General features: G+C 38.4%; 4 protein-coding genes and 1 long non-coding RNA gene across 8 annotated transcripts; 3 read left to right on the forward strand and 2 right to left on the reverse strand.

Moving 5' to 3' along the window:
* The first annotated feature begins 7,697 nt into the window (after window positions 1–7,697).
* SLC7A6 (solute carrier family 7 member 6) lies at window positions 7,698–37,764 on the forward strand. Of its 3 annotated transcripts, none has more exons than XM_084294593.1 (10): window positions 7,698–7,887; window positions 13,487–14,059; window positions 17,681–17,806; window positions 19,587–19,731; window positions 22,049–22,172; window positions 32,849–32,952; window positions 33,983–34,079; window positions 34,814–34,963; window positions 35,692–35,875; window positions 36,906–37,764. In XM_084294593.1, exons 2-10 carry the CDS (start codon window positions 13,528–13,530, stop codon window positions 36,998–37,000), a joined length of 1,557 nt encoding a protein of 518 aa, XP_084150719.1. In that variant the 5' UTR covers window positions 7,698–7,887; window positions 13,487–13,527; the 3' UTR covers window positions 37,001–37,764. The 3 variants fall into 3 exon arrangements, with proteins under 3 accessions (XP_084150719.1, XP_084150720.1, XP_084150721.1); XM_084294594.1 differs by having other exon boundaries at window positions 7,724–7,819; XM_084294595.1 differs by lacking the exon at window positions 7,698–7,887 and adding an exon at window positions 8,807–8,858.
* Window positions 37,765–37,992: 228 nt separating this feature from the next.
* On the reverse strand, window positions 37,993–45,373 carry SLC7A6OS (solute carrier family 7 member 6 opposite strand). The gene is made up of 5 exons (XM_084294516.1): window positions 45,175–45,373; window positions 44,233–44,595; window positions 42,131–42,334; window positions 41,164–41,296; window positions 37,993–40,646 (listed from the first exon to the last, which is right to left on the reverse strand). The coding sequence occupies exons 1-5, from the start codon at window positions 45,331–45,333 to the stop codon at window positions 40,525–40,527; spliced, it is 981 nt and encodes a 326-aa protein (XP_084150642.1). The 5' UTR covers window positions 45,334–45,373; the 3' UTR covers window positions 37,993–40,524.
* A 10-nt stretch (window positions 45,374–45,383) lies between these two features.
* Window positions 45,384–61,618, forward strand: PRMT7 (protein arginine methyltransferase 7). Of its 2 annotated transcripts, none has more exons than XM_084294514.1 (18): window positions 45,384–45,540; window positions 45,842–46,004; window positions 46,754–46,790; window positions 47,570–47,719; window positions 48,977–49,085; window positions 49,422–49,534; window positions 50,712–50,953; window positions 51,095–51,272; window positions 52,327–52,454; window positions 53,256–53,391; window positions 53,948–54,031; window positions 55,424–55,471; window positions 56,561–56,650; window positions 57,311–57,472; window positions 58,579–58,653; window positions 59,401–59,561; window positions 60,709–60,805; window positions 61,407–61,618. In XM_084294514.1, the coding sequence occupies exons 2-18, from the start codon at window positions 45,910–45,912 to the stop codon at window positions 61,563–61,565; spliced, it is 2,064 nt and encodes a 687-aa protein (XP_084150640.1). In that variant the 5' UTR covers window positions 45,384–45,540; window positions 45,842–45,909; the 3' UTR covers window positions 61,566–61,618. The 2 variants fall into 2 exon arrangements, with proteins under 2 accessions (XP_084150640.1, XP_084150641.1); XM_084294515.1 differs by having other exon boundaries at window positions 45,400–45,536.
* A 5,389-nt stretch (window positions 61,619–67,007) lies between these two features.
* Window positions 67,008–87,893, forward strand: LOC311214262. The gene is made up of 3 exons (XR_014618829.1): window positions 67,008–67,094; window positions 86,011–86,106; window positions 87,772–87,893. It is a non-coding gene; the product is annotated as an uncharacterized lncRNA (long non-coding RNA).
* Window positions 80,482–113,072, reverse strand: SMPD3 (sphingomyelin phosphodiesterase 3; the record flags this gene model as incomplete). The annotated part of the gene is made up of 7 exons (XM_084294763.1): window positions 80,482–80,583; window positions 81,751–81,913; window positions 86,370–86,433; window positions 87,745–87,834; window positions 92,368–92,523; window positions 99,136–99,211; window positions 111,735–113,072. 7 exons carry the CDS (start codon window positions 113,070–113,072, stop codon window positions 80,482–80,484), a joined length of 1,989 nt encoding a protein of 662 aa, XP_084150889.1.
* Window positions 113,073–144,179: the final 31,107 nt, after the last annotated feature.

Genomic DNA, 144,179 nt, shown 5'->3' on the forward strand with positions numbered 1-144,179 from the left:
AGCTGTACCAGTCACTGTGCACACTGATATCTGCAGAGGTCACTGGGGATTTGTTGCTTTAAGGTATACTTGGCTTTGGTTTTCACAGGCTTGCTATTTAATAGACAGGCATTTTCTGTTGAACAAATGAAGTCTGTTTAAAGAACAAAATAAAATATAACTATCAGGATTTCACAGCTGTAATCTTACTGTGCAGTATATCCTGGATTCGACTGCAAGAGCATACGATACAGCTGTCTTCTGCTTGTTTCAGTACACCCACCAAATGCAAAACTTTTTTTTTTTTTTTTTTTCTAATGACAAAACTTTAGGGGCATTCATGCTGTGCATTGTTCCAGTATAGGATAACCCAGAAGAACAATTTCTCCAGTGCTACAACATGTCAGCAACAAACTGCAATAAGGACAAACAGAGAGCTGTTGATGTAGTGTGACACTGAGCAACCTACATGATCAATCTAAGTGTGAAGTGAGGACGCTTACAGGACTCTAACCATAAAGTTTGTTGCATGAGACGACCCATCCTAACAATTAACCTGGCCACCTCTTGTACTTTCAACACAAGCAGAGGTCTTCCAAGTTTTCCCACACCAGTGACACTGAGGTAAAAATATCTGCCTGACGCCACAAGCAGTAACGTGACACCCAGGACCAGGAGGTTCAGTCTCTGTTATCATCCAGCCTGAGCTCTGACATATACGACCAAGTACTTGCTCTCATTTCACTTTTTACAGATTCACGTCAAAGTAAAGAGCACATCACCAATGCTGCATTATCAGTGATCATGTCTCATTAAATCAAGGTTACTGGTATTCAACGTGCTCTTAGCTTGTGGGATTTACGCTAAGAAAAAACATACTGAAAAATGCTGGAGAAAAAAAAAAAAAAAAAACAGCAGTAAAGTTTAACAGAATGCAGTAGGTGATCAGGGGGGCTGAAAAGGCTTTTCGTAGCTGTGGGGATCTTGCATAACTTGGGAAAGTCTTGGTAGTTCTTAATTAGTCCACTACAATTTGCTCAGTGGGACACTATGCATCAAGTAGTCAAGAGCCAAGCATGGAACAAAGGAGCAAAGTGCAGAACACACACAAATAGACTGCTGAGAAATCATTTCTGAGAAGTTAGCAAAGCCAACCATAATTTTAACTTTAGGGCTGAATACCTTCTAATATTATCAAAGAACAAATTAGAAATTGGAACTGTGCTGGCAGACAAAAGACTAAACCCATTAATAGGACTATCCTACTTATTGCAAAGGCAAATGGACTGGCAATAAATCCTCCCGTGTTTCAATAAAATGCAATTTCCTTAATCTTCAAGACTCTCTTAATGTTTAAATGGTTTGCATTCAATTTTTAAGGCTTACTTTTTAATATTGAGGCATATTCTGAAAATCTCATGGAGCATGCAGTCTTGGACAAGTACTCAATAAAACTTCAAAGGGGCTCTGATCTCATATTTGTGAAACAACAGGGTTTTGTTTATTTTACAAGGAAAGCCTATACTATGTAAACTTATGAATTAGAACTTGCATAGTTGTCACTGTTTCCAGATATTTAAAAGAGCACGCTTTAGTCTGTTCACTTGTGTTTACATATAAAATGTACTTAATCCAGGTCCGTATGCATAGGCATAATAGTTAATTTGCACAAATTGCATGGAAATTTATACAGATAAGTCTTTGGATTTACTTTTTAGGAAACTTTACTTTTAAATACAGACCAAATTTGGAGCAAATCTAACTACACGATCCTTCTGAAAAGTCTTGGGAATAAGTGCCTTCCTTACAATCAGTTCACTCAAGAATTTTTCCCAGTGCTGAAAAGTATGCTGGGTGTGTGCTACTTTAACTTCTCTAAATAAAACGAGAGGGAACATTTTATAAAGCATACAAAATTATTTTTATTATACAAACATTTCAAGATAATTCAGTAATAAGAAGAAGAGTAAAACTGAAAGCAAAGATGCGCCAGTAGGCTCAGAACTGATGGAGTTGTAATGTAGAATACTGAATTCAGAGTAGCTCTGCTAAGGAACATCTGGTTGAATTTAAATTGCAAAGTTTGTACTCAGCATGTTAAGACAAACAAAATGATGACTTTGGCTTCAGACACTAGTAACAAGCTGCCTGCAAACAGGCTATCAATTTAACTACTACTATTAGACTCTTCCAAGCCTCCATAGTGTCCTCCTTTTTATCAGAGAGATAGGCAGGTACCACAAGGGAAGAAAGTACGTTAGAAAAGGATTGGCAATAACACAAGGGAGGTTGTAACACTGAGAAATTTTGCTGTTTGAAGAAAGACTGAGCGCACATATTAGAAGGGTAAAAGTTGCATTTGATATAAACCACAGATTTCTTCCAACTCACATCCAAAAAAAAAAATTTATCTAAACACTGTGCAACTGGGTTATAAATGCTACCACTTAGGGCTTCATAAACCAAGCATAAACACACAGCAATTTGGGTCCTAAAACAAGAAATAAGTATTTATTTTTAAGAAACTTCGCAAGGCTACAAATCCCCTGTAGCTTGTTTTTATACATAATTATTTTTACTAGCCTTTAAAACAGACAAGGACAAAGAGCATTACCTTTAAAAATCCTTACGGCTTTTTAAATCCTAGTGAAACTGTGATTCTAACACCGATGTTATTTTCTAAGAAAATGAAGCCAGTGATTCACCCGCTTACACCAGTAAATAGCCAGATCTTTAAAAAGGCATTTTAGCATAGATGAGACAATCTGGCTAGGGTCTCAGATTTGAATGCTTTAGTTGTCTAACAGATAAAGTCAATCTCCTTCTTCAAAAATATATATAAATATGAAGGATCACTTTTTCCAAATAAATCCCCCAAATTAACTGGGGAAAACAGGAAATACTGAACATTCCATTTATTATAGAAAAGATTGCAGTAGCAAGGAAAAAAAAATAGACAGCTTGGGGCATTGATCTAAAGAATGTTCAGTAAATAATGGAATCCTTCTTTTTCTGATGATTCGGATTTTTTTGTTTGTTTCTTTTTTCTCCTTGTAAGGTTTTATCGATAACATTTGAAAAAATGTCCATACTTTAGAAGATATCCATCTCTACTTCTGCCTCACAGCATGGAAAGCACTAAAGAAAAAGAGCTTGCAATTATGTGCAACAATGACGTGTATGACCAAATAATAAAATAAAAATGTAACGTAAGAACTTAAGTAAGCACTAAAATTTTGATGAGAGCAGATGAGGCAGTCAAAAAGACAAGGTACCTGTAAGGCAATGGAAGCAGACAGAAATTATTAAAAATAATAAAAAAAAAAAGATGAGATGTTGACCCTTATGTTAAAATCTGTTTATAGAAATTGCAGTATTGAGAAAACAAGATTTCTGTAAAAGAAGGCCTAATGTAAATCTTTAAAGTATTTAAATCAGAGTACAGTTGGTTAAGACAAAGCCATCTGAGCCATCTCTCTGCTTCTGTTGCTAGAAGGGACATTTTCCATTATCTGTGTCACTTCCTTTTCTCTCTGCTCCTCTACTCCACATTTGTACTCTTGTGATTATGCCAGCAAAAAACTAACCCAAAAAAGTATTGGATTTTACCAGTTTAGTGAGCAGAAGAGCCTCACCAAAGGGGCCAGACAAGTGCTAAAAGACAGTGAAATGAGTAGGAGGAGCTATGCTGTTGGGAGCATGGAAAGATAAATTTAGAAGCCTAAATTCAGACTTTTTTTTTTTTTAATTGCCAAGCGTTTTGGTACTTCTGATTTGGTCCCTCTGATTTGTAAACAATAGTCACTTTGCTTAAAACACCTATAGAAAAAGTTTGTGTGATGGAAGAAGAAAGTGGCAAAGGATCAGCTAATTTGATTTTGCGAACAAAGTCATTCAACTTTAACCAAAGAAAAGAAACAGAGGCAATTAAATTCATTTTTGGAACTGTTTCTGTTGCTCTCCGGAAAGAATACAGAGTATATGGCTGACTCTGTGCTGATGGAGATTAAAAAGAATACCTACTTTTAGCACTTACAAACATTGCCATTTCTTAGGCTCTGGCTGAAGCCACAGATTTACTGTCACAAATCATTTTATGATCCCTACAGATAACTCAGATATCCACAGAATGTACATTTCAAAGGAAGCACAGATGTGGTCTCAAGTCTCATTTGGTATGGCAAAAGTTAAAAGGAACCATCATAAGCCTTCAAATGTGTGGCTAGATACAATATATTCATGAAAGTTAACAGCATAAATTCCATGTAAGTACTACTTACTTAGACAACAGTTTCAACACTGACCTTAAAGCTCAGTACATGCTTGTTCACGCTTGTCCTTCCATGAATGAAGTGCACAAGGAAAACATTTTTGGGGGACTTATACAGTATGGATGTGCTTAAACTCACCCTGTACTCCAGGATTAATTTAATAATAAGCAGAAAGCCGACGATCAGACTTCAGATCAATTAGATTTAACAGCAGTTTTTAACTTGTCTCTGTCATGTTCTAAAACCATTTAATGATTATCCTGTAGATTGGGTTTTCTTTAGTCTGATGCAAATTCAATTTTGGTTTGTTTAGGGATATTTAATCTGTTCATTCTTCAAGTTTTTCGGGGGAGTTGAATTACATTTCCTACATCACATTTAATGGCAATATTAGTTAGACAAAAAAAGCAGACACGGCAAAACTCACAGACATAAAAAAAAAAAAACTTTGATTTAATCCTCACTATCTAAGAGATGTGATCTTTAGTAAATTGATATCAGATAAAAATCACAGTGAAAACAAAGTAGGTTTGGTTGTGTTTGTTTTTTTTGTTTGTTTGTTTTAGGTTTTCTCTGCTAGCACTTAAAGAATGTGCAGATCCATACAGATATAACTTACCAAAGGCTGTTTATGGAGGATCAAGAATCAGGCACACTATAGATGTAATCTGTAGCAAGAAGAGAAGAACGTATAAAGTAAAGAGTCCAGATTTACATTTGGCTTATACAGTAACATTGAAGGACTAATTTATAAAATTATGAACCTACTTTGCCATAATGGAAAATCAAATATTTGATTATACTTATTTGATTATAGCAGATTTCAGTACAGGAGGGCCTAAAAGGAAGTTGGAGAGGGACTCTTTATCAGGGAGTTTAGTGGTAATACAAGGAGTAATGCCTTTAAACTAAAAGAAGGTAGATTTAGATTACATATGAAGAAGAAATTATTTAATGCCAGGGTGGTGAGGCATTGGAACAGGTTGTCCGGAGAAGCTGTGGATGCTCCATCCCCGGAAGTGTTTACAGCCAGGTTTGATGGGGCTTTGAGCAACCTGGTCTGGTGGAAGGTGTCTCTGCCCATGGCAGGGGGGTTGGAATTCAATGATCTTTAAGGTCCCTTCCAACCCAAGCCATTCTATGATTATTGTGAAGTTTGCTTCTGGTCACTTGCAAACACTTCAGGAGTACTTGCAATGGTCTTTACTTACAATAATGTCCTTAGGTCTCTGATACCAACCTCTACAGTTATTACAAGTTTTCACAATTCAAAGGGTGTAGTTCTAATTTGAAATCCTTAAATGGGCATGTTTTCCTTTTTTTTTTTTTTTTCACGATTATAGAATAAAATGTCATCCTCTGTATTGCCAGCAGATGTCTAATAATTTGTTTTCTATGTCTTTTCAGCTCCTTTCTATTTCTTGTTCCTAAAGGCAAAGGCAACATTCTAATTAGCCGACACTTTGAGTCCATTTTCTGAAGGAATGAATGTTGTCTCCAGCAGATTCAATTTACAAGAGAGCTTTAAAATGTAGTCTAGCATCAATTGAAATCAGCTGCATCTTTTACATTCTCACAGTTCATTTTTGATTAATGTGCAAGACTGACGTCAAGTATGTCTACCTGAAAGATATTGTTAGTACTACAAACAGAGCACTATCAATATTTGTAATTAATGACTAAACACTATTTAAAGCTAAGAATTGCTTTCAGGGTCATATTATCTTTCTAACTGTAATTATTAAGTTTCATATTGTACAAATTTCAGTTATATTCCAGGGATGGCTTCTAGGACTTCTTGTTTTATATCAGTTCTGTATAAAAGGATTGAAAACAAAGAAGTCATTTATCAGGGCTGTTAAACTTCAGAAGAAGGCAGACTGGTTTTGTTTGCTGCTTTACAACATTGTCAGTAGTTTAGGAGGTAATCCATTTAGTGTAGCTATCTCTACATGTACTTGCACAAGACCAAAAACCAACAAAAGCCAAACAAAGAGTTGAAGCAAAGGTAATGAAAGAGTTGAGATTATCAAACTTCTTCAGATTACAACCTGCAAATGAGAGTTTGCTTTGCCATAGTGCTGTATAGTTTGGAAATCAAGTCTACTGTAGCAACCAGGAAGCTTTTTGCCAATATGCACACATAAAAAGCCAACTAGGAAGAGATTTTCTTTGTTCATTGCAGTTGAAACACAATGTAATGAATATCTGGAGATATAAGAGGGCAGCAGTGCCTTTGTATGCTAATTATCTATGTGACAAAAAAGAGAAAAAAAAAAACGCCTCTGTCAAACAAGGGAGCCTTGGGAGGAAGTAGCATGGAAATTAGAAATGTAAGCCTCATGGCAACCAAACTGGACTCCACCATTGCATTTACTGCTTATGGGTATTGCAGTACATAGTTTGCTTTTCCCAGTCCTTCTACAGCCTTGTAATTTTTATTTGGCTGAACAGTTTTTATCCTGGTATGTTCGACTGAAAAAAATCTACCTCTGACTCATCTGTTTGAGACTGCAGATAATAATCATTGGCTGGGGGAGGGATAATGAGATTGTTGGGATAGAGACAAAGACCATCACATCTCCAGAGCCCTGTTGTCTTTTCAGGCACTGACCTTCTCCTTGCCTGGCAAGGAACAGCTGAAGGGGCAGCGAGGAACATCAGGAGGGGGCAGTAGCCTGGAGTTCATTGACTCAGACATGCTAAAACTATTAACCTGATAGAGGAAGGCAAAGATTTCATTACACGAACCTAGATAAGTCTGCTAAATGGCAAATCGCTTACTTACTGTCATTTTCAGAAGCTGCAGGGCATTATTTAATGACAATTTTGCGAGATCCACCTAGATGCACTTCACTGGAGACAAATTTTAGGTGCGGCTGTGCTCCACTTGAGGACACCAACACGTAAATGGCAGCATTTTAAGGTTTTCCTTCTTATACCCAGATCCACTATGGCTTGTAGCAGCTGTAACCCCAAACTAATGCCAGGTTTAAAACCTTCGGCTGCCTCAGGCGCCTCATTTTGGGTCAATCTCCCGAGACTGAGCCCCGGTGCTGTGTCACCTCAGGGGCTGCGGGGCGGGCCCGGGCCCACCTCCACCTGCCCGGGGGGAGAGGCGGCAGCCGCACGGCTCCTCCAGCGAGCCCCGGGGTTTGCAAAAAGCACCGCTTTCACACCGTCAGCCCTAAACCTCTTCTCCATCTTGCGCCTGAGGGGAAGGAAGGATGGCTTCCAGCCCCGAGGCAAGGAGAAGCCGTCGCCCATTTCGCGCGGGGGCGAGGAGGGCTCGCCACGCTCCTCAGCCGCAGGGCGCGGCGCTGCAGAAGCAACCCCGGAGGGGTCGGAGGGGGAGGCCGGGCCCTCCGGCGGCTCCCCCAGGCGAGGCGAGGAGAGGGGAGGCGAGGCGAGGAGGGAGGGAAGCAGCCGCGGTTTCCTGCCGGGGAGGGGAGGAAGGCGGCGGCGGCGGAGGGCGCGGGGCCGCGGGGCGGAGCGGCCGCCATCAAGCGGAGTGTGGCAAGGAGCGAGCATCCCCGGGGCACGCCGCAGCGGGGCCATCAGGAGAGGAGGTAACGGGGGCAGCAGCACCGCTACAGCCGCCCGGAGCCGGCGGGGGACGAGCCGGGAGACCCCCGGGGTAGGCACGGTGGGGAGGCGCCGGCTCCCTCCCGCCTTGGGAGGCAGCGCGGTGAGGGTGGGGGCCTCGCCGGCAGCACCCGCGGTCGGCTGCAGGTGTGCGGTGGTGGGAAGCTGCCCCGTGTTTCTTGTTATTATTTATTATTTTTAACGGCAGCACCTGAGGGGTGTGCGTGTGTGTGAGGGGCGCCCTCAGCTCCGCCTGGCCTCCGGTTCCGGAGCCGGCCGGCGCCTCTGCCCTGAGGCGCCTCTGCCCTGAGACGCGTGGCCGCGGGAAGAAGGAAAAAAAAAAAAAAAAAAAAAAAAAGAATTTGTCTTATTTTATCAAAAAAACAACTGCTGGGGGAGGAAGGAGCGACCGGGACGAAGCGGCCCCGAGCCGGGCTCGTCACGCCAGCCGTGGGCAGCCCCCGGGGTGGCTTTGCCGAGCCCTGAGTTGGTTTTATTTGTTTTATTTCTATATTTCGTCTCGCTGCAGGCGAACACCGGGCTCGGAGCTCAGGTTGGGTCAGAATAGGGTGTTTTTGGGACAGGCACATGTGATAATGGCTGCTCTGCAGCCAGCCGCCACAGGAACTTAGGTGTCATAGTGTAATGCCTCCGGGCAAGCATGTGTAAGGTACTGGGTTTGATTGTTTGTGTGATTATTGTTATTATTTTTGAAACTATTATTTTTGAAGAAAAGTGCTTTAAGGCGTGCATTAAGAAATGCCTTAGGTGACTAAGTTACAGCTAAAGAGTATGTATGTGTAGATGCGTAGTTGTGTGCCATCTGACTTTACTCTCCCTGTTTTGAGAGGTTTCCACTTTTGTGCACCACCATAAAAATCAGATAAATGATTCAAACAGACTCAGTCATGGCCTGGCTTTACCTGAGGCTGATTCTGTGTGTTTCTCTAGATCTTTCTCCAGTTGTAGCTGCCTTGAGTGCTCGCTTCTATCTGAAGACAGTTTACCAGAAAGTCCCTACTTGTAAGCTTAATTCTAATTTTTCCCTTGGAAATATAAACTAGAAGTGTGTGAGGGACATAGTAGCATGTTATTTTCCACTTGTAGCTAGTACAGTTCCCTACCTTCAAAGTAACTTGGCTTAAAGTCTATTACTGAGGTGGATTTGACGAGGATTAGTAGTACTTCAGTAAATTTTGAAAAGTTGCTAAGATGTACATAGGATATGTACAAGTTGCTAAGATGTACAAGGATACCTGCCTGTGAGCAGGTTGTGAGTTTTCACTCATATAATGTTTGAAGCCTTTTTCAGGATTTGTCAGAACATGTGTGCAGTGTTGCTGAATTTCTCCTGTGCAGGTGTGTCCCACGTGCGTACAGTCAGGATTTACTGCCATCACTGTTAGAAGGTGAAGTGGATAATTGACCTAGAAACTTCTCTTTCATATCTGTTCATATGATAAACACACCTCAACCTTTCTTACAAATGGATGTTACAGGCAGTTTTATTTGATCACAGGTTTATGCTGTTTTTTACAGTGATAAAGATGATTTGCATAGGGGAGCATGCAAGACTTGGCTGAACAGGTTAAATCTTTGCATTGGGAACTGCTTTTGGTGCAAGGACTTCCTGTCTGCTAACCATGTGTGACAGGGAAGTGATTTTTCTCTCACCAGAAACAAGAGCCATACTAGACAGACTAAACCTTTCCCATCTAAATTGTTAGACTATGAGGTGCCTAAATACATACACTGCAAGGAATAGGCATTTCTGGGACTTCCAACCTTTGCTCTGTTGGTGCTTAACTCCCTGAAGACATTTATGCTGTTTGCCTGTGTAGGGCAGTCTTGACTCTTACTCAAAGGACCAATCGTTAAGAAAAAGGAGTTTTACAGCTGGGATAAGTGAATAGTCAAAGTATTTATGTAAGGTTGTGTTATAACAAGGGTTGCTGCATGCAGACAAGACTACTGCAGAAGACAGAGGCAGGAATACTGGAAATTTCTGCTAATGAGCAGGTATTGTATGTGAGTATTTGGTATTTGACATCTGCTCACAGGTTCAGTCCCTGCTGAACAAATGCCAGACCAGCTGCTGTCCTTGCTGAGGAAGGGAGAGGGAATCTTCCTCTTTCCCTCTTCTAAAGGAAGGCCACCTTGTAATGCAGTGTTAGTATTTCATTATAAGCGCATATTAACTTTCATTAGTTCCTTTGCTATGTGGGCAATGCGTTGTAGACCTTATCAGTATTTTTGGTGAGACAATGAAGTGATCTTAGCTTCAGGTCACTCTGTCCTGGTCTTATACTGAAGCTGTCTATATCAACAGCAGTGTCATTTCAGTAGAAATCCTATGCATATCAGCAAAAAGATTCCTCACAGCTGCAACCATCAGCAAAAACAAGAGGTTAAGACTTTGTATTGCACAAGGGTGAGTGATGAGGAAACACACGTGTTAGCTTGTGTGAAGTCATAAGCTCGCATTAGCCTTAGCAGTCCTATGGCAGGGCTTTGGCAGCATTAGAGTTCTAACTGTTTCGAGCTGGAATATTTCAGAATTGTTGCATGTTAAAAGATATTATGCTATTCCTCCCTGGTTCTTCACTTCCAAAACTATCTTCTGTTTGCACAAAACCATCAGCCTTTTGCCAGAATCATGGATTCAATTTTTCTGTAGTTGTTTTTAAAGTTTCAAATCTTGATGTAACTTCAGTTTTCTCCAGTTTCTTCTGCCCTCTCTCTTCCTTTTAGGTGGTTTTAGTTCCAGTTAAGTGAAGTATTTGTAGAAGAAAACAAAACAAACAAACAAAAACCCTGCCAGTAGTTCTGTTTCTGTCATAGAGGTAGTGCAGTGAGACATGTGACTCAGGCAAATAAGCAATTCCTGCCCTGAAGGCTTTAAGGCTAAAACAAGCAAGGTTAGAGAAGAGAATGAAATGCCAAATCCTGAGTGAGCTGTTGTGCACACCTTCATGAAAACCTGAGTTTTTGTTGGCAGAGACCCAAAGCTGGGAATAACAAAAGCAGATTCAGAGAGGGAAAGGGAGTACTGGGGGGAAAAGTATGTAAAACTGGGAGGATATTGTGGTTGCTCCTTCATGGGTAGGGTAAAATAGGACAAACAACTGTCAAGGTCATCAGTAACAAAACTGTATAGAACTGCAGTCGTGCTGCTAATTGAGATGGACGCATTTGAATCAAATCCTCAGAATGTCTGAGAATTCAGAGTAGTGTCTGTGCTCCTGAACAAGTTGTACTGTGAAAGGTATTCCGGGAAGATATGAGAGTGATGATTAGGGTATGTGGTGTAAGAAACCATAAAGCTGTGCACTTATCACCAAAATGAGATCTTATATCAGTGAGTCAATTCTTAACATAATACTTGATTTTATTCTCCAGCTGGATAGCTTGGTGATGACTGGAATATTTTCAAAATAGCAGTCAGATACCGTAACAATAGCTATAGTACTTTTATTTTTCCCACCAGGATTTCTTCAGTGATTTGCCTTCGGGAATACATTCGCAGCTAGTGTCCTGTGTGAGTCAAAGCAGAAATGAAAAGCCTCAAGTGAAATGCTATTTTTGCTGGTGACAAGTGCTTGTTAAATCTGCTTCTGGTCAAGTTAGTCATCAAGACACCTGCTTTGATTACTCGCCTTGCTGTTTTATACATTTATACTTTCTGATGATTGAGTCAGATTTGTATTTGGTTATGATACTAATAATTTGCGTTACACAGTTATAACTGAACCTTCTCTTTTAAAGCAAACCAAATAATCTCACCGGTTTACAGGCCACATGGCTTTTTGAAGGCTTGACTGTTACACCAGTAACAGAAAAACAATCAGCCTGTGGTTGTGAATGCATTTGGCGGAAGCGGTGGAAGGTAGGTGGGTAGGTACGGAGAGTAACCAAGTAGAAGAGTAAATAACAAGGAGGACCGGCAACAACTGGGGAGCTGAACTTGCTTTCATTTTTCCTTGCAGTTTGGGGCACGCTCATCTGTGAAAACTGTGTGGATCCCTCTCTGCTAATTACTTTAATTCAGGTGGAGATGCCTCATTATAGCACTCCAGTTAAGCTCAGAAATAGCAGTTTCTAGAAAGTTGGGAAGTTTTAGTCCGACTAGAAGTGTGAAATTTGAGGGCACGTGATATGACACGAGATAAGATGTTGGCTCATGTATAAACTTGATAAAATACATACTTGCTAAACGTCTTTAGAGTGTGTTTTTTCTGAAATACTGAGGGGAAAATAAATCAGAAGGCATTCAGCTAAATGGATTGAGGATCTCATATTATTTAAAAGAACACAGTCTCTATTTCAGTATGAAAAAAGCTAAAACATTCATAGGAGTTGGAGGTAAATGATGTAATATGGTTTGGTAAATGATTTGTGTGCCATTTCTGTAGAAGATACTTTTCTATTGGTTGAAAATAACCTTTATCCTTTTAAGATATTAAAAACTATTGAAGTTAGGCAATGTCAAGCCAGGTTTCCTATACTGCAGTATACGGATGTCAGCTAATTAATAAAGGAGGAGTATGATTATTAAGTTTTCCATCCAGGAGAGTGTTCTTCTAACTGCATGAACAAAACTTTGTGTGTTTGTATGTTACTAGATGCAGAGATACATTAATTGCATACTGTTCTATCATAAATGGCTGAAGCATACGCTGGAGGTTTAATGAGTTTGCAGTGTAGGTTGGTTTCCATATAAGACCACTCTGTGAATAGATTTCTTATAATATACACTATATAATGTGCCTCATCCAGAATTACTGCTAATTATCGGTTTATTCTTGTACTAGTAAATGTTATTAGCAGTAACTTTTTGAGAGGCATGGGAGAACTTCCTGAACCCTTGAGAAGCAGGTGGTTGTTTTCCAAAAAGTCAATTCTGAAGCAAAGGAGAACGTTTGCTTTGCTTCTGTTCTCTTAGGTACTCCTAAATACAGTCACTAGTGGAGAAATTTGGACTGGAACTACTGTGTTTTTTCATGGACAGCTTGCACTCTTAGATAATGCCAAGAAATGAGGCAGTGGGAAATGGGAACAGAGTTTCTTGGAGGAGATGGGTGGGAAGTCAAACTGTGTTATGAAATATAAACCAGCAGTTAGATGAAGGGGATTTTAGAGTAAGTACGTCTTCGTATTGCCCTTGGTTAAGAGTCCACAGTGTGTTAATAGAACATGCAGTCATGTTACCAGGTCACTCATAACTTACCTGTGGAGGAATAATGATTTGATTAGTTTGTTAGTACTGCAGTAAACCTATGTTCATGCTTCAAACTTCCAGCTTGGTCTTAAAATGCTTTTTCTTTTTTGTTACCTCATTTTGGTTCTGTCTGTTCTTTTTGTCCTTTTCAACCTTACAGTTCCCAAATTCTGTTCTTCTACCTTTTTTCCCCCCTCTGTTTTTCTGAAAGGCAGAAATTCCTTTCTTTAAGTTATACTAGAATTTGTGTAATACTGTCTGTATATAGGTTTTTTGTTTGTTTGTTTAACTATGCATGGATTTCCCTTTGTGGAAAAACATATGAAATAACAAAAGAGGGTTTCACATAGGGTAAAAGGTGAAAAGAAGCCTTGATGATAAAGTTATAGGATAAAAAAATTTATAATGATTTCATCTGTCTGTTTTGCTTTAGATTGTGATTTGGAGTCGTGGAGAATTCATAGCCTTTCCACAATGGGAGAAAGGACAGATTGTGCTAAGTCTCATAGCTCACTGGCTGAATACAGCCCCATCAATAAATCAGACAAGACCGATCCCAATGACAACTCTGAAATGCAGGATGGAAACCAAAATACTATGCAACTGAAGAAAGAAATATCTCTGATAAATGGGATAAGCCTTATAGTAGGCAACATGATTGGTTCAGGTATCTTTGTCTCTCCCAAAGGAGTTCTCATCTACAGCAAATCTTATGGATTGTCTCTAGTAATTTGGGCAATTGGAGGGATCTTTTCAGTCTTTGGAGCTCTCTGCTATGCTGAACTTGGAACCACTATTACAAAGTCAGGAGCCAGCTATGCATACATCTTGGAGTCTTTTGGGAGCTTCATTGCTTTTATTCGTTTGTGGACCTCACTCCTAATTGTTGAGCCAACGAGCCAGGCGGTTATTGCAATCACCTTTGCTAACTACATAGTTCAACCTTTCTTCCCATCTTGTGATCCTCCGTACATTGCTTGTCGGCTCATAGCAGCTGCTTGTGAATGTAAGTATTTCTTGAAACTTACTATGCTATTTTTTTATTTTTTTTTTTTACAGTTGAGCTTTATTTTGTTACATACTGAAACAATTTGAGTTACAGTAAGGAAAACAACAACTTCCAGTTGATGAATAATTTAAAAGTATTAGTCTGTGAACTGATATTTTCTCATTCAGAAGCAAAACAGTGTTTAACTCTTCCAAGTTGACTTAACATGGGAAAAACAAAGAAAAAAGTTGGTTTTCCTTCAGAGAGGTAGATTAAATCAAACCCCAAGGTACTCTTGGTGTAGTCTAAGAGTTGTTGCAGAACGGCTCTTATGCTATGAATTCTGCTGTAACTTATTTTTCAGTAACTCCTCAATGTAGACACGAAGTAATTACTCTCGTAGCGTTTCAGGAGATCATTAGGTCAAGATTATTCTTCATGCTTATGATTAACAATACCACCATGAAGCTGTACCTGTTGTGAAGAGTTTTGAGGAGGAAATGTTTGTGATCAGATACCTCCTTGGGCTGTCAACAAAGAGGAACAACATCAAACTGTCCGTGTCCTTCAAATCAGGACTGTTCTGCATTGAAAGAATGAAAATCTATGATTGTGCTGTGTGTGTCTTGATTTTAGGTATTTCTATCGAGAGTATTTCTATACGTATTTTTATTTCCCAGTACACAGTCAAAAATATCTTTCAGCAAGTCTACAAGGTAGTCCTTTGTCAGGTACTGTGCAGTCTCACCATGTGCTGTGGAGCCTGCCCACGCTGTCAACTTGAGGAGTTCTTATTATAAAGCTAATAGGGCACTTGAGTTTTCTTACTTCCATCAACATGCTACAGAAGGGTGATGTGCTGCTCCTACTTGCCTCCTTTCTGAGGCAACAGGGAGCCTGTAAAGTAGTTGTAATGTTCCTTGTGCAGTTGTCTGTGTGTGCTTCAAATATTTGACCTCTATAATTAGTTGTAAACACTATAGCTCCCCTTTCAATTTTGTGGATTAATTTGTTATTGTTGGGAAAGCACTAATGTGGGCAAAAGGGTCCAAGTAGTGGGGAGAACAATCACAGACTTCTTCCAAAAATATGTGTGAGCTTACTCAGCTCTACTCCTTTCCTCTCCTCCCCCCGTCCCAAATGTGGATCACATTTTGTTGTGACAGCTTCAGGGCAGAAATGAGGGACCTGTAACATCATGTTCACATTCCTTAACCAGATACTGTCCCAAGGTGTCCTGGTTTGTTGCTAATAGAGGAAATTTAGCACTTTTTTTTTTTTTTTTCCTAAGTGGAGGCAAGGTCACCACCATGGGGATGAAAGACTGACTGCAACAGTTTGTTTTGTGGTTTAAATGCCTGTTCTGCCCTCTTTAGGCTTCAGTGCTGAGAATCACCCCTGCTCTTCAACTTCATGTAGCTGTTGCTGATAAAACATACACTTCTCCCTGGCAGGGCTGTGTCAGTCCTCACCCATGGATAAGGTTAAAACTTTATTAATGAAGCTGCTGGGAGTGGAAACCTGAACACTGGTTAGATATAGCTTATATACCAAACCCGGGATTGTTGTGGTGTTCTATTTTTTTGTTTGTTTTTAACTGTAGTGATAATACTAGATCTTACGTGAGATCCATCTTGGTGTTACACAGCACGGCTTTGTCATTCATTTTGGAAACAGGGGTAGCACCTGGCACTGCAGACCTAAACTTGGGAGTTCTCAGCAACTTCAAGAAGCTAAATTATGTAATTTTTGAGGATTAATATTAAATTTATATTTTAATTTGATATTCTAAAAAATTGAGGGAAACATGAAAGTATAATTTCAGTAAGAGAGAGGACATTGCTTGTTCAGATTCTTGTTTGTCTTCTTTTGTTGATATCATTTTTAAAGATACCAGAGACAGCATAGCATTTCACCTGGAGACCAAACACTAACTCAGTGAAGTAAGAGTTAATAACAGTTGCTCCCAATTGAAAGTTGCTTAAAATTATTTTAATGTTCAGATACACCCTGTGAGCAACTACTCCATGGATAATACCAGTCATTACCACTGAACAGCAGAGACCATGCAGAGTTGTTTTTTTCCCGAGGGTTCTTTGGGAGCTGGCAGTCCTGACTTTTGAAATTTGATACAACTGTTTTTGTTCCCCTCATCTTGCCAAGGTCTGTGGAATCTTGTTCAGCCGTTCGACTTGGCCAGATTTTCTAGTATACTAGTAGCAGTAACGAGATCATTACCTTCCTTTTGTTATGGTTTAAATGATTACTCTTTTTTTTTGGTAACTGTGTTAAGTGCATTTATATCTTAATAGTATCACATTTTTCTTGGATTATGGGAGAGGAAATAATTTATCACATCTCTTCATTTAATTTTGATTTGCTAATGTCTTCTTACTCAAGTTGAATTTTTATGTGTATGCATTTTAATAATACATAGTACAAGAAACTTGTACAGAAATGAAAACTACAGTGCAAGATAACCACACTTTTACTAGCTAGTGGAAGCATTGAGAATTGGAGAAAATAGTTAAGCTTTGGGGTTGAAATCAATACTGTAATGATAATCTGGATAAGAGAAATATTCCTTCACTAAGTGTTTTATAGAATAAATGACGCTGAAGGTACTGAATCCTGGTGAATATTCAGTATTTGAGTACAGGCAAAGATTGTCTGGCTGCCTCTCCACTTGATAATGCAAAGTGTTGAGAGTCACAGGAACACTGTATTTGAACAGCAGCTTGAAAAGTCTTTCTAGGGGAAGTTGATCATATGAGTAAGTTTAGTCAGCCCGTTAGGCAAATGCTTGTGAAATCTGGTAGTCTCCCTTCAGTTCCCATTTCAGTCTTGTGAAATAGGTCTGACACTGATCTATTTGGGGCTAGAGGGAGGAATGTACTTTAAATACACGTTACTTACCACCAATTTTTAAAAATCATAGAATCCTAGCATGGTTTGGGTTGAAATTAAAGGAACATCTAGTTCCAAACCCCTGCCATAATGTTGTGTTAGATTTAGGCCATGTTGTCTGGTCAGATCCGTTCTAGCCTCGTGTTAATACAGTATAATCGAACTGGACAAGAATAATGAGTTGTTTGGGACCCTGTGCAGTATTTTAAATCATCTGTGGATGTTGAACTGATCCCCAGACTAACAAGGAAGAGGAAAAAACCTTTTAAAGCACTATTTAAAATGTTTACCTAAAGGGATTTCTAGGTAATCTTTCATTTAGCAGAACAGTATTGGTAAATTGAACCTAATAGTTTCATTATAATAGTTTCTTTAGCTTTGGTATAGCTGCAGAATGCATCTGTTGAGGAGTAACATGAGAAAATGTTCTTGTAATCAGAGGACCACTGATGTGGGGGAGGTCTTTCCTTCCCTCTTTTGAAACGGTATGTATTATGAGCCTTTAGCGTATCAATTTCCTGCTGTTCTGTTTGAACCAGTTTTCACTACCAGCGTACCGTGACACCGCTTAGGTTAACCAAACTATTAGTGTAACAGGTAAGTGCGCATTAGGATTATCGTAGAAAATCTCTGAAAAATGAATTAAATTGAATATTGTTCCAATTGTCTTCTCATTTTTCTCTTTTTTTTTTCTTTTCCACCCACCCCCCCCCCCACACACTTTCCCTCTAGGTCTTCTAACATTTATAAACTGTGCCTACGTTAAGTGGGGAACACGAGTGCAGGATATATTTACTTACGCTAAAGTTGCTGCTCTTATTGCCATCATCGTAACTGGACTTGTTAAAATATGCCAGGGTAAGCATCTAAACTTAAAGCAAAGGTTTGTACTTATCAGTTAAACTGAAACAGTGGTCTAGAGACTGTAAAACACCTCTTTATATGTGTTATCAGATGTCTCAGTACAAGCATAATACAGCCACCATGAAATCATTAATGTTAAGTATTATCCTGATTTTATATCACAGGTAGCAATCCTATCTCAGTTGACTTTGAGCTAAGTAAAAGAAAAGTGATTGCTCAGCCATGTTGTGCAATTTATTGCCCAGAGTATGGAATAATAAGGGAAATGAAAGCAGCAAAACACAGTGCTAGCAAAATAAGACATGTGAGGAGAAAGCTGTAAATTCCTATGAAAGAAATCTCTAAGGTCAACTGAGCGTTGTTTTTGCAAAATGAATTTTGTGCAGGTCTGAAAGTGATTGAACCTAAAGTAAAAATAGATTTTTAAGAAGGTGTAAGCAGATTTGTGTAACAGGAGCTGCCCCCCCCTCCCTTTTTTTTCTTCCCCCTCAAATCCTGAGCTCTGTTACAGCTTTTGAAAATTAGGAAGTTGCTGTCATTGAGGATTTTGTGTGTTAGGCATTGTGCCTTCACGTTCAAGGAGAAGAGTTCAGAATTCTAAGTTTTATTCTTACCCTTTCCTATGGGGAGGATTTATTGGTGTGCTAGTTTAAAAATAAAAATTATCCTGCTTTCAAAGCTGCCACGCTTTTTTTTTTTTTTCCTGTCTATCTGGCAATTTGTGTCCTTTGCTCTAAGCAGTTATTGTTGAAAGTCCACGAACAAAGTAATTACTGTGAATGGAACAAGAACATGCATACGTGAGCACCTTGCCAGCGTTCATCCCTCAGCATGTCTGCCCCATCTCTTGTTTTCTAGATACTGAGCTTGTTTCCCTGCCTACTTCCTTGACAGTGTCACCCTTCTCTGTTCCTGAGTCAGCAGTTACTCTGCCTACATCTGTGCCAAGGGAATAGCAATGTCCAGTTAGGATAGAAAGCAGGGAAGAGAAAGATGAAAAGATAGGCTAGAGGCCTCAAATACTTGCCTGTTCAGCTTTGATGAAGTCTAAACATTTCAGGATGCATAGTGCAGGGCACGTTTTCGAATTGCTTAATAAGTCACCTTATTATGTAAAATAAACTGAATGTATAAAACTGCCACGATGAGTATGTTTTGACCTGCTGGAAGTCAACAGGTTGACTTGCTGGTAGTCAAAAGATAACATACATTCTCACAAATACCAGTGTAAAAAATACTTTCCCTCCTAGCTTGTCAAAATTTAATCTCAACAATACTTTATGTTCTGTTTATTATCTATTTTTGGTAGCTAAAACTTAGATACCTGCTTTTATATGTATTTAGTCGTAGTTATCTAAAATCCTCTGTAATCTTTTTTCTATGCATAAGCTAAATGATTGAAAATTTAGAAGGATATATAGCAGGAATGAAAGGATTATTTCATGAATGTTACTCAAAACCATCCTTAGCATGAGTATAGTCGCTGCCAGCTGTTTGTAGCTCAGTCTGAACTTAATGTTCCTAAATTTTTGTGCCATTATTGGCGCAAAGGTGTTTAGGTAGATCAGTATCATCCAGAGAGCGTAACTTTTAGTAGTTTAAGTACTATGCTTATTGTCATGGCTGAAGCACAGAGCAGAAACAGAAAAAGGGATTAATAAGCAGCTTTGTAGGATTTAAGGCTTCTGGGTTCTTGTGTTTGTGTGTCACACTGGAAAGAATTACTTGCTCTGTTTTATCTTCCTGTATTTCATTGTGTCTCCTCCACATACAGGATATTCATCGCACTTCGAGAACTCTTTTGAAGGATCCTCTTTTGATATTGGGGACATTTCCCTCGCGCTCTATTCTGCATTGTTCTCTTACTCTGGTTGGGATACGCTCAATTTTGTAACTGAAGAGATCAAAAACCCAGAAAGGTAAAAGATGTGAGCTTTCTGAACCTGGATAGTTCCCAGTTGCTCATTTTGTCTTTGTCTTTTGCTAATGAGTTCTGAACCTACACAGAAATAATTAAAAGTACTCCATACTCAGATGGCAAGGCCATGAACAATCACCAGTCAAGAATTAATAGCTTTAAACTTCATTAAGAGATTCAAAAAAGTTGTAAGAATAGACGAGTCTAGCTGATTGCAGGATGCCATGTTCAGTGCTTGATAAGCTTTCAGTTCAAGTTATTGCGTACTACCCATTGCAAAAGGTGTTAATATTGCAGTGTAGCATTTCCATAAGTGTCCGTGAAGTGCTTATCGGTGGAATAACTCTGATGTCTCATATTTAAGAAGGTTATCTTTTCCATGAATTTATGCTGTAAAAGTGTGACTGACTACACTTATCTTCTTCAGTAGTGAGCCTGTAAGCAGACACCTTTATGTTAAAAATAGAATCCCATTTGATTATTTTTGCTCCCTATTATAAGCAACAGCTCAGATTGCTACAAGAGAAAGATAAAGGATGGAAGAGAGTGTTTTTTTAATTCTCCCCTATGATTTGGCTTTTGCATTTTCTTCTGTGCTATACATTTATTTAACCAGTACGATTGTCTATTAAAAAGATAAAATTCAAGTATTTTTCACTTCAAAAATAGCAATTTTTAGTCAGACTGAATTTCAGGTTGATGGTGTTCCCTCTGATTGCCGTGTAAAGGTTTATTGTACTTGTAATCAGAAGATACACATACATGTTGTTTGCATCAGTCATTTAGTCCTTAAAATGTTTGCTTGTTTGTTTTCTCTGCAGAAAGGGCTTCCCGTTCCCATTTGCTATTTATAAGCATTAGTTCCTTACACAACCTTCATTCTTCGTAACAGTGAAGTTCAAATTCCAGCTTTCTACGTTACTCTTGTATTTTTGGGAATAATGAGATATTCCAGACTTCGATGGAAATATTTTCAAAAACACCGCTTTCTCCCATTGATCCATAGTCTCCTCATGCTTGTCCTGTCAAAGCTGTAATCCACAAGTTAAATTTGAAATTGTCCAGAACTCCCTATTACAAATTTACAGGTTTATTTGTTGGGGGTGATGGTGGTGGTGATAGGGGGAGGAGGACTTTACTGTTTCCACAGAAAAAATTGATGGCTTTTCTATGAGGAAAAACTGAACAGGCAGTGATCTTCAGCCTGGGAAAGAGATTAATTGGGGGAAGAGGGGCATGATAGAGGTATTTAGAACAAACAAAAACAAGCAAAACAAGAGAGGCACAGAGAAAGTATGAAAAAATCACCCCAACCCATCCCACACAAACTGAAGCTGTCGCGTGAAGCTAGCAAGAGCCAGGTTCAAAAGAAAGGGAAGTGGTTTTTCATACAAGGGAGGAGTGAGCATGCAGGAAGAGACCAGATGGCTTTTTGGAAGAGAAATTCAAACAAATTTAAGCAAAAGTTTAAAGTGTGTTCTTTCAAGAACTCTCATTTCTCAGGAAATATCTGGGTGTTCTCAGAGATTTGCCTGCGATTTATAAACTCCCAGTTCTGGATTAAATCTTACCTATTTACAGCTAAGGTTTGGTTTTCACATCACTCTAGATTTTTGTATTACTAGCAAACATAGAAGAATATGCCACATGTAGAGATTGACAACACTGAGGCAATTTCGGATCTCAGCCTTCTGCAGATAATTATAGAATAATTTAGGTCGGAGAAGACCTTCAAGATCATTAACTCTATCCATTCACTGAACACTACAAGTCCACTGCTAAACCATGTACCTGTGCACCAATAATAAGCATCCCAATTCATTTATTTTCTGCTGTGATGAGTGCAGATGAGATGATCATGGTTATGCTCTGATTTTAGGTCTCCCTGGTAGAACAACAGCAGCATTCTCCAGGGTGAATAAAGGCAGAAGCTTGAAGCTCTGAGCCTTCGGGTTCTGTGGTGCTATGGTGATTAACAGTATAGGAAATAATGTAAGGCATGTGAATCTGAAGGCAGTAGTCACTGATCTGGAAACTCTGAAGACAGGGCCTTGAAGAGCATTTATTTAGAATCCCCTTTTACAGATAACTTAGGTTTAGAGTTATTGCAATAGATTTCTATTTTGTTCTGGTATTCTGTATTAGAATTTCCAGTTTTGAAAGAAACCCAAGCCTTCCAGAGATACCTATTTTGAAATCTTTATTCTGTCTTCATACATTTCATCTCTAAGATAAAGAAAGCAAGTAAATAAGGCAGTTCTATTATTAATGGACTTTTTTCCTGGGTTGTGGGTTTTCTTTTCTTACTTGTTTTACAGGAACTTGCCACTGGCCATTGCAGTGTCTATGCCAATTGTGACTGTTATCTACATCATGACCAATGTTGCTTACTATACAGTGCTGGATGTTCGAGCTGTTCTTTCTAGTGATGCTGTGGCAGTGGTAAGTTGAGCATGTAGCATTTTGCTGTGTAACTCACTTTTCCCATTTTAGAGATGTATTCCTCAAAGAGGAACAAATTAGGGAAAAAATCCTTAATTTCTTACAGTACTTCACCAAATACGGAAGAACAGAAAGACTCACCATGAATAATTAAATCTTAAATAGAAAAGTAGCTAATGAAATTATATATAATAATTGTGTATTATCAGATTTATTAAAATAGCACAGATATGACTTGTTAGATTGTTTGCATGATACATTAACTAGACTTTTGTGCTTAGAGCTAATTATAAATTAGACTTACTAGTGCGTAATAGTTGGCTCTGTTCCTTCATGCTACAGTATTTGATAAGTTCAGTGTTCTGTTGAGGTAGTCATTGGTGTGATGTATATCTATAGAGAGATGTGTTTCATCTTAGCTATGACAAAATTTAGCTTTCTGTCCCCTATTCAGCAACTTATATCAGTCTTCCTAACAATATATTAACTCCAACAACTTGAAGTATTTTTAAATGCATTATTTTTTATATGCACTGAAAGTTCAAATCCAGTTAAAATACATAAGCTTTTTAAAACAAAAGCTGGTCAAAATATGCTTTATACTTAAAGTTAGTCAGTAAACAAAAGTGAAGTTTTTTGTTGTTGGTTTTTGTGCCTTTTTTTCCCTGTAGCTTAATTGGATGGTTCTGATTACTGTATCCTTTAGATTTGAGACACAAAATCTCTTCCTCTCTTTGGTTATTTAAATTGGAGGAGAAGAAGTATCTTTCTTCTCATTTAGATTTCCAATTGGCTTCTAAAATTTAAGAAACTAAGCAATGAACAGAGAGAGTTAAATACATCAAAATGAAGGAAATCTGCATTCTGTTCCAGGAAAGGTTTGCTATGATAAAAACTGGCTTAGCCAATCAATGAAGTCTTTTTTCAAGTATTTAGGCAGATGAATCAGCAAGAACACTTATTTGACTTTCTTTCAAACTAGATAAATATTTGTATTTAACGTAAGCTTTCAAAATAGTGTATGGTAAATGTGAGCTGTAACTTGTTATTTGAAAAGTAATTATGCAGAGGTTTATTTCAAAGTGTATTGAACGTAAATACATTTTAATTCTTGGCCTCTTTTTAGCTGGAACATGGAAATGCAAAGTTGTCATTGTGTTGTTGAAAGCTTGATAAAACACTTCAGAATGAAACACAAGAAGACAAGGATGGAAAATATTTTAATTTTGAATCAGCATATGCAGTGGGGTCTGCAGGAATATGTATTTCTCTTGTAGGCTATGGTATCCCATGTGTATTACCTTCAAATGACTCACAATGGTATTTTTAATTCTTGTCCAGACAAAACTAAAAGACAGTACAAAGTCTATTGTCCATCTTGACTTCTGGAAAGCAATACACTATTGTTTTTTCTAGCAGGCTTGGAAAATACTTTCCCTTGACAGCAGTGAAATTCTCCAGTCCAGCCCATCCCCCAGGAGTACACTGTGCCTACTCCACAGCTCCTGGCTGTTCTCATCACAGGTGTACATGGCCATTTAGTGAAGGGGATCAGGCAGACTGGTCCACCTTGGGATTTGGGGGAAATAATTCACTCAGGGTTCTGTCTAGTCTTTGTGGTGGTACTGCAGCATGTGTTGCACTGCAGCAGGCATGGGTATCTGGATAAAGAAGGGATCAGGGATGCCTGAACCTTACTATACAGGTGAAACCCAAGCCAAATCTTGTATGATTTTATCTATACTTCACTTAGTTATTTGACATGGTTCTGGATTGAAAGTATGTATTTATTTGTGTGTGTATACATTTCTTTGTAATTCTACGTGAAACTGCAACACCCAGAACTGGACAGATCAGCTCTTTCTCTCTCACGGGATGTAAAGGAAGGCCTAACTGCAACATAAATCCTCAGCCAATCTAACTGCTTGCAGTAATATTGGCTAAACAGGATGTGAATGAGAAAATGCTTGAGATTCCCAGAGTTTTTAGGGGATTTATGTCTTGTTTTAATTTTAATGGAACTTAATAATCAACTTTAGAAGTCTAACATTATGCTTTTTCACTAGATTTCAGGACTGTCAAAAACTTGTACTTAAAAGTTTAACTAACATTCTCTGTAAGGGTGTTCTTGCCAAGCCATATCAGCTGTCAGACGTTTTGCTGAGTGCTACTGCTTATAACCATTTTAGGATGAAAAGGTGGAAGTTCAGCTGAAGATTATTACTTGACACATGACTCATTAAAAAAATCCTTCTTGTTGCTGATAAGAATTTAATTGTCCAGTTTTATGAAACCAGCTTTAAGCTTGATCTACTAATATGTTAGCAATTAATGTGGATCTCTGGAAGGACTGTAGTAGAGTACAGCAGTTGATGCTGATGATCTGACATGCACATTACATATAATACACGCATGGTAGACAAATACAGTAGGTATGCTCTTAGAGTGTACCGTCCAATTTAGCCTGTTCTAACAGGGAACTTCCCCTTAGCTCTGAGATTGCTGAACAGCATGAACCATAAAGTGTAAGTGGCAGTAACTAGGAGAATTGCTGCACAAGTGCACTTGTGGTCCGATTGAAAACACTCATGTAATGCATCTATAGTTTTCTAGTAAATAGAGAAGGAAAAAAAAAAAAAAAGGTAATAGTCTGAATGTGAAAACCCTCCTATAATGCAGAAATTGAAAAATCTTCATGGTAAAGAAATTCCTCTGAGGGGTGGAAGAGAATTGTATCCTCAGTGGAATCCTTTGTAAGACTTCAACCACAAGACTGTGGTCAGCATCTGAATGAAGAAGAGACAAGAATTATGCCAGCCCAAAAAGTAACCTGGTGAAAATGAGCTGCTTTGGTCTGCTCACATATTCTACATGCAATTTGTGATAGGGACTTCTGAAGTTTCCTTATTGATTTCTTAGAAGATGAAAATTACAATAATGAATTTTTAAAGAAACAAAGCAGTAGTGTTGCTGCATCTCAGAGCCCTTTGTGTACTAAAGCAGCAGCTATATTTAATCTCTGCCGGTGTCTATTTTGGGAAGGAGTGGCTTTCTCCTGTTCATTTCAGGCAAGTAGCTTTGAGCTGGAAAGAGGGCCTGGGGGGGAGCAGCATGCCATTTCCAAGTGAGGAGAGGAAAAGTTGTAAGTAAAAGAAATATTAGCAGTACTGTATCTTTGCACATCACCATGCATACTGTTTTTCTTAGTGGCTGAAAGGTGAAAGCCCTCAACAAGGGCTTATATGAAACTTAAGTGCTGATGTCCTTCCTTCAGTTCAGTATTAGCTTCACTTCTCGTATAACCCCACTGTCAGGACTACGAAACTCCGTTTCTTAAGTGTTTTTTTTTTGTTGTTGTTGTTGTTGAACTAATTGAAGTAATGCAGCAACAGCTAGCTTAGAAATTCTGCAAATGCTCTTCAGTCATTCACTGATCATGTAAAACTCACTTCCTTTCCCATAGATTCCTTCAGTGTTTTACAGTTCTCACTGCTGTTTTTCTTCTGCGTGCAAACCATCGCAACCCTTGCTGTTAAGTTTTATGGGTGTGAAGCAGTTACTTTGTAGCACCAACACTTTACAAAAAAAAAAAAGAAAAAGCACAACTTTTTTTTCAGCTTCCGCTGTCCCTGAACAACTATTTTTTGCATCTGAGAGTGCCCTCCTGTTTGTGAAGTCGGCATCTGGCTTCAGGAGCACTTGATCTTTCTTGGTTACTTTGTCTTCCAGCAGGAAAGAGCATACTAGCTGTTAGTGCATAGCCTGTTACCTGCTTCCTGTGTGTGGTCACGTCTTTCTTTTCTTTTTTTTTTTGGCTAGTTGGTTGAAGTCATTCAATGGTTAATACTTGGCAGCTTGCTTTTGCTCAGAAGAGCTAAAAATGCTTTCTGATGGAAGCAAGCAGTTGGTTGCTCTCCATAGCTGGCTGTCATCTTTCTTGTTGCTGTACAATTTTGTCTGTAGATTTGGGATAAAGATGACCACTTCAGCAGCTTTGAATCTCACCTTACAAGTCCAGCATTGATGAATCCAATTTACCCTGGTGTGCTCATATTCTAGAAGAGCCTAGCTCTGGTTAGGCATGCTCTCCCCTCCAGTGATACAAGAATGTGGGAGTCCGTGTGTCTTAGCTGTTTTATGCTTCTTTGGTGTATAGTTGAACAAATTATGAAACACTTCTAACTGAATTCAGCCAAAAATTCTTAAGTTACTCTTAGACCTTTGGATATTGCTTGTCATTCTTCATCTGCCAGTCACTGGCTTCTTTCCTGAACAGGGAAATCCGCTTGTCTTTGCCTGCCGGTATCACGTCTACCTTCTCTTGCTGTACTGACACCTCCTCGTAGAGTTTCTTTGGATGAAATATAAGTTCTGTACCTTAAAATGGCCAAACTCTTCATTAGAGACAGGCAGGTACTTTTGGACAAGGGCTGTTTAGTACAATTCATTTGCCTTCTTTTCTTGTAGCTAGCCGTAATTCATTACCAATGCAGCACTTTTGCTGCCAAGTGTGGTACGAGTTCTCTGGCTTTGGAGGTCAAGCTGGAAAGTTGAGCCAGAACTTGGAAGAGTGCTGCATAATATTTTCAATACGAGAAAAGCAAGGGACTTTTTTGGAAAGTGTTGAAACCTTATTCTACAGCTAGCTAGTAAACAAACACACAAACAAAAAGGGTGCAGAACAGGATAAACACCAGGGTAGGTTTAGGTCAAGTATCTTCAGCACCACCATGAAGACACAAACTAAATTTCTACTGTTGGAGCTGGCAGGGGTATTCTTAACATGGGCCATGCGGAAGAGACCTCTTTATACATCCAGTATACATGTGATATATTAATGCAGTGAATAGTGATGGTTTCTGCTACCATATGATTGGATTGAGTGACCTGAAGGTGGAGAGAATTTCATGTTGCACTTGACCTTGCTCTGTACTAGTACACTTTTCTCCCTGTAAGGAAGGGCATTGCCAATAATACAAGGAGATAATTTTGCCTGTTTGAATAAATCAATCAACAGAACAGCAGATGAAACAAGAATTACAGAAGACCTGAACAGTTTTCTTACACTGCTTTCTATTTCACCTTTACAATTTTCTGGCTCTGTTTTCAGTTGTTTACCCTCTCTCCTGTCTTAAATATATGTGACATTAAATCTTATTTGGTCAAAATAAACATATGTCATACAGTGTCTTGATGAATGGGAGCTGTGGTAGTAGAAGAAACTTCATGTACTCACTAGCTTTTTTGCTTGTGCAGCTCCATGATTGCCATAAATCCTTCTGTCTTTGTTTTCTTTAGGAAGTAGCTCCTTAAAGGCCTGAGAAGCTTAAAGGGGAAGAAAAAAAAAAAAAAAAAACCAAGAAAAAAAAAACAGGCTGTAGTTCAGACTGACTGATCTTCTTGTAATGTAGGAATGTTTTTATACTTAAGAGAAATTAATTGCACTTCCTAAATACTAGTGAGATTGGTCTCATATCATAATCTCTTTACCACTTTATATGTCTTTCAGTGTAAGAATGTTGTAGAACTGAAACTGGAAAAGCTCACGTGTGTGATAGGATCTTGAAATGAGCTATTTAAAGAGGCTCTGTGGATGACTTCCTAATCAAAATACATCCTAATCTTTGGGCGTAGCTTTGTTTAAGTTTATGGCTCATGTTACAGTACATTCTCTTTGCATTTATGCATCTGATCAATACTGGTTTTCTGCTTTGCCAGCATTGCTTGCAGTTCCATATGCTCTCAGTGTAGTCTGACATTTTTCACATGCCTCTACGTGCACTTTTTATGTGCAGCAAGTGTGATGAAAGAGTTCTCATCTTGTGGTTCCTAAAATAAATGTGGGTCTTTCTGATTGTCTGGTATGCCTGAATTACTCAGTGTGAGATGTATCCTGTGTATTTTGTTGTGGCAGCTCTTCATGTGGGATAATTCCTGCTGCATTTAGTTCAACATATTCATACAAAACTGTTGCCTGGATATTTCAAAGAACAAAAAGTGTTCTTACAAATATTCACAAAGTACCAGCTGGTGATCATGAGATCAAACTAAGCCAGGACAAAAACAAAAATGTAGTTAAATTAGTCATTCGTGTCTTGAAACAAAGCTGTCATTCAGTTTTTGATCCTTCTTCTGGGCGTAATGTAACATTTAGTTGTGGAGAAAGAAGGGCAGTTCAGCTGAGAAGTGCAAGGCTGGAAGCTCCTGATGTCTTCCGTAACTATTCCCCATTGATGGTTTGGAAATAAATCAGAACGGAGGGAAATGATTCCAGGTGCATGTCTTTCTACAGTGTGCGTGTATATGTGTGTATCTTACGTGTCCAGTGGATGGGAGGGCATAAAAGGACTTAAAATTGCAAGTGCTGTATAAGCCACTGAATTCTTTTACTGTTTCCTAGCTATTAGAAGCAGTTGTAGTTCAAGTCTGGACTACAGGACTTGACAGACTGTAGCAGAGATGACAATTTAATCTCTTAATCCTTCTTGCTCTTTAGACTTTCTCAGAAGAAACCTGAGAAGAAATCCATCCCCCTAGTGGTGGCTTTCTCCTGTTATGGTGGACTAAATGCTTCTGCTATAGCTGCCTCCAGGTAGGCTCCTCTGTCATCCTCCGCATACCCCTGCAAATGCTCCATTCTTTCCCCTGTTGCCAGCTGATTTGTTTTTATAAATGCACTTCACTGCTCCCAGAAGTAGTGGTAGTTAAAGTGGAATTGGTCAGGTGCTTAGGTCAGAGCCCAGGTCTAGCTTGTTTGTGGAGGATTCGTGGTTGTACAATTACAGTTTGAACAGAAGGCAGCCACTAACTCTTCTCCCTCCCCTTTTATTTTCTCTTGGTACAGTGCACGAGGTATATGCTTGATAACTTGACTTGCTTTTTGTATTTTTCTCTGCCCTTCTTTCTTATGCTAGATAACCCTCTGACACATGCACACTTGAATGCTTATCGTGGCCACTTTTACTTACACTTCAGTAACACTTTCTGTAAAAGAAATATTAGAGCATAGCCTTGGAGAAGCCATTTCTTCACATCTGTCAAAATGAGAGCTTTGGAGGATTTACTAATATGGACTCTGAAGGATAAAAGTGTGTTTTTTGTCTTAATAGTAATACAAGAACCTGGCTGATTTTTTTTATTTTTTACTTTGGAAGCGAGGGTGAAACCCAGCTAGAAAACACTTGCACAAGGGCTTTGGGTCAATACTTGTCATATAAAGCTAGGTAATGTCACTAGGAAGTTTAACTGAACTTCAGGTACCTTTCAACTGTTAACTTTGTTTTGCCGAAAGATCATTTTGCAGACAGGTCTGCCAAGCTGAACTTAATAGATCATTCCAAATTAAAATGCTCTTATGCTGTATCTTACCTAGGGTAAAGTTAAGCTCTTGAAGTTAATGCTGCACCCTTTGCTCTCTCAGGAATCCTGACTACAGGATTAGAAAGCACACCAGAAATGACAGTGTTTGGTAAAGGCTCTTACTAGGTTACTCTGCCTTTCAAAGGGCTGAGTGGTACAGATCTAGGAAAATGAATTATTGTTGTATTTGAGCAGGATCAGTAGTGTTACACATCTTAGAGTCACAAGCCTGCATCCAGAATACATTGAATCTATAACATCTTCATCTGTATGTAATTTGTGGAAGTGATACCATGGCTTTGCCTTAACTCTTTCTATATTTTACTGCTCACGTGACTGATTTCTGTTTTTTCAGGATGAGTGGAACAACATTAGCATATCTTAGATATATATGATGGGATGGAAATGGACGTTGAGTTAGTTTCACATCTGGCATTCCACAGGGGCCCATTATTAGATTTTTCGAAAGGAATTGGAAAATGGTTACAGAAAATAAACACAAACCTGTCCTATGGGGAAGAAAATTCTCCAAATGACATGCTAGCTAATTTGCATCTTGCAGCATAAGATTAAATCCTTACATTTCCCTTCTCTTCTATAACTTTGAGCTGTTAATATTACTTATCTCAATGCTTATTGTTTAAGAAACCTTACTAAACATCTTAATTCTCTAACTTCTTGTTCAGTGAGTTCTGTATCATAGCTTTGCATTTGTAGAGAAATCCTCTGAGAGTTTTAAGTTTGGTGTCTAATTTCACTTGCTGTTTGGCTTTGGAAATGAGACACTCCAGGCTTAAATCATCTTTTAAAATTTATAACAGTTGTCTACTAGAACTTTCATCTTGTCTTCACTTTTACTTGTTCTGGAAAAGTCATAATTCTTTCCCTGGGTCATTACAAATTGTATTCTGCTTTGGGTGATGAGTTTCCTCAAAGCTGCATTTAGATGTGATAAAGATCTTAAAGCACCGTGAGTTCTGGTAAATACTCTTGGGCAGCAAATATCTTTTATATACAATAATGTAAATTATTCGTTGCTTTTTCAGTTTCAGTGGACTGAAAAATGGATCATCCATGGTACATAAAACACATTTCTTATGGCATGCTCTTTTTTGCCAAATTGATATTCTGCTTAAACACAAAACAGAATTTTTACATGGTTTAGTTCTTTTATACTTTTCTCCTATTAATTTTTATAACTAATGTGGGTGTTTGTGTGTGCGCATTTTTCTCCCTCCCACCCTGCGTTGATGCTTCATTTTGCAGGAACCTTTACTAACACGTAGAAAGAAAGAGCTTAAAAGACGCAGTTTAGTAAGAATCAGGGTGACTAACAGAGTTGATGTGTTACTTTTGAACCTTTTAGTCAGGTTCCCATTGAAGTAATTAGACACTCTTCTGCTCTGTATCTTAGCATCAGAAAATCCCATCTGCTGTTGCTCAGGCTCAACTAACTTACACAAAAGGATGCAATAAATTTTGCTTTTTAACATAGATTATGTTGTACAGCTAAGCACAGTTGGATAGTGAGCCTTCACCCGGATTATGTGCTGAACAAAGTACTTTGTCAACCCAGAATGGGAAACCAGCCATGCTTTGTATTATGTCACTAAAATTTTCCATGTTTTATGATTTAAAGATTGAAACTATATGCAGGGTTTTGCCTCATAAAAATCAATCACTCATTTCCTGAAAAAATCAATTAAAATTCGTGTAGGCTTTATTGAACTTACAAAACATTCAGAAATTAGAGCACAATGCACTGCTTTTGGTAATCTTCTTCCTGGAGTAGTTAAATCAAAATTTGACTGCTGTTAAGGCCAGCTTTATATTCGACAAACAAGGGCGAGCTCTCAATGTTAATCCACTTTGATTGAACTTAGTAGATCATAAAAGTTATGATGAAGACTGGTAGTTAAAAGGGGAAGTCAAGGGGGAGGTAGTTCAAAATATCAGGGTATTGAAAAGTGATTTAAAGATTTTGTAGTAGAAAAGACAGACCTACGGAAAGCTGAAAGAGCTTAGATGCTTTTTGTGTCTGATTATCTTGAAAATGGTGAAGCAAGAGAAAGCTCAGAAAATGATTTAGAGAAAGGTCCATAAAACATTCAGATGATTGCTACTTGTTAAGATGTAAAATGTTTATTCTGTATATTCCAATACCCACAAAATCTTTGTGACAGAATTTTTGTAGTTTCTTTGGATACCACTTATACACAAGTAATACTTCCTGCTTCTATAAATAACAATTTTGTGCTAATGCAGACGTGATACTTGTGCTACCATGACTGTTAGTTTACATCAGTAAAAGAAACTGTAGAAGTAACGAGTGTTAGTAGGTAGGATTGGGACAGGAAGGCTTCTGCCAGCATCCTCTGAATGCAGCACAAGCAGATTTCTGCTTAACTTCAAGCTTGGAAGAGGTACACTGCTCAGACTGAGATGAGTTTTTGAATAGCTGTTAGTCTTCAAGTATTAAAACTTCTTGATTTATTTATTTTTTTCAAACATTTTACTTGGTATTCTAAGAGTCTATCCTTTTTTTTCTACGCAGGAGGCTGAACAGAATTTACCAGTACCTTGCAAATTATTATCCATTTACATTTTTAAACAATTAATGGTATTCAATTACTCTTATCCCTTGCTGTGAAACATTGAGGCTCCTGACTTCTTGTTTTCAGAACTCTTGTCATGGGAGGTCACACCACAGCTGGTGTACAGTATTGTCTAGGAACACTAACAAATGACTGCCTGAAAAAAACGCTTCCTCTGTCAGTTGCCATGTTGTCAGGCTAGAGCCCAGAGGCTCTGCTGGTGGAGCTAAAGGGCAAAAAGGATTTGCTTTGGAAGTTAGAAAAGAAGGAAAATAGAATACATTGCTAGTGTAGTGTCCATAAATGGTGGGTGTGATAGTGGCTGTGGTTATTATCTGCGTTACAGCACTTTCTTTTTGGATATGTAATGATATTTTTATCATTTAGTCTCTGTAGTCAATATTTATGAATTCAAGCATAACATACTGTGTTATACGTAATGAAACGTAATAGGATTGGTAAGAAAATTCTAAAAACAATTTGTCTTTTGTGAGAATTATTTTGTGAGCAGAAAATGTGAGTCTAGGCACTTGGGTTTAGAAGCCTGCTCTTGTTTAGAATCAATAAATAATTAGAAATGCTGTGTACTGCTTTGTGCTGCATATCCCCACTATGTTTTAATTTTTCCATACAAACTTACTACAAAAGTTTTGATGTCATTGTTTTGCATAAGCTTTGTTGCAGTTATTTTCATGTGTGTTTTTTTCTCTTTCCTTTCATTAGACATTTGCTGACGAGGTATTTGGCATCTTCAGTTGGACAATTCCCATTGCTGTAGCCTTTTCTTGTTTTGGTGGACTTAATGCTTCAATTCTAGCATCATCAAGGTATCGTCCTGTTTAAAAATTGTTCATAAGTGTACTTAGGTGTTAGTATTACGGTCATCTGTTAGGAGAGAGGCAAAAGCACTTCTGTATCTGAACCTATAACAAATAGCCATACTAAAATAACAGATCTAAATAAACCTCATCCTAAACACTGCCTTACTTCCCCAAAACTGTCCTAGCTGCATGCAAAGTACAATTAAAGATAAAATGAATGTTGTCTGTCTTGTGAGTCTTCACGCCTTCTGATTATTTGGGTTGAGTTACCGTCCATTTTAGTTGATACAATAATTATAGCAAGTTCTTGTTTTAATGCATTTACTTAGAACTTAATTGTGAATCATAAGCTTTTTTTTCTCCAAGTACAAAGTTTTAAAAGCTGCTGCTATTAAGCTTCAGTCAAAAAAAAAAATCAAAATATGGTATAGAACCTTTCCTCTGAGCATTGATTAGGGACCTGACTACTGGAAATTATAAGTAGGTTTATTCAGCTGTGCTTCCTGTTCATTGAATGTATGCACAGTGTCTCTACTGAGAACAAAAATGAATGTGATCTGGTGAACTAGGCGATACAGAACAAGTTACAGTTGATAACAAAATTGTAAGTGCTTGTTCTTTGAGCACATGGCAATTTCTTCTGGTTGTTGTTGAAAACTGTCATTGAAAGCTGCAATGTTTCCAGTACTAGCTTTTAGATTTTTTTTTTTTTTTATATTGATAGAAATGTATTTTAGTTGCTGTAGAAGTTTTCTATTTTGCCCGTAGGGTTGTTTTCTAAAGAATAGTTGTTAACAGCATGTTTCTAAAAGCTTATATGTCTTCTAAATGGTTGTGGTAAAGTATATCTTTGTAGAGTCTTGAATCCATGTTCTAGTTTAAAGGATCTTCAAAGGATCAAAATTCAGTGATATAAACAGTTATTCTGACAGGTAGTGTTTTGCGTTTTTTGTTTTTTGTTTTTTGTTTTTTTTTTTTTTTTAAATGCATTCTCTTTCACCTGCGGCATCAACGTCTGCTTTGCAATTTTTTTCAGGCTATTTTTTGTAGGATCTCGAGAAGGTCACCTTCCTGATCTGTTGTCTATGATCCACATAGAGAGGTTTACACCCGTGCCAGCACTGCTTTTCAATGTAAGTTATTTTTGCTTTCCTTTTAGGCTGTCCAGATGTGACTATATGAATTATTTAAAGGAAAACTTTAAAGAGGCTGGAAGGAGGTAGTAGAGGAAATTCTGTTTAAAACATAGGAACAGTCTCCAAAGAGTTTAATTGGCTAATTCATGAACATCCACCTATGAAAACAACCTGCTACACTCCTAACAATAAAGAAAGTTGAAGCTGAATTAAGATGATTGAATTATTCTATTGGGCTACTGCTGTGTAAGATTTGTTATCAGACTTCTGTTTCCTCTAAGTTAAATGCAGATTAAAACAATTCGTAAAATCTGTATATGGCTTCTGTATGCTAAATAAAATGAGTATGGTGGCACTATGAATAGTTAAAATCCAGCTATTATATAAACTTGAATACTGACACAAACCCCTAATGGATATTGAAGAATTACTAAAGACTTAACTAAAGGAAATTATTTCTTACTTATTGCCAAACTGTAAGAAGCATTATGCTTGTACTACTGTCTCCATGGGAAGTATCAGTAAATCTCTACAGTGGAAGTAGTTGTTTAGTTGATAACATAAGAACTTCAGATTTACTATTATCAAGGTGGGTTCTGAGAGAGTGAATTTTGAGATCGGCAAAAAGTTACACCAAACCACCAGGGAGTGAAAGATGGTGTCACTGTAATGAAAAAAGCCACATAAACAGTAAATTTGTTGTTCATCGCAGTCATGTTCTTTTCTGACAGTGTGCTATGACTCTTATTTACCTGGCTGTGGAAGATGTCTTCAAGCTTATTAATTACTTCAGTTTCAGTTACTGGTTTTTTGTTGGTCTGTCTATTGCTGGCCAATTATATCTACGGTGGAAGGAACCAGACCGACCCAGACCTCTTAAGGTAAAATTTACTTAATGCATTACTTAAAATCCCTCTTCCCTACAATTAACTACCTGAAATCTGGACCATACATGTTATTCCTGAAGCTTACAAATTGATAAGGACATAAAACATGGCTTCCATTCCATGGTGTCCCATGAAAGCTAGTTTGTGTACTAGATGAGAAGACGTGAGTATTATAATAGCATATTCCTTTTTTTTTAATGTGAGTTTAGTGAGCTCTCTGTCAACCAGGGAGCTCAATAGGTTAACATAGTAGTGAACTTTTTTTTTTTTTTTTTTTTTTTGGATTACAAATCTGAAGTTAGGAATGCTTAAGTTAATTCTGTTACAGTAGACCACATTTAGCTCTGCTGGTGTTTTCAGTTCAATATCTTATCCTCTTATCACTTTCTCTTACTTTAAGTGGATAAGCTTCATGAAAATGTCATTCATGTTTCCTGAGATTAATTGGATTTGTCTAAAAACACTTCATTCTGCTACAGTTTCTTTCAACACGGCAGACCTACCATATTTCAATGGTCTTGTAATTTTTAGTAGTAGTTCTATTGAAGAGCAATTCTACTATTCTTACAGAGCTAAATAGTCAGATGCATAAGAAAAAGAGCAGATAATTTCACAAATTGGGGTTCAGAGAGAAGAGGCTGTAATTCTCACCAGAATATATGCAACTGTAGAAAATCAGTCTCTCAGTAACATTTTGTTCTTTTTTTTTTTTTTTCCTCCAGCTGAGTGTGGTTTTCCCGATAATATTCTGTATATGTTCAGTGTTTCTGGTGGTAGTGCCACTCTATAGTGACACCATAAATTCATTGATTGGAATTGCCATCGCTTTATCTGGAATTCCAGTCTTTTTCTTGGGAGTCTATTTACCTGCGTCAAGGAGACCTCAGTTTATCAACAAGATTTTAGGTAAGTCTGTTTGAAAGGATTGTGGTGGACTGAACACTGCAGCAGCAGTCAGTAGCTAAGCACCCACAGAGCCACTCATTTGTTCCCTACCTCTCCACCCCCAGCAAGATGGGGGAAAGGATAGGAAGAACAGAAGTGAGAAAACTAACTGGTTGTCACCAACACTATTTTAGCCATGCATCCAAAGCACTTGCACTATATGGGCTGCTGTGAAGAATATTAACTGTATCCCAGGAAGACCCAGTGGAAGGGCGTACTGATTTTATACATGCCTATGCACCCAGTTTTTATTCACTATATATTTAAAATACTACTTGCTTTCTACAGATATTGTCCTAATTTTTTCTACAATTCTCTCTAAACTAGCAGCTGAAAAGTCTTTTTCTTAACCAAGATTGATCTTTGTAAAAGGGCCAGGCATTCTTGGCAATGCAAGTGAGCTGTCGTACTGTACTGAATCAGCTGTTTGAATTTAGATCTTATGTCAGTCACAGGTTGAATTTTCCTTCCATTGAATGTCCACAGCTAAATTATCCATTTCTTCCCAGCAGTGTACTGTTGTCATCATTGCTGAGAAAACCCTGCTAAGGGATGTGGAAACGAAGATTTATAGCATAATCTTAGAATGCAACAGGATGTGGTGCTGTAGCAGTTAGTGAATATATAAATACACAGTAATATTATCACTACTGTGTGCTATTTCAAGTTCTTGTGGTTTTAATTTTTTTTTTATTCTACCAATTCTACACTCTTAGTTACGGAGAAAAAGGATTTTCCTTCAATTATTTGGCAGAGCGTTTGGGAGGAAAAACACCCTAGGCAAGAGATCAGCAAAATTACCAGAACAGCTTTAAACATTGTTTAAAAATACTGAGTGGAAAATATTTTCTGTGCTAATTTTTCTGGTTAGTGTTTCCCGTAATAGAAGTGAGCCAGCAGTCTTGACAATTAACTTTTGTTAGTCAGATATATTTTGTGTAAGTTGAAGGAGGTGGTTATTTTTCTGATTTATCTTTGATTTCCTATACAGGTACAGTCACGCGAAACATGCAGCTGCTCTGTTGCTGTGTTTTAACAGAGATGGACACAAGTGAAGAAAAGAAACTAGAAATCAAATCTAACTAAAATCTCAAAGCCATTACAAGAACAGGAGGGAGGCTAAAGCAATTACAGCAAGAAAGGGAAGAGAATGGAACCGGAGAAAACATGAAAACTATTTCCAGTGGTCTTTCAGAAATACTGAAAGTGTACTTACTCGCAATTGGATTCCTGCATAGATCTTGTCTTCATGTCATCCTCCTCAACTGTGGCATATTTTCATGGCGTTTTCATTAGATAATTACCTGCTCATTTCAAGCACACAAGCTATGCGTCAATACTGTTCGTTCTGAATTTTCTTCAGAATTGGTAGTACAATGGTAAGAGCTAATGGATCAAATCAGATGTCTGCAGAACCAGCCAGTAATGCATTTTTAAGTTAAACTGAAAACCACTTTGAGGCAAAAGACTGAAGGCTGTTTCCAACTTAATTCTGATGGTTGTTTGCATGAAATGATTTGCTGTGCTCAGTTCTTATCCCAGAAGACAACTGGTCACAACCCCCATAATTTGTCATTAGTAGCAGAAAAATTAATAAAGTTATGCTACATTATTTAAAGACTTTCTCCCTTGAAGAGGAACATATTATTTCTATATGCTTCATAGAAATGTGGTATGTGTCTCTGGCAAGGATTTAATCAACAAAGCACCTTTCACAACATCTGGATTCCTTGGCACTGAAGATTTGATTTAGGATTTAATGATTATGCGCTAATTCTTTCCTGCTATCTTGTTAGTACTTGGTCATCCTCTGACAGTTTACATAAGTTTCAAAAATTAAAATGTTCGGTCTGAAGCTTGTAAGCATTTGTTTTTCAACTGTTTCAGTGAACACAGCAGTATTTCTTCATCACGCAGAAACTTTCCTTTCTGAATTTGCTTTTTATTAGAAAATGACATCCATAAACTCACAGAACAAACCACTTTTTTTCTTCTTCAGCAGAAGTAATGATCCACGGCAGCACTTCTATCCTGAAAGCTAAGTAGCAGGGAGAGAAGATAACAATAAAACCGAGAATAAATAATACTGCCATATGGACTGATGCTAATTAGTAGTATTTGGAATTCCAAAGCTGTAATGCTAACAGCAGGACGCTCTGATACTGAATTTTAGTGTAGCAAAAGGTAACATGAAGCCAGCCTCTTTGGCCCACAAAGCAAGAAAACACTCAACTTCAGCTTCAAAAGCATTCCTTGGATTTTTAACTTAATTCAGAATGTTGATCTCAGCTGAGCTTAGTTTAGTGTAGGGCAGTTAGTAAATGTGTGCATTTAAGGTGAACTAAATCTCATAACCACAAGATTATGGTTGAATCCATGCATGCTTTAAGTGCTGCATGTTTGTATTGTTCACTTGAATAACAGAATATGTGAAATCTTTTACTGACTTCTTGACCAAGGTTATTTTGAACAAAAAACTGCAGATAATTGAAAGTTGCAGAAGATGTTAAAAACTGACACATAACGGAGTCTTGAGCTATGCTTATGAAGCAGTGTTGAAATTTAATTGTTAAATGTGAGCCGAGGAGTTGTGCACAGTTGGAACATAAACATGTAAGGACTTCTTGCTATTTAATATAAGCATTCAGCTATTCTACTGCAGCTTTTTAGCCTTGCATATAACTAGAGTTAATTCACAGTAACTAAGTTGAGACATCTGTTCAGGTAGCGGCATAGCTTTAATAGGCTAGGGTTGGGGCATAGGTTAATAGTCATAGTAACCTTCCTGACATGAAAAAAAAAACACTTGTCTCCACTACCTCAACATCACCACCCAGAATTAATTGACCTTAAAAGTCCCTACCGCAACCTACAGCTCATGACTGATGTCAATTTAACATGCTATTAGCCATTTATTACAGACTTAAGTAGGAGGGTGCTGAAATAGTTTTAGTGCCTCAATGGGTAACTGTCAGGTCAGGGGGATCCTTCTTGCAGAAGTGACTCAAAACTGGAGGAGAGATTCAGTATTGTAAGAGTCCTCAAATATTTAAAGATCAGCCAGATGGACAAGTTACATTTTTATACACTCTGCATGTAAAATTACAAAGGTGATGGTACCAGGTTATCAGCTGGTATCTGCAGTATAGCAAAAGCAAAGTATCTAACAAAGGGAACAAGCTGTACCTTTCCAGAAACTTAAACCAAAGTGAGACTAGCATTCAGTTCCCTGCTTTCTTCTGGACTCAAAGGAAGTTTAACTATGCCTGGAAGCAGTGTAAGATAATAAGAACTCTTGCAGGCTTTAATTCTGCACACATCAACAAGGAATGACAATACCTGCATTTTCAATAATTGTTACACAACAGAACATGGCGCTCAGTACGGTTTCGGTAGGCTTTGGTGGTTGCTGTGGCTTAGCTTTTGCTTGTTCTGTGTATTAAAATTCAGAAGCCAGACAGTGATCACTTGCCTCTGAAGAAGATGGTTGGAGGCTTTCCCTTTGCAAAGGCACTAAGACAATGTAATGCTGAAAAAAAGGGCAAATGCAATTCCTAGAACTTCTTGCTAGAAGTAAAGAAAATGGAGTAAGATAGAGGTTTTGTCAATCATCTAATTTAAGTAGATGTATGATTAAGGTGAGAAATAGTCTCAGATTTATTACGGACTGGAGCAGGTACGTTAAGAAGTCAACATAAAAATTCAGCTATCCAGACTAAAAAAAAAATCTGCACTCTGTTTCTCTGACAAAGGTAAAAACCAAAAGCTTGAGAGGTGTTGATTCTACTAGGCAACATTACATCGGTCAGTATCAGCCAGGTTACAGAAAATAAGACTTGTGCAAAGCTAAAGAAAGATCAACCTGTTCGAACGCTAATATTGCTTCAGCTGAACCAACGTCCCTGATCTTTAAATGAGCGAAGAAAACTTAGTCAAAAGATTCTTTATTGTACAATCCAAATGCACATGTATTTTTCTACCCTAATTACTGGGTTTTGGAGAGATCCAGCAATAAAATAGACACTCAAAGGCATTTTGCATGCTCAAGTAAATACGGTTTCTTGAAACGTAGGAACAAGTACAGTAGAAAGCATTAGGAGAGAGTGCCTTTTCTGGCACTCCTGTCACAACCCCAGCATTGCAGCATTGGTGGAACACTCTCTTTTAAATCACGTAGTATCTTCTGCTTGGAAAGAAAGTTTGTATTATCAAGTGTCCCAATTTATATCCACTTATTTAATATCTACCAGCTGATGCTGACTGAACATTGGTGACAGCTCAGATAGTGTAAAAAAAAAAAAAAAAAAGAAAAGAAAAAAAAAAAGCTTTTAGAATCTAATAGTCATACCTACGCAGTAAGTATCGGGGTGAACCATGCCAGTCACCAGTTGTTTCAAGATGTTATCTTAAAGCCAGCCACACAAAAATTTAGCTCATCTACATAAAGACTGGTTTCCTACTGTCCCGATAAGCACAACTTCTAGCAGAAAGTGCTTTCCCAGGTGTTGTTTTTTTTCCCTTCAAAATGTTTATGAATAGCCATCAGCAGCTGTCTGGATTTTCAGTCCTACTGCAACAGTTCTGTACATTCCATCTTCAAAAAAACGTTATTAGTCTGAATCCACATCCTGGATCTCATCGTATCCAAATTCCTGTAGGACTTCCTGACGGTATTTGCTCCATGTTCTTCGCCTGTAACATTGGTCATCATCACTGGAACTGTCTTCAGACTCTAAGGAAAAGTGCATCAACACATTTATGTTATTTCTTGGTTTCAGTTCAACAATTAAGTTTATCAGGCTACTGGAACTTCTTGAGTGATACACATTAATACAAAGTTTGAACAACTTCTGTATTAGGTGAGATTTGAATTCTACTTGTGTGCTGCAATGGGGAGTTAAGAAAGCAAAGACCGTTTCACAAGCATGTGGAACCAAGTCATCTATAAGCAATCCTTTGCAATTGCAGCAGCCTGAAATGGACTTAATTCTTAATTCTGACTGCAAAAACACCAAGATCCATTGTAGTTTGAAGAAAGATAAATCTCTGTTTATAAAAAAAAAAAGTTTCCAAAACCTCTGATCTTAAATCCTATGCATCCAGAAAAGTAAGATTTGTATATTTTAAAGCCAGGTACTATCTTACATGTTAGCTCTGCAAAACACAATGGAACAATTTAACTGTTCGCATCAGCTCCCCCTACCGTCTTCCTTCAGCATGCATCCAAATAATACTTAGGAGAGGCATACCTTTTTCTCCATCATCATCATCTTCCTCTGCTAAGAATTCATCTTCGTCAGGATAATCATTACGCCAGTTATTTTCATCGTTTTCATCATCTTCGTCTTCATATATTTCCCCTGGAACATTATCATCATCTACCTGCATATCAACACAGAACACAGCATTCATTATTAATACAGCTACTTTGAAGTGAGCTGTTTTTCATCTACCTCTACAACAATTATAAAGAGCCAGGAGATACTTATCTATTGCAAGCAATTATTCAACAGTTGCACAAAGCACACTGTAGAAAAATGTGTTGCAATGGCGATTTGCTTTAGGTGAAAAGTCAGTTAAGTCATGCATTTCAGTGTTCTTTTCAAGCATTTAAATGCTAAACTTAGACATTAAATTATTCGTACTCACTTCAACAGTTCTTTAATAGGTCAAGAAAAAGCAGCTGCAGGTTCCTGATATGCAAGTCTGATTACAGTATCCATGAATTGAAAAAATAAAGCTTATATTTAACTAATTAACTCCAGTCACTGAAGGACATTTCTTTATCACAAGAAAATAGTTTGTATTAAGATTATAAAGCCAGGTCCTCAAAAATTGAAAACTTCCTCCCTTGCTCCTTTTCCCACCCAAATGTATCTCCAACTACATACCAATTACTGCCTCCTACTTACAAATGAGATGTGAATTACTTATGTTACCATGTCAGAATTTGTCACTTTGAAGCCTGCTGAATTCTTCTTAGTACCTGAACTTCATCCCTTCAGTTTTCATTGTCATATTATAATTTGCTTGTCAACAGTAACATGAATGAGCACAGAAGTGGCAATTCCAGAAACCCTACTACAGAAGTCACTGAGCATAAGCATAGCATCTCCAACTATCTTTGTTGGCACAGCAACTTTTTGTCGTAGGACTCTTAAGTACATTTATTCACAACCTTTCTACTTAACAAGGGTCTATTTTTCACGCCCTTACCAGTTCATATTCTTCTTTATAAGGCTGTACAGAGAGGATATTATGGATCCAGACAGGAACTGATGTTTCCATGCAGTAGATGTCATAAACGTACTCATCTTCTTTCTCACGGTGTTCCACTTTTTTATCATCTTCAGAAACATGTAAACGCTCACGGATCATCTCTACTGCATTGCAGAGAATCACATCTGGATCACCGCTTTTCTGTTGGAAAAAAAAAAGCAGATTTCTCCTGAAGCCAAACACAAAATCTTTTTTTTTTTTTAATTATATTTTTTCTTTTGTGTTTGTTACAGTAGCCAACAGCTAGCTAAGGATGACATTCTGAAATCTTACACTGAAACATTTTCCCATTGGAACACTGATATTTGGAACATTAGCAATTTAAAATAGAAAGACCCCAAAGAAATTTCCAATTACTGTAGTACTGTGCAGCTATGCCTCATTTCAGTTAATAGGAAAAATGGGGAAAAGTTCATCAGAAGCTGCTGAAGGAATATGAATAATCCTGTACAACTGTTAATCTGCTTCTGAAGATGTATGGGTTGAAAAGCCATGCCTTAAGATAACCTGTGCTTTGTAAAGCATTATGCTTTCAACACTGCAGGAAAGGTGTGCATACAGCAGCACTGACACAATGCAAGTCTATAGGAGAAATAATGAAGATGTGACAAATCAAGAGGAAAAGACTGACAGGCCCTTCAGAGAGGCCTTTTATTTCCTTTATCTCCTCATTAAAACAGAAGAAATTTATTCATGCCTTCTCCTTCCTAACAAATCACTTGCAATATCTTTTGTTTTAGCAACCTGCGTTTAAAAGTCTACAGGCTGATTTTTGCTGCCATTTTTTCTCTGCTAGAACTTTTTCAGAATATTTTTTGCCACACCAGTGGTATCCCCCAAACTACTTGAGTATTTCTGAGGAGGAGCTACAGACCGGCCTTTCATTCACTTCCAAATACTTACAGAATCAAAGAGAAAGCTTTTCTTCTTCCTTTCAACACTTACTGCTAGCTCTAACAGAGTAAGAACAAAGCTCTGATGCTACTCAATTTTATCTGTGGTTTTCTGAACAGCAGAGTGATAGGTAACAGTTCAACTAACAAATCTCAGGTGTCTATTTGAACTACTTACTCTGGCTTTATAAAAAGCATTTGATGGCAAAGCTCTAAAATGATCTACAAGAAATGCTAAAGGATGATAGCTGGTTCTGCACTGGCTTACCAAAATATTTTCTGCTTTAAAACAAAACATTTGTGTTTTCCTCAGAGCTGTGACAGGCTGCATACGTCAAGCAACCATCCTTCACTTACATACAGTGAAACAACTACTAAAGAATGCATACACAGCCCTTTTATCTCCTTTTCTGTATGGAGAAGAGTCTTTTAAATACAAAATCTTCTTAATATTCTGTACGCATGGAAACCTTACATAGAAGGCAGAGCTTCTGCATACTTGAAGTCATTGTAGATACTGAGCTAGATATTCCTCTAACCAAAGACATATTTAACTGATGAAAACGGGGGCTAAGTAGCCTATCAAACACCTGGAATACTGCTAGAAACAACATATACTAAAGAAAAAAAGGTATATTGGAATTACAAGAAGGGGACATTCAAAGCTATTTTTTCTTTTGGTAAATCTTGCCTATAAGTGACATTCCTAAGCATTTGGGTGGATAAGAAGACATTAAATTAGGTGTTTGTTGTGTTTTTGTGTTTTTTTTTTTCTTTTCTAGCAAGCACAGAAATTAATAAAAAAAAAAAAAAACACACACACACACACATTAATCCACCTAACAGATGAATATGAGCATTAACGCATCTGAACAGAGTGCAGAAAAACAGTAGTACAAGTCTTTCCTGTAGAGGCCAACTCCATATGGCTTTTTCAACAACATTACTGCACTTTAGGGTCCTCATAGAACTTGTTTCTCATACAATGTATTAACTATTCCAACTTACAAATACCTAGTTAAAGCTCCTGTTAAACACTGGAATACTTACTATTCAAAAAAACTTCCACAACTGTCAGTTTGCCCACGTGTACCAGTCAACAGCAACATACAAGTACTCCAAGTACACTTAAGTCTATCTGCTGACCTGTGGGTTTGCTGCAGTTGCACTGGGGTCTTCTATCACCTCGTCTTCTTGTACAATATCAAACAGCTGGAATTTCCCACCACAGTCTGAACTCTCATCGACAGCACTCGTTTCCTTTTGCAAAGCATCTTCTGTAGTTTCAGAGCCTGGTCTGTCACCGTCAGTCGATGCCTTGCCATCTGCAGCGGGTGCGTTGGGCCGATGGCTGGCTATTACACGGTACCGATTTTCCTTCCTCTTCGCTTCCTTGGAAGAACGGAGCCCCTGAGCGATCCGCTGAGTGCTTCCTAAGGAGGGCCGCAGGCTTTGCGCTGCTTTGTCTCGAGTGAGCACTTCTTGAACGTACTTCTGAACTGGCTCATTCTGGGTAGAGGAACAAGAAGGAGAAGGAATAGATGCAATGACACGGTCAACACAGTAAGGCACACCCCTCATGCCGCTCACTGGAGGCAAGCAGCAGCTATTGCTGGCACATCCTATCTGAGGGCTGCAGTGCTAATGTTCATAACAACATCCAAGTCACTCCTACTGCTTCAAGTAATGGAACTGCCAGCCTGTTCTCCAGATATAGGAAGAAGGTACAAAATATTTGCAAACTGTAAGACTGTTCTTATATTATTTAAGGACACATATACCTTATGGTATAGAAGAACTCTCCAAATGAAAACACGTGCCTCGAAAAGACTATGACGGTCCTAACTTTAAACCACAACACCCTTTACACCCTCGCCTGTGAAAAACAGCTCCAAGGAAAAAAAAAAAAAAAACGAAAAAAAAAAAAAAAAAAAACAGCAAAAAGCCGGGGGTAGCTCATGCTGCGTAGCTGAGCCCCGGCACAGCGAGCTGACAGCCCCCAGCCCCAGCCCCAGCCCTCCCACAGCTCCTCACAGCAGCCCCGCTCAGGGAGCCCGCCAGAGCCCCTCGCATCAACCGCGCCTCTACCTTAGAGGAGACGGTGGCCACCAGCTTGAAGAGGCTCCTCTCCACCTCGGGGGCCCCGCCGGGCTCGGTGCGGGGCCGCTTGCAGGCGAGCAGCAGCGCCTCGGCCGGCTCGGGGCCGCCGCGCTTCCTCTGGACGCGCAGCACAGCGGCCGCCTCCATGGCGCCGCGCGGGGCAGGCCGGGAAGAGGGCGGCCGCTGGCCGCGGGCTCCATGTCGCCGCGCGGGGCACGGCGGGAAGGGGTGGCCTGAGGGGGAGCTTTGGTGGCTGCTCGGTGCTTTGAGGGGAGGCGAGACCGAGGCTGGCTGGGAACGGGGAGAAGGGAGAGGAGGGTCGTCGTTTCCCCCCGCAGCTCATTTCTGAGGTGGGTAAGTGCTGCTTTCTCGCCGGAGCGGTTTGCTGTCAGCCTGTGGGCCCGCCCTCAGGCTGTGGGGTTCCCCCGGCATGAGGTATGTCGCCGCGTGGGGAAGCGTTTTGCATTCAGACAACGCCGTTTGATCGTATATTTTTCTGTGCTGAGTCTAAGTTGGAGCTTGAAAAGCGTTTATATGCCTCGAAGCAGCGATCAGCTTGCTGGCAGAGGCGGGTGTATGAGGAAAGGTGTGTGTTTGCTCGCAGAGTGAAAGTAATGTCTGTTTTCACTGGGTTTGTTTGTTTCCTTGTTTACAGACGCTATTTTGAGTGTTATATTGAAGCCAGTTCAGCAAAACTGCATGATATGTAAATAGAGATTGATCATGAAGACCTTTTGTGGAAGAGCTAACCCGACCACTGGTGCCATGGAGTGGTTAGAAGAGGATGAGAACTACGACTACCATCAGGAAATTGCAAGGTATGCTGGCAAATAACTGAACCACTTGCTTTGCTGTCAGTTTTTTATCTCTGCAGAAATTCCAGGGGCATGAGATGAGCAGACTGTACAACAGTCTAAATGTTACAGTGCCCAGGGTTTTATGGCGCAGAATTATAGATGTAGAATTTTGTAAAGTATTCTCCAAATAGTTTCAATTTTTTAAAAACACTTTCTGAGGTTCTGATTTTTATACCAATACTCACCCAATTGTGGCAAAGTGTGTTGGCTAAATTTATTTAAAATACATAACACAACAAATAATTAATGATCACCTGTTCCTGGCTCAAGTGGTTATTAATTTAGCTTGAGAATTACATTGCATTGTGTCCTAAGTTACAACAAATGCTAGCTTTAGTGAGAGGATCTTGGTAACAAATGACAGACCATTATTAGACAGCCTTTCATTGCTTTGTTTGTATTTGTATGAACTTGCATATGTCCCAGCTGTTATTTCACAGCTGTCTGATCTATGTACTGGATCCAATGCTGAAGAGCCATGCCAGCAGTTAATTAGTTCACTCATATGCTGATGACCAGACCAGTGAACAGACTTCATTCCTTAGATCTGAGAAATCACTTGAGTCCTTGAAGTGTGTGTCATGGTTATCTACATGCTCATGGGCCTTGAGTCTATTTGCATTAGTAGGTGAAAACCAAGGAGGTTATATGTGCAGTTCTGTAGTGTTTTGCACCATGTAGTATTTTGATTGCAATTTTATTTATTGTAGATCACGCTATGCAGACATGCTTCATGATAAAGACAGAGTAAGTATAGAAGCAAGAAACTATTGAACGGTGAGAAAATACTCGTTTTTCTTTTCTTGAGAAGCTGTCACTGCACGACTGTACAGGTTTCTTTGAAAGATGAAGTGTTCGGATTTGTACTCTTCAAGACCTGCTGCTGGATCAGGAGGTGCCTTCTTACGTCTGACTCTAGTACACTGCTGTTTACTGCTGAATATGATATTTACACTCAGTAGCTGTGTAAACTCAGTAGCTGTTTTACACTGCTGTGTTTGTAACCCCTCTTCATGGCACATAACCAAAAACTGCTATTTAGATATGTTGTTTCTCATGTACGAATGTCTTCCAGTAGATGTAGAGAGGTATCTAAATCCAAGATACTTCAGCTCTTGCCCTGCTGTAGGCCCTATATGAGTATTTTAGTGATTCTTCAGGGGAAAAAAAAAACAAAAACAAAACCAGTAGCATCTTACTTGGGTATTATTATTATTGCCTTCAAAAATGATGTATTGTATTTGTAAATTATGCATGCAGTGTAAATATATGACTGATTGGTGATGAGGAGAATGGTATGATAAGATTGATTTGCTGTAAATGAACTTCTCCCTCCAAAAATGCTTGCCTGTGCTGACAATGGCTTTGGTATGATGGTACGACTGTATAGCATAAAGAATGTCTGTAGGCCTTTTTCTGATTGTAAACTCATATAGTTTGAGAACTCAAAATTTCTGCACAAAAATATGAAGCTGAGAGGTCACTGACACCCCACCCCCTTTTTTTTTTTAATTTTATTTCCACAGAACATGAAATATTACCAAGGTATTCGTGCTGCAGTGAGCCGAGTAAAAGAAAGAGGTGAAAAAGCAATTGTTCTCGACATAGGGACTGGCACAGGACTCCTGTCTATGATGGCAGCTTCAGCAGGTGCAGATTTCTGCTATGCAATTGAGGTAAGCATTTGTTACTGGCTACATGTGCTTGCATCCATGTTTATAACCTCTAACTACAGTTGTTGTGTCTTCATGATCAGTCATGGGTGCATTTGCATTTCTGTAATTTGCTTTCTGAAGTGTAAATTTGATGCCTTTTTATGTGTGTGAAAAAGGTAAATCTTACAAGAATGTAGCTGAAAAGGCATAAAACATTTTTAATTTTTGGGACAGCTTTTGTAAATGTAGAGATCATCTAAGTCAAATTTTACGGTGTTCTGACTCTTCTACTTAACAAACCTCAACGCTGATTAATGTTTTTGAAAATTTTGAGTATTTTCAAACCATATTGCTGATCTTCGTAAGTTTCAACTCTTGTAGGTGGCTTCTAAGGCCACTAAAATGTGGATGACATCTTAATAAAATAACTGTCTCATAAACTGATTATACCATTCCTGTAATTAGATATGGCTGTTACGGACTATGATGCTCTTACTTATGTTAAGGATAACAACAGGAACATTTTGACCAGTTTAAGTTCTCTTTTTTTTTTTAATGTATATGAAGAAACAGAGAGCATTCGCTTGTCCCTAGGTCACAGTCTTTAGAGCTGTTGGTGCATAAGTTCTAATAGCAATATATTATTCCTGCTTTGGAACTTGGGCTAGGTTCCAAAGTGGTCACGAATTTCTTATCCTAAGTAGTCAAATTGTGTGGCTGGGTAGAATGTATAAAATTTTTTAGTTTAAAAACAATCTGGTCATTAAGCCCTTCCAACACACTCTTCATCATTATGTTATTTGCAAGCTATCTCCTTTCTTTATTATTCTCTTCACTCTGAAGGAAAGAGAACTTCTCTTCAATGTCAGTAAGAGCACATTTTTGGAATGTTCCAGTGACTATTTGAGTGCTGGTTGCTTTTTTTTCTTTTATTATTATTACTGAGACAGAGCCTTTTATAATGCATATACATCTTTATTTTTAAAAATAATGAGTTTGTTTAATGTAAATGTTAAAAAATCATAAGATTTTTTTTTTTGGTTTTCAAAAGCTAAATTGGCGTAGCTTTTGGAGACAGCTGATAACTGGGTTGGTAACGGTGACACTGGAAGTCTGAACTTTTCAAATGAGGCTTGCTGTCTTGTTTCATGGTAATGAACTTCAACCACAGGAAAATATACAGTTGAATTTTTGCAGGGCTAAACGTGCTGCATTTTGTGTTGTATTTTTGAAAGCTTATGTTAGCTTACTGGTTTGTTGTACTCTTGCTATTTACAGGTTTTCAAGCCCATGGCTAATGCAGCTGTGAAGATAGTGGAGAAAAATGGTTTTCGTGACAAGATCAAGGTAATCAACAAGCACTCCACTGAAGTTACAGTTGGGCCAGGTGAGAAATACAAGGCTAGGTTAAAAATCATTGGCAACTACCTCAAAACCGTGAAGGAATATGACTTTTTCTTATTTTCTGAATGCTTTTAATTTATAAAAAGGAAATTCTTTTTTCACTAGAAAGTAACATTGAAAGGTTACTTTGAAAGAAAGTGTTTTTAGTAATATTTAAGTAGTCGTTTGAATTTCTTAGTAAACTTCTACAGGGAATTACTTTGCATTCTTCAGCAGGTTCTCTGGCAGGAATAAATTTTTGAATGACTTGTCTTTTCAGCATAACATCTTGAAAGGTTTATATGGAGTTAGTATTACAATATTAAATTATGTCTTTTAGATGGAGATATGCAGTGTCGTGCGAATATCCTGGTAACAGAATTATTTGACACAGAGCTGATAGGAGAAGGTGCGTTACCAACATACGAGCATGCGCACAAATACCTTGTACAGGTAAGAAAATACAGTTTGTTATTTATTCCTAGGGAAACTCTTGTCTTTTTTGGAGTAGGATGGAGGTTATATTTGATTTAGGCTTCTGTAGCGTTTGTAAATAATGCAGCAGCTGTGCTAATTTCTTATTCAGATAATAATTCACTACCTTCATTCCTAGAATAAAGCTGTTGGGCTATGTATCATAAATTGCCATCTGTGAAATTATGCCTAATTTTATATTAAAACTAATAACTTTCTGCTTAGCAAATGTCTTTCAGAAAGGTATCCAGTTCTAATTTGGAGCTTTCCTTAGGAGTTGGTTCCAATGGCAAATAGGTTCCAAGATGTTTTCAAAAACATTTTTTTTCTCCTCCTAAATTTGATGGGCTTCACATCCTAGGCATTCATTTTCCTTGTAAGTGTGGTTTTTTTGCCCGTGGAGATAGTTTAAACAGTGTATTTAAATTAACAGCCAATGTTTTTTTGTTTGACATGTAATCCGTGGGTATAATTTTATGGCTTTCTCCTCTATCCTTTTAAATTTTTCCCTTTAGTTAAAAGGTAGATGACAATTTAGCTTACTAGGCTTCATTTCATGTGTTTTACATATAAAGACAATGTCACTCCATAACTCTGTACAGCTTCCCATGTTTAAATTGTAATTAGTACGTTTTGCAAAAGCATTGTTCTTGGAATTCAGTTAGCTCATAGGTCACATTGTTTTTTCTAGAACAACTAGAAAACTGTTATGTTTTCTGCCCTTTAATCAAGGTCAAAAAGTTGTCGTTAAATAAATATTTAAGCCATTATTTTTCTGGTTTACTCATTGCAAACACAAATTCTGTGTTAATGTTGATAGCTTAATAGTTACGTGCCTGGAGAAGCTCCAAATAGATTCCTCATCTCAGTATGAGAACTGCGATGCTAGTTTAACTCAGCAAATAAACTGTTCTATTGTGTCAGTAATGTAACAAAGTGATCTGGCCTTCTGAAAGACATCTGACAGGATAGAAAGTATAAAATTTCACAGAGAGGTAAAGAGAAATGTCTCTGAAATATTTGGAGTTTAAGATTTCAGAGTTTCCAGTCCAACTACTTTTTCTTTAAATTGTTCCATGTTTCAGCTGATTTAATTCTCGTGCATGTTAAGAAGTCACTTTATTGAATGCTTCTACCCTTTGTTTTGAACACTCAGGAAGGATGTGAGGCAGTGCCTCACAGGGCAACAGTGTATGTCCAGTTAGTGGAATCCAAAAGAATGTGGTCCTGGAACAAACTGTTTCCTGTTCGTGTTGAAGCAGAGGATGGTGAAAAAATTGTCGTTTCCCCTTCAGAAATGGAGAACTGTCCAGGTGTTCCTTCTGTTTGTGATATCCAACTGAACCAGATGCCTTCAAGTGACTTCACTATCCTTAGTGATGTGGTGACAATGTTCAGGTAAGCTAGGCATTGTTCTGTTCAAAGCAAAATTTTCCTGTTGTGCTTTTGATATAAATTGTGCATTTGGCTTAGGAAGCAGGTGAGAATTTATGAAGAGTGCTGAGTATTTCTTTTTACAATTTCGATACTTCTCTGCAGTGTGGATTTCAGTAAGCCCGTAAGGAGTGCTTCGACCTACTACAGAGTGCAGCTGGAGCCTGTAAAATCTGGCAAGGCACAAATCGTCCTTTCTTGGTGGGATATTGACATGGACCCCTCCGGGACGATAAATTGCACAATGGCTCCATACTGGGTAAAATCCACTTCTGCTTTCCAGGTAATGCTGAGCCTTCAGATACTTTCAGCAAATGACTTGCAGTAATTATTTTAAGTAAAGGTCATACTGGGTGATTTAAGCAGCTGTCTTGTAAACTGTATAGGAACTTTGCTACTATTTTACATATTGGAAAATGATAAACAAAACACAGAAATGCTAACTTTATTATTCACCCATTTTAGGTTTGCTTTAATGTAGAACTTAAAAACTGAAGCTATCTTCTAAATGTACAATTCTTGATTTCTTTCTGTTACTTCCAAGAAATAAAACAAAGACTTCCACATATTTTTCATTAAATAGTCTCCATCCCTAGTCAAAATGTTAGTTTGTGTTGTGCTTCCATGTAGTTATTGTATAAAATTTCCAAATATGTGTTAGCTTTATTGTAAAGTATTTATATTTCCATAATGAAGAAGGCTGGTGTGGAAAAATGATGAGTTGATACTGGATATTTAGAGGAATGGGAGATGACTATTAAATCAGACTCCTGTGTTTTTGTATTGACATGGAGGATAAACTTAGTCAAACAGAAACTACACTTGCACTTACTGTGTTTGAGAATAAAATTCAAGACTATCAAACTTCAGCTTAAAACACTTGCAGTGCAGAAAACAACTTTTTGAAACACAAAACAGTGGTGATGTCATATCAAAACGACACTAACTGAGCTCATTTGATACGTGAAGCTGCAGACACTGGTCACTATCTTTAATTCAATATGGGTTTCTAATGTAAGTGAACTGTAGAGGCAAACCAGCATTAATAAATTATTTTTTTAATTTGTTTTTCATTTCATAAAACACAAACTTAGTCACTCAGCAAGCTTGTGGTATCTGGCTTACTCTGTTGTAAGAAATCTGTATCAAGTGCCTTCAATACCCAGTATTAGGCCTTAGTCAGCCCTGCTAGCATAAACAGGGTTCTTTCAACTAGTCATGTATCAGTGCTTTGAAGTCAAGCCCATTCTTACTGATTGATTTCCTGTCATTTGTTTGCTTCTCATGTACTATTTATGAGTTAATCCCTAATGTTTTGTCTCTCAACTCCTTTTCAGTGGAGAGATCATTGGATGCAGTGTGTGTATTTTCTGCCAAACGAGGAGCCAGTTCTCCAGGGTGAGAAGGTGTACCTGACTGCCTGTCGTGATGAGTACTCTGTGTGGTATAAGCTGCAGAAAGCCAGGTAACGATATGTAGGTTAAAAAAAAGGGTGGCACCTTATTCCAAGCTGCACTATTTGCTCTTAGATATGTGCTGTTTTGTGGAAGAGGAAGACAAAAAACAAGAGACTACAAAAATTACTAAAAATCTAAATGAACTAAAACTTGCTTAAATGAACAGGTGGAAAAAAATAAAAAATGATTCATAGAAACACAATTGAGCTTTGGACTGCAGCTTTATTCCTGGTGGTGGTATGTAGCAGAGAAACAAAAACTACTTGTGGTTGGTTCCTTGAACTCCTGAAACATAACTTAGCTGACCTGGAATGTAGGTAAGAGAGTGAAATAATTGCCATTTTGTCTCTCTTCATTTCCTATATTCCCAGTCAGCATCGTCTTTTAACTTGAGGAAAAGGCATAAGGATTAAGGAGCTTAATCGTGCTGGTTGTGATGACAGTAGCAGGCAAGATTTTTTTATTATTTTTTTTAAAAAAAAAAGGTCCAATTAGGAGTCCAAATGAGCAACTTTTTTCCTAAAAGTTCAAAGCCTAAAATACCTAACCACCAGAGACAGTCCAGTGGGATTTTATTTTTTTTTCTGTAAAGGCAAAAATTGGCCTTTTTGCCTCCTTTTATTTTGAAATGCAAAGTCTAAAAAAGTATCACTGGGGAGCTAGTAAATTTGAACAAGTACCAGTGGAGTCTATATGCACTAATGTGCATGCTAGTTAAAATGCATGAATTTACCTGTTTGGGAAAACAAATCTCTGATGCTGTAGTTAATCTTAAATTTAATTTCTGCTTCCCCCACACGTACTTCCAGAGGAGAAGACAAAGCAGATATTTGCGTTGAGAGTCCGATTTGTAGATGTCAGGCTCACCTTCTTTGGAATAGACCACGATTTGGAGAATTAAATGATCAGAACAGAACACGCCAGTACATCAAGTCTTTGATGAATGTGAGTGGATGTTACCTGTAGGTTTTCTGGCTTCTGTGACGGATGTGTGTATTGTTTTGTTTGCGGTGATTATTTTTGGAATCTCTTTCTCCCTTGCTAAGGAGTTTGCTCATAAAGTATATTTTATTTACATCAGCAAATGTAAGTTGGATTTTGTCATGGTATGACCTTTTGGTGTTTTTTTGTTTGTTTGTTTTGTTTATTTGTTTTTTGTTTTAATATCAAGCAGCCATTTTTGGATAGGAATTTGTAGCAGCTCTGTCTACTTGTGAAAAGCAGCATTGGTGGTTGGATGAAGTCAGGCTTTTTATGATCACGTGTGAAAATCAGAACATACATTCTTCTAAACACCCATTATGTGCTTGTGCAGACTTTTTCGGACCTAAAGCAAGGGGTTATATGAACTTAGAGTAATCTGTTCTAGTTGAAGTGGTTGTATTAATCATTGTGTCCTTATTTGCTATGGAACTGTGTGAAGTGGGGAAAAATGCCTTCAAAATGTCTAGAACTCTTTCATCTGGAATAGGAATAACAATGGCAATTTATTTTCCTGTAGGTTCTGAGAACAGATAGTGTTTGCCTTTGTATCAGTGATGGCAGTCTGCTGCCTGTGCTGGCTCACTATCTTGGAGCAAAGCAGGTATATTACTTCCTCCTGTTTATTTTTTATTTTTCCTGATCTTTTCATTTTAGCTTGGTATTTTGGGTTCTGTCATACTATGGCCTGTTATTTAATTATTTCCAGAGCCTCTTCAGTGCAAAATAGGAAGGAGGCTCCAATTGTATTGAAACGCAGGCTAAATTTGTCTCTGTTCAAGCTGAAGTCTAGCAAGATAACAGTAACCAATTTTGATGTTTACCAGTGCATAGCCTTGAATGAAAGTGCTGTTTTTCATTTCTCGTTGATTGCTGTTTACCTTCTTATATCTTGGTGCTTTCAAAAATACTGTTTCTACTGACCAAAATGTCTGGCAGTTTTTTTTCTTTTCTGCTCACCATTCTATAATTACATTTATTACCTACTCTGAAGTGAAAGGGCTGTAACAGCAAGATAAGAGGCTTTAAGAATACCGAATCTGTGTAGATGTAAAACTGAGCATTGCCTGGCTGGCTCCCTTACATACATACCTTACATGATGTGGGCTTGCAAGGGGCCTTCAGACTAAAATCTGAAAAATCAATTGGACTGAATATCCAGGAATATCTAATGTCTGATACACAGTTTGAAGTAAAAATCTATTCTGCGTTTGAAAGAGCAGATGAATGGATATACTCTGGATAACCTCTGAAATACTTAGCTTTGGGAAAGCTTCTCTCAGCTGAAAGGTACCAGTAGAACTGACACTGTAAAATACAGTGTGGGTAAAGGAGCTTTAAAAGATCAAATAGAATAAAGGATAGAGATACTAGCTTCAAAAGGCTGGTGTGCTGCAGTGCACATCAGAGCTCTCTCCAGCTAGCGTGATCAGATCGTGTTAAACCACACTTACAACTGGTAAGAACCTGATGGGGGTTGATTTGTTACACTGGTGATGGGGTTAGTTGTAAGTGACCTGTTTTCTTTCTCTGCTGAGCTGAAGTCAGGGTGATGCACTCCTTATTCACATACTTCTAGGCGGAAAACAGTTCTTCCTAAAGCTCCCATCAGGATGAGCCTAAATCTCCAAATTGCTGTCAGAAAAATTTGAACATCTAGCTGACGGCAGCCTGGGTTTGAGTATTTTGCTGTAAGACTTTCCTTTTTAGCAATATCCTTGTATTTATGCAGGGGTAATACGGGCCTAGAGCAAACAATGATATGTGCATCTTAAAAATGGAAAATAAATAGTTGCGGTCTATTGTGTGTGTTGTTTTTTTTCTTGTGCAGCTGTGAAAACACATTATTTAGCCTGTAGCTATTGAGTATATTTTGTTACTGTTTAAGAAGCATGTGACAATGGGCTGTAGAACGGGCATGTAGTTCATTAGGGCATCAAAATATTTCCCTTGCTGTTTACTATGTAATCTTTTAACTGTTATGTATTTTCTTTAGGTATTTACAGTAGAAAACTCTGCTGTGTCCCGTTCTGTCATGGAGAAAGTGAGTTTCAATTTTGTCTTGAAGTGGTAAATGAGCTCTTGGCATTTCTAATGCCAAAGCTGATGATTTGGATTGTCCTTACATAATTGCTTGGGAGTTAAATAAGATAAGTGAATGCATTTGATCATACAGTTTGACACAACAGTGGGAGGCAGAAGGATACTGGGGGGGAGGTGTTGTTCATGTTTTTTAATAAGTTGTACAGAGCTGTGTGCAAATACTTGGAGGAATATACATGTATCCCATCTGAGAGATGTCCGATCTCACAGCTGTAGCAAGCCGAATAGGTCACTGGGTATGTCGACCCGAGCAGAGGGAGTTAAAGCTGCAAGTGTTTGGTCTCTCCTTGCAGATACCTGCCTGAGCTTCTGCTCTGCTGCTCTCATTGTGTTGCTGATAAAAACCAAGCTGTTTGTTTCTGAAGTTTAGTGGATTGTGAGGGCATCATGTAGTTTGTACCAGTCCAATCTGTACTGCTTTTAAGAGAAAGTAGATGGTGAGTCCAAACTGCAGGTGATTTTTCAGCTGCTCCTTCAGGTAGAGTTCAGGTAGAGCACCTCTTGCAAAGTGCAGACTATTCAGAAGAGGCAGCTAATATCTAAGAAGTGATTAGAAGCAGTTTCTTGAAGTGCCTGGTCATCTGTGTCTGTTTCAGATGGCACTATATAGTCTTAAAGATTATAAAAATGTAGGCAATTTAGGATGCAAATCTGGTTTCAATCGCAAGCCAATCATACAGTGTATTCATAGTTCCAATAATATTTCTCTTTCTTGACTGTCCTTCCTATATGCTTCTGAGTGAAGGTGAGGCAAATGTTGCAACATCTGCTTTTTATGTACTTAATTGAAGGAATAGGAGAGTCACGTACTTTAGCTCACTTGGTGTGACATTTTGTCACTAATGACGTGCACCCTTCAGGAACAAGCTTGTATCATCCTCAGGGCTGAGTTAAGGAAGGCATTTTCTTAAAATTTCTTGTAGGTATTTCTTTCTTTCTTGTTTATTTTTTTCTTTGTTAAATTATTTTGATATAGGTTTGAATTTCAAATGTAGATTTTGATAAAGACAGAATATTACTTTTATTTTAGTTTTTTAAAGCAAATCATCTTGAAGATAAAATTAAAATACTAGAAGCACGTCCTGAGTCACTGACGTCATCTCATTTGGAAGATAAAAAGGTATGTAATAGTTGTCCTGTACTGAATTTCAGTGGCCTGGCAGGGGAGGGAGAGTGAAAATGACTTTAATTTTCCTTGTGTGCTACTGTACCCACAATGAACCACAGTTCATACAAAGTGTAGCGAGCTGACAATTGAGACTTTGTCTTCCTGAAACTAAGTAAAGCTTAATCTAAAGGCTTTGGGTTGGTTTTCTTTTTCATTTTTTTGCTTTGTTTTCCGAAGGATATGACTTTGCTTTCTTGCATAATCTACAGCAGTTTTAACAGCAGTTAAACCAGTTTAACTGTGTATGTGTTGCTAGTCTGTAGTTCTTCCTGAAGCCAATCAATAGATTGCAATCAGGATGTACCAGCATCCTTAAATGAAAATTTTCAGAGCTCTCTGACTCTTCTTCCAAAGCTTTCCAACTGAAAACTGCAACTTTTTTTTTATTGGACTTTGATGCATGAAATTTCATTTTAGAATTCACTGACTAGAACCCTAAAAAGATGTTATGCAGTGTAAGCAGTAATTAAAACTGTATGGAGAAGCTTTTATCTACGTGTCTGTGCTTGCTGTATAGCATTGTCATCTAGTGAAGTTGTAAACAGCCTGTGTTGTTGTTGGAGCTGTTGTTCTTTATGATAACGATTTTTATCTCTTCCTTTGTTTGCCAAGATTTCCGTTCTTGTTGGAGAGCCGTTTTTCACTACAAGTTTGTTGCCGTGGCATAACCTGTATTTCTGGTATGCTAGGACAGCTGTGTCCAAGCATCTTGCCAGCAACGTCACCATCCTGCCTCAGTCTGCCTCTTTGCACATGATGATCGTGGAGTTTCAGGTGAGGTTGTTTAGAACCACTTGATATTAATATGAATTCACTTAAAACTGAGTACTCTTTCAGGAGTTTTTAATGCCAAGGTTATCTTATCTTCATACTGTTCACTTTGATATGCTTTGCACTTACCACCTGAGGAAAGAATAAGAAACATCTTGAAAAAATGAGTTTTGCCAAATCAACAATCCCTTATCAGAAAATTACCTTGAATTTTTTTGCCATTTTCATTGAAAAGACTGAACATTTTAAAGTAGTTCTTTAGGTTATCACTGAAGCATGTCAGAACTGTGGTTATTCATAAAATGTTACGTTCTGTAAAATAACAATTTTTAAAATGATTTTTTTTAGTGTAAGAGTGTAAGCAGGATTCATAATTGCATGTTCATTTTCTTTGAATGACTGGAGACTGCACACAGTTCTAAACTTGGGCATAATAGGGGTCATACTACTTTGAAAAGTAATCTTTCAGAAGTTTTACAAAGGTACACTTTTTTTTATTAAGGGCCCTAAGATGGTCAGTAAAGATTATTAAGAGTTTGCTTACAGTGACAATGGAAATTACAAAAGTACTTAATATGCAAAGATTCTGTCCAGTAGCATAAGTGAGGGAACTCTTTAGTCTGAAACTCACTAAAATATATCTATGAAACAAAACATGGTATATTCACATAAATATAATCTTCAGTTTATCTTTCCAAGATGCTAGCTTTTTTATCTCTCTTTTCTTCCTTCTGATTTCATCAACTGTGTAGTTTTGTGTCTGAGCCTTGTTTCTCTTAGTAGTTTCCTTGTTCTAATGCACTTTAGCCTTGTTGCCTCACTTTCACCTTTAATTTGTGCATCTGAGAACATGTATGTTCTTTTTTCCTGGGGGACTAATCACCCACACTGCGTACATTTACATGCCTTTCACGGTTTTCTGCAAAAGTGTAGAGAATATGAAATGAGAAAATAATGTAAATCTGAATCGTCATGTAATAGGAAGCAGGTGTTTAAGGACAAATCAATCAATGTTTTTAAGTAGGTGTATGCAGTTTACTAACAGTTGAGTTCACAGATAAAGCTATTTCCAGTAACAGAGCTGAAGTATATCCCATTTTCCTTTTTAGGACTTATGGAGAATCCGGAGTCCTTGTGGCATCTGTGAAGGTTTTGATGTCCGAACTATGGATGATATGATTAAAGTAAGACGACTGAAAATAATTTCAGCACAAGTCTTAGCAAAAGAGAACAAAACTGACCTTGACTTAAGGAAAAATGTATCTAGTGACTGTTTAAAACCTTGAATGTTAGACAGAATAACATTGTTTCAGTTTCTCATAAATACTGTGGCTCTCTAGTTCTTGCAAAAGGGGTCTTGAGGTTGTGTGTTTCTTGTCATTTGTCAAGCTGTTCAGTTTTCAGTTTGCTTTGAAAATGCTTCCATTATCCAAAAAGAAAAATCCTGTTCTTGAAATTTTATTCTGTGCTTGAAATAAAATCAGGTGGGAGTTGTTTGTAAATGAATCCTGCAGGACTTACTTGCCCTTGCGGGTACTTTTGAGGAAAAAAAGGCTCTTTGGTGTCCAAGAAACAGGTATGATGGCAAGATTTTTATCTCCATATTTGAGGTAGCCATTTAGATTGCCTTTCTAGTCTTTGTGGAGGAGTACAGGTAGTTCTAGAGTAGAGTTATCTCAAGGGAGAAGAGAAGCTTAAATGCATTGTATCTTCAAAGTGCACGTTTTTGTCTGACTACTGAGAACTGTAGTCCTAGCAATTAATTCATATATGTAGTATATTTTTTCCCTTGTGCTTAAGAAGTACAGTCCTGTTCTCTTGGAACTGTATTGTTTAAATATTTTGGGTTCGGGATACAAAGTTAACTTGAAAACAAGGACTAGTTGCCTTTGAGTTGTTTTCAGATTTTTTACTTTTTTTTTTTCCTTCAGAGTTCTCTGGATTTTAGAGAATCTAAGGAAGCAGAACCGCACCCTTTGTGGGAATATCCTTGCAAATCACTCTCTGACCCCCTGGAAGTTTTGGTGTTCGACTTCAGAGAGACTGTACCACAACACTGTCTCAGCACAGAGGGTTCTGTAAATCTTTTACGGTGAGTTTTCTCATTGCAATAAATGTTCTCATCATAATTTATTTTTTTTTTAACCTCATCTTTAAACTGTGTGTTTGTTATGGTTAGCTAGCGGGATTGTACTTTACAGTTTTTAAAAATGTAACCTAAAGTTGTGGAATTCACTCTTGACATGAATTTCCTATGGTTACTCACAATGGGCTGTAACAGTAAGGGTAATTTCTCAGATAACATACCCTTATTTCATAAATAACATTTTGTCAGCTTTTACCATGATTTAAAACATAAACAGGTTAATTTATAGTTTATAGAAAACAAACTATTGTCTAGAAGATTTTAATTACAAAATTTGTTCCTTGTTGCTGAGTTCTTGCAGACAAAGCTTCTACTTACCTTTCCATGTTACTCTGTTTAACAGCTTTGAAGTGTCCATTATCTTTCCCTTTAACAATAATTCTAACAATCTTGATATTTTTTACATCATCTGAGATACTTTTAACTATAATCTAACTACAGTTTGTAGTTATTTCTATTCAAGAATGAAATGCAGTTAAGAATTAAAAAACAGGAAGAAGGTACTTTTGTCTATCTAGCTTACATAACTTAAACACTACTGGAGTTGTATGTTTCTCTTTGTGAAACCAAATTAATAATTTCACAAAATCCAGAACCATCTGCATACAGGGTCTCTGTGCCTTTGCACTGGTTGTATTTAAGAGGCAATGTGCTAGCATGACCTCTGCCCCTTGTGGAGCAGAGACTTGAAGTGAGATGAGATGTGTGGTTTTCCCCAGAATGCAGAAACAATATAAACTGGGTTCTCTGAAGGATGTACTCCCCAAATACACTGTATAATATATGCTGTGTAATCTTGACTGTTTGTTAAATGACCGTGTTTCTTAAGATTAGTTATGACTTATGTTCCTCTTCATTTTATTTTTTAAATTTCATATCTGCAAGTATTTAAAAAGTTGCTACCTATTTACCAGATGTACCTATTTATCTATTTTTTTTATTCTGCTCTTCAACTTTTATACACAGAAACAAGTTATTCATGCTTTTACAGCTCTCACCCAAGCTATGTGAGGAATAGGTTCAGTGTTTAAGATACAGTATTATGTAAAGATAATGTTATGATGATGGGTTTTGATCCCCTACCTCTCTTCAGGAAGGGAAAAAGCCATGGAGCAGTTTTGTGGATGGAATATCATCTTACTGCTGACATCTCAGTTAGTACAGGACTGATGCAGATTTCAAACGAAAAGGTACTCCTTCAATCTACTTTTATTATCTCTGTAGGATTACAGTGCTGAAAAATGGGTCTCTGCTGGTTATGCTTGGTTTATATAGTGCTCTTTGTTACACTCATTGAATATTACATGTATATAGGCAGAACTAGTAGAGCTATGTGTTTATACTTTTGGGGAGAGCGGGAGATGAACCTTAAGAGAGTCTGAGCTGTAGTTTGGAACTACATGCAGAACTCAGATAGGATGCTAGTTCAGAGTAGCATTTATACAAGTTACATACAACTCCTTTTATACAACTTCCCTTTCTCAGTTTAACAAAAGCAAAAAAATGGAGGGGAAGGAGTATTTTTGGTAGTCTATGTAAATATTCTTTGACCAAGTCTGTCTGTTGTCTACGACTTCAGTGCAGAGTGTGGCATTTTAGGTTGCAAGTTATGCACTCCTGTAATGAATGGGTGGTAATGAAAGTGATAACTTTTATCTGATCTTTTTATACTGAACTGAGAACAAGAACTCTTGTACTGTCATTGCATTATAATAATAATAATATCCAGTAATAGTCCAGTAATAATATCCTAGAGTTGTGACTACTTTCACTTTTAACTCTTTCCTGTAGGGAAACTGTGAATGGAATCCCCACTGCAAGCAAGCTGTCTATTTCTTCAGTTCTGTTATTGAATCAGAAACTCTGGCAGACCTTCCTAGTGCTGTCACGTATGCTATAAATTTTGACACAAAGACAGGAGATATTGCAATGGATTTTAAACTATTATAAAGTACTTTCCTTTTATTTCTAAATTATAATAAACTGATCCAGTATTCTTTGTATGGCAGAGGGTTTTTGTTTGTTTGTTTGGTTGGTTTTGTGCTCAGAAAGCAAACAAACTATTCTGAAAAATATTTTTAAAACTTTCTTGTTTTCAAAATATATAGCTGGGGAGGCAGAGAGAAATGTTTTAAGGACCTGTATTCCCAACAGGATTTATATTATATCTGTACACCTACTTATTGCCATCTGTTTCATTGTGAAACTACGTGGTATTTTGGGGTTTTAAATGTTAAGGGGATAAAAAACAATTGATGTACTGGCTATTACATGGTATATCAGTGGATGAAGACACTAATCTTTACACTGACATTAGATAGAAATTAGTTAAACACACCTGTTTTTTAGGCTTGCTTTTGCCGCTGTAAAATGGAAACTAATCGTGAGAATGCACAAAAAGAAACCCCAAGTCAAGCTACATAGGTGTAGCAGTACGTGTTAGTACACATATTAAGGAAAAGCAATGTACATTGTGGTCAGTATTAGATTGAAATGTTTGGTAAATTAAAGTATGTTGGACTGACATTCTGCTAGAGTCTGATACGCTGCATTTCCGAAGAGACAGTGGCCCAAGTTTGGAAAGATATACCTGATTAGAATATGTACATAATCAGGTTATTTGGAAATGACAAACTGATAATTGTCTGACCAGAAACAAAAGAAAAAGAGCCATAGTCTCAAAACTTGCACATTTGTAGGATATGTATAATGTGTGTATATGATCAAAGTTTTGGCTTATACTCATTCCCTCAGTGGTCTGAATGATATCTGCAAGTTCAGGTAAGTTGTATGTTGTTCTGCAATAGATGTTTTCCACAGCTGAGGTTTTCTTAGTTCCATTCTAAATCATATTGGCAGAGGTTGCAGTGTGTGACCACGTGTGTGCAATTAATTTTGATTTAGATGGACAATCAATTGCTGTATCTGTTTTGTACGTGTGATCTATTAAGTGAAATAGAAAATCAATGTACTCTCTGTCCTAAATTATGTCAGCCAGCTGCAGGGATAACTGCTTGCCAGAGCTACTCCCGTTTCCTCTGCGCAGCAACTTCTGTCAAGTGATAGGAATGGTGGAAAGAAGCCATGAGGGAGCAGGAGCCTACTCTACTTTGCCTTGTCACCAAGAAATGTAATTCTGGTGAGTAGGAATTTTAATTCCTAAGAGCGTGATCATATTTATAGACCTGGAAGCCATCTAAAATATTGCTAAATTTTTCAGAACTGTTTTCCTGACAGACATCTTAGACCCAGTAGTTATTACCATACTTCCGAAAATTCTGCATTTTTATATTAATATCATATTTATATGTAACATCAATAAAAGACAGTTGTGCAAATCTGAATGTACTGTGTAGCTTCTAGTTTCTCGGGGGAGAATGCAGCAGAAAACAGCTAGATACTGCCTCCTGTGGCCTGACACAGAAAGTTTGAACTGCTGTTCTGCTGTACAAAAGGCTTCTGAAGGTGCTTTACACTTACTTCTCAAATGATGCAGGTTGTAACAGAAGCTTACAGTATTCTGAAGGGAACACAGAATGAAAAGACAGCAATATATTAGAATTTATATGTTTAAAAATACGAAAGTAAAACCACAACTGAGGTTACAGTATTTTAATGTCTAATGTTAACCTTCTCAAAGATAACTGTATACATATGTGCCTGAATCATACTACTTAAGGAAAAAAAAAAATCAACATAATTTGCTGATGTGCAAAATGGAAGAAATCCATGTTGATGGGAATTTGTAGTTTGTTACTAGTATTATATGTGGGAGATGTGTGGTCACTGCAGTAGGTATTAGGCATGGTGACCTAGAGGTGTTCTTAAACCATCTTGATAATGAGAGACTTGACATTATTGAGACTCATAGGTTGGTGTAGTGAAAGTGAAAGCCATAAGGAGCCATAAGTGGCATATCTGCAGAATTCTGCTTCCAGAACTGAACTATGGCAATTAGTATGAATCACATTATCTTCATGTGATGAAAAACATCTTAAGTTTCAAAATGCCTGGAGCAGTAATTACGCTGCTGCTGTCCAAAAGGGGAGGGGGGGGCAAAGCTAGAAAGCTGGAGCACTGTGCATATTTTAACACCTGTGGGTTCCTTAGAGGGAAAAACTGTCTAATAAATGTGCTTGGGAAACCTTGTGCATCTATTAATCCTCTGTGAGGGCTATCAACATTGTGAATGGTTTCTGGTTACAGTTATGCATTCAGACAGGCACTGAAACTGCTTTGGGGATTTGATTAGAACATGCTGGAAGCTGTTATGTTGAAGCAAACCCTTACAGTTGGAACATTTTCACAAAGGTCACATCATTCATCAAATTCTGGTACATACAAAAGATGATTGTGTTGATAAGAATCTGGGTGAATGAGGGGAAGCTTTGTTCACCTGTAATTAGGAGGAGTTAGCATATATATCAGTATTCCTTGGCTTTTGTAAATTCTTCAGGGTAAAATTTAAAATCTAGTGTGATATGTAAATTGTGTGGAAAACAGCTTCTTATAGGGGATACTGGCATTCTTTACATATGTGTGCTTTTAAAGCAAAACAAAACAAAATACTTCCATCTGTCCTCTTCCACAAGGCATTTTACTGCAGGCACACAGGAAGAAAAAAAAAAAAAGCCATTTTATCAGAAAAACATATCTACCCAGCAGCAACATTTAGACTTCTATTTGTTCCCAGACCTGACAGAAGCATTGCCATGATGTGCTGAGTTGAAGAGCTTCTGGCTGTTGGCATCTTAATAAGCAGAACATCCTATTTACTCTTGGAAGGAAACTTACTCTGTGCTGCCACCAGAGGCATTTTTTTTCCCTAAATGACAACAGGTTTGATCCTGACTAGGCCTGCAGGCATAGATGCATGTTTTAAAGGAGACACGATCCCCCTGCCGCCACTGAACTAATAGTATTATAGCTTGTATATTACATGAGAGCCAGTGTGTAACTGCATGATTATTTTTTTTTTTGTGGCACGAGAGATGCTTGCACTGAAGACACAGGTTTTATTTATGTATTAAGAATGATCATCAATCAGAAAGTTTTGCCATTCACGTTTAAATTCCCTATTGTGTTTCTGCTGCAAAAAATAACTTTTCTGTAGCATTGAATTGTGATGAAAGTTTTAGTAAAACTTGGGTGGTTGTTACTGTGTGGTTATCACACCACTAATCCACAAGAGGGTGCTGAAAACCCACTTTTATTTTTTTAATGTATTTTCAGTTCATACCTATTTACTTCCTACAAGGAAAGGTGCACAGACTTTCAATGCAGCTATCTCATTTCCTGTACAAATAAAATGGTTGTGATTTTATAAGATACATACACATACATGTACTGAAATAGAAAACTAGTACAAAACCAGTGATAACTGCTAGTAAGACTAATATGGACTTGCACCTACAATAAAAAGGCAGGTGAGATGTCTTATGTTAAGTACACCAAGTGAATAATACTTTATGAAAGTGAGATTGTCTTAGTCCTGATGACGGACAAGTCTTGCATTTTATTTAAAAGGTATTTTAAGTCATGGCAGCTGCAAGTTTTCTTCCTGTGTTTGCAGAAAGGGTACCTTTTGTCTAAGGGCTGGACAGTTCAAGAACTGGGATCAAGGAGCTTGCTTTTCTCCTTCATTAGTCCCTTTGAAACTGCTCTATGTAGGCTTCCTGCATTTAACAAGATAGAGGATGCAGTTCAAGACTAATTCATTTAGGCACTCATCTTTTGTATTCTATTTGTAGTTACAGCTGGTTGTTAGGAGGGGAAGAGACTTATAGCTTCTTAATGTTAGATATTTTTTCTAGTGATGATTGTGAGCCCTTATTGACTCTGGGGACATTGCAAACTGTTAATTTGGTTTGGTACTTGTTTTCAAACTCAATGTGTCCAGTCATTTAATGTGGATTAATGATTAAGACGCTTTTTCTCAGAGAGAGGTATGTATAATTATCCACATTTTTCAGATGAGGAAAAAGCAAGAGTGCTTTGTGGAGGCGTTAAAGTGTTTCATCTGCCCTGAGATCGCTGTAAGATTAGGGCCTCGAGAGCTAAAAATGACTTGCTCAAGGCCATGCAGAGTAAACTAATCCCCTGACTCCCTTGCTCTGCTTTAATCATTTGTTTTCTTAGTGCAGTGTGATTTCAAGTGCAGCCTTATGAGGTTTGACCGAGATACAGCAGATAAAGGCTCAGAGGCAGCAAATCCTTGGATACTTCAGTAATTAAAACCATGGTTTAAAAAAAAAAAAAAAAAAGTATATACATATAAGGCCATAGGGTTTTGTTTTTGTTTTGAAAGGCTGTCACAAAGCTGACCCAGTTTTTTGTTTTTTTTTTTTCCCAGCAGGATTCTTATCTAGGATTTGAGAACCCTAAGGATGCCTCTTCCGTGGACAAGGGCACTAATGAAAGAATGAGAGCTGATTATCTTCATGTATGTGAAGGGAATGCCCTACACTGGAGGGTATTCTTCGCAGTTGTGTGGGTCCTGGGGTATGTTAGCTCTGACGTGCACCCTGGAGACTGGACAAGCAGCCTTTTCTCCTTCCTAAGGGTTTTGCTCAAGTGCAACTGCCTAATGTACTACAGCAGCAGTGTGTTTGCTGTGGATGTTGTCTCTTGTTCCTCTCATTTTCTGCAACCTCTGCTTTTTCATGCCTTGTACATCACTCTCTGACGTGGAGAGTGGCAGTTTTGCAGTGGAAGAAATAATGGGCACTGCACTTTATTGGGCTCCTGCTTCTCAAGGCTGATGGATCCTGCTATATCTGTACTCCAATAAAGCGACTGCTTGCTTCATGTTAAAGAGTATCTAAGAAACCAATTATTCACAACCCTGAGAATCAGCAAATAAATCAAGCTGCTGCGATGAATGGCATTGGTAGAGAGACAAACAGCATTCGTTACAGCACTTGAACATGTCATATTTCTCCTCAACTGTAATATTTCTACGAAACATTGAAGTGACTGTGCTGTAGGCCTACATACATAATCTCATACCCACTTCACAGGCAACTGCAAAGTCATTTACACTGAAGGATTGATGATCAGCCCTGTCTCTAGTCAGAAAGGGCTGTGAAAGCATGCGGAACTAATTAGCAACGAAGCGACTCTTCCGGAGCCTCCAGCCGGGGAAGGGGATGGGAGAGGCAGCCAGGAGCAAGTTTAGCTGGGGATCCCACTGGAATTTCACTGTGCTGACCCCCCAGGGCCGCCGGTTTGGGGTCGGGGGGCGTCGCACTGGGGCCGCCTCAACTGGGGTCACGTCAGCCGCGTTCCCGCTCCCCTCAGCCCCAGCACCTGCCCGGGCCCGGGCCCGCTCCTGATTGGCCGAGCCCCCTCCTCAGGCTGGCCGCCATTTTGGCCTCCTGCCGCCTGAGGGCAGGGGGCGGCCATTTTCTCCTCGTACCCCCCGGCTCTCCCCGCTGTAGCAGACGAGGCGGCGAGGGACGGCGGCTGGGCGAGGCAGCCGTAAGCAGGGCCGAGGAGGCGTTTGTGCTGACGGGACGGGGAGGGAAGGAGGGGGGACGGGGATAGGTCTGGCCCTGAGGCGTAAAACCACCGAGGGGGCGGCTGTGGTGGGGCGGTAGGTCGGAGGCCTGGTTTCATGGCGTTAGGAGAACAGTGGGACTTCAGAAGTGAAACTTTACGTGTCGAGTGCCGTCTGTGAGACTTGGAGACTCAGAAAACCAAGCACACATATGGGTAATAAACTGGTGCGACAAAAATACTCCTACCATATAATTTTGCTTGCTCTCTTGCCACATGTGTGTCCTGGCATGCTGGGACTTTGTACCAAATCAGCTGATGACATGACGGTGGCTTTAGTATTGCATTCTTATGCCTCTGGTGTTTTAAAACAGCAGTAGCAATTAGGGTCTCTTTATCTCCTTAGCTGATGTCCAAGAGTTCTCCATGATGCTTCTCGTTGAGTGAAGCCTCTGTCCTATGGCCTTTTAGTGGAAGGTTTTTGAAGAGGAAAAAATACTTTGAACTCTCTCTGTAGAGATATAAAACAAAAGGCTTGATTTCTTTATCACTAGAGCTAGTTGTTTGTACGTCCAGTTTGCAGAGAAACTTTCATTTTTCTTTACGAACAATAAAATATCTCTAAACAGCAATTTTTCAAGCCACACTGACTGACAAAAAAGCAGAAGGCAGTAGGTTTTCTTTGTTTGTTTTCTTTTTCTGCTCCCCTTTAAGGACCCTTTCTGTGTTATGGCTTGCATTTACATCATACCTTTCCTTACTGTAGGTGAAAAAGGTGGGAGGGTGGGAAGCATCAAAGGAAAATGTTGGTCACAGATTTCAGTTTTGGATTAACTTTAGTCTTAATTTTGTTGTAGTTTATACAAGCAAGGCTGAACGCTCAGGGGAGGGTTCGCTATGTTAAAAGCTAGTCATCCCTGCTTCTTTTAAAACAGAAAATCGCTTGCCATTAAAAAAAAATGCATCTTTATCATAGCACCTGTGTTAAGTGAAGGAGCTGATACAGATTAACCTCAGCTGCCTACCTGTCTCTGTGATTAGGCGTCTCAGGTAGTGTGCTCCCATCCTAGTGATTAGAATGGCCTTTGGACTGTCAATCTGTCAGTGTTGTTCAGTTCACAGAGTTCACGTGATGGCTCACTTCTCATTGAGCCTTGGCCTTGCCAAAATCAATGGCAAAACTCTCATTCCTCCTGCCTCCTTTGTGCCATGCGGACCAGTCTGTCCATCCTGAGAGCAATGCAGAGGTTTCAAGAGGCTAACACAAAAGCAAGCCAAAAGTCTCCCAGAGTTAGGGGGACTTCTCTTAATCAAAAGGTGTTTCTCCCTACAGTAAGGTCTCATCTAAAGTTTATGCTTCTGGAGCTGTGCCAGGCTAGGAAAAAGAACCAAAAAATACTTTATCTGAAGGTACTGATGGGGCGTGTGGAAAATGTGGTAAGATGACAACAAAATGTATCTCATTCAGCCTCTGTAGCATTAGGGAGCACTATTCCTGAGGCTCTAGACATAGCGTGAGGAAGGATGAAGGTCTTGTGGAGGCACGTTAATGTTTTATGGTCTTGTGCTGAAAACTATGCTAATGTATTAAGCTAGGATGTGTCTTTGCAGCCATTTTCTCAAGAGGACATCAGAAGCTCATTTTTTTTAGGTTTAACTGCATGTGTCCTGGTGTTCATATTTTTAGGTTATTTTCTATTAAAAGTTTCTCCATTCTGTTAGTTTATTTAATTGACTCAATTTTATCTTCACAGGACACAGGGGATATGTAGACAAAGGTCCTTGGAAAGCACAGTGACATCTGTTTGTTTCCACGGTAGATCAAGGGTGATTCTAACTGTACTTCTGTTTACAGATCAGCGCTTCTTACATGTTCTGCTTTGCACGAAACTTGGCAGGGAAGTTGTCTCTCTTCTGTTACCTATCCTCCCTTCTCTTTTTGCATAGTACATGACTAGTGTTCAGCAAAAACTAGCAGTTCCCTTTATGTTGCACAGCAGACTAAAAGAATGGTAAGGTCAACTTCCATGTTAAATGATTTTTCACCCTCACTTGCATTACCTTGAAACACACCCTGCAAGATGCATCAAATAAGTCTCCAAAAAGGGAAGAAAGCAGGAAAAGATCTAGGAAGGATTGTGTCTTCATATTTCAGTATAGAACAGTCTCTCTGCCTAGTTTACTAGGGCACTCAACTCCACAGGTTTCATGGGTATGTATTGACAATACATTCAATTTCTCTGTTTTCTTTTGTGCTTGTCACAGAGAGGGCTCTCTTCAAGGTCAGTTTCCTGTTGTGTTCGTATGCACTGCCTGTGCTGTTGGGCTATGGTTTTCTTTGAGGTTTAAAGATCATGTGAATAAAACAGCAGCGTGGGGCTATAAGTAGCATTTTCCTTCCAAAAGTGCACCTTGTATGATCCAAGCAATTCTTCCCACGACAGGTTAGTGTCAGGGTTGTGCTGTGGAGAGAGAACTCCTCTAATTATCCCTTGTAGCTATGCTAATGTACAGATGTGGTTGGCAGCAGGTTCCTTGTTCCACAGTGGAAGTCACTGGGTTATCAACAGGAGTTTTGTGATAAGGAAATGATGCGGTGCTTCTAAGTGCTGTTTAGCCCTTTTTTTTCCCCCGCTTTTTTTTCTTTCCCTCCTTTGAAGCCTCACTCAATGGGAGAACATGTCCCATTTAGAATGCTGCCATTTTTGTGTTTGTCATGGTGCCAGTCAGCTAAGTCGTGTAGTCTGCCTGAATAAATAAAGGTATTTTCTCACAGGAGATCATCTGTTCGGATCGATGCAATGCCTTATATCCACTGCCAGCTTCCTGCTGCTTTCTTGGATGCTGCTGCCTATATCCCTTTGCTGAAGGGAAGAATATTCTGCTTGTGTCTCAGCCTCTAGCTGAGAACTAAGATACACTGCTCCATTCTTTATCTTCCCTTGAAAGCTGAGAGCTATGAGTCTCTTTTTGACACAGTCTGTATTTGCATTCCCTAGGTTGGCTGGGCAACAGCTAATCATAGAATTACATTTCAAATAAGGTTTAATATAAAAGCTTACATTAAAACTAAAGGCAAGCTTGGTGTAACCTTGCTTCTCAGAAATAAAACTATCCACAACTGTATATTCTGATGGAATGTCATCAAAATAACTAAGGGCCATTTAATATTTTTTCATGTTCTTAACATTTTTTTCCTCTTGTGATGCTCCTGTGTCTCTGTAGTACACCTGCCAAGCCAGTGTCCCCCTCTCCCACCCCCTTGCCCTCTGCCTCCCCCGTGCCGGAGGGGAGCTAGAAGTATGATCTTCTTACCCAGCGCCTTGACAGGGAGTTATTCATAGCTGAAGAGTTTCTGGTAGCAAAAGGCAGTTCTGCTTATGTTTAAAACATGATTTTTTATTTTTTTTGGGAACAAGCAAGGTCCCAAATAGATAATTATGCATGCACTTGTAAATAATGACTGCCCAGAAGCAAAAGAAATTCTGTAATTTTCTCCTGTCCTTAAACCAAACACAGGACTGAGTGGGACCTTCTGGTTTGCTCTGTCTGGTCCCTGCCTGGGGTAAGCCTCATGCATATAATCTTTCTTCTCTTTACAGATACACCACCCTCTTGTTTTAAAAGCAAGCAGTTACTTTTTTTTATTTTTATTTTTATTTGCATTCCACTGTGGTCATTTGGAAGCTGCTTTTGAACTTCACTGGTCTTGTGGTCAGAAACCTTCTAATTGTCAGCCTCTGGGCATCCAGTCATGGACAAGGGCTTTTTATCCTGGACAGGGGGCCATTTCCCAGCATTTCACCAGACTCAGCATTTGTTTCTGTCTGTGTATCATAAATGCTATGTTTACAGCTTCTAATTTGCTCTAACCCTGGAACAAACAGCTGCAGAATGGTAACCCCAGGGTTCTGCTTTGAGGTGGAAGCACACGCGAGGTCAGCTGTGGGTAAGAGGGATCTCACCAGTGTAAGCACCAATAGTTTGTGTGTGCCGCAGAGTTCCAAGAACACCAATCTCATAATTAATGAAGTAGCTACAGCATGAAGTCCTTCTTATGTGCTTATTTTGAGATAAAAGACACAGTTTGTTAAAAGTCTGAGTTTGTGGCAGCTATAAATAGCTTTCTCAGCAAATGTGGAAAAGGGAAATTATATGTAACTAAGGAGAAACAGAAAATAGAGTTTAAATACCTGTTTCATAACAGCCCCTTAATTTGGGGCTGAGATAATGGACTAGGCTGCATACTGAGAATCAGTTTGTCTTGTGTGATACACCTTTCATTAGAAATATATTTAGCTTTGTGCTTGGCACCGTACTAGGCCTAGGAATTTTTTTACATTTGCCATCTTGCGGGACTTGAAGCTGCCTGTTGTTCCTTGATAGCCTGCAGGTCCTTACCGAGCCAAACATAACAGTAAATGTTGGCTTTGCAGTAGCTGACAACATTGCTATTGACTTTTTAATTGCAGAGGAAGATCTAGCTGGATTTTGCTGGGTATTCAAAACTTGGGATTGGCGTTTGAAAGGTATTTAAGAACCTGTTGCATGCAAAGACAAAGAATGTTTTGGATTATACCTAGTTAGAAGGAATGAGGAACCTACCCAAACTGCAGCAGGGCCAGAGTGTTCAAGCTAAGTCTTCTGCTAATTTAAAACCTCTTTGATGAGAACAAGGGTTCCTAATTACATCTGATGTGGAAAGACACCACCTTCCCCCTCTGCATGGCCATCTCTACCCCCTCAGTGCAGTGGGATCCATTTAGAATATCCTGCCTTTAGGTGACTTCAGGCCACAAACTCCCACGTCTCGGCACTGGAAAGAAGCAAGGTTCTTTGGAGGCTGCCCATGCAGAGCTGTCTGCTCTAGTGTGCAGTGCTGAAAATCCCGTCGTTAGTTTTTACTGCATTTGCCCAAATCTTAAAATGGCAGCAGTATTATTGTGGAATAGGGCAGCTCTTAGCTTTATCCCAACCTCCACTGTGCGAGTCCTTTGTCAGGCCTCTGTGATTATCAGAGCTCACAGGTAAATGGGCAGGGCCCCCTTCCCCTGCCCTTGAGTTCGAGATGTTACTGTCCATTCTCCAAACAGCTGTGTTTCTCTGGCATAACACCGCAGTGCCTTAGTAATTGTCCTGCATTTTATATCATTAAGGCAGAAGACTTTATATCAATTACTGGCTAATACAGTGTTTCATGTGTGTATCTGAGAGGCAAATTCCATTTTAGCTGGGTGAAAAGTGGTCAGAGATCAATTTTCAGTCCACTCACAGCAGCGTTGCTGTGATTTGGAACATTGCAAACATTTGCAAATAGGAGTGGGACTTAAGAGGCTTCTGGCTGCTTTTGACACACATTGCCATGGCTTGAGGAGCTTCATCAGAGCTTTGCAAAAAATCTGATGTACTCTAAGCAATGGTCACGTGGAGCTTTTATCAGACAATTGTGAAGTGCAATAATAAAATCATTGCGATAGAAGTTGGAGGGTTTTATGTTTGAATTCTTCTGGGTTTGGTTTGAGCTAACTGGGTTTCTGTTGGCATTTCTGTTTGGGTTTTGTGGGTGAGTCAGGTTCCTTCAGTTTAATAGGTATCTATATATATCTGTCTGGGATATGGGATGGACAGCGATGATTTTATTTTAAATACTGGCATAACTATGTACTTCCACATCTTTATGTTGGGTGGGGAACTTTAATATTGGAGGTGTGAGCAGATTACTTTAAAAACACGTTTTAAAAAATAAGAATTCGAACAGTAGGGATCAGAGCTTCGTAAATGATGACATTTTTGTGTTATTTTTGCTCTTGAGATCCAATAATAGCACAGCCATGTGTAATTGTATGTAAAGTATTGGAATCAGGAACTGCAGCAGGTGTCTTGTCTCTTAAATAAAGACAGTGAAAGAAATCATGTTTTAGGTTTGTGTATGGTGACATTATGCCCAATGTGAGACTGAGATCTGTTCAAAGCTACCGAAGCCTCTGCCAGTGTTAGTCAACAACTCTGTAACAATAAAGCGAGTGAAGTTAACTTTATTTTAACCTTTTTGATTTGTATGAAGTTGGAGAGGCTCAAAGTATTTTTAAAAATTCGACAAAGATGGAGATGCTCTTAAAAATATAGTATAACAGTGGCAACGACTTGATCTGTGAAGCTGTAGGCTTTTATTGCAGTGTTTGTAAGGATAAAGGGTATTCTGACACACGTGGCCTACTAAGTATGCCTCAGCACTTCAAGCAGTTGGAGTTGTTCTGCCAGGTTGGGCTTTGCAGACATCAAAGGTTTGCTTACAGAAGGGAAAGGGAGACCTTGGCAGCAGAGGAAAAACTGCAGGCGTGTGTTGGTGACTGACGTTCTCGTGTGGGAACTGAGGGAAGGTGACGTGCCAGCTTGTTTATGAACAATGCCAGAGAAGCAGAGTAAGCAGGTGTTGTTCTCTAAGAATTATGCAATGTACAGTTGAGTATTGACAGCCAGGAAGCTAAAAGCTAGTATGTTAATAGGAAGGTAGAGGGAAATGTCTGTGTACGGAATCATTTTCAATTAATATGATCATTTAAAGCACACAGGAAGGCTGAAACACTTCTACTACAGTTAATCCACTCTTTTGATTATTCTTTAATGTTTTTATGTTTCTTGGTGCTTTCCTTGACGAGGTGCAGTGTAAACAGGCAGTGACGTGGTCTTCTGACCCAAAGGGTCTGTGAGCGAGACAGAAAGAGGGGGCAGGACGTAATGAACAGGGGAAGGCAGTTGAGTTGAGTCCAAAGATGGGAAAAGCGTCATTGTGAGAGGCAACAGTATTGGCATAGGCACTGAGACGTGTAGGGCTGAGCACAACTTCAGGAGCTCATGCTATTTGCAGTAGTATGACGCGTTTCTCAGACATGTAAAGGGTTGGGGAGGGAAAGAAGGGGAATGAATTTAAGGCTCAGATTAAATGTTGACGGTGATTCTGTGATCCAAAGTCTAACTGCCCTCATGTACTTTTTCCTCTGCTCTCTTCCTTCTACTTTTAGCTGCAATTAAGGCATATTTCTCCTTGTCCACATCTCACAGTTATAAGGAACAGTTATTAAATCTGACATTATGTAGAAGATGGGAATCAGAATTGCTGTTTTCCTGCCAGTCATCCCCGCAAGCCCAGTTCACTGATTTCTCTAATGGCTGCCTGGAACCTTCCCTAAATGTCAGGGAAAGTATGGAAGGAAATGTGGAGCGCTTACAAACATGGGAGGTGGTAGATCTGGGTTAGTCATAAACAACAGGAGAGGGTAAGAGCGTGTGTTTTGAAAGGCCATGAAAATGTAGATGAGCAACTTGAATTATTTGCGACGGGGAAGGAGGATTAGTACATCAAAGTATTAAATCATCAAAGAAAAGGGCTAGGAAAATAATGGTTTCAGCAGCACTCTGATCAGAATTTTCAGTGGGATGGGGAGGTTTGTATTTTAATGGGTGCTCTGCCAAGATAATCTGTATGATAGCCAAAGAGGCAGATGGCATTGCAGTTACAGGGCTGACCAACAGGCAGCTGCAGGCGGCGGTCCATAATAAACTACACTAAAACTCACAGGGCAGGAGGAGCAGGGAGAAAGACCTACGCCTTTCCGTACTTGTTCTTCTTAGTGAAACGTCTGGAAGGTGCAAATGCTCAGAAATGACTGTGTTCTGTAAGCCTCGTGGTTCTGTAGCACTTGGCACAGGGGAGGCCACTCAGAAGGTGCTGATGTAATAATGCAAACTCGTACAATGGAAAAATGGATTCTGTGTTGCAGGAGAGCCACACGCTAGGAGTCTGCTGCTGCAAAATTGTAATGCGGTGGTGGCATCGGGTGCAGACACTCAACTGCACAGCAATAAAGTTGCAGAGATCCCTCTAACATCCTGTCTCAGAAGATGAAGTGGTTCCTTCCTGAGCTAGTGACAAGATGGGTGTGCGCTGTCTCCTTCCTTAATCACTTGCATTCTACTTATTTCCTCCTTTCTGCTTGTGGAGGGAATAATCCTTTGGGGTGGGATTCCCTGCCAGCTTTATAAAAGACTTTGGGGACTGTTCAGAAAGCCAGAATTACTAAGAATCCTAAGAAGGATTCTTTTCCCTTGACACTGTTCTGTGAAATCACTAGATTTCTTAAGAACATGTACACATCTTGGTTTTGTTTTGTGATTAACTTCGTACAGCGTATAGATTTCGATATATGCTTCAGTTAGTTCAGGGACTAGATAACTGTTGAGATGGCGAGATGTACAACTGCATAATAAGCTGTTCTCACGAAGTGTTTCATGAAACATGAGAGGAACGCAACGTAGAATGCATGTCCTTGTACTCGAAGCGTGAACTTGTGAGGTGCAGGGTTCCGTTTTGCAGCCCGTGGCAGGCGTTGTGCATGCGTGTGTGAATGCTGCACGCCTTGAAAACAGTGGGGTGTGTGCTGGGGATAGCTGAGCAGTAGAAGCTAGAGTGGCTGCTGAGTTCAAAGCACTTGGGTCTTTCACCTGTTATTTTCTGCAGCTTCTCTAGAACAGGCGTAGCACAGTGAGACCATGCTCGATCCCCCCATGAGAAAGCAGGCAAATGTGTAATAATGCCACTGCATGTTAGAGTCACATTTCCGTTAGTGATATCAGACTCTACACCACAAAACCAGAAGAAGGGGACTGCAAAGAAACATTTGAGCCTTGAAATTTTATTATCTTGTTTGCATCAACCAGTTATTCCTTTCAGCACCAATAAAGGACAAAAAAACCTCTCCCTGTTGTTCAAAATACCTTGTTTTTATCAGGTCCAAGATTGTGGTTTTCTTACAGGCAAAGAAACCAATGAAAATATTTAATTTTTTATTTTTTTAATACATTTATAACAAAATGTCAGAAGGTGTGTGCTTACCATATAAAAACATTAGGTCCCAGAAGGATACAATACCGAAAAATTATCGAAATAAAAAAGGTTATTCTTGTTAAAGGATTTCTAAACCTCAGCAATAATACAAGTTTTTAAAAGCATCAAGGTTATATTTAAAACAAGATGGCATGGAAAAATGAGACCTTCAGTAACAATTTGACCCTCATCATCATGAATGGTAAAATTGGGATTTTTTCAAAGTGCTTGGATTGTAGTTATTTCTGTTCTCATCCTGTAGTGCCAGGAGGAGGTAAAAATACTGTTTTGGAGCTGATGATATGTGCTGACACTGATGTGCTGCTGTGATCTGAGGGTGGCTCAGAGACCAAACTGGAGACAGTAAGATCTGCTTAATCTGGACCACCAAACAAAGGCTGTTTAAAAAAAAATCTTTACTGGAATTAGAAGTTTCTTACTGTCTTATCCAACACGTAGGACTGAGGGTCTAGCCAGACTAGCTGAAGCCAGACTAGCTGAGAATGCTTCTGGGACAAAACCTTGTAATAATTCTAGCACAGGACAGGTAAACTCATTACACAAGACAGCTTCCTCAAGGGTTTCTTAAAGCAGGCCACACCTCCGAGGCCTGCAGGCTTGTCGGAGCCATTTTGTGGTACAGTTTATGTTTAGTTGCTTTAGATTGCTTCTATTAAGCATCCGGTTTGTGGTGATGACAAAACTAGCTGGCCACCAGCTGAATTGTTTATAGTAAACACTTTTTCACGTAGCATGAAGCTGTACATAAACATTACTATCCTAGTCCTGAGTGGCTGAGCTGTGGTGCAAAGCAGGTGGACTGTGTATCCCTTTCAGGCCCTCAGACAAACAGCTGGATCTGAAGGCCTGAAAGGCTACGTATGGAGTGTTTTCTGTTCCTTGGGTTTTTGAAGTAATCTAAAGGTACCAACTTTGTAACGACCTGACATCCTTGAATCTTCTGGAAGTTCTTAGTTTTCAGCTGTCCTCGTTCATGTCTTTTGTTCACTTGTTCTAGAACTGCTGTTGTAAAATGCAAATTGAACATGAGAAACAGAAGATGTTATCTAGCTTTTATAAAAACAGATGACACATCATCTACAGTATCCATGTTGAGTGGCAGTTATTAAACCAATTACAGCATTATCACCCACTTCTTGAAGATACCTAAAACTCCTGTACAAAGTGGGGTAAGCAGCAGTAGAGTAAGCTTAACTCAAATTTCTTATAAATAACATCCTACTAATAAATTGGGTCATGCTGTCCTTCAGCAAGGTAGGATTGACATCTAAAAAAGCTATCCAGGCTTTAATTTCCTGGGCATGTTCTGCCTTTTTTTTTTTTTTTTTCTTTTTTCTTTTTTTTGTATGCAAATATGCTATTACATAATATCTGTCTAAGGCTTGTAATGATTGATATCCTGCCAGCACAGTCATTGTCTGAATGATTCTTTGTGAGATAGGATATGGAACTGTAGTAGTTGTGTAGACAAACTCATTTTTCTCCAGGATGTTACTCTTCTGGAAAAAAAAGGTCTGTTCTTTACAGTTTACTGGTACATATGCTCTCTAACTCCTGCAAGCGTATCAAGGCATCAGAAGGCACAGGATCAATGCAAAAAAGCAAGGAGCATCTGTACAGTGGTGCCACGGAGCTGTACCTCCCACCATCAGTCTCTTGCAAAGTTAGATCTGTAAGACAGTAAATCGGTAAGAACTACCTAGACTAGCTAAATGTATGTGTACAGTTTAAAGAGAACATTTTACAACTGTCCTTTTCTTGATCACTGAAAAACTTCAGAACATCAAAATCTAAAACAGTTCACCTGAAATTTGAAAAAATATTCCTCAACATATCTCAAAAAGTTGACAAAAGTGCCTTGTTTTAAGTCAGCACAAAGCCATGGAACTAATTTAGAAGTAATTTAGACAATGTTAGTTTTACTGTAAATAAGGTAACATTGTTTGGCAGTAGTTTTATGATTATATCCCACACAGTGTCAAATTCAGCTCCTGCAACTGATGCTTAGTGAAACTGATATCAAATTGTAATTTACATTGTTAGGAAAGCTATTAAAAATACTGTACCTTATATTTAATCTTACTACTGAGAAATAGCTGCTGGACAGCACACAAATTGCTATTGATACTGTTTGTTTTTTCTTTTTTAAAAAGGTTAATAAAATACAAGCAAGGTAGAAAATAGGATTAAAAGCATTGTTTCAGGTACAAGTCTTTCTGAATTGGATGGAAAGATAAGAAACAAGAAAAACACATTGCACTTACGTGCACCCTCTGTATAAAGAGAAACATACAAAGTGGGAAACTGATGGTGCACTGGGGTAGTACACTGAAGTCTCTGATGCTGTAAACTTGAATTCCTAATTTTATCAAAAAGGGGATTTGAGTCTGGTTCCATTTTTGAGTCCCCATGGGTTACGCTTTGCAGATTACCGCATGGTTTGGCACAGTACACTTGCAAGAGGCAGTCTCTGCTGAAGGGATGCCAGGACTGGGAGTGAGGCATAAAACGTGTCAACATCGGGTGCATTGGGAGTGTGAGCAGTGGCCTGACGCCTACTGGGAATTAGCCAATACTGTCAGTCCATTACTTTCATTGACTATGAAGTTTCTCCACTTGCAAAATCAGGCTGATCTAAGTATAAATTCTGCTGTTTGCTGTAGTAAAGCCAGTACAAGAGGCTGCGCAGACTAGGATTTCTAATGTAAGTCTAGTTTATTCTGATTTAGCTTAAGCTGATTCCTAGTAGGTAGAAACTAAACTATAACAAGATCTTCAGGAGTTTGTGGCCAGCAGAACTAAAAAAGCTTACTTAATGGAGTAAGTATAACTATTAGATTAATTCTTCTCAACACAGGGAATTTGCAATGTAGAGGAAATACCTCTAATACTGAAGAGGAATTAGGCAGAAGAAACTAAGTATTGGTTAAAATGCAAGGGGTCTAATTGTTCTTCCAGCAACATAAACCCTTCTGAATTTAAAGCCCTAGAAAAGCCAAGAAACCCAGTTATAGACCCGATTCTCAGCTTTTCTTTCGTCTTTTTTTTTTTTATTATTATTATTATTTTTCTCATTAAGGTTACAGAGGCTAAGGAAGTCAGGTCATGGGGATAAGATGGCAAAGTGGGGGTAGTCCTACTTTTAAAGAGTTGCAGTGGAAAGAACATATTAATTAGATGGCAAGACCCCTATTAAGTCTGTGAGCGTGTAACGAATGAAGAGTTGTGTCTCACAGACATGCATCTACGGTCTGCTCAAAGAAGTAGTTACTGAACACTGAGAGTCACAGTTCTGTAGTTACTCTAGCTGCCCATGCTGTGCTTTCCCTTTAAGTGTACTGATTCCTTTGGAAAATTAAGTGAATCCTGCCTTACCAGTCATAAGCTGGTCTACACTTTTTCCCCCAAATGTCACTTATATTTATGTTAACCCTATATCTAGCATGCATTTTACAAGCTATTGCCCATTTTACTCTTTCTAGCTAAGGCAGAATGTTGGCTCTGGTGTTACCTCTGGTACTACAGAAATCTATTCACTCTACTGTAACACATACATCATCCCATACCATAATTCAGAACTGCCCCACGTGTGGGAGATAAAGAAAAGACATTACAGGGGAACTATATTTCTTAAGGGAATAACTTGCTCTTAGAAAACTAACAGTCCAATTCTGGAGTCGTTATTCGGATAAAACACTTCACAATTTCAGTGGCATCACAGCTGGAAGAAGGGTGGTACAGCTGTGTTCTTAATGCCTTAATTCAGTTGTTTGTTTTTTTTAAAATACCCTTAAATTGGAGAGGAGACTACTGTTCTGCAAATCAGTTTTTGTTTGCTTTAAGATCTTTGTGTTATGACAGAAGGGTTTGCCAGTCCCAGAATGCCTTGCTTTGGCTGGTATCTGATTTTTGAATTAGCTTCCATTCTGATATTCCCCATGGTATCTTACTGACTAGTTTATCTCAGAGTGGCATGCAGTGCGGGCGCATGCTACTGATGCAAGCACGCTACTACAACTTCAACAGGCTAAAGAAAAGAAAAAAAGCGTTAGCTTCGTAGTTATACAAAGAAATTATGCAAAAAACCATTGAGCAGCACTAACTCACAGACTAATTACAAACTAAATTGTGCTATATATTAGTATAAAAACATGTTTTAGTAAGAATGGCACTGGTTCAGAAGGAATTAGGACTTCCATCTTGGTTCCGTTCAGTCCACAGTGAAAGCATTGTAGTACAGGCCTGCCCTGTTGCCTGAGCAACTTGTGACAGTGGCTTTTGGCCACAACCCATTCAATTTCTTCCCTTTTTGTATCCTGCATTGTTGGTACGTTCTGGGGAGTAGCCTGGGTCAGGTCTGGTCATCTTTCCTAACGTGGCACCAGAATAGTTCGTCCTTAACTTGCGATATTTTCTTAATATCATTAACATTTCCCTCTTCTAAGCTCTCAAAGCTGGTCAGTTTTAAGGGTCATCTTCTCCTGTAGACACCATGAGACGCATTGCTACTGGTAGGTGGTCTGTCAAGCCTGCTAGCTGGGTAATAAAGCTGAACTCTTCCACTTCCTGCAGAAGGAAACAAAAGTAAAAAGACATTTGGGGGTCTGTACTGTGCAAGGCATGGCATGCAGCTAAAAAGGAAGTCTGCTTTCGTTAGACTGAGATGCTACCAAGTGATCAGGAGCCCTGCTCCTTGTGTCACAATTCCAGCCTTTGTTCTGGCAAGATTGTGTAGGACCAAATTAAATTTCTGTAGGAAATACTGCTTGCTTCCCAGCTTCCAAAAGCTGGATGTAGCAACCTTAACGTTCTCTTCACACGATTCAGTTGCCCCCTCCTGTGGGCCAATTACTTACTTTGCCAGTACTTTGGGAATTGCTTGCAGGAAGCGTGGATGCTGTAGTTCTGCTTTCTGGCTAGCATTAACTAGCATGGCTTGAGGGGAAAGAGTCTCTTCCTAGCCACTCATTTCTCATTTTACTGTCAGCATGAGACTTATCAAAGACCTAATCTGGGTCAAAACTATTCAGATATTGGTTTGACTTGCTGCTTGTGTGAATATAAGATGGGTTTACTACACAGATGCACCACAGGCATTTTTGCATCTGAAACAGGAAGCCTCAGAATTTAGCTGCTCAGCAGCCATGTTCACAGAGTGCACAGACAGATCGAGGTATGATCTGCTAAGCTGCACTGAAATGCTTGACTGCCTGTCCTTCCGTGGTAATTGCAGTGGGTTATGGTGGACTACTTTCTTTTTCATCGTGGAATTCTATTTAAGGCAATGTCCTGTGTGAAGCAGCAGACAGGTGAAGCAAGGCAGGTTCTCGTTCTAGTTAACCCGTGTCAAGTTCTGCCTTTGTACTGGAGGCTTGCAACTTGGGCTGATTTTCATAGGCATAACAAAAGCACATCCAGGTGGTTGAAAAGATTAAAAAGTATTCAGTCTGCTTGTATGGAAAACATCAGTGGAAACACTTACTCTGGGAAAAGATTAAAAAACAAAAAACTTGTTCCTTATAGAGGGCAGCACATCTATAAGGATTGCTACAACTATCTAAAATTTATGTAGTAGGCTTTCACATTCAATACTTGCATGCAAACAGTAGAAGATAGCAAAGCACCAGGTTCTTCTTGGAATATAAGCTGGAACACACCCAGAAGGGGCTATAGAACTATCCAGAAAAGTTTGTTTTGTGAGTTATGGTTGTTTTTGTTAGCTGTAAAACTCACCACTTTCCATTCCAGGTAGAGACCTTCTTCTGTATAAAGCATATAATCAATCCTCCTCCCATTTCCTTTCAGTGACGCCTTCCTCCCCTTTTGACTGGAATTGTGGTTCTTGCTGGTGGGATAGACTAAGTATCCTTTCCTTCCTTCTTCACTTTCCAGCACCCTATTACATAAAAAAAGGCATTAGATATTGGCTTGTTCTGTCCCTTAGTGCATTACGCTAGCTCACTGAATCCCCAGTAAGGGCAAGAATGCCTGTGCAGAACTGCTAAATATACAACGTGAAGCAAACCTCCCAGGTGTGTCTCTCAATATGAGGTTGTACCTCTGCTAACAGTGCTCTTACAGCCTTGTGGTGGGTTTGGCATCGCTGATGCTGTACAGTGGGCCTGCACACCTACCCTTATAGCCAGGAGAATAAAAATGTGAGAGCAGGCACCTGTCCGCCCGCTGTGTGTAGTATCCTGTAGTAAAGAGTAGAAACGCCTGAAGGTCCCCCTTTGTCTTGTACAATAACTCTGTGGTGCTATGCTGTATGTTTGCAGTATCGTTTTGCTGTTTTATTGGATGTAAAAGGAAACTCATGTTACTATCTCGTGTTCTATTTAAAAGATCTTCCGAAGTAGCACTAGACAACAGACAGTTGTGCATGTGAAAGTGGAGTTGCATGCAGTAACTGCATGCACAGGGTAACACGCCAATAGTTTATATCAAGTACAGTCACAGCTGTTTTGCATGGTAACTGTGCCGAAGAGAGGGCCAGATGAGGTCATGTTTCTTCTGTTTCAAAATAAGAAAGCAAATGTTTTTCAAAGTCTCTTCCCTGAAAATCATTTTCCTTTATTTACCTGCCAAACCCTGAGCTCAAGGTTCTGTGATTTCCTGTGTAAGAGTTGATGATGCCATTAGGCTACATCATCAACTGTTGCAGGAGAACCACTGAGCCATGAACTTGGGTTCTAGCAGGTGTAAAGCCTTTAATTTCACCTTGGGGGGAAAAAAATAATATATTTTTGGTCACCCGGTTTCTGACTTTGGATGAGTTTTTGATGATTGTTTTTCTTTGGTTGTTTTTTTTTTTATGCATGTGAGTGTACAGAATGAGGGAAAAACAAGAGAAAAAATGTGAGATTGTCATGATGTGTCTTAGTGGTTTAGATTCACGTGGTTTCTTTGTCAAGCTTTGTCTCTTTGGAAAGCTCCGGATGGTGACAGGGGACATAGCACTTGTTACAGTTGATTAGGTCTCATTAACGTTATAATCAGTAAGATTGGGTCAATTGATGCCTGCTAGTACTTCATGTGCCTTCAGAAAATAACAGTGACAAAATTATGGTCATATAGCTGGTTATTTAATCACAGTGTTTCTAACTCCCTTTGGACTTAGTGAAGTATTGAAGGTTCTTAGAGTTTATTGTAACCAATTTATAAAAGTAAGCTTCCTTTTATGTATTATTCAATTTCAGACTGTCATCTAATAACTCACGTTAAATTAGCTTACTCCCTGCACCCCAATTGCAAGCTGATATTACAAAGAGCTACTGCAAATGATTGACTTCCTGAAATCCTTTTTCTTGATCCAAGAAAGCAAGCTCTTTGATGGAACTGACCTCTTTCAAAAATTGTATTTATATTTGGCAAAGCCAATTAAGAAACAAAGTAGAAGAAACTGCTGATTACTGCTGCAGTACTGTGCACAAAAATGTGCATGCATTAATTTGAAAGATGAATTTGTTTTAGCTTCATCTCTTTCCCTTTGAATGTCTGTGAACACTAGATATTCACTTAACTTGCACAATTGCTCATGGAAGAGAAATGTTAATCTCAAATACCTGGGGAGAATTTATTATACTTGGGCATGTACGTGCTTCTGACTAAAACTGCTATCACGTACACATAACAGTTTACTTTTTGTGTCTGCCAAACATTCAGCTATGCCATACTAACGGTTAAGTACTAACAACTTAAGTGAACATAACTAATTATGACTGTTGCACAACTAAATCTGATTTATTTTACTTTTTTCAGAACAATTGCCTTATCTCCTAGGACACAAAGAAAGGCAAGCTAGAAAGGTAGTTGGAACTTCAGTTTTTCCTTTTTGGAGTTACTTGGGACTGAAGCTCTTCAGTTTAAACGTGAAAGTTGTATTTCTCTGGACACTGGTTTTGTAGTACTGCCTGCAGCTGCCATGAACAGAGGAACATGAAGAGTGGTGTTTGTAAGGGAGCCATAAACTTACTCCGTAAGGGAGCATCTCTTAGCCAGGTGGGCAGTGCCAGAGTTAAGGATAGCTCTTAGTGGTGGTTCTGCCTGTAGCCCAGGATTGGGAGCCACTACCTGGCAGTGGAGACAGGAAGTTTTGTGGAGTCTAGAAAAACTTGCTTTTAAATCATGTTTCTTAGCTGTCTTGTAAGGTGCTCTTCTGTGCCAGACCGTTCAGGGTTTAGAGACAAGTGGCTTATTCCAGTCCTTGCCTGAAGGTGAGCGTTATCTTTGTGACACACGATCAGTTGCGTACATTTCACAAAGCCTCTCTGAATAGAACCTTGTGCAGCTCCTAGCATTGCTGGAGGGCCCCAGATGATTACGTCTAGCTTATTAATTGTTCTATAATTATAAATGGCTTGCTCATTATTTGTATCAAGTAGGTTTGTCTATTCCAATGTTTTACGTATGCTGTACTTAACATTAAAGAGATACTTAAGAACTAGTTGTTCTAGTGCTTTCATGGCCTAATTAGTTTGATAATGTGAACTACTTAATTTTATTTATAAACTACAGAAGAGTGCTGATGGAGAAATAATTCTCTGAAGAGCTTACGTTGCCAATTTCAATGTCTGCTTTAAATATCTGTAAAGCTTGATCAAAGTTTTACTGAAAAATTTAAGAGCGGTTCGATTTTAGGCTGTACTCTGTTTTGCTGCATATATGGACAACCCTTGTGAGCTGGAAAGTGCTCAATAGCCCTCCATAGTCCCTCAATACTTCACTTATGTATGTTGGGAAAAATGCTTTTTAAAAATGCTTCAAAAAATCTTTAAAGCCCAGATTCCATTAACGACTTTGAATTTTACTGAATTGATTGGTAATTTCTACAATTACGTTTACCAGTCCCTTGCAGATGTGGGAGGACTGGCTCTCTTGGCCTCTTGTGGAAGTGATGATTTCTCTAATATAAAAGCACCTTTACATAATTCACATGTTCAGCTCCTAGCTTCCCTGCAGATGTGTATAAAAAGCTAGTTGAAATTCCTGTTAAGTAATTTTTTTCATTGGTTTAAAAGAAAAACACATTGGAGAAAATAATAGGCAAAAAATTCTTGTGTATATTCTGCTACCAAAATTCGAGAATATTCTTGAGTTACCTCACAACTGAGGTGCTGTGCATATACATAGGTAGCATGAGTAATATTCTAAACCTGTATTGATCATTTAATGCCTATTTATCATTCATGTATTTGTCAGTGGAAGCTAATTGCTAAATACAAGCAACTCTTCAAGGAATAAAATGATACCCCCCCAAATTAATTTGGTGACAGATTGTCTCAAAAGGCTGCTTGAAAACACAGATTTTATTTTTTAAAGAGCTCCAAGCTTGCTCTTGGAACCATAAAATAGAATGTTACACCCACATACAGATTTGCATTTGCAAACTTGATTGCAGAGGCCAAATTACCTTACTTTTGCTTCCCAAAAATCCTCTTCACATGTACTAAATTCATGTTTTTCAACACGTGAATAGAAATGCCTAGAAAATTTGCAGGCTTTTGAATGTGCAAAGCGTGACTTGCTGCAACAAATCCTTATATTTTGAATATAAACTAAACGTAGACCTTAGAGTTTAAGTAAGATCCTAAATGTCCTAGACCTTAGATTAAGATCCTAGATGTGTTCAAAACATACCAAGACCACCAGGGGTAGCCTGTACTGCACTAAGTGAATAAAAATGCTCTTACAAATTAATAATTTTTGTATTTGCTATAAGTCCACTAGCTCAAAACAAAAATACTGTTTCTCAGTACCAAATCCTCTTTAAAGCATTGCCATACTAGTATCACTGAACAATGATCAGCCATTCCTAGTTATGTGTGATATGCTATTTTAATTAATTCCTCTACTTGTGAGTTTGCTTTTTTATATTCATCAAGTTTTGCAAGCTTTCTAGCATGGGTTGTTTGGTTGGGGGGTGTGTTTTAAACCTCATGATTTTTTTCACTTGAATAAAAGTATGTTTCCTTTTGTTTCTGTCCTTTGCAGAGCCATCACCGTGGAACTGGCTGCCTGGCGAGGGGTTTTCAGACTGCGTACCCTTATCAGTCATGCTCGGAGTTCTTGGCCTGGGAGCCTGTCCAGGTAGGACCAACTCTAGAGGCAAAAACACTGACTGCAGTTGCTCTCAACTTTTCACCCACTGAAGCCAATTCCAACAGACTGCTGAGAAACAGATGCTTTTCCTTCCCTTTTTTCCCTCTGCCCCAAGACACCTCGAGGAAAAAATAATTTATTTTTTACAGTCCTTGAAACACCTCTCAATTTGTGAAATGTTAAATAGCAAGCAATTAACTGGCTTTTTAAAGAATCACTTAGAGCATGTGGGAGGATCAGGAGTTGCATACTTCTGTAGGTTATCTGGAGTGCACACTTCATCATCATATAATCCTTCAGGATCCAGCAAGGTACCTGTGAACAGAAAGGGAAATGTGACTGTCCCAGCGTGCAGTCTGTTACTGGCCTCTCAGAAAACTTCTTGGCACACAGGTATGTGAAGACTGCGTATGTGGCAGGGGTGGGACACAACGCTGTTCTGATTTGAAAGCTCTTGATACTCACTTCTGTGAATTCACAGAAATAGTAACCATAGGAGTACTTCTTACAGTGCCTGCATCTCACACCTGACTAAGTGAGGCTTTTAGTCTGAGGGATTCTTTATTTTCAGAACAAATGTAGTAACATAATGGTATAATGGTAACAGTGCTGATGAGGATACGTGGCCTTAGTACCTCAGCTATTCCTTTGCTGTCTCCCTCCGTATGATTTCTGTTCCATTTTACCTAAGCACAGTCCCTACCCTAAGCCTCTTAGGTTTTCCCAGCAGGTGTTCCAGTCTAAATTTGAGCTTCGTGTTTTCTGTTGCTTCTCTTTTCTATAATCTGAATGCTCTCTTGTTCCTTAATAATTCTTGACTTAACTGTTCCTTTCATTTTCAACCTATATGCACAAGAGATTAGCAAAAGGTAGTAGGTTCTTCTAGTGGCAGGGAACTAGCCTGTGTGTTCCTCCCGGTCTAGATGAGCAGGCTTCGTTTAGTCTTCACAAGCAACTCCTCTATCCCAGCCTCCCTAAAGCCACCTTTCAAAATGTTGTCTCTGCCCTTTGATTTTCCTCAGGAGCAGAGAAACTTTTCTCCCCTGCTATGACAGAGTAAAGCCACATTCTTAAGTAGTTCAAAATTCTTAAAAACTGCTCCTCTGAAGAAAAACTAGTTCCTGATCTAGAACTTTACTGAGCTCAAATGAGTTTCACCAGATCTGAGTTCTGTGAAATCTGATATAAGATGAACTCCGCAAATTCACAGTAAAGTTAAAATACTGGTAAATCCTCACTTACAGTATTTCTGTAATGCCAAATGGAACACTGATTAAAAGCTGCATGTTTTTGTTGCAGGAAGAAAGCACAGAAACAATAACTTGGCTCTCTTTTTTGCAAAGTAATCTAGAGGTTATTTAAGAAGTACAGTAAGTGTGAGAAGGCATTCAATAGCTTAATGCATAAACTCTAGTATATGGACCTGAGTTTGAGATGTCTGCTTCTTGATTAAAATTCAACAAAACATTGTTAAGATTCACAAACAATATTGTTACTACATTAGAGAAATACCCCTTGCAAATATTTGGTCTCCACAGATTGTCACTGCCAGTTAGCTGCTTGTGGGTGTTCTGTGAGTGACAGACAAGAACATGTTCATACAATGATGGCTAGAGAGGGTCTTACCGATTGCCCATGGTTTATCCTCTCCAGGACCAATTCGACATGGGTCTTTGTAGTGTGTAAACAGAGAATGCTGTTGCTCCAGCTTGTCCTCTGCAGGGAAAGAACAAGGCCAAGAAAAAGCACATCAGCCATACATTGTTAAACCTGTGGATAACTATGTTCTGCCACAAAAGAAAAGGTAAAGTCCTCCTTCCTACTCAGTGTTCATATATTTTTTAGAGGATTGATGCGAACTGGTTCAGTGGTTTTACTGCACAGCTGTATCATGTCTTAACCAGAAATTCCAGCTAATGCTTGCTAATAACAGTGCTTTTTCCTACAAAGTCTTTCTATGAAAGACAGATGGGGAAGGTTCTAGCTGTAAACTGAAGGTTTTCTAACATACTGACTCACCCTGCCATTCACGTTTGCATTGCTTACACTTACACAAAACTTTTGTTGAGATCACATGATGGAGATTTGGACTGACTTCAAAGTGGCACCAGAAATGGCTGTTTGGGGGCATATATACACATTGCAGTGAATTTGAAGATAAGAGCTAGTACTTTGTTTCAGAAGAATTCACTCAATGCTTTTCAAGCTGTAATAGGTAAGACAAAGGACAGGCAATTGATAATTTGTTTGAGATATTATCTACAGCATTAGAGACATTCTAAATATAATTGTCATGATCTCTCAGCTTTCAAATTAATTTCTTCCTAATTGTTACTGTGCTCCTTGCATTTAAAGCCTAACAGTGCATCAAGCTCCTAGGATTATTTATTATAACAGATATCCTACAAAAACATATACATCACAGTTTCAGATGCAGAACACACAAATAAGCAAATTCTAGTTCTGTGCATGCCGCTTAACATAGCGATCATTTTATGTAGGAGCGAGTACAATTAGAACTTGAAAATACCAGCTGCTCCAGTTCCATTTTCGTTAAATGGCAAGGCAACTGGCAATAGCTCCTGATAACTTTCTTTCTTGCATCACTTGTACCTTTTACAAGGTTAAAATTTCTTAGCAACACTCGAACTTTTCTCTTGGGATCAATGGAATATTCACCTGTATTTGGACCTGCTGCTGTTATTTATCACTGTCTATTGTCAAGGCAACAGAATATGTAAGTAGGCATGAAAATGGACTTCTCTAAAGTCAGAAGCCAAACTTTGAACTGTAAGCTGTATGCGTGACAATGCAGCTCACGCATTGTAGGGATTGAACTGATTCTCCTAGTGCAAAATAGCGTTCTTGCTGAGTAAAGGAGTTGTTAACCTCTCCCTGTTACGGAGGAAGCACAACATAAACGGTAATGTGGAGTACAGTAGTTATAAGAGACCAGGGCACCTGGCCGTTGTCATTAATAGTGATTAATAAAGCCAATTTTCTTTCAGCTACTGCATCTGCACCAGCTGATCGACCTCACTATGTGATTTCAGCTTTATCCCCACTCTAACCAGCTCTTTACCTTGAGAACATCTTCATAATAGCAAGGAGACTGAAAAATGAATTTTCCAGGGTATCCTGGAGCCGTGGCAGAGGACTGGAGGACTGAGCTCCCTAAAATTTGCCAGGTATGCAATGCAGAGAATTGCTCTTTGTCTGAACATCCAGCTGGATTCTGTAATGTTTGTGGTAGAGTCTAAGATGTAATCTGTGCAGTTCTCCATTTCTTTAGGCTTTCCCTTGGTATGTCATATGGCTACAAAACTTACCTCAAAACCAAGACAGATCAAAATTTGTCATGATTAATTTGCCAGTGTGGTGCTGGTAGTTTATAAGTCAGAGCTGATGAGGCAAACTTCAACCCATCTGATTGGAATGCTTTTTACGTTATACTAAAAGGTTTAAAAACAATCAAGTTTTACACAACTGAGTCCAAATCAACTTGACAGTAAGACAACTGTCTAATGATGTTGCCCATGGTGAGAATTTACTGTGTTAATGTTGGGTTAATGTTCTCTAAAGCGGGGAGGGAGGAAGCTGAGTTTCAGAAAATCTGTCATAAGCATAAGGTTACTCATGGACCAGGAGATCTTTGAAAACTGTACTGTAAATACATCTAAGAATAGAAGCTTGGTATTTACTGCCACAATATTAATTATTTGCTGTATCAGTCTGTGGAATAGGAAAGAACACAAAAAAATGTACAAAGAATTATAGAAAGCTGATTATTGAGGGGGGTGGGCCAAACCAGTTAAATTGTTGCAATCCTAACAAATGTTCCCTAAATACATCTAAGAATACATCTAAGAATAGAAGCTTGGTATTTACTGCCACAATATTAATTATTTGCTGTATCAGTCTGTGGAATAGGAAAGAACACAAAAAAATGTACAAAGAATTATAGAAAGCTGATTATTGAGGGGGGTGGGCCAAACCAGTTAAATTGTTGCAATCCTAACAAATGTTCCCTAAAACAATGAGTAATGTAAAATGGACAAGACAACTTGACAACTTTAAAACAGTGCATTAATCTTGCTTAGTGCATAAGAAAACAAAGCAATCTACACATAACAAAAAGCCAGCTTAATTGCAGTTCCTAGGCTGAGCGAATTTTAAAAGGGAGTGGAGTGTAAATAAGTTACAAAGATAGCAAGAATAAAATGTATTTTTATAACCTACTTTTTAATCATCTTTAGTATTAGTTGCAGCATTTGCATCTATTACTTACCAAAGCAAATAGTTGTGTTTGCTTTAAAAAGGCAGGTCACAACAGCATTAATTATACTCTGTACTTTTCGTTCAATATACTGGTTAGAGTGCCAAAACCTCCCAGACAGAGAATGCTGACTGTGTGTGCTACCTCACAGCTTCACTCCTGTGTGTGTTCATGCTGTGTAAACCCATTTAGCTGCACACCCTGATGGGGCAGTCTCCCCTTTGGCATGTAGTGAATTACTTATTTCCTTGAAGGGCATACTTGCCTTCAGGCCACTCCATCCATCCAACAGTGCTGCACCCAGAACAGTCTCCTAGCAATGGATGTGTCCGTCTGGATCCCCCAGCTCCTGTCTCCTCCCTTCAGTGGGACTGCTGGAATTGCCTCAGCCTGTTTGCGTAGCAGCTCAAGACCTGCTATTAACTACTCATCCGTCTTTCCTTCCCTAAACATTCACTACCACTACCACCCTTGTATTTTGTCCTAATTTGTTTCTTTCACTACAGTATTCTGTAGTCATTATTGCTTACTGTTCATCTCCTCAGTGCATAATGGATTCTTCTACCAGGCAGAGCACTTGCCAGCACCTTTTCTGGCCCTTCTGAATTTACTTCAGATCACGTAGTTGATAGATTTTACCTTTTGTAGAAATGAGCTAGCAATGAAGAAAAGGGCTGTTTTGGGTTGCTGGTCTTTTCTACTCAATTAAATGTTTCTCTAGCTTTGCTATAATCTTCCATTACAAGTGTCTGATACAAACCATGAGATTAGAGAATGCAAGTTGTTTTTGAGATCAGATGATACTTGCTTTGCTTTGCTTTATTATTGGTGCAGTTGTTGCTGTCAGTCTCAATTACCTAGGCTTCTTACAAAGACTACAGAATTCACATGTGATATTCTTCACACGTTTACCTGTTAAATCCACAAACTCACTGGTCTGAATTGCTGAATCCCAGTTTGAATGCTGCAGCTTGAGCTCACCTGCACTTCACACATTCTCTCTGGTAACACAGCAGAGGTGAAATCCCTGTAATTAAACTCACCCCTCACTGTACCTGGCTTGTGCACTTTATCCCAGTACTGCAGTTTTGGCCCAGTCACACAAAAGGCCTCTCAGCCATCAGCTTTGCAGGAGGTTGGCCGCTAGACACTGCTGATCCATTTGCCAGCTCCAAACCAGCAGAGCTGGTTGGCATCATATAAAGCTAGCAAGGATCTCTGCTGGATGCATGAACTGTACTAAGTGGGAAGGCAGAGATGATACAAAAACACAGCCCTGCACTCTGAGTTGGCAGTGTAACTCTTAACAGAGCAAAATATCTATGTTTGGAAAAGGCTACCATTTGTAAATCTATCACTCATTAGTTATGATTCTGTGGAGTTTTTCTAGTGTCCACAGCACCCAAATACAGAAAAATAAACTCATTAACATTAAAAAAAACAAACAAACACACACAAAAGTACACAGCATCAGTTATTTTTTTCCAAGATTGATTTAGCAATGTTGAGTTCTCTCTATAGCATTAATCTCCCATGCATATGTATATGCACTATCAAATTACTTTTATAACCGCATGAATTTAGTATTTTTTCTTCACTATAATCCCATAGCATACGCCCTTTAAATGAGTAAACAAAATTCTATGACAATAGGTGTCTTTTAAGCACACTGTAGTAACATTAAGCAAATTCACTCAAGTAAAACCCCTGGATTCATCTTCCTCGTTACTGCTGCACAGCACTAACTACTGCTCTCTGTGCCTTAAAAAAACATCGTATTTACTTAGAGGCCGAGGTTGCGTATCCTTGGCTCATCACAAGGCCTAGTTTAGAATTTTCTGTATCAAGTCCTTCCTTGCACAAGTCAGTCACAATTTTGTATACTACTATAACCCGCAAGATAAACAGATCAAGAACTTTCCTATTTCTTGTTCAAGTCAGTACACACTAGGAAAAGACAAAACTTGTCTTACCAGAGGAGCAGTTATCGAAATTGAGATCTCCACAGATTACATCAAAAGCCACCAGCTCCTCTGGATTGGCTGTGCTGGAGGAGGAGGTAGATTTTCTGAATTCAGACAGCCAATCTTGAAGCATATCCAGTTGCTCACACCGAACAGTAGTGTCTCCTGTAGCAAAGAAAAAAAGAAATACCAAGAAATAAGATGTTTTAGGATGATGTTCAGATCACTGCATGGCTGCGTGAGTCCAGCAAAATCACTAGTGCCAGGGCTGTTCCATTGGTGCGAGGTCTCTGTAGAGCTGCGTCTGCACCTCACTTGTTTCAGTCAGAGAATGTAGAGATTAAAGCAAACTAGGAATAAATAAAATTTATAAAAATCAAATAAAAAATAAGAGCCATTCCAATCTCATTTTCTTTCCCCTTATCCATCAAACATAATCCCTTCAACAGAGCACATGCAGGCAACAAAATTAAAGGCCTACCTTTTCTTTAAAATAACAAGGAAAGAAAAACCCTTAGCACACACAGTGCTAAGTCTGCACAAGGCCAAATTAAGCCTTGAAGCCAGATTTACAAGAGCTCTAAGTGGTACCTTAGTCTTGTGCGGCCTTGACCGCACATGGAGAAATTTCATCTATATAATTTGCTATATTAAAAATTCATACATAGAATGACACTAGGTGAAAGTCCAGCTTTTCAGTTAAATACTGCATCTCAAGTTGTATATACAGAAGAAAGTTTCTTTAGTGGCATGGTTTTGACCATTTTTTTCTATGGGATACCTGATACAGAATGACTGGATAAAAGTCATTAAAAGCCTTTGTAAATGCTCTGGCAAAAATGGCAAAATTCTGAAATTAATACTAAAGGGTGAACTTCTGTAGTTGTTTAAATGTGGAGTAATTACTGTCATAAATAAAATGTAGTCATATTATTAGCTATGCTATTACTAGACATCTTGAAAAAAGGGTGCAAAATTAAGAAATGGCACGGATAATAGCATGCTCAGTACATAATGCTTAGCCCAAGAAAGCTCCAGCTAAATACAAACTGAATCAGAAATGTTCAACCAAGCGTGATTTGCTACACTCCTAAACAATTAAATGAAATATTGAAAAGAACATGACCAGGAAAAGAGACCTTTAAGTAGGTCCTGACACTGACTCATCTCTTCAGACTGTTAATTTAAACTGCAAGTAAACTGATTTTTTTTCTTCTACTCATCAGTTATTCCCCACAACTCTGTAACAGTTGGGCTGTAATATACAAGCTTGTACAAGTGCTCTTTGGATCTCTTCCCTGATCTACAGTTTCTAGTGCTTGTACATCACGTTTAGATAATACCCTAATCACACAGCTTGACACAAATCCAGTCCTGTATTCTTGGAAAAAACCTTCACTACCACAGTGCACGTGAAGTGCAGAAGTGCACTTCACGTATTTACTGATTATACATAGTGATATACTAGACAGCACGAGAAAGCTTTACAGTTAGGACGCAGTTAGAGAAAAGCACAAGAAATAGGTCACATGGAATAAATACAGCCTGGAGCAGGTGATACTGACTAACTACAAACGGTGTGTGACTAACATATACATTCTGCTTAACTAAAGACACGGATAAAATTACAGCATCAGGGAAAGCATGACGTTCCAGGGGGTCTCTGGCAATCATCTGGTTCATCCCCTTTGCAAGGTCACCTCATGCAGGTTGCTCTTGACCATGTCCAGTTGGGCTTTGACTGTCTCCATGGATGGAGATTCCACAGCCTCTGGGCAACCTGCTCCAGTGCTCAGTCACCCTTTCTATTAGAAACAAAACAAAACAAAACCTTCTTTGTTAAAATACCACTTCTTGCATTTCAGTTTGTGCCCATTGCCTCTTCTTCTGTTACTGAGCACCACCAAGGAGAGTCTGCCTCTAACTTCCGTACAGCCTCCCATCAGGTATTTATACACTTTGGTCAAAGATTCTTTCAGAGCCTCCTCCTTTTGCATTATCTGTATCTTTCTATCCTGGGCTTATCACCTTAGGCCACCACATTCTTCTGGCCTGCCTTTGTTTCCTTGCAACTTTTAGCATGGTGCCTGTTGACAAGACTACAGTAATTTATCTTGCTCCCCACAAAGTCCTGATTATTGCTTAACTGTCTAAGACAGACTTATTTATCCTTGAAGTGTCGAGATACTGCATGCATTTTCTGGGAAGTATATATCTGGCGTGGTTTCAGTTAAGATGAGTGATAATATAATACAGCCATTACCTATGAGAACATAAAACTCTGACAGCAACCTGAAACAACACAGCAAACCCACTAACTAAACACACACAGGTAAAATTCTCCAAAAACAGAAAACTACTTATAAAAACATTAAAAAAAAAAAAAAAAAAGATGGGCAAAAGCTTTTAGGAGGATGTTTTGAAAAGTGATGGGTAACATGCATTGCCACTATTAAAAAAGCATTAACTACATAGTGATATACGTCTCCCTCAGTGAGAATTGTGACCCTTTGTAGCAGCACTGCACAGCAGAAAACTTCAGAAAAATAGGAGCCTTGGAGCTTGAGAAGCAGGCACCTGTCAGTTCCTTTTAGAAAAGGTGCAGAACCTGTGGTAGTCTGGCATCTCTGGTTCTCCCCACTAGAGGTCATGGAAGCAATTGCACACTAAATGGAGTGTGTGCAATCAAGTGAGCTACATTTCCATGACAAAGAAATCCTCTAATGCAACCTAGATGTAACTGTTTTCTGAGATTAATATTATTGTTATGCAGCTTCCTGTAGCTACACAGCAGGTACTGGATGCAACTGGATGCAAAAGTTCTTAGCAGTACATAGTTTTAGCACCTTCCAGTGATCCATAGCGTTGGAGGTGAAGGTAACTGAACTAATTAGAATCAAAGTAGAGGGGAACCTAAGCCTGAATCCAGAACAACCAGCGAAGCAGACATTTCAGCTGTCTGCTGCTGAAACGAAATAACATCAGTTGATATTAACAGAAGGGAGCTAGGTAATAACTCCCAACTATAACATTCAACATCTTCCAGCCTGCAGCTCTAACTAAATGTTCAGATAGAATCACTGATCTGATTGACTGCCACCAGTGATTAACCAGAAAATACAGATTTGTGCTAATTGGTCTGCACTCTTTTCCTCAGTAACTGGGCTGGAAAACTGCAAGTAATCATGTTGTGACTAGTTCCTGCAGTCAGCATTTCCAAGTTCTGTTTGGTTCCCTCCAGCTTCACATTTCATACAAGGATGAAAAGGTATTATGGGAAGCCTCTGCCAGCATAAACAAATACTTCACCTCTGTTCATTATAGGGTAGTCAGAGCCACCCTTTTCATTCACTTTTGAAATGCTTAAGTGAAATCCTGGCTTTAGTTAGAACTGCAGGTAGGTACCATAGGAGGACTGCTTTGTTCTCCCCGGAAAGCTGTTAAGAGGAGTGCTAGGTATCAAACAAAGCAGCTCACAGGCCTTGTCAGGGGCTGGAAAGGAACAGTTGCAGTGGAAGTTCTTAAAGCCAGAGTTCTCAGCGCTGATCTGTGCTAGGGGATATATTGGAAGGAACCTAGGGAAGATGAGCAAAAACTGAAGTGTAAGGGATAAAGCCTAGTCAAAAGGGAACATTGCTTCCAAGTCACAACCAAAGAATCCAGTTCAGCCCTGAGTGTCATGCCTGACTAGGTGATGGATTAAGCAGACCCATGTAATATATATAAGCAAGAGTAGGCTGGAGCAAAACAAAGAAAAAAAAAAAAGGACTACCACACCAAACACCACCAACAAAAAAACCTTTTGCTGGGTTCTGCTGAGTTACCTTTCAGCTAGGTCAGGTCCCTAGTCAAGCACAACGCAGCTTACAACAGCTGTGTTAGCAGATCTGAGAGGAGGGGGCAAGGGCAGACTGCCACGGTGTGGATAAGCTAGCTTTGCTACTTCAGCAATTTATGTAGAATTACTGCCGGAGGATGCTGAACACCAAAGATACTCCTGATTTTTCATCCGGGATCTTAGACACTGAGGGATCTCTCTCACTCCCAAAGTAAATTCTACTTAAGCTGTGTGTGGGTTGGTAGAGCTTGAAAGAAGTGCTGGAGAACTCAGAGTTGCTGGTACCTTGATTGCTGATGACCAGATTCACAATAAATGCAAAAAAAAGGGGCATGACCGGGTTATGAGACATGATCCAGCATGCTACATCATCTGGACCTGGGCTGGAACAGCTTGAGGCTTACTCTGTTTTGATGGCTTGGTTGGGTGTCTTAAAGGGGGGGGACTTGGGAAGTAGGTGGATTCTACAAAGCAAAGCCTTCCCAGAACATCAATCACTGACTAACTGAAAGACATAAAAGAAACATGTAAACTTAACAGCCCCCTGGAAAACAATTACATTCAGGTCTCATTAGAGGACCCCCTCTTTTGTTGCAGAAAATGCAGCTACTTCCAGAATGGAAATGAAGAGCTCCTTCATAGCAACATTTCTTAAACAGGTATCAAGATTCAGGAATAGCTATTGAGAGAATAATCCACATCTATTTCTGAAGTTATACTGAAAAAAAGTGAAAGTTAGCTCTGAAAAAAAAAAATCTCAGAATGGAATTTAGCTAGCACATCTCTTGAAAGAAGTATTAGGAGTTCATTGACCGTAAACAGTTGGATCCCTTCATTTTATACTCATGTAAGTACCAGAACTATCAAGTGCAAGTTTGTGTATCCTAGAAAAGAAGCCAAATTGCACTTAGCCACGTATGACAAGATGGTTTAAATGGTTAACCTTTTAAACAGTGCTTGTTTTTATAGATAACACATCTTTACACACTCAAACTGTTTTTTGTCAGTTTTTTAAATGTGTGAAATGGTTTGAATCAGATGATACAAATCAGAAAGCACAGCACTGCCACACTGTTATGAAGTTTAGTTTTCTATTTCATTACATAAACTAATATAATTTATCAAAGGACATTTAGACTCTTAGATCCTTGTCTGCTCTATTTGAATGTTGCTTGAACCAGATAAGCCTGAAAATATGAAGCAAGAACATAAATAGGAAAATGGAAGGTTGTGTTTTTACCCTTGGAGAATACATGACTAGGTGATTAAAAAGGAAAAGGACGAAAACCAGAGGTTTATAACCTGAACTGGAACAGCAAGAAATGTCAGCTCCACAGCAGCAATCACACAGTACATTACTATATAATTCCAGAGTTAGAAATAGAAAACTAAAGAATGTTACACTGTTAAAATGTATTTGAAAAATTCATGAACCTTCTTTAGAACTATCCAGTCTCTCTAATGTACTTCAGGGACTGGCAGTTTTGTTCCCAATTCTGTCTCTGCAATTGAAGCACTAGCAAAGTAAAAGGAATGCCAGCTGTCTGACTGGGTTAACCTAGACATGCTGTACAGCATAGGTTCAGAGTTTCGCTGTTTACATTGCATTTCTGTCTTGCCTCAGCCTGCAGCACACATGCTGTCTTCAACGAGTCTAGGACAGCTGTGTGGTGCTCTCCAGCTCTCAGGAGCCCAGGAGTCACAGTCACATCAAGTAAAACAAACTAAGGATGTGTACCCCTCTGGCTAAACTAAATTTTGAGCTTACACAAAGTAAAGGTTTGTAGATTTGACTTTCACTTTATTACTATACCTATTTTAAATCTAGAACTGGTAGTTTTGATGCAAAAGACAGGAGACAGACATTTCCATAGACATCTCCAAGTATTTCTAGTATTTTTCAATTTTAATTGATGAGTGTTCAGGCTAGCAGCTAAAATGGAGAAACTTCATCATTCCAAGACGTATACATAGGAACGCTAAAACAGAATGACTTCAAGTTACTAGCTTTTCTTCCCCTCCATTTCTGGAGTTGATTTCTAAAATGGAGATAAGACCACCCAGTCTGGTTCTGAATACTGATATTAAAAGGAGAGCTGAATGTTGAGTTACTATCATAAAATTAAAAAAAAAAAAAAAAAAAAAAAGTCAAAAGTTCCTATGATTGTTGAGGAGGAAAAAGCCCAGACACAACATGACAGACCTACCTGGAATTCCAGTCTAGTTATAGTGGACAGTAGAGTCCATGCATCTCACAGACACAGCACACACTATTAGAGAACATCTCCTCATTCTGTTTTAGATAATTCAGAGAAAATTTAAAACAAATCCTTCTACACCCTGGTAAGAGTTTTTGTATTTCATTTATCTCTAATGGTCTTAGAAGGTACTGTTGAAAAAGGACACACAGTATGCTGTTTCATGCTGTTGTAAACGTAGCAGTGGGACTGTTTTTAATACATGACCTAGGAAATTTTTAAACAGTAGTATTAATTTGCCAACCATTTATGCACAAAGTTGGCAAGTAAAAGCAGAGAATTTAGGCTTACTCCAGCCACTGATTTCTGATGGGAAAAACTGTTCCAACTCGTAAAATTTTAGTTCATAAGCTGATACAGTATGGGTCCACAAATGCAAATAATGCTGATAGTAATGTATTTGCTAAAATAACAGTATTTACTTAAGAGGGAACAAAGGGAAGAAGAGTTCTCAAGGGATTTTTAATACTGCATATCTTATAATGCTTAATTATTTTAAGACTGAAAATGGAAAGACTTTGTGATGCATTTGTCTACCCTTTCTTCACTATTTCACTGCTATTTGCAATGCACACTGCACTGTGTGAGAAACACTGGAGGAGCAATGCTGGCCAACTTTTGCACGAGAATTCCAACACTTAGAAACAGTGAGAAATTAAGAGAAGCAAACATGGACAGTACCTGCAATAGCTTGCAAGTGAGTGCAGGAAATGTATCCCACAATTCTTTGGTCCTGAGGTGTACTTCCCACTTGCACCTGGAAAGGAAGGAAGAAATACTTTATTTCATTAACGGTCATTAGTAGAGGAGCTCACACAGTCCTGCTTCCAACCCCAGCTGTGCAGTCTTTGTGCTCACCATTAGCCTTTTTTTTTTTTTTTTTTAACCATTCTTTCTATCTAGCTCCATTTTGAATACACACACGCCCCCATTGGAGACGCCTGATCATCATGTTTGGCCTTCGCAAGGTCCCATCTTGCTGCTAGCACACTCACTCCTTCCTGCTCACCACTACATCAAAGATTCTGATGATTCTGACTTTCTCCAGCTCCTCACAGTCTCGCTGGTTCTCAGTGCCAGTTATTTTGCCACCATTTTGTATCCCAGCTCTTGTTCATATACCAATTAAATCCCAACACTCGTGCCATCTGACACTTATATTATCAGCAGTCTAAATTCTACACCTCTACGTAAGGTTAGAATGGAGAAGGAAAAATGGCAAGAGACCCTGGGAAAAAGGCTGAAACATGAAATAAATACTGGTTTTGACCACATTTCCTCCAATCCCTAGCACATTTTGGATTTTGGTTGGTTATTTTTTTACATTCTTATGCAAAGGTTTGGGGGATTTTTGCTGTGTCTCAGCAAAGGATTTACATTCTTCCATTCCATAATTTCACAGCGGCAGCCCCCATGTCTGTCAACCAGATTAAAATATGACATGCACCCCTGCTTTTATGCACAGAAGAAGCAGGGCTTCCAGGGAAACTGGAATGTAATGTAACTGCTCCTGTGTATCATATACTACAGCATTTTTTAAAAAGTGTATTTGCTGGTGGACACACAAGCAAATGAAAATCAAGTTCTAGTTCAGGCTTTCAATTTTATTGAAGATTCTGGCAGTTCAGGCTTTACGCAGTTGTTTAGCAATGGTGACAAAATTTAAAATTAAATAATTAGAGAAGCAGAGCCTGTTTTTAGTTTGCTCTTGAGGCAGGATTCTCTCTTAGTACAGAATGAGGCCATTACTGCACACTGTATCCCAACATCATACAGCACCCCTCTTGCCAAAGTATCTGGAAATTTTCAGGCAGTGTGATGTTATTTGCATACTACAGCAAGATCATTCTGTCCAAGCTCATTTAGAGAAGAATTAATTCAGGTTTCTGTCATAAGACTCAACTTGCATCAGTCATACCATCATAGAATGGAGAGGACATCTGGGGGTCCTCTAGCGTACCCCCTGCTCAAACAGGCCCAACTAGATGAGGTTGCAAAGACCTTTGTCAAGTTTTGCGTTAGCTCCAAGGATGAAGATTTACCAACTCTCCAAGCCCCTGTTCCAATAATTGACCATCTCATATTTGCAGTAAATGAATTTATGTCACTTGCACTCAACAACACCGTGTTAACTTCCAGTTTTTGTTCCAGCTAGAAGAGCATACAATAACCATCTTGCATTATTCTGTCCTCAGTCTCTTCAGTCCTCTTTTAGACAGATTTCAAATGAATATTGATGGGGTTCTTACTGCTGTTCCCAAACAGTTACCTCCTCCAGGGAGCCTGAAGGCAGAGGAAGATGAGGAAAATACATCACTGTTGATTTTACCCCACACCAGAGGATTCTCCTAAACACACGAGACTGTAGCAGGGTCTCTAAAGATATGGCGATCTGCTGGATGGATGCCGACTACTGCAGGAGCTTAGGTATGCGGACCTCTTTCTTCCTCCCTCAGACTGCCTTGGTCTGAATGTATCCCAGGGTCACAGGTAAACTAAAAGGGGTGTTCTCTCAAATTTCTTACATAACATATGCAGTTCCAAGAGAAAACTGGGAAACCATTAGTTTAAATCCTGTACTATCTAGGGCGGGCACATGAATAATATTTTCTGAATTCAGAATCAGATTTTGACTTCAACACCAAAAACTATATATTGTAAAGTTTACAATATATATATTTTTATATAATTACAAATTTTCAGTGACTCCTGCTGCACTGAAAAAGCATGCATGTGATCCATCTTCCAGTGTTACCTACCATAATCATGCTGAAAATACTGCACATAAAGTTTTCTTTCTTACAGCAAGAATGTGCTTCTTATAATCCTCTTATTGCCTAAAACAGATGGAATCATTATCTAAAAAAGCACAAAAGATTAAATCTAAAAGCTAAACATCCAAATATAAGTTATAGTCAGTTGAGAAAAAAAAAGTCAGCTCAAATTTGCTTTAGAATTTCCTGTGCAGCCTTAATGGAGTGCCTGACAAGACCTCATAAACTAATTTATACATAGGATCACACTCACACCCATTAATCAGAAATAAATATTTATCATACTGTCCCTGCATGCACATATCTGTACTGTAATGGACTTGGGATCTCTAGCTCTCAAAGAATGACAAGAAGTGGCCTAGAGGAAACACTGACTGCTGCTATGTGCAGCACAACAAATGCCACCCCAGGTTGCCACTACAGGGGGATAGTGCCCCCATAGCTCCCAAAAAAGGAAGAAGCCCAAAGCAAGAGCTGAAGACATTAACATAATTGGAATTTCTTTGGAAAGTGCCAGCATGGAAGTACATCCAAAGCAGATCATCTCCCAGAGTTCACATTTCCTCCAACTTTTTTTGATTTCTGTCATATACGTGACAACCACTAGGAGAGAAAATAAATACAAACTGTGACAACTACTAAGAGAGAAAATAAATATCCTTCCAGCCTCTTGGTGTATTTTCAAGCTACAGAAAAGCACTAGTATATTTAAAAAAAAAAACAACAACTGATTATTCAGTCTAATTTGGTATTTCACAGATGGAAAAGAACTATGGGATGTGCAGAGAGGAAAACTACTTGACCTCCCAAATATTACAAGCCCTGTAATTCTGCACAGAAACATTCCTTTGTGTGGTCAAATACTGTAGCTACTTTTAGACTGTTCCATTTTCAAGGCTATATTATACTGTGGTGACTGAGCCTGACCAGTTTCGTGGCACTGCTGCAGGAAGAGAACTCAGAGTGTTCATTTCAGCCTGCAACGTGGATCTTGGCAGAAAGGTTCCACTTCCACCAAACCAAGTGAGCACTTCACAAGTAAAACGTACTTCTTGCTGCTTAGAACAGAAAAAAACATTCAAATTCACATTTATCCAGAAAATCACAGAATCACAGAATTGTCTAGGTTGGAAGAGACCTCAAGATCATCGAGTCCAACCTCTGACCTAACACTAACAAGTCCTCCACTAAGCCATATCACTAAGTTCAACATCTAAACATCTTTTAAAGACCTCCAGGGATGGTGACTCCACCACTTCCCTGGGCAGCCCATTCCAATGCCTCACAACCCTCTCAGTAAAGGAGTTCTTCCTAATATCCAACGTAAAACACCCCTGGCGCAACTTTAGCCTGTTCCCCCTTGTCCTGTCACCAGGCATGTGGGAGAACAGACCAACCCCCACCTCGCTACAGCCTCCTTTAATGCACTTATAAAGAGTGATAAGGTTGCCCCTGAGCCTGCTCTTCTCCAGGCTGAACAAGCCCAGCTCCCTCAGCCGCTCCTCGTAGGACTTGTTCTCCAGGCCCCTCACCAGTTTTGTTACCCTTCTCTGGACTTGCTGGAGCACCTCCATATCCTTCTTGTAGCGAGGGGCCCAAAACTGAACACAGTACTCGAGGTGCGGCCTCACCAGAGCCGAGTACAGGGGGACAATCACTTAATGTAAGTGACGCATGTAAGTAATGTAATCACATAAATGTATGTAGGTAAATAAGCCAGGCTTCATCATAAGCCTGACTTATGTTCATTTCAGATGGTCTAGTAGCTCTGTGAATCAGTAACAGCCATTGAATTACTTTTATAGGGAAGTCCTTCAGATACTGCATTCTGAAATCTTAAATGTATTACGGACTACTTTACTAAAAATTTCTGTAGACGTAGAAAAGCAGTATCTAAATATAAGTTCCCAATCTTGTAAAATAGGATAATCATGGCATGAGGAAAAAGTCGTACGTTATCTAGAGGTAAAATTACAGTGGAGAGAACATACTTCTTGTTTCACAAAGTGTCCCTGTTATATAATTCTAAGTTGATAGAAACAAAGTTACTTTTTTCATTATTATGCTGAAATATGCAAAATATATTCCAACTCTTAGTACATTTGCAAAGGTTAAGTAATCAAACTAGTCAAACATCTGGAAAACTAAAAGCTAGGAGAGCATTCTGATCCCTGCTACAACATTAAACATCTACATTTTGTTAGCTGTTGGGGGAGAAGGGAAGCTTGTTGGAGATTAAAAAAAAAAAAAAAAAAAAAAGCTTTTTTATAAAGAGGAAAGTTTGCTCAAGCAATTTTTGCTTGGAAATCAAAATGGCAGTTGCTACCACTACATATTTACATTCATCACCTACCTGTGAATTTAGTAAGTGCAAAACTGACAGCTCCAAATTTTTATTTTCAAGCACAGGAGACTGACATCAGGTACTTTCTTTTAAAAGATTCCTTCTCACCTTATGTCCCAGAACATTAGTAGAATATATTGGAGATACCATGCTGGCATTAGGCTATACAGTACAAAATTGTGTATCAAAAGCTTGTCCAATACAGACTAAGTAGTACAGTTAGATGCGTATCAGATAATAAACAATGCGCATGAAAGAAATCAAGCCAACAGGGCTACAGTGGAAAGATTCCTGTTGACAAGTAAAAAAATTCACAAGTAGCAAGAGTTGAAATTTTACAGCTAGAGTGAAAGAAATAACTTTAAATTCAATCACATTACTTGCTATCATGGGAATTTTCAGAGCTAACTGGAAAATCTTGCACATCACATGTTTATCATACTCCAGTACAGTAAGTATACAAAGCTGTAAACATGACAAATACCTTGTCTTTAACAGTTTATATTTACACACATTTGTCCCAGTAGTGCAAAACAGGTCTGTTCTATCTGGATCTCAAGAAAAGCATCAATAGATACATAAACAAAAAACCAGAAATATTGCCTAAATACCAGGGGTATTTCAATACCACGTCAGTAAACAGCTTCAAATCTGTCCTTTGTTATGTTAGAAAATCAACTACTTGGAAAGAAACATTCTTTTATGTTTAAAAATCTGGGCTGTGTCATTCATAACAAATGATACTCAGTTAAAGAATCAACCAACTGACCAATAATGTGTAGACAGAACCAAAAAGATTATTAAGAGGAAAATTTAATCTTTAGTGGTATTTTGTAGAAGCTTCCTATTGCCTGGAGGTAGCTATTCTAAAAAAATCCTAAGCAAGGTAGACAATTTCTCAACTGAAATGTGCACTCTCTAGTATGAAGTGTTCAAATACACACAAGTTCAAAGGATATGCCATTGCCTTCTCTTCCGTGGGAAGGAAATCCAGGTGTGCAAACCAGAAAAGAGATAAAAATTTTGTCATACTCCTGAAGAAGGAGCTCCACAGAATTCATCACCCCACAGTCCACGTGCAGGCAATAAACCCAAAGCTGGGGAAGGTAAATAATCTCAATGTAACATTAAGAATCCTTCAGGGAGATGGGATATTACACAGAATAGTTGTAACTTCCACCATTATGGCTTAATTACATCTTGGACTGTAAATGAGTCAAACCATTCATTTCATCAGATTAATTATCATTAAGGTGTCAGTTTTGTCACTGGAGTAAATACGAGTTGTAGTGGTACCTGCGTTACTCTTTGAAGAAGGTATGTATCCAAAGTACAATATAGCTCCGTGGCAAACAAATTTTCATGACAAAAACCAAGCTAATGATCACACTATGAAGGAAAACTAGCCAAGCTGAAAAGCACACCTGCACGCTCTGTGGGGAAGAAAAACAACAACAAAAAGGCCCTTTCCCTAAAAACAAAAGCATGAGGATTGCATTTGCAAAGAACATCATCTCAGCAAAGGGCTGGAGTTACTGTTTGTCTTTGAAATAAAACATTCCAGACAATAGGAGCAGGGTACGTAGGGTGACAGGAGAAGTGGTAGTAGCATCTTGCTCCCACAGAAATACTCACCTTGCTTTATGTAGCCGATGAAGTTCAAGGGAACTCAAAATACGTGAGCACAAGACAAAGAGCTGCATGACACCCCACTAGCGGTATCTCCACACGCTCATGGTTCACACCTGCTTTGATGCTCTCAGATCCTGGTAACAGCACACAGTTTGTACCTCCTCTCTATTTCAACCACTAGGAGAGTATCTTGTAGACATCCTGTCTACTTTAGTACAATGAGCAGACAATAACAGTGAAGGACAAGAAAAGAAACAAACGTGTGATACAGATTCTCTCTTTCAACTTTTCTGTAGTCTGAAATTTTATCAATTCCTCATGGACTTTTTTTCCCCCTCCATTTTATCTATTTTCCAAGGCTATCGGGAGAGTCAGCATCAAGAAACTAATGGAAGAACCAATCAAACTGTGTGCCCAAGTGCTAATTCCTGTTCCTGGTAAGAGATGATGCCAAAGATTTGCTGTGACTCACACAGTTCAAACATTCCTGTCTCACACAGATGATTTAGAGTAGAGGTAACTTCCAAGAACGATTTATTTTATTCCTGTACATTGATTTCTTTGTAGTAGTTTTTTGGTTAGACCCATAGTAAAAACAGGCATCTTATGCTAGTACAGGGATATGTAGCAGCTGCTAAAGAAGAGGCATTAGTTAATATATTTGTAATAAAATAGTAATTTAAGCTAAGCATATTAAATAAAATTTAAAAGTATTAAATGTTAGAGATCAGCACAAAATTCTTTTTGGTGCCATGCAATTCTTTTTAGCCACAATAGTATGTGATTTTTTCAGAATTCTTTTTCTCTGCACCTACCATGTGACAACAACTGCTGCTTCATGAGCTCAGAGAATTAGTTATTTGGGAAAGCTTCATTAAGTTTATATGTGAGGGAAAGTGTTTGACTGTCAATTGGTGCCATGAATGAAGGGCTCTCTGTTTTCTGAAAAGGATAAAGCCCACAATTTGATCTCAGTCCTGTATTTCATCCTCCACAACAGTTGTAATGTGTCCCACTAATGAAGGAGAAAAAGGTTGGGATTAATAACTTCAATTATATCAAGGTGAAGTAAACATGTTAAAGTTTCATGGGTAGGGTTGTCCTTTAAAAAAAAAAAAAAAAAGCCTCAGCCAGTTTACTGGACTCTGTCCAATTCTTACATTAACATTTTAAAGCAGAAACTGAACATGTGGAAAATGTTTAGGTTACCCTCCTGAGTTAAACAGGACAGCTTTAGAGTTATCTAAACAAAATCATGAGCAGCACTAGACTTTTCTTTTAATATTTTGGGATAACACAGGTATGGGATAACTGATCAAGGAAAAGAGTCTGAAATCTCTTACTGGCCTCAGAAAGCAGCCATCCTGCTTTTCTCTGTAATCCTTAGGTAAAAAAGGTTCTCAATATGTTGTCCAACTGCATAGCGTAAGTTACCCCTTCATTCTCAGCCATAAAGACAGCTTAAATTACCCAAGCAAAATTTAACTGCATCTGTAATACAAAAAAGAATGAGAGAAGGTAATTCAGGGGACCCTCATTTTATCATAAAAAGCAGACACTCAGAGAGTAGCAAATAAGTAGAAACTGCTTGGAAGCAGTTTTGCAATTGGAGCTAGTGCTCTTCTACCATCTGTTACAACCACTCCAGCTCTTCTGAGAACAAGGTTAGTTTTGCACTTAAAGCAAAGGTTGCTAGGTTTCCTTTAAAACAATGAATAATAACATGTTCTCTGCACAATTACTGTACTTCCTGAGAACAGCATTAATTTTCAGAGAATTTGAAAAGTAAATCTGTTAATAAGCTTAGGAATTAATGCTAATTAAACACAAGTTCTTTCAGAAATTTAGCAAAACTCACAAGACTTATAATTTTTTCTTTTTAATTCCTACAGTCTTTGTGTTAGAGTAGTATTATCCCGTTCAAACTACCCACATAAGACTGTGGTTTTGCTTTTGCTTTATGTTCAAATCTGCGTTTTAAACAAGAATTCTTATTTTTGCTGAAAGTATCTCTCTTAGAAGATGCCAAAGAGTAGAAGCCTACTACCAAGAACACTAGGAAGAATAACATTGATTCAGTGTAATTCCACTTCTCCCTGTCTTAGTGGGAAGAAAACCACTCCAAAAGCTCTGCTCAGTAAATAACCAGTTTGAGAGTACCTCTTTCATTGACCTCCCTACCCTAACTTTGCATTTACATATCTTGTTGGCTTAGGTTCACATTACAGTTATAGCCATTACATTTTAAGGCTAGAAGGGCATAATTTGCCAGCAGAGCTGGACAAACTCTCCAACTCAGTAACTCATCAGGTCAAGTTAAGGGTGAGTTTTCTGGTTTTACTACACTAGTGTCCAAAATTTGGACAGAAAAAAAAAAAAGCAGTACAACTAAGCATATTGATATATACTAATACCCCTATATCTAAAGATGAATGATTTTTGAAGCCTTCTAGTAATTTACAAACTGGTGCCCTCACTGGTAACTTTTAAAATTGATTTGCCTGCGGTATTATAATCCAGCTTCTGCAAGGGACATGCATTTTTTAACTCCCTTTAAATTCATTAAAAATACTATGAATTGAAATTATGTACTTGTCAAACCAACAGCTGCAGAACACCTGAGAAAACTGCATCGTGTTATATACAAGTACATGCAAGCTAGCTTATTAGCTAGAATCACCAGCACAGGATAGCACCTGTGTCAGTTACACTTTCCTCCTCTATCTGGAGCAGAGCAGCAATAAGAGACAACAGAGATATAAAACCTACAAAGCAGACTCAAGGGTTCTTTTCTTAGGCATTTTAAATTAATGTGAAATGCAACACCAGAACACGGAGTCACGGCAGAGTCTCCCAAGGGTTCTGACTGTCAAAGTATGAAAATGGATCGGCTGATTTATATATTTGCTAACTTCTCCTCTGAGTCCTTACCAGCAGCAAAGAACAGTGGTTTAACACTTCAGACAAGAAATTGTCACTTAGATGCAGGTGACATTTCCCCCCTCCCTATGCACTATTTTTTTCTGTGACTGCGTCTCTCTTATGTCCCAATGAGGGCCTCTTATACTGGACACAAAAACACTGCTAGAGTTTGAAGAGATCGAAGTGCTGAATGTAAATTAGTTCTCCACTAATGCAGAAAACGGACTTACACAATAGCTTCTCACAACTCTCTCATCCTCATGCCTTCATCCTGAGCTGGAAAGCACCAGCCTATCCAGATGAGAACAGCCTGTGATCTTTGTCAGGAAAATGCCAGCAGCAGCACCTTTTGTGGCAGACAACTTCAGGAAGAGAACAGACCAAGACTAGCCAAATTCCTTTGCACAGGTCTCCAGGTAGCTTAGGTAGCATGAGGCTGTGTTAAAAGTCCCTATAATTTATTTACATCTTCTTTCTTTAGCTGTGACACCCCAGGTGTTAAAACCACAATCAAATCCCATTACCTTCTTGTGCTCTAGTTTCTCCTTCTATTAAGCAGATGTTGACCTTCCTTTATTATGCACTTTGAGACACACAAATGAAAAGCTGTATGTAAGAGCTGATTATTGTTATAGCTACTAATAATAACCCTTGAGCTGTCTAAGTCTCTCAGGTAAAATAATTCTGTGTAACTAAGCAAATCTTTCAAATCCTTACAAATCTCCACCTGAACTTTACAATCTAGATGGTGAAGGCAGTGGAGGAAAGAGGCAATAGAAAATTTCCAATTCACTTTAAACAAAAACAAAATGCATGAAATGCTTCACCCTGGCAGCAGGGATCTGTCATGTGACGCAACTCCCCCAGAACAGTTTTGCCTTTTGATTCCAAATAATTCAACTTGCATTAAAGGTTTAGTTCTGAGACCTTCAGTTTATCTCAATAGTTAAGATTGTAGCAAGGAGACGAATAGTGCTCTTTGAATGAGAACTGATTTCCTTCTCCAAACGTGCCTCGGCATTTGGATATTGGGTCTTCCCCATGGATCTGAAAGATTTCAATAAAGGCTTTATCCTCCCAGTGAGTGACACCACAGTGATTTTATCTGTATTGTTAGAATTTGCAAGTCTTCTCCCTTCACTTGCTTTTCACACTTTTTTTTTTCTTTTTTTTTTTTTTAACGGCATGGAAAGCAATTGGCCCTTTACTCAGAGATGGAATCTATGCAAGGGGAACAAGCTTCTAAAGCAAACTTCAAAAACAAAACTCAAGCGACATGTTTCCAACTCCAGAAATAGGAGCACTGTGCTTTTCACAGGAGTCATAAACTTAAAAAAGAATTTGCACAGGACAGAGACACTTTCTTTCTAAGTCCACGGCAGCACTGGATGCGAGGCCGGTAGGAGGACACTTCTGCAAGGCTGTATTATTGCTGTCTTTGAAATCATGCGGAGATAAACTAATGTCAGATTGGATTATGTCGTATGCACAGAAAGTAAAGCAAGAGCTGCCCTCAATCAGTAAAAGAAATGATGTAAAACCAGAGATATAAGTACTAATTAAGATGTAAGTAGTACTATGCCGTTCAAATTGGCTAGGAGGACCCCTTCTAACGAGTTACTGTATGCTTTGTTACTTGCTGCTACCCCAGCATAAGACCTGAAGAATTCTGAAGTGAACGAATTGATTCTCAATGACTTCAAAACCACACCAGGCTTTTTACTTACTATAGCTTTTGTCACAGGACTCCACACACATGCAGTTACTAATTAAGTAACCAACCTTCAAACCTATTTTGTTTCAATGCTCCAATTAAATAGATCATTCCCACACTTTTTTGGTCTAAGAAAGAAATGAGCATTGACCATTTAATGCACAAGCGAGACAAAGTCATTTCATTACCAAAGTAGACTTCAAATTAAAAACATTTTAGGTATAACATGCAGTATGTCAGAATGACACAGACGTGAGGTAAACGGGTCTTTTAGTTGGGCCAGAGTTCTGTAATATTTAAAAGAATGTAGTCATCTTTGAATCTTCATATTAATTGGTCCCTATTCCCTGCTCAACTGTAACATTATTTAACAACTTGAATCCATAATTAAGTTCATCATCCCAGTGGAAATTTGAAAGGAGGTTTAATTTTCTGCAAGAGAAATGGAGACATTGCTGTGTTCCTAGCAGGGTAACAAATCAATGACTCAGCAATAGGCAGTTGAAAGCAGATTGTTTTTAATCTCTTAGTCCCTGATATACGCATATGCTGAAGGGCAGTCTTTGTGACCCTGGTAATTTTTATTTTGAACAACATGCATGTTCATTTTTTTGCAAACAGCACTTCATGATGAAAGAATAAACTCCAGCTGTTTATAAACACATAAGAGTACACATAAGTATAGACAGATGCATTTTTTGAAAAACCTGTATGCAAATATGGAATTTTTGTTTTTGCCAAATATATTTGAAATACTGGAGTATTATCAGACTGCAAGATCTAATATTTGCTTCTTTATGCAACGCAGTATCAATTTTTTCTTTGTTTACAAACAAGTATGAAACACCATTGATTCTTATTAAGAGTCCATATTTTTAATGGTTAATAATAGCTCGTGCTGAGGACTAGTGACCAATTTGCACTAGAAAATACCTAAAATTTCAGTTGATATATTTTGCTAGCATTAGGAAAAAAAAAAATCCGTTTGTAATGCATTTCATTAACTAAATGCTGTGACAGAAAAACCAGAAATCCAGTATCCTAGGAGATTTTCAGATCCATGTAGGTTTGGGTCCACAGATGTGGACCTCTGCACGAAGTTTTTGTTTGTAGTTAATTCCAAATTAAAAGGGCCCACATTCCAGTTTATGAAGAGCACTGCCAGATTCTCCTGAGAATTCAGCATAAACAGCTATTAGCCTTGGAAAAGCAAATCATTGCATGCAGACTTGTATTTCTGCTGTGTGTGATTTACAGAAGTGTAACCCCAGGCTTCCTGTTCCCACTACCATTAGCTAATTTAAGTAAACTGTGTTAATAAAGGGAAAAAACTCTGTGCTCCCCAGTGTCCCATGCATTTTTGTTTGCTCTTCTTCATATCTCTCCATAGCGATTGTTTTGCAAATAAGAGAGAGGAATAGCCACACAGTTCATTGCAATCCTTTCAGTTTTATTTTACTGGCATTTAGACTTGATTGTCTTTCGATTCCTTTATAAACATGTAGCCTGAATAAGCTGGTGTCCAACTGTAATGCCCATAGTACTGTACTTGTGTTAAGAAGTTTAGAATGTATGCCTTTTATTAATGAGATTTCTGTAAAAAGAAACTAAAATTCCATGTAAACAACTTCACATTTCAGCACTTAAAATTATACTTGTCTTACCTCCAAAAATTCCTTATTAATTCATGCACATCCAACACTTCAACACATTATCTAGGCCACAAAACCAATATATTTTTATATACACACACACACATATATTTATATAAAAGTTAGATCAGCTAATACAGACTCAAAAATTGCTTCTCTGAATTCTTAACAGAAATGACAGAGAGAATAGCTTAATCTTATAACTTGTCAATATTTACAGGTTCAAAAAGAAAGGCTCTTACCTTGAGAAACAAGGCTCCCTTGGAAGCCAAGGAGTCTGTTCCTTTTCCATTAGGGTAACAGTGATAGGCAGCATCCATAACAGGATAGCGGCTGGCAAAAAGGAGACCACTGTTCACAAACTTAAAGCTACAGCAGGCATGGCAACTGTAGACCCCAACATCATAGACAATGTATTCAAAATAGTGATGAAGCTGCTCTTTCAATTTCTCTGCAGCTCTTTTGTCAAACACTTCCTGCAAACACAGAAAGTCCAAGTTGGCAGGGAAGAAAGCAGAGATCTCGTGATCAAAGGTCTCATCTGTATGTTTCTTTTTCCGCACTGAAGTCTTCTTCATGACCGAAGCCTTGTAGAGGAGCTTGTTGTTAACAGTGCTTTGGTCCACTGTGCCATCTCCAACACGAACCTTAACTAATGACTCTCTTGAGGCCGAGTAGCTGTCTAAGCTCCCAGAATCTCCTTCCTTCTGTTTGTGGTTAGGTGTTTTTGAGATCTCTGCGTCACCTTCCAGCGAATGCTCTGCGGGGCCACTAGCATTAGCCTGCCCATTGACGGTATCTGTTTCTATGTCTGACATGTGGCCATTATCCTCTCCATTTATGCGGACGATGCAGGTGTTTTCCTCTCCTTCGTTTGGCTCTCCATTTCCACCCTTATCTTCTCTGCTGTCCTCACTGTAGTTTGAGCCAGAGTTGTCTCCTTTATACTCCATTGATGTTGTCCTTTTGATGCCAACATTAACAGTACGATTAGTGCTATCTCCACCCTGTGGGGAAACCAAGCTGCTAAAACTTGCTGCACTGATGGACGTGTTGGTAGGAGAATCTATATATATTTTGATCTGTGGTCTGCTTGCCCCATTTCGGATCCTCCGGCCAATCTCCTTAGCCCTAGCCTGTGTATTGAAAACATTATTAAATCTTGCCAGAGAATCTGGCAGCAGGCAAACATTGGCACTGCCAAAGCAGAAGCTTTTCCCATTCCCTGCAGCCTTCCATTCAGTGAGCAGTGTGGCTCCATTGGCATGGCTCTTGTCTTCTAGTCTGGAGTAGATGTATGGCCTCCTGGCTGACTGGAGCGGGGACCACAACAAGAAGCCTATCAGAGCAAAAGGAAGAGAGGCTACCAGCAGTGCCAAGTAGATGGGAGTGGTAATAATGATGCAAAGTGCATGAAAGTAGCACGGATCGTCTGCTCTTTGACGTTTTTCATAAGTGGTTGGAACAAAAGAGGCCACAAGCCTATCTGCAAACCAATAACATGGGAAAATTAGGCCCCAGGAAAAGGAATGCAGAACTGACAGAAAGCTGTTGGGAAATGGGGAAGTGTATAAAACCATTGCAACTTAATTATGACAACACTTCAGGGCCTACTACATGATGTCACTGTGTCAAGCATCCATAATAACACTGGCAGGGGGTTGGGGAAAAAAGGTCCAGTCAGGAGTTTGTTTCTTCCAGTAAGAGTCAATAAGAAAACTGTAAGAGCACCATTTCACTGTGTTGGAGTAAAAAGAAAAGAAGGCCACTGTTTTCATTTGGCTTTTTGGCATTTGTATTTGTCAAAGGATGTCATTGTTCACTGGAGGCTGCCATAACGAAACACTCCAGAGGCAAAGAGAAAATCTGTAAAAACAAAAGACACAAAACACATATAACAGTTACTAAAAGTTTAAAGCAGGTTTGCTCATGCTGATTTTGCCTTCATAATATTTCCCCATTCTGTTTAATTTAATATTTTTGACAGTCTTTTACAGATCATGCATCTAGATCAACTCCAACTACAAGAGACTGGTATTTTGGCAAATTAATTCAGGACATCAGCCACTTAATGCACATGACAAATGTTGTCATGGAAGACATTTCTACTACAAAGTTCAAGCCTTACATTCAGAAATATATGTTGGACACTTTAATATTCATTTATTTATATTAGCTGCTTTCAAATCTTCACAAACAGCGTGAAGCAGCTATCTCTAGGCATCTAATATTTTATCACTGAAGTTAAACTTGAATTGCCAAGGCCTTTAACAGAAGGAAAAAAAAAAAGCAGTGCAATGAAAGTATAATGGCAAAGGCACCTTGTATTCAGAGCAAAACCCATGCTTACTAAAAAATGCTTTGCTTTGCTGCACTTCAAAACAAAATGGGTTGACTTACATTAATTACAACACCCTTCTTATGGTTAAAAATGGCTTCAAATTTTTAATTTTCACTTTATTAAAAACAGTAAATCAAACTGCTTTGCTTTAATATTTAGGTATTTAATACTCATAATTTAATTCAAGCTGTAGATCAATTTCATTGCAACAGCCCACAAAAAAATCTTAAGATTTTCTATAAAAGACTTCTTACATATTCTATGATCCTATATGGTGCATGCTTAAGCAAAACATGAAGTCATCGTAATTAATATTATTATTTATACATTTCAATTTTCAGCTTTGAATAAAACAACACTAATTGAATATATAAAATAAGAAATTTCCTCTGAAGACAGAGCGTATCTTTGAAAGGTTGTCTTACCAGTTGTGAAATTCACATCTGAGGAATTTATCAAATGTCATCATTAAAAAAGACACAAATTGGTAGAGACATGGTATGTACAGTTTACATATCTTTTTAAAGTCGTTTAATCTTAACAATTTATAGTAAATTCAGGTTTTATCACAGGTTTTGATAATAGGAAATGTAAATGATTTTTTAATAAACACTCCTATAAATCAAACTTTATCAGCCTTGGCAATGGTATCACCAATGAATGTGATATCACTCTCTTCAAACTGAAATTTTGATCCTACCCAATAAGAAGAACAGGAAATGGAAAGAATGGAAAAAAGTGACATGATTGCTTTGCTTTACTTATCAAGCACTCTGAAGAAGTAATAAAAGAAAGTGAGAAGGTTAGAAAGGGAGTTTTACAATGAATTAATCTCTTCATCAGCAAAGCTATATAACTGATGAAGGCAGAATTCCCATTTATAATATTTCAAGTTTAAACCTAGAATGTAAATAATATTGAGCAGTACTGAATAAAAAACATTCAACACGTAAGAGAGAGGATGTATGTTGGACCATGCTTCAAAACTCTTCTTTAATTTTGACATCTTTGATAAAAATTACAGAAGAATATTTATTGGCATAAATTCAATTAAAATTTGTGACTCCTGGAAAGCCAAACTTAGGGAAATAGTACGTTGATGCATATTTTAAATATTCTGCAGGGCACACACAGACAGGTGGACATTTCTCTTTCTATTTAACAGCAAGTAAAACAATGATATGGAGCAGAGAAGAGAGAGAGTTTTACAAAGCAACAGTGCCTCAGTAGCAAAATAAAAATGCAATTCTTCAATTTTCTATCACCATTTAGATTTTTGCTCCTACAAACGAAGCCCTTGCAACTGATTTACATTCCTCCTGGCAGCATGTTTTTAATTGTGGCACACATGCAATACCACACTGCCTACTCAGAGTATACTACAGAGGTCAGAAGTGATAAATCAGGCATTAAAATACATAGCTTAGCTAGCTCTCTTTTTACCATACACATTTTTGTTTATTAATGATAAGAAAATTCTTTCTTCAACCTAAATTCCTGATCAGCAGGACTGAGCGTAGTCATAGCACATCAGATCTGCAGGCATACATTTTTAGTAGACACCTTGGGTAAAAAGAGAATTTTATTAAAGAAACAGATGAGATAGCTCATAACAAAAACTAATTGGAGACAGGAATCAATCCTAAAATATAATAAGAAAAATCAGGTTGGGTGGGAACACGATTATGAAAGACTTTGAAAGTAAAACCAAGTAAGTAACTGGTACCCAAATACTACAGAGAAGCAAAATAACAGCTCACAGGCAATTGCAACTGCTAGGAGTAGGGCAGTCAGCTATGTTTACTGCAATACATGGTCCTGTTCTTTTTTGTTTGTTTGTTTGTTTTTCCCCTGATGGTGCAATTTCCATGGAAATTTTTAATAGTTAGCTTAGCAAAACTTATACAATCTTATACATTATGTTTGAGTTTAAATAAATGAGTGACTAGTCAAGTGCCAAATAACAAACACTTGGCATTTACTACTTGCCAAAGGCATTTTGGGATGTTGATAATGGGGGGAAGCCTAGCAGATTTGTTTTCCTGAAGGATTTTTAGGACTCTTCAGTATGACTCTCTCGAAAGACACTCTGGCATCTACAAATCATAAGTTAAAAGATAACTTTAACCCTGTCCAATTACATTATTACTGTTAGACAAGAAAAACTGTGAAGAAGTTACTCTCTTTTTCTTGATGCTTAAAATGCTTTATAAAATCCACATTGATTTACATAATCACAGATAGAAAGATTCTTCTTTACAGCAGTCCCAAGGATAAAGAGAACACTGTGGCTTAGGGTATGTGAAGTAAGGATGGACTGCCAACCTGGTACACAACATTTCAACTTTCAGGCTAATGAACCATATTTATGGTAAAAAGTGACATTATACTCTGCAACCCCACTGCAATTTGACCTTTACTATTCTAAAATCACATGCCAGAAGGAAGTGCAGAAGTACAACAGATTCATAACAATTTGTCTAATTAGGTCTTCTACAGATAAATATTTTCTTAAGTGTATGATGACAGGGTGTTACAGCTCCTCGGGAGACATGATGCCAAGTGACAGTTTTGTAAATAGAGCAGTCAACACCTGCGCTGCAGTGTGGTGAAGTAGAGATCAAACCCAGATAACTCAGGCAGGTTCTATCACGGACTGCAGCATCAGTAAGTTACAAGATAAACAGCTGTCCAGCAACCCATAAAATGTTCAACTAAAATGGCTTCACAAAAGCAATTATCCACATTATGGGAACATAGTAGATCTAAGGGACTCACGTTTCCTGCAGATAACACATACTATCATACATATTAGTTAAAAAGGAAGAAAAATGAATGTAATCAGAAGTCCTTTCACCGGCTGGAATCATGCAGCAAGTACCATAAAGTGGTTAAGACTGAAGTCTGTTTCAAAAACATTTAGCAAAAATGTAATTTCTTGTAAACAGTAAGGACTGAATGATGGCTTAAGACAGCGTGGTGACTCCTACACTTTCCGTGCCCTAAACAAGGATGGTACCTTTGAAAACCAGGAAGATTGGCCGGATGTTTTTTTAACAGGTACCAGCTACATTCACTGCTGGCCCAGTTGAAGTGGGGAGGCAACAGGGAGCTGAGTGCATGGATGCATTCCATCAATTTTCTTCTCTGAATTCTAGTAGTATTCTCACAACTAACGGTAAAGAACTATAAAAACTCTGGCACCACAGCAAATTTTAAAACACGATAGTTGGAGATAGTTGGAGAAAAAGAAGGAGGGAATCGTGATCTGGATGTCCTTTCATTTTTACATATTGCAGACAGACGACATCGGCACATCAGGGCCCTAATTAAAAAATACTCTGCTTGGAAGTAAAATAGTATTCTAATTTATTAATTTTATAGATGAAGGAAATAGCACAGTTTGTCAAAGCTCTGTTACAGACTTACTGGCACACACGAACAGGAACTTAGTTTCCTACTCGTCTCTTAGCTGCAAAACCATATGTGTGCTAGTGCCCCAAAGCAACCCAAAAAGAGAAAGGAAGAGGCATAAGAGACACATTTTTCATCTCTGCAAGATCTTAAAGGCTGGTGGGAAGGCACCACGCAAGTCAGCTGCAACTTGGAAAACATGACGTCAGTAACATCTCTCCTAATGCAATGGTTTAGATGGAGCACAGAGCTAAAGTGCCTAATTCCTTGTGATGATGGGTATTACTTGGTAATCCAATGCTTTATTCATAGGGGCTTGAGAGATTAAGGGAGAATTTAAGATACTGCAATGAAACAGATATTTTTATATCCTACAAAGAGGTAAACAGCAGTCTTGCTTCATTGTTTTTATTATTTTCTAAGTGTTTGAAGGCTAAAAAAAGACTTTATTTAATTTTTTTTTTTATGATGCCAATATAGAACATTTCAACTTTAGTGATAAAGACAACAGGTGGAAAGGTTTCGAAGATTTTTATGATTATAATTATGCCCAGAAGTGCACTAGAGACATCATAGATCAAAAGATGTTCCTAGCTCCGACGTAGCTTACAAAGTAGATAAAGGACAATACAAGTCATCAAATGATAGAGAATGAGAAGAAAAACAAAGGCTGCAATAATGAGGTTATGCGGACAGTCTAGAAATGGGCAGAAAGTTTTTAACTTTTTTTTTTTTTTTTTTTAGAAAATTAACGCTTTCAAATTCAGATAATTCAAATTTCTTCAAATTTGCTATTAATATCTCAACTAGTTTTAAAATACACTTGAATCACTGCAAGAACATAGGTTTAAAAAAAATAAATGGCTGAACTGTGTAACTGATTTGGAAAGTTGCTCTGTGGGTGCTGTTTCTATTCATGAAATGTTTACATAAATTCATTTAAACTTGTTTTTCTGGAATCATGACAATTGCTTGATCTTCAGTGAAAGCTGTACAAATACATTTCTAAAATTGGATTATAGAAAAACAGATTGTTTAGAATGTGTTAACTTTTTTTTTTTTTAGTTTTACTTCATTATTGTCAATTGGTTGTTATTTGAAGTAGAGAAATACAGCTTACAACAATGCTACTGCTACACCACACAAAATTGCAAAATTCAGTGTTTGACAGTCAGAACAGGCAAGATAAGACCTGTGCCTGTTTGCTTTTCCACGTCTCTTCAGCATCACAGCAAACACAGGTAATAGGGAAGTCAAAATCAGAACTCCCACACAGCTTGGAGGGAACAGACCAAAACAGAGAACTGAGTGATCCCCACTCAGGCTCTTGTTGTTCCTTATTAGACCCACCACAGCCTCATCTCTACTTTCCTCCATGGTCTTGTCTGCTTTTGCTCTCCCCAGACTTCATAAATACTCTCTCTTCATTTACATTCTCTTTCTAATTATTATGCATGCTTTTACGTGGGGTCTAGTTTAACGACTAACTTCCTTTCTGGAAAAAAACAAAATACACCTGAATTGTCCATGCTTGATTGCATAACTGTAATTAGAGATGCAGCTATCTCAAGGTGCTAATGGCTCTAATGGAGATGCTTTCTTTTTCCCTTGTGGTCACTTCACAGCCTGATGTTTTAACTAAAATCCTGTTGATTTAACAGGATTTTAACAGAAGTCCTCACTCTGATGCAGTTCAAGATGTACATTAAAGGGAATTTTAGCAGCACTTACTGGCTCACCTTAACTTCCACTTAAATCAATATAATGTTACAGCTTATGAAACTCTTAGTTAGTAAAAACTTAGTGAAAATGTGGATTTGCTTTGACATGAGAATCCGAACTCGGTCCATTGCTGATGCAGTATCCACTCAACCCAAGGATTTGTCAGGAGAAGGAGAAGGGAAGAAGGTATTTTAGCAGGCTTGCCATTGCAACGTTGATATACTAGTTTTTGCCTAAACTTTCTTCCTTCTTTCTAAAGAAGGTAATCAAACATTTCCTGGCTACTCTGCACCTTGTCTCTTTTGTATCTAAAAGCTGCCATCAGGCAAAAAGCCACTACAAACAAGGCGTCTAGCTTAATTGAAATAACCTGTAAAAAATAAAGTATTAAGAAGTGTGAATTTACATGTCTCATCGAATGCCAGCGGTGTCAGCAGTTAAGTATGTGTTTGCAAGAAAAAGAAATCAACAATCCCCAACAGTTCACAGAACCTGCTACAGCCTCTGGCATACTTCGTAAGGAGCAGGGTACGATGCAAGATCTATTCCCAAAAAGACCAAATACTGGGGCTGAGTTTTCAAATGGAGCTTTTGGAACATTTACTGAAATTCAGTGAAAGACATAGGAGCCGTACATTTAAGCATCTAAGGAGCTGTTAATCACAGCCTTAGTGGTTTATGGGACCTGAAAAAGGCTTGGGAAGCCTATGGCCTTCTCAGAGCAAATCAGCTCTTGTGTAGCAGCCAACCTGATGGGCTGAACCGGCAGCAACAGAAGTAGCTCTTGTCAACAGTTACCTGCATACAACCAGTGGGAGGAAATAATCCTGCTCACTTGACAGAAGATTGACTGTGGCTGGCCTCCTGCTTAGAGACCTCAGCAGAGAAACCAAGCTTCCTACTGGCATGGTATCCTGTGTACCTCCTCAGCCCAAACGGGAGTTTCTCTACTGCTGAGCTGAAGACCTGCTTGTGATCAGACTGCAAAACTTGCTCTGTAGTGCGGCATGGAAATACATTCTCTCTCCAAAAGCAAATCATCTCAGTGTGGTAGTCCCAGATCACATTACCAGGCCAAAAAGCATACCCACACACCTTCTGCTACCTAAATTAAACGGGATTAGGCTTTATACTTAAAACAGAAAATCAACTACATCAGTGTATGGGAACAGATTACATATCTAAACAAATATAGCTGATTGAGAAACATTACATTTTTGTCCCTTTTTTTTTTTTTTTTTTTTTAAACTCAAAATAGGTAGAAAATGGGAGCTGAACTGGATATTGTAGAAGACAACACCAGCATTTATATTCCTGAGAGCAACCTGGATTCCCACCTACCCCAACAGATGTTACTTGCTTAAAACTTACTTTTGGAGTCATAAATGCAGATAGGATGCATCATATCTTATAAACATATAAGAAATGTTTGTTGTTTTTTTTTTTTCTTTATGTGGATAAACTGCAATCCCACCAATGAACAGACAATCAGGGTGTCTACACAAAGCTATACACCGACTTCACTAATGAATCCCAGCAGGCCTGATTCAAAGCCAGAAAAGCTCAGCAATCCAATTCCAAATTCTAAGTTACACCTCCAGACCTTCGTGCATTCTGCTACTTGAAGGTGAGTGCACCAATACCAGACTGAGCACAGGCTGACTCGTGAGGTGCTGTGGGAACTTTGTCATAAGGCACTCAGTTCTGCTTCTCTGCAAGTAGAAAGGTTCTTCTTAAAAGCTGGACTGCAGAAACTTTTGACAGTTATTTTGGTTTCAGCAAACACACCTTTTATGCAGCATTTTGAAAGGGCCAATGCCACCAATGGACCCAGTTGCCTAAGGCAGTAACTAGTGCCAGCTGCAACCAGCAAGCACATTATTTTGAAATGCAAATTTAAGTCATTCAAGTAACTCAGGACTTCACGCACACACACAATCATAACCAGCAAAACCGCCTCTTTTCATATAGGAGACAATCACCTGTTTCCAAATTACGGATTTGTATTTATGGCCTTAGGAGCCAGTAAGAAGTAGAATCAACAGCATATCCACTAACGGTTGAAAAATAACAGCAAACACTTCCTATGGCTTAAAGTTTTCCGGAAAGCCTTGTTATCAGGCAAGAATTAGACAAATAAATTCATCTGACCACTTGGTGATCTCACTCAGTACCTGGAAAGCTAAACACTCTCTATTTTGAGCCCTTATTTGGTGTACTTCGGTAGTGAGACAACTGCAGCATACAAATGCATGAATCTGTGACACTAAGCTCTGTTTATACAATAGAAATGGAATGGGCTCTATTTACAAAATCACCTTTTGGTGTGCTTTAGCCTTGTATTTTATAGGAGTTGGCATAATTCAATAATGGCTAAATAAATCTGATCTTTGTAGATGGTTTGTTTAACAGTTCTTAGTGAGATGAAACAATATTAGCTTTGGCTGCCCAAGAAAAAATTGGAGATAAAATTTTTCCTACTCATCTTTCACCATCTAAAACCCACAGAGGCCTAACTACAGCAGTGTCTAGTGTGCATAAATTGTCAGGGGGTATGTGCTGCCTCGAAAATGAAAAGCTGTTCTTTCTCAAGCAGCACTTTAAGCCTTCAGGCTTCTGGTTAGTCAAATATGGCTCATCAGATAGAATTATAAAGTAATCAATTTTCCCCCGAGTGGATATTTTTATACTGTCTAAGTTGTTCTTACCAGCTGGCAAAGAAAAGTTACTTTAGCCTACAGTAAGTCCAACACAAATCCATGTTAATAAATATCTGTTCTAAAAAAAGCTCACCTAGAATTGTCAGAAAAGTTTATAAAGAAAATTAAAATACAATACAACTAAATTAAAACACAGACATCCCTATGAAGAATAATTTAAGTCTATATGTTCATGTTCTACATAATGGAAAATTGAAAAAACAGTATTTCTATAGTAAGCAAATTTTCACAGAAAGCCTGAGATTAGACTCCTTAACTAATGCTTGCTTTCCTGCTCTACTGACAAAGTTGTATTTCCTCAGGATTCACAGAGATCTAATTGTATGGTGGATAGTCATAAAAAGAATCAGCATTGGTCAAAACTCAACAAATACTGAATTGTCCTCTGAAAACCTGTTACTGTATCAGCCTTTCTGACAAAATGCAAGAATACTGCACAAGAATTCCAACACAGGGGGTTTTGTAAGCTTAAATAGTTTTGAGATACATAACAAAAATCACCAACCTTTCTCAAGCAATTGAATATAAATGTTAAATACAAATCTATTACAATTCTGCTTCCAAACAAAATTAATAAAAAAATAAAAAATAAATAAAAACAGGACTCTACACCTGACTTTCTGAATATGGTCCAAAATGAAGCAAAAAATATTTTTACTTCTCTGTAAATCTACTTCTCTGTAATATAATGTTAGACTGAGGTGCGCCAATCCTCTCATACTTTTCATTTCATGTTACAGAGTAAGAAGTAAAGACTGTTAGCAATTCATGATTGTTTTTAAATATCCCATCCAATAAGTTTGTACTTTGTCTAAGAGAACACGTTCATTTCTTATTGCCTTTATGTAAAGCATGAATAAATTTTGTTCAGATATTCCAAAGCTATTCATCTCTCAAACACTTATGAATAAAATATTTAAATCCACAAGATCTATTTGGTGATTTGCGTTAAAGTCATTCCTAAGCAGTGAGAGGATTTTTCACAAGTTTATTGGAGGAAGCTTCACTCCCTGTTATAGCTACAAAACTCATCACAGAATAGTAGCACAGAGCTGGTTCAACTGTTCCCTGCCTACAGCAGAGTAATACGCCACTGTACGTCACACTGGGTACACCTGGGGAAAGAGCAGAAAGTTGTACCTAGGTAGGACACATGCCAAGAATCCACTTAGTGTCCACCTAGATAACTCTGCTTCTACACAATTGTAGAGACACTCCACAGCAATTTTTAAATGTTACTTGTCACCACAATGGTATTTTTTGAAAATAAAAATAAAATATTCTAGGCTCACAGGAAGGCAAAACAGAAGAATTCCAGTATGTTTCCCACTCATCCTAAAACTTACTTTTTATTAATCATTGGGTTATACAGAAGATGCTTATGCCTCCTCTTTGCCTTCTGAGACATCCTAACAAACTGGGAAACACGCTCAGCACGTCCTGGACACCCTACTGGTACAGCACAGGAAGCCGTGTTCAGTCATGCAGCCTTTAAAGTCTCCTAATGCTGACTGACAAGAAGTGGGCTCCTGGCACTCTCTACTGAATTGTCTAAAACTCTCCCATGTTTTCTGCTGGTAGAACACATCCCAGCTCATGCCAGGATACTTCCAACCTTGCAGGATCCACGTTTCTGAGATTCCTACTCGCATCCTTGAGCGTGCTTGTGTGCACTGGTTGGTGAGGATCTGGTAGAAGAAATTGGAAGTAACATTTAAGGGGGTGTGGATCTTATTTTGGAGCAAAAATATTTTAAGAATTAAGGGAAATCTAATTTTTGGAGCATAGGCAAAATGATGCTTAATCCATACCACACCCTAAAACATCAAAACTGTGCTGTTGTTACTCTAATGGGTCTGTGTTTATACATTTAGAATAGAAATGAGAATCTGTACTACATATGAAATGTCCTATCACTTCTACCTCTAACTGGAGATTAACATGAAAGAGTTCAAAACACAAACAAAACAAAACAAAACAAAACAAAACAAAACAAACAAAAAAAAAACAAAAAACAAGATTTTAAAAGCAAAGGGTAATGAACTAGTGAGACTGAATAGGTACTCTATTTATTTATACATGTCTGCATACAATGCTCACCTTACTTTCTATGGACTTTTACATTTTCCTGAAAAACACGGTAACTGTTCATGTTTTTTCTATTATTAAATGCAGTTGTAAAGACCAGGACAACCTACAGATATTTCATTTTACACTTCCCACTGCCATTTTTTTTAAATTACTCTTGCAACGATGAAATCAACATTTTTTCTCCACCCAGAATGAGCAGGAGGGACAGGGTGCTTTATTTACATATTTAAGAGGAATCCCTGCAGTGTTCTTGTATGAACACCAGCAGACGATGCGCACTAGATGCCTCTCTCAGCCATCAGTAGAAGGAAAAAAAAGTTTAAATATTTAATAGGCTTTCTAAAAATGTCTGCCGAGGCGAACTATCACAAGGACTTTCATTGTTCCTGAAAGTAAAATGTTTAAGTGCCTAATTGAAATAGCTGTTGCTTAATAAATCACCAGAGGCTGTGTGCACAAATGCAGAATATTTCCAGTTTGTACATGTAATAAAACTTTTGAGAATTAGAAGTCTTGACTGCTAAGTAGGCCTGGGCCTATCGTCCTACAAACAACTTGAGCTCAGTAGCCCATTTCAGATGCAAAGCAAGCATCCCAGATCCTCCCTCCTGCCTTCACTCAGGCAGATGGGCGTTACTGTCCTCACTGCTGAGCAAGAGGGAAGAGGGGAGTGTAACAAACAAACAACCTGAGTGCATTAAAATTTGGTCAAAATATTTTTGTCCTCACCAGGTCTCTGAGGCATGATCAGAATGCAAGCAACTCATTTTAACTTCCAAAAATTTGCTTTTAGCAGCCTCTATACAGCCAGTTCTACCACTGCAAGTTACATGTAAATGGAGTTCTGGTTTTATAAGATCTGCATCCATGTATTTGTCAAGTTTGTTCCACTTCCTGGACCAACTGTGCAGTGTGTTATTTTTGAAGAGCATCCTCAGCCATGTGCAATTCCTATTTAAATTATTAGGGTTATAATAGTGCAAAGTACATCATTTGGGGTCCTGCACCTGAGGAGGAATAACCCCAAGCACCCGTACAGGCAGGGGGCTGGAAAGCAGCTGTGTGGGGAAGGACCTGGGGGTCCCGATGCACCGTGAGGCAGCATTGTGCCCTTGTGGCTGAGAAGGCCAATGGGATCCTGGGGTACATCATTAAGAGCACTGCCAGCAGGCTGAGGGAGGAGTCTGAACATGAGGAAAAACTTCTCTACCATGAGGGTGACAAAGCACTGGAACAGGTTGCCCAGAGAGGTTGTGGAGTTTCCTTCCCTAGAGGCACTCAAAATCTGACTGGACACAATGCTGGGTAATGTGCTTTAAGGGATCCTGCTTGAGCAGGGACACTGGACTAGATGATCTCCAGAGGTCCCTTACAACCTCAACCATTCTGTGATTTTCACAGCACAATTTCTGTAAAAATGGATGCCTACAGCTGAAAAGAATCTTGTCCTGCCATTAAATAAACTCAATTTTGAGCTGTGATTCACTTCAGGATCCAGTATTTTAAGATTGCATTTTGTAGAAATACATTCCTGTGGCCAGAAATACATTCCTAAAAATTTCAGTTGTCTTCCCTAGAAAAGCAGGCTTTTGTATGTTGAATGTTGTTATCTTAGAAGTGAAGCTCTTCAGCACTAAAATGAGATTCATAATCTAGCCTTAGTTTATATTATCTCCTGCATGCAACAGGATGGTGCCAAAGAAAAAGGTGGAAGTCCCAGGGTGCTACATTTATGATACATTGCACCTCCTTGGCTCTGAGCTACCTCATCACCACTACAGACCTGAATTGTCCCATACTGATTGATATCTGACTGTTAGGAATGGCACACCTTCAGTGACCAAACAGCAACTGTCATAACTTGAAAGACAAAGTGATCTTTATTAGCTATGAGTTGCATTTCCATCTCTGCAAACTGCCCCTTGCCTACGCTACCTTCTGCAGGACATGCACTTACTTGAGTACTGCTGGTAGAGATGCCATGAGTTTGTTGGCCATGCGTTGTAAGCCTATGTTGCCTTTAATATGGCTAACCCCTGAGATAAATTTGCATTAGTGGAGGGAAGAAAAAAAAAAAAAAAAAAAGCATCCTGGGGAAGTATCAGAACCCTGTTAGACAGAATAATATTATTTATAAAATTCTGATCATTATGCATCCTGAATTTTATAAGATTTGAAGTGATGTAGCGGGAACATACTGTTAGTTTCTTACATAATTCATCCTGATAACTTAAATAGTTTCTTTAAACAGCATCCCCTGGATACCAGCTTTTGAAATTTCATGAGGTATACATAAAGAGGGTAATAATTATAATGGGGGTGTAATGAGCTTCACTATCAACAGGAGTCAAAGTACAGTAGATTTTTATCTCAGGTAATTATTGCTATGTGCAGTAAATGCACCAGTAAAACCGGTGAAATTCAGGATTACCTCTAGAGAAGGAAATTCACAAAAGAGAACTTTCATTTTTATTCTCAATTTATTATATGAATCAGACAGGTGTTAGACTGATAAATCAGATGAGAAACTAAAGCCTCATGTATTGACACAGAGCTATACAGCAGAGCACAGGAAGCAGAACTTCAAATTCCAGTGTGCCTTGGTTACAGATAACGAGGAACCACTTGTGTCTATGGAATTATATGTCAAACTTTCCGTACTAAAAGGAGAACTTATTGTAATATGATTAGAGAAATAACTACCTTAGCTATGAATAGCAGACTATCACAGAGATACCAATGGACCAGCAAAATCGACGAGCTGCACAGTTACCCTGATGTGGATGACCTTTCCCTAGGGAAGAGAAGGCATTTACCTACAAGCCACATTCATTCACTTTTGAGCCCTATGGCCAAAACCACCAGGAAATTCCTGATGCCTTATGGCCAAATCAACCAGGAAGTATGCTGATGCGTTCTGTACTACGTGTTGTCAGATGGGTCAGTGTCAGGGCTGAGACCACTGAACTCACACACGATACCTGGTGAAAGCAGGTACCAGCTGCTTACACACTTTATCCTCATTAAAAGGATTATTAATGTGCTTCGATAGGAATAATTACAGGTGGAAAGCCATATGGCTAATATATGGAAGATGAACACATTGCATCCTCCCAAAGACAAGAAACACTTCTACTAAAAAAAAAAAAAAAAAAAAAAAAAGTCTTTGTGCTGTTTTTGTTGTTGTTTTATGTTCTGTTTTTCTTAATGACAATGTTTTTCTTTGTATCTTAGACTGTCTTATGCATTCAAACAAGTCATTCTGTGGCTGAGATAATACCAAAATTGCTAAGTTGTTATCCTGAATTAACTGACAATTGTGACTGATTCCTGCAAGACAGAGAGGCCCAAGCGGCAAGCAGCGAAGCAGCTCCACCCTTCTGGAATTAAAACCCAACTTCCAGCATTAAAAGAAATGTGTTCATTCACATTCCTATGGACCTCAGCATTAAGACCTATGTGAACAACTCACACAGGTCAGTTTTGACCTCCTGCCAAACCTAGTAAAGCTATCGTTAGTAAACCACAAACTTGTCAAGGTTCTTCAACAGACTTATTGGCATATTAATTATGCCATAATTATACCACATTTCTAAATGTATAATTGATGCATATATCAATGAAATTACAAATAATTGTTAGAAGGAAGGTATGAATACAAGCTAGGTTAATTCAAAGCAAATTTGTCTAAGTTCCAAAGCCACCTCTCCAGTACAAAAGATCATCTCTGAAGTCAAGTTAGATATTTAAATGCAGGCCTACTGATTTTGTTGTTGTTGTTGTCCTATAACACAGGATTTTCTGTGCTGCAGCATTATCTAAAAACGAACAGAACAACAACAAACAAAAGCACTATTCCTATGTTTGTGAGTATTTCTCAGACGCCAAACAGGTAAATTTCTTTATCACATCCTTCCCTCTTCAATTGCAAGCACTCTGACAAACAAGTTTTGGGGAAATAACTGCTTTTATTATCAACATTCATTTCTAAAGGCAATGTGTATGCCTGTTCACTACATCTTAAGCCTCTGGTAAGCTATTTACATTCACCAGCTACATTTAGGCTACCTGTTGTAGATTTGTAACACACACATTTATAATGTTACACTTATACAACAACTACACACTGGAAACCATTAAATATTTGTTTTAAAGTCCATTTTTTAAAGTCCTTCAGTCAGCCCACCTACACTGGCTCACAGTTATAAATGCACACAATGAAGCAAATAATTCAGTCAGGTCTAAACCTTCTTCAAACTGTAGCTGTGTCTTTTTAAGCATGCCATTCCAAGCACTTACTTTCCAGTCAGTGTCTTGGAAGAAATTCACACACTTGTAGCAGGAGCCATGTGACAAAGGAGTCTGATGTAAAACTTGGTAGAGGAAAAAAGATGAGGAACCTCAAACAGCACAGCCTCTGATTATCTTATAGGACAGAGTTCAGTCCAAAACGTTTCTCTAATGTGTTGCTGCCAGTGGAATATTTGGAAAGCTGGAATATAACAGGTGGCTTGCTGGGCTTTCTAGGGGACTAAACAAAACAAAAACAAATTTCTGACTGTCTACCCACATGAGAATCTAAACAACTCCCCACTAGGGCTCAGAATGATACCTTCTTTTGTAATCTAGGGATAGATTATCTTCTAGAAACATACTTCATCAGTACCCGTGCTATATTTGAAAATACATGTCAGAGTCAAGGACTTGAATAATGCTGAAAGCACAATGCTCACTTTCCCTTTTATTACCAAACAGAAAAGGTGTCACTACCTGCACACTATACTAGTGCCACAGCAGCTGAATGCCAGCTTCTGTCACCGGGACACAAAGGACCTGGACACGGGTGTCAGATGCCACGAACTCCTCCAAGGGAGATCTTCTATTACTGACCTTTTTTTTTTTCCTTAATTTCATCACTTTTCAAAACAAACAAAGAAAAACAAACAACAACAACCACCACCACCGTAAAAAGCAATATTTAAAAGGTTAACAGAGTAGCATGCAGAGAACTTAAAAAAAGACTCAGTTATGACAGCCTGCACATAGCACCTGCAGGCCCAAACACAAGGAAGCATTGAGGTGAATGATTCAATCCTTACTTCACTGGAGTTTTGAAGTATAGGGACAACTGAGATGAATCTGAAGTATACTCCTATAAAAACATAGGTTTTAACATGAAGTACTGCAAACAGAAAGAAATAAAGGTTGTCCTCAGCAAGGCACTTGAAAGGCATTAGAGATAACTTTAGTGACTGTATTCCATTGCATTGAATGACCCTTTCTTAGATCCCGTCGCTGTGGCAATCATCTACACAGACATCCGCTTGCTGACACTAACAGATCTCAGTGTTAGATTTCAAAAGAGACCAATCCAAAGACTGGTCATCTATTTTATACACTGTGTTTATCATTCTGGGCATACTCCTCAATGGAAACAGGACATCTGAAAACAAACGACATCTGTATGCATACATTTGGCTCAAAGAACCACTTGTTACTACAAACATACAAAACCTCCGGCGTTATTTGGAGCGCTGAGTGATTGCACAGTTAAAAGAAAGCTTAGAATGCTTTTTAGAATTGCAGGCTTAGAATGCCACTGACCATGCTCTGTGAGCTTGCTGTGTAAGTGACCAGTGACCAAAATTCTTTAAATAGTTACCAGAAAAAAATACATTTTTTTCAAAAGAGAATAATCTCTAGAGCAAACAGAATAATCAATAAACCACGCATACTTTGGATACCAACTGTACTGATAGCTTGGTTGTTTGGCACTTTACTGGACTTTTTTCTTCTTCTTCTTTTTTTTTTTTTTTTTTTTTTTTTAAATTCAGTCATCTGTTCACACTACAATGTAAAGAGAAGGGAGCTTCAGTGAGTTCTCTAACTACATATTTGCTTTCTTTTACAAAACACACAACACCTCATGTTAAAATGCCATCACAACAGGAGGATCAAAAAGAAATCTATGACCGTTAAATAATTTTTACAATAAAGAAAAATCGTATTTCTCTACAAGCTGATACAAATTACAGTCTATAGCAAATTTCCCAGACAGGCACTCAGCAGTCAAGCCTTCCCACATCAAAATACCACTGCCATCAGCATACACGCTCATTTTCAAAAACAAAACATTTATTAACATTTATTTGTATTCTGAATACCCTCGGTCTGAACTCTCCAGTTACCTATAAAAGAGCTGGTCTCTGTCTGAAGCAACACACTTGAGACTTCGCAGGAAGCACAACATACAAGAACAATCATCAGCCGTAACTCTAGCAACCACAGGGAAAACAGCTGAGGATTATTTGATATTGTGCCTCATATAAGGAGGCTTGCAAGCTGATGAGGTTTAACTATTGTAATTTCAGTTGCACATGGTGAGGCTAGGACAGACTTAATTCAATAAAAAAAAAGTTATTTATGAACGGATAATCCAGGCAAAGTTCCTATTGAATATTCAAAATAAATATAATAGAAGACGTGTGACTTAACTTTCTGTTTTGCTTTCCAATAAGAACCCGTTAGCCCTCGTTTACTGATTTACTAGCTGCTATTGGATATATTTGTTCCCCTATTTTTTTTCCCTGGGGTCTCTAACCGTATCTTTCTTCCCTTCAGAAAAATTAATAATCACTTCTATTTCTTCTTATCTTGGGAGTGTAACTGTTACAATTATTACATCAAGGAAATTCCCAAAATAGATTAGGTGCACCTACTATCCAGGAAGATCATCATCAACAAAAGATTTTGCCATTTACACAGTAGGAAACATGAATTTTACAGTGTGCCTTGTTTTTTATTCCTCTTTTTTTTTTTTTTTTTTTTTTTTAGTTTTCCTTTAATGCAGACAGACATGTAAGTACTGCTAATCCATCTTTTTGCCATCCATTTGTAGTTATACAGCATACTAGAGCTTTCAAGGTAGTACTTTACCTACTTCTAGATTTTAAGCCCTACCTTCAAGACTTGCTAAAATAAAGAGAACTATCACAGCAGTGAACCAGAGGGGTGTCTTGTCACCAGCTTTCATCTCAAAGAGATAGTGATAATGGCAGAATTAAAAATTAACTGAACTGTCAGGCCAGGACTGAAGGATGACCTCTGCAACATCCTAATATTGAAACTCGAAATAACTTTCATTATATTTCTTTAGTGCATCAGTAGGAAGAAAGTTGATGACCAGGACAAGGACCAGGTTATGACCGATACAGGACAAAGCACTGACTCACAAACCCCTAGACATGCTTCACTGTTTCTGACTTCTCTGCAACATACATGATCCCAACACGAACGCAGCCCTGCCTCTGCCTCCTTCCCAGTGCACAATGTAAGCAGCTGAGCCAGGATGATCCAGAAACTGCTGAGCTGGGGCAGAAACACAAAACAAAGAGCACTCCTGCTTGTATATGTCACCTGTCCTTAAGTGAGCTTTTGAACCTCTGTGTGAACCACCTCATCTGCTGCCCAGTTTCCCAGTCCAAGCTGATTTACTTGCTTGAGTTCTGTGCTGTATTAATCCTTGAATTTAGGCTTGTTAGAGAGGCACCTCACTGATCAGAAGCTCCATTAGCTAGTAAACCCACAGCATATCAGAAGACAAGTTGCCCTCTGAAAACAGCCAAGAATGTTATTCTTTAAGATAATAATCAAATGTGAAATGCTATTCAGCAACTTTCTCCACTGAGATCACTTAATCTCTTGCCCTCTGTCTCACCCACTAGCACTATAAGCTTTTAGGAGGGCAGTAACCATCTATCTTGGTGTCTTTGATGAACAAACTATTACTCCTTATATAAGATTTGCCATCATATACATACAAAGTTATATTTCATACTGATCACATTAAAAACTGACACATTTTCATCAACATAATTAATGTTTGTTGTATTATCACTCAAATAAGTACATACAGTTGTGATTTGAGAACAACACTCAGCTCTAAAATAGCCCTCTTCATCTGCAGATCAATGCAAATGCAGCTGGTAATTCAGCTTTTGTGAACAGGTCATCAGCCTGACTAGCATATTAACATCTCAGCCAAGGAGCAACACTTAAAGGCATTCTTTTAAAGGTTAATGAAATGGCTCAATATGTACTTCAGCAGTGATTATTTCCAAGAAACTGGTTAAAGGCAAATGGGCCTCACTTGAATTTTAATTCAAGTTACAATTTTAATCTGAACAGTTAATATAGGTGTTGCCTGATTGTTATGAATATATGCTTGCTCCTGGTCCTGTTGTATCCTGTTTAGATTTGCTCAAATTAATTGCATACGGTGTTACTGATTAAATTCACTGGGAAAGGACACGATACTCATACATAATGACTAATACACTCTCAGCTTATTGATTCCACGTTCAGAATCACGATGTCAGTACAAATGCAGAGTACATGAAATATATATGTGCTATACTTGGCTCACGGAGAAAGCTCATACCAAAGGTAGACACAACTATTTAGCATTCAAGTCGTATGCTGGTATCTACTTAATTTTACATTAAATTTTGCCACCCACCAAAACATTTTTCTGACAATACACACACACACAGAGCCTCTACAAATTAACTCTGTCCCAGCCAAAACTATGACATTCCCCAAATTCCCAAACAAATTAATAAAGCTTTACCCAAGCTATATCTAAATAAGAGCTAGAGAAAACAGTAAGTTACCAGCCAGAGATCCTTAACAATAAGTAATAACTAAAAATAAATAAATACCATGTTCTTCTAATGCATATACCCTTTTTTACTGCCAGGATCAACTAACTTCTCTAGGCATCACTGAAAACCATTTGAAGGTAACACTTAGAATCATTTGAAGATGTACCAGTACTAGCTGAATAATCTATAGAGCAAGCAAGAACACAGCAAGAAATTTAAGTACTTAAAATGAATATGCTTAAGAGTGTTAAGATTATATTTATGATAAACAACCTAAATTGACTTATAAATTTTCTATTACTTGAGCACAATCTGCTCACACCTCAGTAGATCTGGCATCCTCACTGGCAAGTACACAGTTCTAGCCAACTGCAGACCAACAGCCACAGTTTGAGTCTTTCCTTGTGCTGTTTAACTCTTGTAGACCAGCTTTTATCCATCCATTTCCGTGAGCAGCTCACATTTGAGCAAGCAGCAGCTGTATAAATCCAAAGACAGAATTTGTCCACTAGTCCTATCTACATTTTCCACAGGGGCAGATCATGACACTTAGACCATACACTAATGAAACCAAGAGGACTGAGGGCAGGAGCTGGGACACTTGTCACAGAACAGGCAGGAGCACAAGTTTTTGTCTTCAAGATAGAACTTAATCTGTACCATCCTAACCATGCTCGTGACTTTCCTCACCTAAGACTTCATCTATATGAAGCAATAAGTGCGTAGGCGTGCATGAACTTTCATTTATGTACTTGCATATATTAACGTTGACTAGAAAAACTATTAAGGTGTTTTATAATCGTGCAGATAATAGCAGTAGGAACGAACTGGTGGCTTTATTTTTGCATAGTTGTGCATGTTAATACTGCCAGTCCATCCTTTTGCATCATATTAAATGTTCCTGTGAGTGACTTCTTCATTCAGACACTAGCAAATTATTTTTACTTAATGATATAAAATAATCCTAAAAACAACAAAAAGGAATTAAAAATAATCACAGATAATACACACAGAATCAGTAGGAATCTATCTACTGTGTGTAGAGATGCCAAGGGAGAAAGGGCCAGGGGAAGAGGAAATTCCCTCATGAGTAATTCCCTCTTCTGGTGCTGAATTCGATATAGTGTGCACCCCTGTGGATTAAGAAACTCCAAATACATGTAAGTACATATTTCCCTGGTCATTTTCTCCCATATATGAAAAAAGACACACATACACTAGGACAGAAACAAAAACCTCACTTTTTTTCAACACATGAAGGAAATAAACAACTGACTGCCCCCTTTATGGCTCTGAAAAACCTTCTCCTACTAAAATCAGCTTACATGTAATGGGTGCTATCTACATAATGTTATGGAAACACACACAGTTTCTTTCTCTGAACAAAATATGCTGTTATTCCCAAATTAACTGAGATCTGCCCAGTGAATGTTGCTCACAATGTATAGTTGCATTACTAGGCTATCTTTTCATAATTGTCAGTTTTTATCCATAGTAAAGATAAATTATAATATGCAAAGAGACATTGCTTGCAGATCACAAAGATAAGAGGTGTGCTTTGGATAGCTGTTCTTCAACGGTCTATCAATCCCTTCCAAAAATTGGTAGGAGGTTTGCATGCAGTCTATGTGCCAACTCATGGCTCATTTTGCCTTCAGAAATGTAGTTGGTGATGAGCCTCAGTCTGCTGAATCCTGTTCTCAGTTAATTGCGAGCACTTTCTTTTTCTCACCATTTGTATAGAATTTAGTACACTTCAGCCTTTCTTCTTGGCCACGAGAAAACCTCAAACAGTCCCTTACTTCATTTTCTTCTCAATTAAAAGTATTTTTGACTTTGTTTTAAGGCTTTGGGAAGTGCTTTATCTTTATTGCCTTTAGTGAGCAAGGGTACTCTGGGGAACTTTTTGCACTGTTTCTCGATCTGTTGCTTGTAACCGCGAAGGCTTTGTATTCGATAACCCAGATGGTCCCTTCTAGTCTTACATTCCTTAAAAAGGACTCCAAGTACTGTAAACTGATGCCAAATGGCACAAAGAAATCACTATGTGTTTTTTTTAAATGTCATGCAGTTATTGTGCAAGTCTTAGACCCATTAATGCATCAGTAGGTGAAAAACACCATTTCTGTATGAAGTTTGCATTAATAAGGTAAGCTCTGAAATCAGAAAAAAAAATATCAGAAAAGCTATCTCTAACAAAAATATGAATATAGCCTCTCTCTTCCCCCAAATCTGCAGCAGAAGTAATATGATTATTGAAAATAATGCAACCCTGACAATACAAGAAAGCAAGTTTTGTTTGTTTGTTTGTTTTTGACATGACAATACTAAAACACTCACTGAGATGTATTTTTCTATGGTGTATTTGACAAATACAGAAAACTCAACCTTCCATCACTGTTATTATGGTGTTATTATGACGTTCTGACATCATGGGAACCCCCTGCAAAGTGCGCAACATAAATGAACAACAGAACTGATTTTAAAAATTAGGAAGGAAAGGTGGTAGGCCCAAGAGTAGCATTTGTTCCTCTGCATGCTTTAATTGTTCATGGTTAGCTCAAGACAGCTAAGAACTTTCAGACAGATAACCCTGACCACTAAGAACACCGTTCACACGAATGGTATCAACAAAACATAACTAACTTCCATATGTCCCAAGCCAACAGGGTTGAGAAGCTAGGAATAAACTAGTAAGGAAGCATCATCAAATCCAGTTTGCAATAAGAATGGAGATGCAGATTGAAAAATTTAATATGAATTTACATAGTAGTCAACAAGGAACTAAAGCTCCACTGTCTGTTACACATCTCTTTCAGAATACACTGCCCACAACTCATCCTTTTCAGGTATCCAAATGTTGAATATGGTTTCTTTATTACTAAAAATGCATTTCGGAGAGCAGGATTTTGTTTGTAAGCAAGTAGCTATTAGATTAAGAATGCTTGTCCTGAACACGTGAAACCAGTATGAAGTCTTATCAAAAAGACTTTCCTATTGAAAAGCCTTTCTAAACCACCTTTGTTTTCGCTTAAGGGATTTTTGAAAGCCACAAAGAACACTTTGGTGCCCAAATACCTTTAAAAATGTCTTTGACGGAATGCCACCAGGGAAGTCATTCAGTGTTACAGCTCATTTTCCATCACTACAAATCAGTGCTTTGTTTCCCCTCTACAAAAACAGCAACACAGATTTATGCAGTTTCTCAGAATTAAGAATGAAACGTAACCCTCCTCACACACAAAGCATCAAAGGGGGGATTTTCTGGCCTCCTTAGAATTCAGCATCTCAAATCATTAAGCCTCCATCTTACTTCATAGTGTTCAGAGAACTCTACTCAATGACAGTTTGCAGCAAAAGTAAGAACCTATCCCTCCTGTCCAGATGCAGACAGCTAGTTCAGCAAGACCAAGAGAAATAATCAAAAGGAAAATGAAAAAAATCCTGAAAAGTATATGTAATAACTGGCAGTGAAAGGTGAAAACATGGGAATCAGCAAAAGAAAACTTTGCACCAATAAAAGAATTCTTTGCAAGCTTATATAGCAAAGAAATTAACAGGCTGTCACACCCACTGGGAGCACCTGCTGAAGAATAATAATTAGGTAGTGGTTGGGTCACTTTTTTTTCCAAAATTTGCACACTAGAATACTGCCTGTTGTGAAATTCAGTGACTGGTCCAGGATGGGATTTACAAGAGAATAATTAGGTTGTCTGTTTATAACTCAGTAAGTAACTTATGGTAAAACAATCAATATCACTTACGTCAAAATGCTACAGCTACACAAACCACTGAAAATGACAACCAAAAAAACAGCATTTCAACTGCTTCTGCTAACTAAAGAACGATCAAGATGAAGCATTCATCTTATACATGCCGAAATGCATTGAACAGTCTAGTGAATTACTTTACTGGATACAGTAAAATTCTTTTCCTGTCATCACAAGAACAAAAGCACAAATGCTGGAGAATTATGATTAAAAACCAAATAATTTTAAAAAGATACAGCGAAACAACTATTTATGAACATGACTCCTTTTTAATGGTCTTGAATCCACTGGCTGTGCACACTTAAGTGAGTAAACAGCAAGACAATGAGGAATTAAACTACCAACATTTTATACAAACATGCTGGTTTGATTTTTCCAAGTTAGTACCATTGTCCATTTAGCTAAAAATCTGGAAATTAAAGTTCTCATGAAAAAAAAAAAAAGTATTTCTGAAAAAAAAAAAATAAAAATCTCATGAAATATAAGCTTAAAAAATTCCCAAGCATTTCACTACCTTCAAGAAATTTTCAGCAGAATCATCATTTTTCAAGAGAATATTCAATTTTAAAATAAGTGTTTCCAACTAGGGGGGCAATAATATGCAAGCCTTAAGGATCTGAAGTAGGGATCTTTCCACTAGAGGGGTGTGTGTATGTATATAAGCATACATCAGAATTCACGTTTCTGCATGCCAGTTCTATCTTTGGGGAAACAGATTTTATATAAAACAGTAATGCAAGTTTTATATAATAGTTTTATATAATCTATATTAGTAGTCAGGAATTTATTTTCAAGGTTTAATATCCCCTTTGTATGGAGACCAAACATAATTTGCAAGAGATATGGACAGCATCCCAAAATCCATTTTCAGTATCAGCCTTTGAAAACTGATCCACTTTATTCTTTGAGGTAACTACAGAGCTGGAAACATTTTACAGCAATCACCTCTGTCACAAATCTGTTCCATTCTTACCAGTCATCACTTGCCAGCTGAGCTTTGTTAAGTAAAACCATTTTCACAATTATTTGCTGAAATCAGTTTCTGGAGGATCCTCACAGGGTGCTAGGAATATAGCTTCTGCTAAATACCATGTGATACAAATATAAAGAAAAAGCATGACCAACAGTTGTGTGTTTTTTTGAATCTCAGGAGGCTTCAATAAAGATACAGGAGAAGCACTTGCAGTTCAGTTTTCATGTGCGCAAATAGAAGTTGTACATGTAGGTTTTCACCTTTTAAATGGATTTTATATAAACTTATATACAAACACACGTGTATACATATACACACAGGAAGATACTTTTCCATTTTTGATTTTCTGCTGATTTAAGCCTGATAATGCAACCCTTTTACATAGACTGAGATTATTCTATAAACTGACTTTACAGCAATAAGCAGTAGATTACTTTTCATGTAGGATCCTGAAACAAAACCTAAGAAAAATTTTGCTTTACTGTTAAGGTAAAGCCTACTGGATCCTGTAGAGAACCATATCTACTGAAGGAGTGTTTAATTTGCAACAATCAAAGACTACACATTCTGAATATATGAATGTTTTTTAAATGGGCATTCCAGCTGCATTAAAAATCAGCTTTCATTCAAATGAAAGTGTGAACTATTCCTCAACTTTATGCTTCATTAAAATGAAGTTTGCACAGAATAACAATTACAAAAAGTACACAAGCTTGGATGAAATCAGTTTTTTAAACGGGTATGAAAAGAGAGAGGTAATGTGTTTGACACCACCTTTTTGTGACATTAATCTCCTTTACAATGGCAGTTCTTGCAGCATATCTGAGTACAAGATCATTATCATATTGTTGCCACATCTTCCCTTAAAAAAAGAAAGAAAAAAAGGGGGGGGGGGGGGAGGGGGAAGAAATCATCACGTTCACCAATCTTTCCGTGTTCTGAGACACACTGTGCTCTCTTATGCCTAATTATAGGAATGCAATGAGTTGTGATTCATTTTCATATCTTAGTCTCTTACATGTGCTCTCAGAAGGGTATCTAATTTGAAAGGCTTTAAAGCTGTATTATTCTACCACCTAAAGCAATGCATGGGAAGGGACTATGGGGAAAGGAAGAGAGATGAAAGGCTACTTTCTGAGGATGTCCTAGGACAAGTAAAGCACCTGACTGTGATCTGAGGGAAATAATCCATTCTAACAGACACCTAAAAGCCATCTCATTGAAGTCCAGGTGTCTGAATGTGAAGCAGAAAGGAAAGCTCTGAACTAGACACCTAGGTTTCCAAGCCAGTTCATACTGAGAGCTACCTTTACAATTTAGAACTCAAAATAACTGAGCAGGAAATGTGAGCAAGAAATAACCTGGAAAGAGGCTTAAAGATATTCCATTACTTAGTTAAAACTCTGACAATTGTCTCACAAGTCTGCACAAACCTGGTCAGCCTGTTGGCCTCCACAGGCTTCTTTTTCCAATGCAGGCAGGTGTTGATATACCTACTTTCAACGGAACTGAGCAGAGCTCAGCCAAAGGCTTTTCAGAAACACTCACCTAGCAGGCTGGTTCAGAAACTGTACAGTTGAGAATAAGTAATAAATAAAAAATAGTGCTGGAAGTAGGAATTGGAAGACAGACTAGGGTCCTGTTCTCTCTCTTCAAGACATTGTGCTGTTCCCACCATAGGTCTTAAACACTTTCTGAAGAATCAGTGGGAGAAAACAGAGCAGAAATATTACCCAAAAAGTAGTATTAGTCAGGGCTATAATGCCAGTGAGATGTTCACGTACAGCATTTACTTTCTTTAAGCAACTTCAGCTAGTTTCTACCACTGTATTTTCAAACAATCTTTTATGCATATCATGTTTAAATCTTCTAGTATCAGCCCATGACTGTCTAACTAACGGTTTATCCACTTTTCCCATAGATTTATCAGCACAGTCAGTACTTGATAGAATCAATGGCTTCCATGCCATTTAGACATGAAGGTAGGTGTTCATGCCACAGTCTGGGAAATACTAGGTCAAACTGCTCCAGTATACAGCACCGCGTGTAGGCAATACTAGCACAAACTCCTCCAAGCTACAGCAGAAGACAGCAAAATCCCTTCAAGAAATATGCAAAGGGAAAGCAAAATCCCTGGTTTTGGAAAGAGTAGAGATTTTCCTAAAGCTGCTAGCAAGCTTTTGCTGTCATTTACCCAACCACACTTGCTCCAATAGCTTAGGATAAAGGTCAGAGGACCAACAAGTACACAGTTTGCCTTCGAAGGATTACAAAGTCATGACTTCGACTGCAAAGGGCCTTTCCTAATGCATATATAAACTAAGTAATATTTGAATTATTGGAATATGTATTACTGAAGTAAAAACTTCGCTCTGTCAACCATACAGATAAGCACCAGATGCTAAGTTTGGAACTGTCACATTCAACTACAGATACAGAGTTGGGTCTGTCTTTACTACGAACCTTTCATGTGTTTAGTTCCAACTTTCTAATATTCACTATACTTTCCTGTCATATTTGTTCTCCTTTTTAATATTTTCTGCTAAGTTGATACCATAAATACAAAAGTGCAAATGGTTATATAGAAAGAAAGTGGTTATACAGAATGTATGTTTGTGTTTTTACAAGCACCTCTATGATATAACTTATTAAAATGTAAAAACGTGAAATAAAAGGTGATTCATGTAGTACAAGTCTGCTATTTACGTGTATACTTGGAAAGAAAACACATTTGTGAAGGGGTGAAGGTGTGTTGCAAAAAAGACTAACTTTTAGAATTTTTCTCTGAGCAGTGTTGTTAAAAGGAGGGAAGACTTGCAAGAACAACAATGTAAAAGAAATCACAACGAGCAGTCCCAAGAAGTCAAGGTCTTGTTCAGGTCCTGCATGACATATGTTGGCATAGAACATACACTGATGTGCGTAACAGCTAAAGACTCAAAACCTAGCTGGAAGTTAGCAAGTTTCTCTCACCACAAAGCTTCTTATTTATTCTCTCAATGCTGTAGTTCATGACTTATCAAACATGCAGCAAAGCTTGAACTTCAGATCATGTAATTATTCAAACACATTGACAAGTACAGAAGAGTTTAAAAAAAATAAAATAAAACAATGAAGTCTGACATAGGTACCTATGGGGACAATATAGCACTGCAGAAACAACAATCTGGATTCGAATTTTTGAAAACAGCAGTCAACAACAAATGTCTTTGTATGACACACTGTCCTGCTTACGCACATCATTCAAGACAAGCCACAAACAGTCTAGTATCCTACAGTAATAACATTGCCCATCAGAATCCATTTAGACAGCTACAGTCATCACAGAATGCTGTAAAATACACCAAGTAAAATAAAAAGTTAAAAAATTTGCTGGGTTAAGGGCATATGATAGAGGGAGTTTTCCAGAAAATAAAAAAGATACCTTCATTCACTGGCTGCAAGGAAAAACACAGTGTCCTATTGAGATTCTTGTATTTTTCACCTAGTTTTGAAAACAAATAGTGCAGAAAGAGGAAATTTCTGTTTACATATAGGTTCTTGGTTCAACAAAAATTGTTAAACATTTATAGATTCCCCCATCTCTCTACTTCAGTGATTTACTGATAGAATAAAACTGTTAAAAATTTCCCCTGCTGATAGCGAGTCTGAAAGGCTTTAGGAAAAAGCTCAGCACGTTTCCAAGATCAATTGATCAAGTGCTTTCAGAAGCCAGCAGCAAAAACCAGGAATCTTGACAAGAGCACTGCAATCAGAGCGCTAATGGAGCACACGTTGCCATCAGCGTACAGACAAAGGAGGTGAACGCTATTATTATTTGTTATTACTAAACTCCGCATGCTTGGGTGCCTCTTTGTGCAAGCAAACACACGCACAGCATAAGCTTTAAGAAAAATGTAACTACAAAAGCATACGCATAAACTATAACATAAATGCATAAACAAACAAATAACAAAAAACTTCACAGCATCAGCTCTCCTTGGTAGCTTAGAATACAACAGAAATACAAGGAAATAAGAATCTGGAATAGAGTTTCCAGCTCAATTTTTGTCTTTCATTTAAGAAGTCACCAGCATAGACTCCCTAGTTGCTATCCATTCATATGGAATTGTTTTGCAGTGGAGAATTCCTAAACAAAATGGCAAATGTTTAATAACATCTCACACATTTCTGGTAGTCTTTTTATGATAAAGACGTAAAATGCACTTGAACTGCTCATCTCTTTACACCGACCACCTTCTACATTGTATCTTTTTATCTCATCAGCTCTCCCATTCAAATTTAATATTACTTTTACTTCCACTAATTTGCATTATTTATATTGTTCCTTCTCTCTGTTACAACTCATATTTAATAATCCTGAATATTTTGACGGACTGTTACATAAAGCTCCAGTTTAATAAGTCTAGTATATAAACATTTAGTGAATAGCTAACATGCTAATAATTACAGATATATTAATAGCAACCCTGCCCAACATGTCAATGGATTATGCTGATATTGATGTATATTCATTTTTCCCAAGATGAGCTGTATAAACATCCTGTATTCTAACTCCTACGTGCTGTACACTCTTCATAGCTAAGTATGTTTAGCAATATTACTGTAAAACAACATTGAAGAGTGACAAAAACAAACAATTTTGAAGTACTCTGACAACTAATGTTACCAAAATGAAATTTTAAGTATCCGCTTTAAGACAAAACCCCCAAAAGAAAAAACAGATAATTCTTTTGAAGAATTTGGTGTGCTTGGTTGTTGTTGTTTGTCTGTTTTTAAGTACTCCTATCTTATTACCCTTATCAACATAAGCTATTTAGGCAATTTAGTGTTTCTTTTTTTTCATTATGTCAATAGCTAGCAAAATCTGCTAGCAGGCATGTAGCAGCCAGCTTTCCTAACAGCCAAAGAAAGGAATCAAGCAGCACTGAGACCTGCCAGGCAGTGTCATAGGAAAACCTGGAACTACTTTCTTCTAATATCAGCAATTACAAGCACATTATAGAGGTCTTAATTATTTTCTCAGATATATAGCTCAACACAAGCTATTTTGCTTGGGCAGTAATTAAGTGAGGTAAATTTTATTCTTAGATTTTAGAATTGCAGGGGGATACTCAACAGACTTTACTATCGTCCTGGGAAGTTCTAATCACAGAACACTGCTGCACTGGCTTTAAATATTCAGAGAGATTCCTCTGAGAGCAACCCACTGCCAGTTTAATATGACTACTAACATTTTTATTATAATTTCTACTGCCAGCACAGGATTAGAATTAACTGTGTCCTGCTCCATTTTAGCCCATTCTTTGACTTTGGTTTTCTCCTTCACTCTTCCTTCACAAACGAAGGCTTATTTAGCAATACACAATCTCCATTTTAAGTACATCTTTCAGGATTTAAGCTTGAAAGCAGCTCAGCACATAAAGATTAGCACATGAGCAAACCCTATGATCAAGCTGCTAGCTCCACAGCTCTGGTTTTTGACAAATGAATCCACTACAGGAAAAGTCAAGTGACAATCTTCTGAAAGCATTCCTGAAGAAAGCAGGAGTGGATAAAGGGTAAGACACACTAAAAAGGAGTCTGTTTATTAACCAGATGTTGTAATACGCTTACTATTTTTACAGTGCAGTTAGAGTTAATATTTATGAGACACACTTTCAATCAGGTGGTTAATTTCCGCATTCAGACAATCCGACGTGTTTTAATTCAGAGGCATGGCTTTGCTTATGCATCAGAATACCAAGTTCATTTCCTGCATAGTGGAAGGTAGACAGATGCAGTGCATAGGGTTACTTCTTAAATCATGTTTTCAGGTGTTCTGTCTGATAATGCATGATGCAAAGATTAAAGCATTTTCTGTGAGCTGATTTCCCATGTTTCATAATTAAAGGCTTTGCGCTAACCGCTAGTTAGGGTGAAATATTTCTGATAAATTTCAGGAACACACAACTCATCTAGCTGTCATGTCTTGCTATTGCCTGGTTTCTCCCATTTAAGTAGCTGCAAGTGTAGATGTATTTCTTTTTGCAGTAAGTAAATTTACACAATCTATTTTACAAAATTATTACATTTGAGGCCTGCTCAGTTCATTAGCTAATATGACCAAGTGAATGTTTTCCAAAAAACAGTCTTCCTCTAAGCTACAAACATAATATCAGAATTTTTTAATAGAGTAGCAGCAGGCATCCAAGAATAGTGTCATGTTGTCATTCCATTGGATAACAAAAGTTTAATTTGTGAATCAGCTGCAGAAGTTGGCCTTAAAAGCAGCAGTTCAGCTCTTAAAAGGCCAACAGAAATCCAAAGTTGATGACACAATATTAGCGATAGTGTTCTTTACTTAAAAGAAAAATCCTGCAAAGTTGGGATGTGCTTATGGATGTTTTTATCAAATGAAAAGTTCATTACATCTACACAGTTGGTCAGCACACAAACCCTACAGCCTACCACCTAAAAAATATAATCTGTCCAAGGGGATTCTATAAAAATATGAAAAAGGCAAGTTTTATTAAGTTATAGCTCCAGATCCTTCCCTTCAGCTTAATTAATTTATAGTTTTACAGGAAAGGACTGGGGCTATGAAAATCTTTGTTAAGCCAGAATTACAACTTCTGTGTTTTCACAGTAAAGTTTTGTAGATTAATAAGGAGCCTGCCTCAACTGCTCGAGGATTCGTGCATTGTACTGAGTCACAGGAAGATAGCTTACCGTACATATGAGGCAATCCATGACAGATGGTAGCTATCAGATATATATCCAAGACAGACAATTATGTGTATCACATAAAATATATGTATATCATACAAAATTAGAGTCCATCATCTCTGCGTGGACTATGTCTCAACATAACAGCTGTTAGGCAGCAGCTCCTAATTAGATGTTCTGCACTCATCCCTCTTTCTATAGTTCAGGCCTCATTAACACGATGCTTATGGATGTCAAGAATAACCTTGTTGAGCCTAGTACAATATAAAGACTTAAATACTTGAA

This window comes from Netta rufina (assembly GCF_964035555.1).
Source record: "Netta rufina genome assembly, chromosome: 13".
Taxonomy (NCBI): Eukaryota; Metazoa; Chordata; class Aves; order Anseriformes; family Anatidae; genus Netta; species Netta rufina.

What these genes read in the sequence shown, in the direction of transcription:
- SLC7A6OS (XM_084294516.1), bottom strand. Translation starts at nt 45,333, where the DNA reads ATGGAGGCGGCCGCTGTGCTGCGCGTCCAGAGGAAGCGCGGCGGCCCC. An exon ending in ATAAAGAAGAATATGAACTG is followed by an intron (nt 41,297 to 42,130) that starts GTAAGGGCGTGA and finishes GTTGATATGCAG; the next exon opens with GTAGATGATGATAATGTTCC. An exon ending in TGATGATGATGGAGAAAAAG is followed by an intron (nt 40,647 to 41,163) that starts GTATGCCTCTCC and finishes ACTTTTCCTTAG; the next exon opens with AGTCTGAAGACAGTTCCAGT.
- PRMT7 (XM_084294514.1), top strand. Translation starts at nt 45,910, where the DNA reads ATGAAGACCTTTTGTGGAAGAGCTAACCCGACCACTGGTGCCATGGAG. An exon ending in CCCGTTCTGTCATGGAGAAA is followed by an intron (nt 55,472 to 56,560) that starts GTGAGTTTCAAT and finishes CTTTTATTTTAG; the next exon opens with TTTTTTAAAGCAAATCATCT. An exon ending in CTATGGATGATATGATTAAA is followed by an intron (nt 58,654 to 59,400) that starts GTAAGACGACTG and finishes TTTTTCCTTCAG; the next exon opens with AGTTCTCTGGATTTTAGAGA.
- SLC7A6 (XM_084294593.1), top strand. Translation starts at nt 13,528, where the DNA reads ATGGGAGAAAGGACAGATTGTGCTAAGTCTCATAGCTCACTGGCTGAA. An exon ending in CATAGCAGCTGCTTGTGAAT is followed by an intron (nt 14,060 to 17,680) that starts GTAAGTATTTCT and finishes CTTTCCCTCTAG; the next exon opens with GTCTTCTAACATTTATAAAC. An exon ending in GAGATCAAAAACCCAGAAAG is followed by an intron (nt 19,732 to 22,048) that starts GTAAAAGATGTG and finishes CTTGTTTTACAG; the next exon opens with GAACTTGCCACTGGCCATTG.